The following is a 144,179-nucleotide window of genomic DNA, read 5'->3' on the forward strand; positions in this document are numbered from 1 at the left end:
GGAATGAAGTACTGATACATGCTACAACATGGATGAACACTGAAAATATTATGCTAAGTTAAAGGAACTTGTCACTAAAGGCCACATGTTACGTGATTCCATCTATATGAAATGTCTGGAACAGGCAAATCTATAGAGATAGAAAGTAGATTAATGGTTGCCAGAGGCTGGTGTACAGTGACTTGTATACTTTAAAAGGATGAATTACATCTCAATTTTTTAAAAAAGATTATTCTTATTATTCTGGTCATTCCCATCTTTGCATCATACCATCCAGAGTTCATTTTGTGGTTTGGCTCTGATTCTCCCCAGACCTAGAGCTCCCCATTCCACCCTGAATCCTCCACAATATTTAGAACCCTTGGGACACTGCCTGCCATGAATAGGAGCTGGGGCTGACTTCCCCTTCAAAGAAGCTAGACCCTTTTCTCCATGCTCAGTTATTTTGCTGGGGTACAAGACCAGTCTTATCAACTCAAAGGGGATAGGCAGCAGTGGACTGAAACTAATTCACAATTTTGTTTAAATTTATTTGTCAAAGGCAGAAATATTCAATTTCATGCATACTCCCAATTCCCTTCACTGGGAGCAGATTTCCAGAAGGCAATTATGTAGAACAAAATGTAATGGGTAACAGGGGGTACCTTGTGAATTATTCATAATCCAATAATGACTTTAACCCATTTTTATCACGACCTGCTATTGGTGTTAGCTTCTGGAAAGTTCCCAAAGTAAGCAACAGAGAGGCTTCCTTTAGCAATGCTTATATAACCATAAACCTCCTGCCTTTCCCCAAACCACCTGAATAATTAAAATCAAAAGAGACCTGGGATCCCTTTTCCTCCTCAAGTTCTTCAAAGCAAAGGGAAATGCTGCCTTACAGACTCCATCTCACTCACCCATTACTCCTCCTTAGAGTCTTCTCAGGGAGGTTGGTACAACGTCATGCCCAGCAGATGGGCTGGCTCTGGGAAGGTACACAATACTTATTTGTTTTTGATTGTTTAAATGAATGAATGAATGAATGAATGGTGGAAAGAATGAGGTACTTGTAGTAAAGAAGACTTTGGGCTAAGTGGTTTTGCTACTTATCAACTGTGTGATTTGAGCAAGTTTCTTGCTCTCAGGTTTTTTTAATCTGTAAAATGATACCTGCTTTGCTGGGTTATTGGAAGAATTTGAGAACATAATAAGTGCTCAGTAAGCAATAGCTATTATCATAGCTAGTCTTTCTTTCTAGTAACAGCCCTAGAACTTCCTCAAATCTGGTAAACAATGAGAGAGTCAGCCAAAGCTTCTAGAGCCGCAGGTTCCCAAATCTGGCTGTGTAGCAGAATCACCTGGGGAGTTTTTTAAAATATAAATTTCCAGATTCTGCCTCTGGAGATTCTGATTCAGTAGGAATGGGATGGGGTCAGAGGATATATTTTTTAGTTTTGTTTTGAAATTAAGGTAAAATTTATCTACAGCGAATTACACAGATCTTCAGAGTATAATTGGATGAGTTTTGACAAATGTATATAGAACATTTCCATGGCCCCAGAAAGTTAAATCAATCCCCACCCTGCATAGACCACCAATGTCCTGATTCCTGTCACCATAGGTGAGTTTTGCCCATTCTTGAATATCGGCAGAATCATACAGGATTCACTTTTTTGGATCTGGTTTCTTTTGCTTCTCATAGTGTTTTCCAGATCCATCCATGTTGTTGCATGGATCACATCAACAGTTCATTCCTTTTTATTGCTGAGTAGTATCCACCATATCGGCTGTACCTCAATTTGTTTCTCTCTTCACCTACTGAGAGGACTTTTAGGATTGTTTTTGACTATTATGGATAAAGCTGCTATAAATATGCTTTCATTTATCATAGGTAAATACCTAGGAGGATAATTGCTGCATAAGAGCGTTTAACTTTATGTTTACTTTATTTTTAAAAGCCCTTCAAATGATTCTGATGATCAGCCAGATTTGGGAACCCCTAAGGTAGAGAAACATCAACCTTGATGATTCAGCTGATGATTTGTTCAGCTTTTGTCTCGCTGTGCAGGTGTCAGGAACGACTTCTTTCACCAGGGAAACATCTTGTGTTGCCCCTCTCTTGGCTACCCAGCTCTTCTTTCCCCCGCTTGCCAATTTCTTACCAGAGAAGAGAGTTCCAAGCCAAGGATCCCCGTGAGTTTCTCGATGTGTCATCCAAAGAGTTCCAGGAAACACTGAGGATGTGAAGGGCATCAGATGAGGCTGCCAACCCAACAAAGACTTGCTTTAATCTTAGGATCGCTTGCTTAGGATTAAAGGCCAACCCTGCAGTCACTTGGGGTGGGAGGGAAGGCCATTTCCCTCTGGGCCACAGCAATCCCACCACCTGACACAGGGCCAGGTCTGGGGCAGTTTGGGACTGAGGCCTTCAGTGACCACATGGAACTCCAAGAGAAGTGCAGTGGCCAAGGCCCAGTAGACTCCTCAAGCTCAGGAAATTGGAGTCAGTGTTGGGTGCTGTAAACTGTGATGGGAGAGGAAAAGCTGTCAAAACACAGCAATTTTGTTTCAAGGGTCATGCTGGCTGTTGGCTGGGGAATAGTATTTTTTTTTCTGAAATTGTTTCTCCTTTTTGGGATTATTAGAATTTCACAGTAGGGGTGAAGACATTGGGAGCTGAAGTGATGCTCTAATCCAGCATTTCCAAAGGGTGGTCCATGTGTATGGTACTCAGGATGGTTTCAGGGATTATACAGATGAGTGTGATTAAAAATAAATATTTGTTTTAGCACATAGTCGAAAAAATAAAACTAGCACCGTAAATATGTGATTTCATGGATGTATTGCTTAGCATGGAGCCAAGTTATAAAGATTAATGAATTTTCAGAAAAAGATTAAGTATATAATAAGACAGGTAATACACAGGTGTGACAAAAGATATGAAGGTGGAGATGAGTGACTATGGTTCAGAAAACTATCAAGCCATGCGTTTGACATGAGCAAACCAAGGTGCCAAGATGCAAGTGACCTGCTCACAGTCAGACTTCCTCAGAGCCAGGACCGGATCACCCAAGTTACCTGGTTCCTGGCCATGTCACTAACGTGCTCTTCCCTCCTGTAGGGAGGGAAAGTGATCTCAAGGCCATGTAGCGTAGCCCCTAGATTCAAAGTCAAATGCACTTGCAGAAACCACCTGCAGTTTGCTCAGACTACGAAGTCAGGAGGAGTCCATAATAGGACCAGGCTCCAGGAAATCTGAGTTAATGAGAAGGAACCAGCCTTCTAAAGAAGGAGCACCAAGATCTCGGTAACTCTCCTCATATGAACTCTCCGGGGGAGAAGAGGACAGAAGTAGAACGGGCAGCTGGTTTCCCCATCCCTGTCCCTCATCCTTCCAGAAGATTCAAAATAGCCTCTAAGTCAAGGGACTAGAAGGCATGAGTGCCCTTTGTGGGCGGTCTACCTCTGCACAGGTTTTTCTGAGGTCTCAGGGAGGGCTCTGCTTGTTCACAGAGATAGCTTCAGGCAGCTGGAAACATGTCAGGGCACAGCTTCCCAGACGACTGTCATCTTTGAATCTTCACAAATCCAATAGGGAGCTGTGGAGGAGGCACCCCATTAGGAGTCTGGCATTTGCTGAGCCCCACGGCACTGAGAGAAAAGGGCAGGCACTGGAAATGCAGGCACGGACTTGAACTTTTTCAGCTGGAAAGTAATGTAACTGACCGTGGTAGAGAGGATCTGTTACTGAATTGGTTGACTGCACTCATGCTGGGGTCCTAGCCCAGACCAAGACCCCTGTCTCTGCCAGGGAGGTTCTTTTTCCGATCAGATTCGTACAGCCAATACAAAACTGATGCTGAGACTGGAAAAGCACAAGCTTTATTCACAGCCAAAGAATGGAGAAGCAGGAACCTAGTTCACAAATCAACTTCTCAACCCAATTCGGGTGGAGACATCAAATATATAGGATGGTCGAGGTAAAAGGGAGGAAATTGGAAAGAATGGGGGGAATATTCGTGAGTTATCCAAGAACAGGGGTGTGGTTTGGACCCAGAAATCCAACTCTCCTTTTCAGTCCTTGTATGGGCTTTTCCAGTTGTTGTCATGGCAATTGTCGACTGTCATGGCGCTGGCGGGTGTGTCATTTAGCATGCTAATGTATTACAATGAGACTATAACAAGGCTCAAGGTCTATTGGAAGTCAAATCTTCCACCATCTTGGGCCTAGTTGGTTCTAACCAGTTGTTTTTTTCTCTTTGTAGCTTCCTCCTGAAACTTAGATAAGAGTAATTGGTTTCTGTTCGAGGGAGGGACAGAGGTATGATTCTGGGGCAATAGGCTTGGTAACAGAGCCATATTACTATTTCTTTTCCCTGAATGGGATCTTGTGTCCCTTGCTGAAGCATCCCCGACCTCTGCAGTCTGGGAGCCACTTGTTCTTCCTCTGTGTCACCTTCTGGGTGTTGGGTAGTGTGTGACCTGCTAGCCCATCCCTCGGAGGAAGTCTCAGGGATCCAAAAACACGACCCCATCTAACCTCAAAGTAGGCGTGGTGGAATACACTGTGTGTAAGTTTTCCCGGTCAGCCTTACAAGAGTTCCGCATCGAGGAAGACACCGCTTTATCCTGGGCCCAAATCAGAGTCTGTGCATGAACTCCTCTGCCCCCATCTCCTGTCCTGGCTCTGGTCCTTGGGAATGGGAGCCCTAAGCATTTGAGAGTGGTGACTATTACCATAGTGGTATATAAACCATACCACTAAACCATAGTGACTATAGTTCCAAAGCTTCTCCTGTCCTTTGTAGGCTCAGCATGAAGATTCTTTAGTTGAGTAAAGCACCTTAATGTGTTTTTAGGATATGCCAGTGTTGGCACGGGAACCTGATTTGAGTGGAGACAGACAGGTGAATACCTCTGCAGTAGAACATAATAAGGAATTTCCAGGCACCTGCTGTGAGTTGGGGGTGAGGTGTGAGGTCAGGAGGGAGGGAAACCAGATAAGACCCTCGGATCTCAGCTCTAAGGATAGAAGATGGTGAGAATCGGACCACAAGTTGGTCTTGTTCTGAGCTATGGGGTGTTCGCCCTCTGTCACCTCCAGACCTTCAGTAAAACCTGCTGTAGCTGCCCAGTGTTGATGGTGAGCTGGACTCATGCATGGAGTGGTTAGGATTCCACATGAGGGTGACACAGGTGAGGTGGGCAGAGAAGACCCCAGAGCAGAGGGTGACCTTAAGAACTGGGACTGAACTGGGGCACAGGCCACAAAGCTGCCTCTCTGAAACAGAAGTTAGACCATTAAGGTATGAAAGCAAGAGTAGGGGCGGGGTGAGGTGAGGGTGGGGGAGTGGCAAGGGGCACACACTGCGATGGGTCTCACTTTGTAGGGGTGGTCTAGACCCTGGGATGGTCTGCCTTCCCCCAGAGCACAGAGCACTAACTGGGAACTTGGGAGTCTCCTTATTGGTACTCTGATCCCATCCTTGGCCTTCACTGGTTAGCCCAGGCCTGGGAACCTCCAACCTGGGGCAATGAGTCTCTCTCCTTGGTGTTTTGGTCTGGGAATGGGAGAGTGCTTGAGGTCAGGCTGTCTTCCATGACTGAGGCTGTGAAAAGTAAAACTCATAGGATCTGTCAGCAGCCACGCTTCCCGTCTTGTGGGAAAAGCCACTGCAAGGGGAAGGAAGGTTGCTGATGCCCTGAGAGGGACAAGAGATGGGGATGGAGTCCTGATGACTTTCAGACCTCAGATCCCCAGATGCATCACTGCCTAAAGAACACTTCTGCCTAAGTTTGGTCTTTGCCACTTGCATCCAAAAGTGCCCACTGGACACCGAGCACCATCTACTCACCCCTCATCTGGTGTGCCCCTCCCTCTGCAAGTGGGGAACTTAGATGAGGACAGAGGAAAATGTCTAGCCTAGGATCGGAGCCCCTCAGCTCCTTCATCTGCACCACACTTACAGATACCGCAAATTATATTTATTTGTTTGTTTACCTGTTTACTTTATCACCCCTCTCCCCTGGGGAAATGTAAAGTTCCGTTCTGTCTTGTTTAACATGGTGTCCCTAGTGCTTGGAACATAGTAGCTGCTCATGAGTCATTGAATGAATAAATGAATGAATGAATGAAGAAATCAGGCTTGAAATCAGGCCACTGTAGACCGCATACAAAGTCACGGTTGCAGCGGAAAGATCTTGGTGCCAGACACTAAGTCCCAGATGTTTGAAATTTGTGTGTCCAAGCTCTCTGCAAGTCAGCTGAGTACATATGCTGGGGGCAAGGCTGGATAACACAATCAGTGCTTCATAAACCCCAGATAAAGAGCCAGAGGCTGGGTATGATAAATGGGCTCTTGGGAGAAGAAGTTCAATGCAGATCACAAAGGTTTTCCAACAGGACTAGGGAACTGAAAGGCAGCTGTAATTAGAAAGCCTAGGCATTCAAAGCTGCCTGGAGGTCAGAGGGGCTGGGCTGGCGGGCTGGGAAGCTTGGGCAGGAAATGGACACGGAGGCACTGCAGTTCTGGGCTGACATAATTGGACAGAGATCAGCAGCCAGTTGCCATGGTAACAGCCAATCCGAGGGGCTGCTTCTGCGGCGTGGAGTGAAGGTTTCTAAAGAAGGGGCTGAAAAAGCTGCCTTTGTTCCCACTCTGAGCAAGTTGCTGTCAGATCCCTGTGGGGGTGATGCTGCTTGGGGCCTGAGCCAATAAGTGCTGGCCACTGTGGCCGGGATGGGGCCACATGAGGACCCAAGAGGGCTGGCTGGGGCTGGGGAAGCTCACTGTAGTCATGTTCTGTAGCTGCTGGTACCTCCCAGTATAGAGCAGTGGCCAATGGCTTGGGTTTCAGCATCTGAGAGTGCAGTATTTGGATCGCAGTTTGGCCCCTTAGCAGCTGTGTGACCCCAGAAACGAGGGAGCCTGAGTTTCCTTACATGTAAAGAGCGACTATAATTCCTTTTCTCCAGGGCAGTTGTGAGGATTGAGAGAAGTGATGCATGTCACACACTCAGTGAGTGGTAGATACTATTGTCATTCTTTTGACAAATGACACAAACTGCTTCTCAGCAGCTTCCCCAAAGGGCATTTAGCTTCTGGGGAGTAAAAGCCAGGTTTTGCTTCTTTAGGGATACCAAAAAGGCAGCCAACAGAGCCTCAAAAACTCCAGGACGTGACCAGTTAGACTAAAAAAGTGGTTATTTAAAAAGAAAACATTCTTTTTTTATTAATTTAATTTTTTTATTTATTTAATTTTTGTCTACATTGGGTCTTCGTTGCTGCGCGCGGGCTTTCTCTAGTTGTGGCGAGCGGGGGCTACTCTTCGTTGCGGTGCACAGCCTTCTCATTGCGGTGTCTTCTCATGTTGCAGAGCATGGGCTCTAGGCGTGTGGGCTTCAGTAGTTGTGGCGCATGGGCTTAGTCGTTCCGTGGCATGTGGGATCTTCTCGGACCAGGGCTCGAACCCCTGTCCCCTGCACTGGCAGGCTGATTCTCAACCACTGTGCCATCAGGGAAGCCCCAAAAAGAAAACATTCTTAAGGCCGTCTTGAGAGCCGTGAGCCATCAGAGAGCCCTTGTCCTTTGTTCTTCTGGCCAATTTGCGGGCCTGAACAGGATACAAAGATGAGGCCATCCCTCCCCTTGCCTTCCACAGCAGGAGAGAGAACACAGAGGAGAAGGCTCTGAAGCGAGGTCTTCCTCCGATGTTCAAGGGATGTGGGGGTGAGGGGCAGAGGAGGTGCTTTGCTTAGACACCAGGACAGACCAGAGGCAGACAGAGCCAGGGCACGACTGTGGACCGGCACCCCCCCCACTTCTCGCCCTCCCCAGAAGATGTGCTGGGAGTCCCTATTTGGACTCTGGCACCGTCCTTTGTTGCTACGGCAACTCAGTGGGCTCGCTGGTGGGTGGAGGAAGGCAGCCGCTGTGTGGAAATCAGCATTGGAGGCAGCAGCTCTGCCCTTTCGCTGCGGCAGTCAAGGCGTTTCTGAGTGATGGAGAGCCATTCCCTCTCCCATCTCAGGAAGCCTCAGGAGGCCCCTGAAACTTCAGGGCTGTCGCTCCTGGCTCCGATCTACACCTGTGTCCCAGTGAGGAAGCAGGCTCCTGTGTGGAGAGAGAGCTCCCTGGGGACCCCTCCCTTGGCGTGTCTCCTCACACCACACGTTCTCCTGGAGATTTCCTCCTTCATTTTCCTGGTTGATGTATTCATTCATCTGTTTGCTCATTCATTCAATCAGTGCATACTGTGCGCCTGCTGTGCCAGGGGCTGGGGGCAAAACAGCAAACAAGACAGACAGAGCACCTGCCCTCAGGGAGCTCGCAGTTTTGTGGGGAGAAGACAGTAACAACTGAGTAGAGGGAGACTCGGAAGTTGGTACACGGGGCAGGATGATACAGAGAAATTGGAGTGGGTAGGCCGATCTAGAGTGCGTGGTCAGTGTAGGTCTTTCTGTGCCGAAATTGGCAAGCTGAGAAGGAGCCATGGAGTTGCCCGGGTGTGAGGAGTGTTCCAGGGATGTGGATTTAGAGGAGGAGGAAGGAAGTAAGTTGTGAGGGCAGCGGGGGATGGAGCTGGAGAGGCAGCAGTGGGATTACGGCCTCGGGCCTCGCTGTGGAGCCTGGATTTTGCTCTGAAGGCAACAGGAAGTGCTGATGGGTTTTAAGCAAGAGAGGGAAGTGATCTGACTTATGTTATTATTTTTTACTTTTTTTTAAAAAAAAAAATAAATTTATGTATGTATGTATTTATTTATTTATTTTTGGCTGTGTTGGGTCTTTGTTGCTGCGCGCGGGCTTTCTCTAGATGCGGCCAGCAGGGGCTACTCTTTGTTGCGGTGCACGGGCTTCTCATTGCGGTGGCTTTTCTTGTTGCAGAGCACGGGCTCTAGGGCGCGTGAGCTTCAGTAGTCGTGGCACACAGCCTTCAGTAGTTGTGGCTCGCCAGCTCTAGAGCGCAGGCTCCGTAGTTGTGGCGCACGGGCTTAGTTGCTCCGCAGCATGTGGGATCTTCCCAGACCAGGGATCGAACCTGTGTCCCCTGCATTAGCAGGTTCTTATCCACTGCACCACCAGGGAAGTCCCTGACATGTTTTTAAACGGCTCTGCTCTCTTGCTAGACGATGGACTGTAGGAAGGCAAGAGTGGAAGCAGGGGTTCCAGCAGGGAGATGGCTGCAGTGGCCCAGGTGCATGGGCCTGGCTTGGGGGGGGCGGTGTATAGAGAATTTGTAGGTAACCCCAACAAGGGCTTGCTGGGGGACTGACAAGCGGAGATAAGGGAAAGGCGGCTTCACGATGACTCCCAAGTATCTGCCTTGAGCCCCCGGCTGGGTGCAGGTGCCATCCGTGAAGGGAGGGGTAGCAGAGGGCCAAGGGGAGGAGTTGCACTGAATCTCCGCCTTGTGGCCTGGAGGAAGGGAGTTTAAGTTGCCCAAGCACCTCTTCCCATATTCACCATGAAACCCCTGAGAACTAGTACATTTCACAAGCAACATCTCTAAGGAGCTAAGCTGAAAGGAAGCTTTCCTACAACACACTAACAGGGAAGAAAGTCATATTTAAAAAGCCAACTGCCAGATGTCCTAGGGTGGTGGCAAAACTTAGGGCCATAACAGCCCTTTTGAGCGGTAAGGGACTTGATGGGTCATTGCCTGGCGTGAGAGGTGGTATTATCACAGATGCCTAGCACAAATGTACGAGGGACGGTGCTAACCCCTTTAAATACATTCTGGTGTAACCCCTGTCACATATTAAGAAACTGGAGCTGAGAGAGGATGAGTACCATGCCGAAGGCCACGCAGGCAGCAGTAGCGGAGCCCCGATGTGAACAGATGGGGCCTATCAGACACTCCACAAGACCAAGAGAGGTCAACTGCTGGGCTGAATAAGAAGAAAGCAATGGGGATGGAGGAGCTGTTCCCTGGGCAGTGAAATTGGAAGGAATCTGGGGAGATGGCAGAGTGCCCCTGGGAGAGAGGAGGTGACCTGGCAGGTTGCCATGAGTCCAGGGCCTGAGAAGTTCAGCCAGTGGCTCCTCACAGGGTACTGTAGTCAAGGAGTTGTTGAGAAGAGTGACGCCTGGTATTCGCTGTAATGCTTCCTGTTGGGCACTGTGTTGTGACCCCTCTCCTTTACCCACAAACCGCAGAAAAACACTGATGTTTGGGAGAACTAAAGAAGGAAGAGCAGCGATGATGAGTGTGGAGAGAGGTGTGAGAACAGAGAGGCCAGTAGCAGATTCAAGAACAGGACAGGGACAGGAAGTGACCAGGGACACATAAGCAACCCTGGAATCCACAGTAATCCTGTGGGGGGAGATGGCCTTGCCATAGGTTGTGACATAGGAAAAGCAACCATTTTATTTTGTTATTGAAGGGAAAGGTACTGTCTGAAGGCTGGAAGACTTGGGGAAATAGGCTGCTCATGATTTTATTACCTCACAAGCTGAGGAGCAGAGCATCTCCAGAGAGAAGCCCGGTGGAATGCAGACTTCCACTGGGGTCAGTACAATTAGCCGTCGGCACTTTGTTCACGGGGTCTGGTGATGGTAGCCTCCTGAAGTCTGTGTTAGAGCACATACCAATTTTTCTTCTCCATTGCTCCATCTGAAGTCCTCTCTCTCTCCCTTCAGCATTGCTTTATTCAGCCAGAGGATGGGAAGGAAGAGGGGCGGGGCCTGGAGGAGGGAAGGGTGAGGAGGGGGCTGCTCTCCTGAGAAGTCCTCTATGCTCACCATTCTCTCTCTACCGCCAATCCCCGATAGTGCAAATGGTGCTTTATTTGTTTTTTAGAGTTTGTATTATCCTATGGATTTGCATGCCTCTTTTTGCTTGTGAACACTATATCAGTTTTAGGCCGCAATCTCCAAAGGTACATACACAGTAGACCTGTACAACCATGTCACTGCTTATTGGAGATCCCTGAACTTTCTTTTTGGAGGGTAATTCGGGAGTATCTCTTAAAATTTTAAATGTGTATATGCTTTACCTCAAAAATTCCTCTTCTCTATTTTAAAGAAATTATTTTTTACCTGTGCATAGTTTTCACATACAGCATTGGGTGTAATAACAAAAAGTCAGAAACAACCTACATGTTTATTCAGAGGAAAATCCTTCCATAAACTATGATATACCCATACAGTGGAATTAGAATGTGGTGGTTACAGAGAACAAAGTAGATCTGCATACCCAGAAAGGGAAATAAGGCCAAGACAAAATGTTAAAAGAGAAAAGCATGTTATAGAGTAATACATAGAATATGATCCTGTGTAGGAAAACAACAAAAACAACCTTCCCCACAAAACAAAAGGCTCAAAATACACAAAATACCAAATTGGCTACAGTGGCTACTTCTGAGTAGAGAGTGGATATTGTTTGACATTTTTCCAGCAGAAATATATTCATGTTGTGGGGCCCAGAGTCGGCCACCCCCAAATGTGCCTCAATGGCATATTGATTCTTTTGAATTAAAGTGACTTAAGAAACAGCCATTGTTATAAAGCAGAAACTAACACACCATTGTAAAGCAATTATACTCCAATAAAGATGTTTAAAAAAAAAAAAAAAAGAAAGAAACAGCCAGGGCTTCCCTGGTGGCGTAGTGGTTAAGAATCTGCCTGCCAATGCAGGGGACACGGGTTCGAGCCCTGGTCTGGGAAGATCCCACATGCCGCAGAGCAACTAAGCCTGTGCACCACACCTACTGAGCCCACGTGCCACAACTACTGAAGCCTGCGCGCCTAGAGCCTGTGCTCTGCAACAAGAGAAGCCACCACAGTGAGAAGCCTGCGCACCGCAACCAAGAGTAGCCCCCACTCTCCACAACTAGAGAAAGCCCGCACACAGCAACGAAGACCCAATGCGGCCATAAATAAATAAATAAATAAATAAAATCATTAAAAGAAGCAGCCAAAGCAAGAGGGACACCCTGACTCTCTGTCTCCCTGAAAGCAGGAAATCAATCTCTCACGTGACAGATGCACTCCCTGCATCTGGAGGTAGAAGGATGCCCTTCTCACCAAAGATAGGAAGTCAGGCCAAGAAGCCTATATAAACAAACCTTATTCCTTCTTTAATGTACTGCCCCAAGCCCAAACTCTGTTTAGCGTCTTCACTAATCCATCACCCCAAACCTATGTTTCTTTATCCAGTCAATTCCTCACAAACTTATTGCTTCTTGTCTAAAAAGGTTAAAGGTGCCTGCTTTGGCCACTTCTTAGGTTCCATTTCTATGGGACCTCCATGTGCATGAATTGAAATTTGTTTCTTTTTCTCCTGTCTTGTGTCAATTTTATTATTAGTCCAGCCACAAGAACTCAAGAGGAGTAGAAGAGGAATTTCCCCCTCCGCAACAGTGTAATTCCTGTGTAATTAAAAATGAGGAAAATCTCTAAAAATAAACAAGTGTCCCTGAGTGACATGCAGAGGAGGGCTGGCACCGACTGTCTTAGGTAATGACTCAGTTTCTCCTAATGCACCTTGGAATGCCCTTTTGTTGATCCAGAAATCACGTGGGGCTGTGATAGAGCACCTCCGCAGCTATGTTGTTTCTTTGTTTCCTATCGGAGTTTTTAGAATAATAAAACGCTCATTTATTATTATTTTACACTGCAGTTGGTTTATACCACATGAATGAAGTTTCCAAAACATAGCTGGAAATGCTTCCTGTTGTTGCCTGCCCAGGAAGTATATTGTATACGCAGCCACTCCAATACCTCTGTGGACTGAGGCAGGACCTACATAAATGTACATGAATAAGTACACATACCCTGCTGTGTATCAAATGTCCCAATATCATAAACCACCCTCCCTTGCAAGAGTGTACGTGCATACACGCACACACACACATGTGCACACACACTCTCTCACAAGCAAGTGCTCTTCCCACAGGGTACCGAGGACAGCGGGAAGCTGTTAAAGGGTTTTGAGCAAAGGAGTGACCCAATCAGATTTGCATTATTAAAAAATCTCTGCCTGCAGTGCAGAAAATGGAAGGGGTTGCGGTGAGACCAGAGTGGGTGAGGGGAGAAGAGGTGGGAGGGGAGGCTGCCACTGTGGTCCAGGCTGGAAGGGATGGTGGTTATGATGAGCGGGGTGAGCGTGGTGAGATAATAAACGTGCTTTGTCATTTGTAAACGCCTTATGTGGGGACTCACCGTGACCACCCTGTGTCCGCCCTTTGCAGCTCCACCCCACGCTCCAGTCCAAACAGGGATGACAGGCTCTCCTTAGGAACAACCGAGAAGAGAGGAGGAAGGGCACACTCAGGTTGCCTCAGCTCATGAAGTGAGGGGGAAACTTCAGTCCTGCTGGAGCCCTGAGTGGCTCAGGATTGCAGACCTCTAATGTGTCACTGACAAAGGGGCTTGTGGAAGTGCTCTGCAGGCGAAGGCAGAGTGAGACAGAATTTCACACAGAGGGGCAGGAGCATCCCCCTTTTCCTTGCATTTATTTCTATTCAACTCAGCTCTCTTCTCTGGAAGACAAGCTCTGATGAAGCTGCAGAGCTAGAGACGTGTGAGACCCCAGCCTGAGTAAGAAGGAGGAGCCTGGGGTTTAGCACTTAACCTCTTTGGACCTCAGTTTCTACATCTGTAAAATGGTGATTATCATCCCTCTTGTGGAATTTAATATGAATAAATTACTAAATGCTGTTCTTGTGACACAGAAAGCCACAGTCTCATAAAGTGGTGATGGTTCAGGCTGTGCTCCAGGTGCCCCTCTGATGGGTGAGGAGGAGGGTGAGTGGGTGGGGCTCTAGACCTCTCCCTTCCCTGTTTCGACGAGGGCAGCCCCACTCTTTAAAATATTGGAATGTTGAGTAAGATTTCATCTGCACAAAAGGTTCTGCTGCTAAAACAGTTTCAAAACCTCTGTTACAGAGCTTTCCTCACTGGGTAATTCAGGTATGTGACCTGAACCCAGGGACGGCAAATGAATCAACTACCATATCTGAATCCTGTGACTGTGGCAGACATCACTAATCAATCACAGGCCCTTTCCTGCTGAACCTTAATAAAGCCTCAGAAATATTTGTAACATAACACTTCTAGCAGCCAGTTCCACTGTGGGCATATGAGATGAAATCAGTTTTCCACTCTTTTGACTTCATTTTAGGTAGACCTTGAGTGTTCAGTTGAACTGGGGACAACAGCTGCTCTAAAACTTCATTTGGATAAAGAAGTTTAAAACTTCTTTGAAATCTTTGCTTTTGTCTTAGGTACTTTGGGCTGCTATATAGCTGCTGAGTCAAACTGACCAAGAGACCATAGGCTGGGTGGCTTAAACAACAAGGATTTCTCACAGTTCTGGAGGCTGCAAGTCTGAGACCAGGGTGCCAGAATGGCTTGGTTCTGGTGAGGGCTCTCGTCTTGGTTTACAGATGGCGCTGTCTTGCTATATTCTCATATGGCAGAGAATGATCTCTCTCTCATGATTCTTCTTCTAGGGGCACTAATCCCGTCATGAGGGCTCCACCCACATGACCTAATTATTTCCCAAAGCTCCCACCTCCAAATACTATCCCACTGGGGATTAGAGCTTCAACATGAATTTGGGGGGGACACGAACATTCAGTCTGTAGCAGCATTCAGACCTTGTTTTACCAACATGTATATTAGAAAACAAAATCAGTTATTTTTGGTCAGTTACAGACTGCCCTTCATCCTAGTATGTCCCACCCTCCTCTCGTTTTACATATGCAAATCATACCCATCCTTTTTTTTTTTTGTAATATTTATTTATTTATTTGGCTGCGACGGGTCTCAGTTGCGGCACGTGGGAACTTCGTTGCGGCATGCAGAATTTTTAGTTGAGGCATGCGAAGTCTTAGTTGCGGCATGTGGGATCTAGTTCCCTGACCAGGGATTGAACCTGAGCCCACTGCATTGGGAGCAAGGAGTCTTAGCCACTGGACCACCAGGGAAGTCCCCATACTCATCCTTTAAATCCTAATTCAAATGCCACCTAGTTACTCCTCCATGAAGCTGAATTTTCTTCTCTGACTATTCCACAGCATTCTGTCTGCTTCGTTCATGGCATTTAATTCCTTGTTGTATTGGTTTTTTCTGTAAATGCTTTATGTTTCCATCTAGACAGTGAGCTCCGTCTTCATACACGTTTGTATTGCTCCAGAGTAGCCCAGTAGTTACTCGGTAAATATTTGCTGAAAGAACGAATCAACGTAAGAAAATCTGAATGCTAGCCCAAAAGGCTATTTTGTTTTGTTAAACTACGAACTGAAGCGTCCTTGGGCTCTGCTGGTGAATTGAAAGTAGTCGCAAAAATGTAAATTCCAGGAAGACAGGTGATCTTTGTTTTGCTCATGCTTCACTGATGTCTAGAACAGCACCTGGCATATAGTAGGCCCTCAATTTATTTTAGTTGAATGAATAAAGGAATGAATGAATGAATACATAAATAATGGTTCCAGAAAATACTGTAGCCTGGCAATGACTTCTCTTGTGTTTATCTCACATTAGGTAAGGTGTTAAATGATTAACAGGATCTAGCTACTTTTGAGACCAGCTGGACAATTGCCTGGTTATTTGTATGGAAACTTGCACGTTTCACATTTTTTCAAACAGTTAAGAGTTGGGGGGCTGCTCCCATCTTCTGAGACAGACTGCATCTGCCTATGGAATGTGTCTCTCCCTAAATAAACTTGCTTTCACTTAAAAAAAAAGAGTTGTGGGCGGGAGAGGTGTTATGTGACTGACATGTGACTTCCACCTCTAACTGGGAATTTACTTACTCTTGCCTTGTGGAAATCTGAGTAGATGCGGACCTTTAAAGGATGAAAATATTCTGCATATTTTTCAATTTATATTTGTTATCAAAATAGCTCCTGAAAATCCTGTTATTTACCCTGTGTTTGGCAAATGAAGATTTCCATCTTCTAGGGTCATCCTTCCAAGAGAGCTACTGTTGGATTTTCAATTTCTCTTTGCTCCAAGAAATCGTTTGATAGTTTGCTATCAAGCAAGATTGTTCAATAGTTTGCTGGTTTGCTTTACTGCTATTTGTGCACTTACTGATGGAGAAATCCATGTTCAGACCGATGTGGTAACATTCCCAATCGCCAGGCAAAATCTTGACATCAGAGAGGTGGCTTTTTAGAGCCTGATATTTGTAATCCACTGTCCGGCACATAGTAGGTGCCTGAGTAAGCATCAAATCTATGCATTCAGTCTTTCGACAAATGTTGCTCCAATGCCTGCCCTCCACCTGAAGTTACCAACATTAAATTCAGGTTCTGAGAACATTACTGGTGCTGTCGGCATGCTGTTTTTTGCTTGTCTGGCCTAGTACTGCCAAATGGTTCAATTCAAGCCATAAAACTAAAGAGAGATTAATCTTCCTTTAATATTTGTCATCAACAGGGGCTCAGTACTGTGCTAAAAAGACCTGAGTAGAGATTTTATTGGGCCCTTCGCCTATTCAAACTAGTGTATAACAAGGATTAACTAGCTAATCCAAATCGGCCCTCAGGGAGGCCTGGCAGAGCCATCATCTTTACACCTCTGGGAGCCAGGTGGCTTTGCTCTAGGCCGCCCAGAGTAAGGTTAGAGCTGGTTTACAACAGTGGAGGACTGGAGTCCAGCCCTTCTTTGCCAGGATTGGTCAACTGACCTCTCCCCAGGCATTTGCACATCAGTCTTTATTTTTCCCACGGACGAGGAGCTTCATTTTGCTACCTTCCAGCCCTGCCAATTGGTAACCTCATTCCAACTGTCCTCTCTTCTCAGACATCCTGCCTCAAAGATGCCTTTTGGTGAAAGCGCTGGCCCTTGAAAGCGAGACTTGATGGCTTTCTGTTTCAAAAATCATGCCGAATTGCTGTGCAGACATCAACAGCTAAAGCTTTGGAGTCAGGCAACTGGGGTTCAAATCTTGGCTTTGTTGTTTTGTAGGCGGATGACTTCAGACAAGGTGCTTAACCTTTCGCAAACCTCACTTTCCTCCTCTGTAAAGTGGGGGTGTGTTAATCATAGAACGTACGTACGTATGGTGACGTTGCAAAAATTAAATGACATCGTGTCTGTAAGCACTTAGCACATTGCCTGGTGTATAATAAGTGCTCGATGTATAGTAGCTATCAAATTATTAGGCCACCGTTACAAATTGCTTCCAGACGGAGAACTAAAAGACTTCTAAATCAGCCGCATTTTGGTCTTTTCAACAAAATGCACCTGAAAAATCTATAGACAGAAGAGAAACCAACCTGCCAAAGTGACATGGAGCAGATCTGACCTATATACATATGTGTTTGCTAAAACTTGGGGCAAATATGTATGTAATGAAAAAGGAGTATACCTTATAGTACCTGGATGTAGCAAATTGAAGAGAAAGCAGACACACTTTGGAGAGATGCATTTATTACCTTTGGGAGGCTGAGCTAAGTACAGCTGAGCAACCAGTATTTTGAAATTTATCTGTTTTCCTGATGCTTTATGGGCTCTATCTAAAACCAGTCTAATGACCTTCCTACCAAGGCTGAACAATTTGCTGATGGAGCTGCAGGTTGCTGTGGGCCTTTCGTGTGTGTGTGTTTGAGAGGCTTTAATTTCATTTCTGGAATAAAGGAAGTGCAAAGACATTAACTCTGAGTCCAGCAAAGAAAGAACTCTGTAATTGCAATTTGGCAGCAAATGTGCTTGTGCTGTGTGTACTCTGAAAGCCAGTGATGATTAATCCTGCACATTTATCTGAGCCCTAGAGCAGACACGCAATCATGACATCCACAGAAGGCAAGAGAAGGTTGGGCTTGATCACTACAGCCTTGGGCCTGCTGTGATGGACAGAAGTAGCAGCATCCACCAGATCTCAGCCAAGAAATCTAGACCTGTATGTCCACCTTGGTAGCCATCAGCCAGGTGTGGCTATTGAGCACTTGAAATGTGGCTGATCTGAATTGAGATGTGCCAGAAGTGTAAAAAAGGCACTGGATTTTGAAGACTTAGTACGTAAAAAAGAATGTAAATATCTTTGTATTGTCTATGTTAAAGTAATCATATTTGGGTTATATCAAATTTATTATTAAAATTAATTTCATCTGCTTCTTTGTACTTCTTTAATGTGTCCGCTAGAAGTTTTTATTTATTATTTTTTTAATTTTATTTTTTTAAATTTATTTTTGGCTGCATTGGGTGTTCGTTGCTGTGCGTGGGCTTTCTCTAGTTGCGTCGAGCGGAGGCTACTCTTTGTTGCAGTGCGCAGGCTTCTCATTGCAGGGCACGGGCTCTAGGCGTGCGGGCTTCTGTGGTGATAGCACGCGGACTCAGTAGTTGTGGCTCGCGGGCTCTAGAGCGCAGGCTCAGTAGTTGTGGTGCATGGGCTTAGTTGCTCCACAGCATGTGGGATCTTCCTGGACCAGGGCTCGAACCCGTGTCCCCTGCATTGGCAGGCGGATTCTTAACCACTGCACCACCAGGGAAGTCCCTGCTAGAAAATTTTAAATAACATATGTGGTTTACATTTGTGTCTGGCCTTATATTTCTCTTGGACAATGCTGCTCTACAGATGAGGCAGACACATCTTGGGTTTGCCCCCTGGCTCACAATCATTCCCCTTTTTCAGGTGACTACCTTTGTCTTGATCTCAGGGTTGAGTGGCCTCCAGGAGCCCTGGTGCCGTTTTTTGACCAAGGATGGACACCTGACTCAAGTCTGTCAGTCAGAGAGCTTCCCTGGGAAGGTGGGCTAGGAGCTAGTGGTTGGAGCTGTACCATGTAACATGAGTGGGCGTGGTTTTCTGTCCCATGGGTCAGAAAAGCAGATGGAGCTGATCTTGCAAGAGGAAGATAAGAATGAAGCACATGTATAGGTTAGGGAGGTGGATGAAGCACGAGGTGTCCTGCTTGGTGTTTGAGTCTCCAGTTGCAGTACAAATTTGGCCCAGCTAGATGCTCATTCTTGGGTCCTGTCATCCTGGATCCTTGTCATAAATGTCAACTTTTTTCACTCCATCTAACTCAGTGGGTTTCTGAGTACCAAAAGAGTCTGAATAAGTTGTACTTCAAATCTACTTTTTCTTAAAATTTAATTTAATTTTATTACTTTTTATTGAAGTATAGTTGATTTACCATGTTGTTGCTCTGCAGCAGAGTGATCCAGTTATACATACAGACACATTCTTTTCTTTCATATTCTTTTCCATTATGGTTTATTGCAGGATAGTGAATATAGTTGCCTGTGCTATACAGTAGGACCTTCTTGTCTCTCCATTCTATATATAATAGTTTGTATCTGCTAATACCAACCTCCAACTCCATCCCTCCCCCATCCCCTTCCTTGGCAACCACAGGTCTGTTCTCTGTGTGAGTCCATCTCTATTTCATAGATAAGTTCATTTGTGTCATATTTTAGATTCCATATATAAGTGATATCATATGGTATTTGTCTTTCTCTGTCTGACTTACTTCACTTAGTATGATAATCTCTAGTTCCATCCATGTTGCTGCAAATGGCATTATTTCATTCTTTTTTATGGCTGAGTAATATTCCATTGTATACATGTGCCACATCTTCTTTATCTGTTCATCTGTTGATAGACATTTAGGTTGTTTCCATGTCTTGGCTATTGTGAATAGCTGCTATGAATATAGGGGTGCGTGTATCTTTTCTAATTAGAGTTTTGTCTGGGTATTTGCCCAGGAGTGGGATTGCTGGATCATCTGGCAACTCTATTTTTAGTTTTCTGAGGAACCTCCATACTGCTTTCCATAGTGGCTGCACCAACTTACATTCACACCAACAGTGTAGGAGGGTTTCCTTTTCTCCACACCCTCTCCAGCATTTATTATTTGTAGGCTTTTTTTTTTCTTTCATTTTTTGGCTGCACTGTGCTGCTTACAGGATCTTAGTTCCCCAACTAGGGATCGAACCCTGGCCATGGCAGTGGAAGCGCCAAGTCCTAACCACTGGACTGCCAGGGAATTCCCTTTGTAGACTTTTTAATGATGGCCATTCTGACTGGTGTGAGGTGGTACCTCATTGTAGTTTTGATTTGCATTTGTCTAATAATTAGCAATCATGAGCATCTTTTCATGTGACTGTTGGTCATCTGTATGTCTTCTTTGGAGAAATGTCTGTTTATTTAGATCTTCTGCCCATTTTTCAATTGGGTTGTTTGTTTTTTTGTTATTGAGTTGTCTGAGCTATTTGTATATTTTGGAAATTAAGCCCTTGTTGGTTACATAATTTGCAAATATTTTCTCCCAGCCCGTAGGTTGTCTTTTCATTTTGTTTATGGTTTCCTTTGCTGTGCAAAAGCTTGTAAGTTTGTTTAAGTCCCATTTGTTTATATTTGCTTTTATTTCTATTGCCTTGGGAGACTGACCTAAGAAAACATTGGTACGAAAATCTACTTTTATCACCTCAGGTCTAAACAGAAATAGATTTTCCATGAAGCTCATGCAAGCTTAAGCTTTAGAGCCACTCACTTGCAAAGGCCCCTTCCAAAACCCTATTTTGTATCTGTACTTTTGTATTCTTTTTCTTAAAGAGGGGCCCCCCCAAGTTGTAAGTTTCAGACTGCATAAAATGTGGATTTGCCCTGCGTTTGCATTCCTCTCTGTGGTTGCAAATGCAAACCTTGGGTGATTACAGGAAGACTCTTCCTCTGTAACTCCAGACTCATAACTACCTTACGGCCTTTGACAAGCCTTTCTCTGCCTACAATGTTTTTACCCCAGATCTTTACAGAGTTGGCTCCTTCTTACAGATCAGGTTTTACTTTCAAGGTCACCACCTGCAAGAGGCCTTCCCTGTGTACCCAACCCGAGGAGATCTCGTATCTCTATCACACCATCCTTTTATTTTCATGACAGTTTCTTGTTTATTTGTTTATTTGCTTACCATTCCTCTCCTGCTGCTCCTTCTAAAATGAAGGTACCATAAGGGCAGGAACACTGTCTGTCTTCTTCATTTCTGTATTTGCAAGCATCTAGAACAGTGCCTGGCACATTGTAGGCATTTAATAAGCATTTGTTAGGATTGTATTTATTTATCGAATATTTATAAAGTGCTTCTTGTGTGCCAGGCATCATTCTAAGAACTTTACAAATGAACAAATAAAGTTCCTAACTTTCTATTAGGAAATCATGTTCTGTAAAAGATTTCCAATTCCTAATTCCCTCTTACTAGGACAAGATTGGAACTCATCAACAAATATGTATTAAGTTATACCCATGTTTCAGGTACTGGGCTAAGTACTTGACAAACATTATCTTATTTGACTCCTCATAGAAACCCTATAATGTAGTGTATTCACTTGGAACTACATTTGGTTGCATGTAACTGAATCCTGACAACAGTGGCTTAACCCACTAAATGTTTGTTTTTCTTATGCAACATGAAATCTAGAGTATGTGGTCCAGGATTTGGACAGCATTTTCATGAATTCATCAAGGACCTGGTTTCTTCTGCTTTCCTGCTCTGTCATTCTTAGTATGTGGCTCCTATAGTTGCAAAGATGGCTACTGCTCCTCTAAATGTCATTTTCTTGCTTCAGGCGGGAACAGGGGGAAGACTTAAGGGCAGAGAATATATATCAGATGAGTATCTCCCTTTCGATCAGGTATGCACCAATTTTCTTGTAAGCTCCTTGTGATATATAAGAAACATATGAGTACTGCTTATATCTCATTGGTCAAACTGGGTCACATGGCTACCCCTAACTGCAAGGAAGTCTGGGAGGTAAGCATTTTTAATTGGGCACATTGCTGCCCTGCATAAAATCCAGGTTCCTTTGGTAAAGAGAAAAGGAAGTAGATATTGTGTAGGAAATTAGTTGTGTTGGCATGACTAGGTTCTATTATTGTTTCCAGGACCCACTACAAAGTCACAAGTATTCTAGGTATTCTGTGTGTTCAAGGTAACTGGAAACACCAAGTGGTCTGAAGGTTATGTAGGATTTTGGGTGATTGGATAAGGGGAAAAGCATTTTATTTTACAGATGGAGAAACCAAGGCTATAAGTGGTGAAATGTTTTGCTTAAGACGTAGCATCTAAAAAGATTGAGAGGGGAAAAAAGAGATATAGAACTGAGATTTAAACCCAGGACTGTCTGATTCCAAAGCCTAATTTCTTAAAAATTGGGCTTTCTGAGACTTAAATATAGTTAAATTGTGATTTTCTGGAATTGAACGAGCCATCTTTTCAAGATAGCTTTTCACAGTAATAACATCTACCATTGGGACTTCCCTGGTGGTCCAGTGGGTAAGACTCCACGCTCTCAGTGCAGGGGGCCCGGGTTTGATCCCTGGTTGGGAAACTAAATCCTGTATGCTGCAACTAAGAGTTTGCATGCCGCAACTAAGAGTTTGCATGCCACAACTAAGACCCGGCTCAGCCTAAATAAAATGAATAAATAAACAAAACAAAACAAAATCTACCATTGATTAAGCACTTACTGTATGTGATCTTTTAAATGCATTATCTCATTTTGAAAATGGCTTTATGGTTTTTATAAATATCATTCCTAATCATTGTAAAAAAAAACCACACACACATAAAAAAACCCCAAAACTTAAATCCCCAAAACAAAGAAGCCCAAGCAGTATGGAAAAAAATGAAGGAAAAATATCTTAAGAAATCCCACCCCCAGAGAAAACCAAGGTTAGCATTTTGGTAAACATCTTCCTAGACATCTCACTTTGCAGATTCACATATTAGATATGTGTTTAAATACACGAGTGGGAGCATACCATGTGTCTATAGGAATAGACATAAATTGTCCCAGCTGATCATCCCAACAACCCTATGGGGTAGGTATTATCATCTCCATTTTATAGGCTTAGGACGGTTAGGTGACGTGCCCCAGGGCACCCAGTTAACAAGTGGTAAAGTGAGGCTAGTTTCAGTTTCACCTGAACCGATCACCCCAAATCCTTGGCAGAATTAGAATTACAAAGCGAAGATCTCGTCCCTGGAGAATTTAAAAAATAAAGATAGATAGATAGATAGATAGATAGATAAACAGATCGATCAATTGATCGATCGATCGATCTCAAGGTACCTTGGTGATAGGAAAGCACGGCTGGCTCAGTGGACTCAGCAGCTGTAGTAAATAACCCATTAGGAATAAAATAAAGCATTTTCAGTGCCGGAAGGCTTCTGAGACATTGTTAATCCGAAGTCTGTGTGAAGCAACGCTGCATTGATGTCACCCAGAGCAATACCACCTGACCCCATCACGTGACTGAGTCTTCTAGGACTGTCGATGTTTACTGCTTATGATCTTTGCAAGTGATCTTCACTCTGGTGCATTACAAACGGCTTTTTTCATACAACTCCTCCACCCCAGTTCTGCTGATGCTTTGCTTTGTAGTTGTATTTGCCAGATGTTCTGGACCAAGCTGAATAATCTTTGGAGCTATAGGAGTTTGAGTAAATGAATGAACTAGGGCTCCCTCCTGTCTTTTTGATGAATAGTGTATCAACTGCCAAGGGGCCCAATGAAGTCTTTAAAAGATGTTTTGCCATTGATAGGGTACTGATTAAATTATGACACATCCATTAGAAAACCATATGCTGATAAAATGAATGAGGTGAATCAGGAAAGAATGTCAAGATGTATTATTTAATAAGAAGGAAAAAAAGAACAAGGTACAGAACATAATGCAGAGCATTATCTCTCTCCTGTTTTTGGTAAATTTTTTAAAAAATGTATATATATATACATACACTTTTTCTGGAAGGACTCATAAAAAATTATTAATAAATAATATTTGTTACCATAAGAAGGGCAGGAACAGAAGTTATCGCTGTTACTCTATACTTTATTTTATATTTTCATACTTTTATATTATTTTATACTTTAATGCTTAAAATTTCAAAACTTATACATGTATTACTATTCTAACATTATAATGATTATTTAATATCAACAGGAGTGATCTGGGCAGTGAGAACAGGGGCCATTAAATGTTTTCTCCTCTGTACTTCTCCATGCTTAAAAAACATTCAAACTTATTTTTAAATGAAGTTTTCAGAGCGATTTTCCTTCCTCCTTAAAAGAACAAGGGGCCCTCTCACCTTACAGACTTTGGTGATGGGAAAATTCATGAAACAGTACAAGAGAACACGATCTGAGCAACAGTGTAACTGAATCCAGTTTGGGGGACAGATTTATTTTTTCTTTTCCAATTATTGTAATAAATCCAGCCAAATACTGCCAGTTAAGTTCAGTGGTGGTGGCTGCCTGGAGTGCTATGCGGAAGAACCCAGAGGCTGTTTCCAGGCTTGGCTGTGATTGGTGAGCCGTGGCTGCCCTTGGGGGTTGAGGGTGAGAGTCAGAAGAACAAGTTTCCCATGGGTGGGTGTCGCCGAGGGACAAGTTCTCCTCGTTATTTCCAGCCTCTTCCCAACCCCCAGCAAGCCAGCCCATCACAATGTGCTCCCCACAATGTGCCAACATCCCGGGGCGGGGGAGTCTAGGTTTAATGGAAACGCGAGAGAACAGGAAACCTGATGGTGCAGGAAATTAGCAGTGAACACTGGGAAACAAACGTAAGTCACAGCTCTGTTTGTTCTGGGACGGGGAGAAAAATCATCATTATTTCATCTGAATAGAAGCTAAAGCCAGAGAAAAACTGAGCACCAACTAATCAAAAGGGCCGCCACCCCCTTTTCAGATGGTGGCCTTGCCACCCCTCACCGTTAGTGAGCTCCTGTGGCCAAGAAGAAAGAACTAGGGCACTGTGCGGGCTGAGAAGAGTGATTTCATCTCTACGGTCTCAAGGGCTGTGTGAGGCACCAGGGTAGGCCCCCCGAGGAGGTGACATCTGAACTGATTGCCAAGTAATACAAAGGAGCCAGCCACTGGCACATCGAGACTGCTGCTTCAAGTCAAGGCACTGTGGGATTTTTTAGGCGCTTCCAGATAGACATGTCACCTCTGGCCTGGCATGTCTGCCAAGGTTTCACTAACAAAAGACAAAGAGGTGTTTTCCTGAAAGGGACTTTTTGGGCTTCCCTGCAACTTGTCTTCAGTATGTATGGCAGAGTACATGGCCGTCTGGGCCGTGAAGGTGCTTCTTGCACTGTCTGCTGCCAGCATTGACTAACCCGACTCGGTGCTGCTTAAAATAGCAGCATTGAACCATCTGTTTATTCTGTTTCTCCCAGAGCTGCAATTAGCCAGCACTGAGGGGTCAGGGAGCCCTGGGAGGAGGGCTGGGGGCTTACAATGCTAGGTCTGTTCACCTCCACAGGCACCCTTGGGGTTTGGTCAAGTCGCTTTGATTTAGTATTTAAAGACTTTTTCGTTTGCTTTTGTTTTCGTTTTTGTTTCTCAGTACAAACTGCAAAGGATAAAAAAACAAAATCACTCTCCTCTCAAAATTGGCAGGTGAAGGATTATGACCGAACAGGTTTGTTTGGTTTTCTACTGTGGATGCCCCCTCCCTTCCCCAAAATGCTAAAGACAGTCTTCCAGCTCCCCTGCCTCAGATAGACCATGATTTGTCCCTTAGAATTGGGTGAAACCGGGGTCTCCAGGGGAGCATAAACAACAGGGTGGGAGTAGGTGAGTGGGGCAAAGGCTAGAAATCTGATTCTAGACATGCCTTCCCTCATTCTCTCATTTAACAAATAGAGTACTTTTATGGTGCTCCCACCACAAAGATGCAGGCCTTGTTTTCAAGAACTTAGAGTCTGGTGGGGGAGTTGGGTCTGTAAAAAAACTGAGTCTGACTTTGTTTTGCTTCTTTAATTTATTTCACTGAACCTTTCTGCGGCAATCCTGTTCACGGCAGGATTAACGGGCAAAACCTATTAAATGTTTAAGCTAGTTTAAAATGTGAACCTCTGGTACATAAATAAATGAATGAAGTTACCTGGATCCTGTTCCTGCAAAGAAAAGGACTTAAAAGGGGTAGCGTTAGTGAGTCTGGACACTGTACTTCAGTGTCACCCTCATCTTTATCACCAGAACCTTTTGTACACCCACCTAGCCGTGTCCTTCACCAGACTGCAGTTTTCTTAATTAATTTCTTAATTTACTTTACTTAGTGGTGGTTCAAATTAGCATAGAGTGACAGGATCAAGGCCTCCGCAAATGAAATTACATTTGGCTTTAAAGAAATAAGGCTAGGGAATTCCCTGGCGGTCTAGTGGTTAGGACTCTGCGCTACCACCGCAGGGGGGCCGGGTTCAATCCTTGGTCAGGGAACTAAGATCCCGTAAGCCACGCAGCCAAAAAAAAAAAAAAAAAAAAAGAGAAAGAAAGAAAAAGAAAAGAAACAAAGCTAGGAGCAAATAAACTTTTTTTTTTTTTTTTTTTTATTTATTTATTTAGGTTGTGCCGGGTCTTAGCTGTGGCATGCGGGATCTTCGTTGCTTGCAGCATGCGGACTCTTAGTTGTGGCATGCATGTGGGATCTAGTTCCCCGACCAGGGATCGAACCTGGGCCCCCTGCAGTGGGAGCACAGAGTCTTACCCACTGGACCACCAGGGAATTCCCGAAATAAACTTTTTGATATCCTGAAAAGATGACTCACAGGATTGGTATTACAAGGAATTATATGACTTTATGCAAAAGATAACGCCCCCCCCTTTTTTTTTTCACACACACACACACACACACACACACACACACACTGTATTTTATTTTTACAAGAGGTAAATAGACTGACACCAAGCATTGTAAATGGATGACCACAACAAAAGCAACAATGATTGCAATTACCAAACATGAAACACACTCATACCATGTCATAATATTGACATTCAGTCCAGTAATCCTCCACTGTAACAGCTCCTTTACTTTGCAGTGAAAATTGATTTGTATATTCTTTGCCGATAACGCCCCTTTTAAAGGAAGTGCAGAGTTCACCCAAAAATACGTACACGAATGTTCATGGCAACATTATTCATAAGAGCCAAAAAGTGGAGATGACAAAAATGTCCATCAACTGATGAATGGATAAACCAAGTGTGGTATATTCAACAATAACAATAAAAGAAGTATGGATACACATGCTATAATATGGATGAACTTTAAAAACATTATGCTAAGTGAAAGAAGCCGGTCACAAAATGTCACATGCTGTATGATTCTATTTATATGAAATGTCCAGACTAGGCAAATCCATAGAGACAGAAAGTTGATCAGTGGTTGCCAGAGGCTGTCGGCGGAGGGGGACAAGTGAGGAGTGACAGCTTAATGAGTGCAGGGTTTCCTTTTGGGGTCATGAAATTGTTTTGGAACTAGATAGAGGTGATGGTTGCACAACATAATGAGGGTACTAGATGTACATTTTAAGAGTTAATTTCATGTTATATAAATCATATCTCAATTTAAAAAAAAGAAATTAAGTACAGATACATGCTAAAATATGGATGAACTTTGAAAACATCATGCTAAGTGAAAGATGCCAGACACAAAGGGCCACATATTATATGATTCCATTGGTAATGAAATATCCAGAATAGGCAAATCCATAGAGACAGAAAATATATAATGGTTGCACAGGCCTGGAGATCTGGGGGGAATGGGAATGTTCTAAAATTGTTCCACACTGCAAATATCCTTAAAACCATTGAATTGTACATATTAAATGGAAGAAGTGTATGGTATGAGAGTTGTATGTCAATAAAGCTGTTACATAATAAAAGAGATGTATACATTTAAGCTTTTGAAAAATTGAATCATTTCAGGGGTGGTTAGGGTAGCTTACTACCTGCAGCCTGAAGAATCCTATCTCCTTAGTTTATCTAATTTGTATGCTGAGTTTGTGAATTGAGTTTTCTAAAATTCAGGACTCACAGTAAACTTATGAACAGATGACTGAAAAAAGAATCAGGGGGGGCTTCCCTGGTGGCGCAGTGGTTGAGAGTCTGCCTGCCAATGCGGGGGACGCGGGTTCGAGCCCTGGTCTGGGAAGATCCCACGTGCCGCGGAGCAACTGGGCCCGTGAGCCACAATTACTGAGCCTGTGCGTCTGGAGCCTGTGCTCTGCAACAGGAGAGGCCGCGATGGTGAGAGGCCCGCGCACCATGATGAAGAGTGGCCCCCACTTGCCACAACTAGAGAAAGCCCTCGCAAAAAAAAAAAAAGAATCAGGGGTTCAGAAATAAGCACATGTATATAAGGAGATTTTGTATATGATAAAGGAGACTTTTTAAATGATTGTTCAACAAATGGTATGAGATCTAGCTAGCCATTAAAAAAAAAAATGGATTCCTATCATATTCCTTGTCCCCAAATAAATTGAACTGGATCAAATATGTCCATGTAAAAAAGAAAACCATAAAAGTATTGGAAGAAAATATAGGTGAATGTTTTCATGATCTTGGGGATGAGAAAGATCTTCCTAAATTAAAGCAAGAAGTTAAAAAAAAAGGAGACATAGATTTGACTACCTTTTTTAAAAAATGCAAAAAACTTCAGTACCGCAAATAGCCTTCCTCTCTCCTCTTTTCTAGTTACTCACTCTACTCAAATTTGATCGGTCCTTCAGGGTAGAGCTAAAATTGCCCTCCCCTGTGGCATCTTTCCCAGCCACTGTAGCACATATGATCATTTCTTCCTTTCCTGAACTTCTGTTGAACTTGGTCAAAAATACAGGGATGGAAAGAGGAGGTGGACGGATTGTATTTTACCTGCCAACTCCAGACAACTGGCAGTGGTGATTCAGAGCACTGTGTTGAGAAGGATTCTGAGCTGCCTTGACCTCGGTGGGAGTGTTGTGATCAATTATTGGTATCTATCTGGGGCCTGGGATAGGTGGCATGAGTCACATGCGTTTCCTCTGCCTTTGGGCATCCCATTCTAGGTACCTAAAGCCCAGGGACCACATCTTACACTTCTTGTTCTTAATGATATATCTTTGTGTTGCTACTGTTGTTATTGCTTTTTATATTCCCTCAGAATCTCTCGTGGAGCTATGTACAAGGGTGCCCAATAAATACTGTAATAATGCTATAAAAAATACTATGAAAAGAGTACGCTGGCCTTCTGAAACTAGTGCTTTCCAGGAGCCGAATGGTTCCCAAACCCAGAAAATATCCCCAAAGTGACCTCTGGTTTATGGTGTGGAGGCAGGAGGGTGGCAGGGGCTGGGTGCACTAGAAAGAGGCACATCTTTACTTTTTTATTCAAACAAAACCTGTTTACCTTCAAACTATACTCACTGCATTTGGGCTTTGTATGTGGGCAGAAAATGGAAGGGTTTGTTGAAACAGAGAAAGCTGCCCATGGAGTAAGAATTAACAATCTATTTACTGAATGAATGAATACATGAATAAAATAAAAGAACTGAAAACAGCTCTGACATGACAAGGTGTTCCACGGAGCTCAAGCATCGCATGCCCCTGGCAAGAAGCTAGCAAACAGGTCTTTGTATTAAGACCAACTCCAGGTTAACACAGCAGAAGAGACTCAATTGGAAGGTCCGCCCACGGCTGAACAATGCTCTCTCCCAGTCTCCTCAATTCTGCTGTCTGGCTGAATTCATTTCTGCTTATTCTAGCACCCTGCACCCCGTTTTAGCCGGCATCAGTCCAGCTTCAGGACTGCTTTTTGCAGTGGTCCTAATCTCATCTCAGCACATAAGGAGTTACCCACTGAAAGCCCAGGCCACGAAAACTCCCTGGGTCTCTGTGGCTGGAAAATCTGTGTCACCAGAGGTATCGCTAGAGAAGTCATCCCTTCCGCTCACTGCAATTTTGGAGATGCAGGGACCACAGGCAGAAGCACGTGATAGTTCCTGGTATTTGCAGTTTACAAAGTACTTTTACATACATTATCCATTTTAGTTGATCTTCAGGAGGTAAGACTAAGTCAGAGACCCACACCTTTTTCCTTGAAATCTATTTGCTTTAGAAGAGCAATTTTTGCCAAAATTCATATGAAAGGTGTTTTTTTCCTACTGGCAAGAGACACTTTTCTACCTTCCCCAATAAAGGAAGTCTAGACTCCAGGTGGGAGGAAAGCTTATCTTTAGGCACCTGCTGGGTTAGTAAGGAAGGGCTACGCCCTGGGCAGTGATGTCTGTGTTTTGGAAGGGAGAAGGGAGTGACATTTTTAGGCTGCGAGCCTCTTCTGACAGCGCTGAGGACAGATCTATTTTTGGAAGCGTTCTCTGCCACCCACAAAGAACTCAAAAGGTAACCAAGCACCTGGCACAAGGTTTCCTGTGGGGAAAGTTGTTAAGGGCTGGAGAGCTTCTGCGTATTCTGAGTCATGAAGTTTGACTTCATCATCAATCTGATGCAGAGAGAGCACAAAACGCCCCCCACGCACCCCGCCCCGGCCTTGTTTTGAATCACATTTGGTTGCATGATGACAGCACACTTGGGGATGGCACAAATTCTCAAATCATAAAAGATTGGGCCTCAGACTCACAAAGAGGAGGCCAGGGTGATGTGTGTTAACCTAAAATGGTAGATGGTATAGTTCCGAGGTGGAAGGAACCTTGTGCTGGGGATCAGCTCTGCCACTTCCTGGCTGTGTGATCATGGGCACGTGACTTAACCTCTCTGAGCTCACTTTCCTCATATGTAAAGTGAAGGATCAAATCAAATGATTTCTAAGGTCCTTTTAGCCCCAGTCTTCGATGACACACACACACACACACACACACACACACACACACACACAGGCAAGATAATTAACTTTCATGCAACTTGTTCCCTCATCCATAGAACAGAGGTAGAAATAGACTCTACCCCATGTATTTACTGTGAGTGGTAAAAAGATAATAAATGTAAACTGCTTGGCACAGTCCCCAGCGTAAAGTAAGTGCCCAATACATGTGAGTTGTTAAAGCAATGTTCATGTGGCCAGTGACATCAGAGGCAGCTTTGTTAGGGCGGTGGACAATAAAAAGCGTGACAAACATCAGTGGGAATTAAGCTGGTATTCTGGATGACCTACAGATGAGTATACTGACCATGTTTGCCACTGGAATGACACTGGCTGAACAGGTAAAGGAAAGACAAGGCAAGAGGATGTTGGGTGTTTCAAGAGCTAACAGCTTCCATTCCCGCCACCAAGAGGGTAGCCAATTATACCACTTAAAATTGAAATGTGAGATTTTGTGACCTGTTTTGTCACAATCAACTCTGGAAAGGCTGCGTTCCCAGGTTGCCATCCCACGTTGTACCACTACCCTAGTAGAGCACTGCTGACTCAAGGAGAGGAATTTGGCATACAAGGGGGCTTCTCTTTGTTCCATCTACGGGCTTTAGTTACTGAAGATGTGGTGAGGATGGCGAGACCCACACAGGAATAATGTTGGAGAGGAGTTCCTGAATAATTTGGCTGGGATGTCAACACTGCTTAAAAACTAAGGTGTAATTTCCAGGTCCGTATGTAAGTAATTTCCAGGTCCGTATGTAATCTCATTTAGAACTCGAGATTCTCTCCTGTACTTTGCCTGAGGCCTGCTCTAAGTCACCTGGGAAGAGTTCCCTGAAGACCTGTAGGAACCAGCACACATGCCCACAAGCTGCTGCTCAGTTTAAGCCAACCTCAGCTTCTTCCAGTGGGGGCCCCCTGCGGGTCGCTTCTCTTTTGTGTCATAATTAGTGCACATCGTTTCTCCCCTGACACACCACAGGCATAAATATGAGCTTTAGTATTTCCCTTGTGTAATCGTGTTACTTATTACACTCCCTAAACACAGTAAGAAAACTACTAGCCTGGGAAATGTGACAAACCCTTTTCTTACCCTTCCAGTCAACCTGAGGGTTGGAGATTTAAGCATTTCCCTAATCACCTTGTTCTATTTTTCAAAGAACTATTTAATACAATTGGTCGGTATGTTGTGTCCAAAGATGAGGATCAGTCACTTGATTTCCTTGTGGACGCTTTGCTGTTCCTCATTCCTTTGTCACCCACAATGCCCCTAAATAAACTGGGAGCCATTTGTCAGGGGAGGGATCAATCAAAGATTTTGTGGGTTCACCTCCTATGGTTGCACAGATTGTATATTGCCCAAATTCAGGGTGGTGGGTGTCATTTGCATAGACTACAATGGGATGGCCATTCCTGCAGTGGGGCAGTGCACAATTTGCACAATCATATATGGCAGTAAATACGTGGACAAGCTGTAGCATCATTCCTGGCAGGGAGGATTCCCAAAATTTAAGGCATATATTCTGTTCAGGACAGAGGGGTCAGTTTAGCATCTTTATAATTAAATGTTAGTGAAGACTCTTGGAAGAAATTTCTCCATTGTTTTCGGTATCGTCTCGTTTTAATTATTTATTTTATTATTATTATTTTTTAGTAAATTTATTTATTTAATTATCTTTTTATTTTTGGCTGCGCTGGGTCTTTGTTGCTGCTCACAGACTTTCTCTAGTTGCGGCGAGCAGGGCTACTCTTCGTTGTGGTGCACAGGCTTCTCATTGCGGTGGCTTCTCTTGCGGAGCATGGGCTCTAGGCCTGTGGGCTTCAGTAGTTGTGGCACGCAGGCTCATTAGTTGTGGCTCCCGGGCTCCAGAGCGCAGGCTCAGTAGTTGTGGCACACAGGCTTAGTTGCTCTGCGGCATGTAGGATCTTTCCAGACCAGGGCTCGAACCCACGTCCCCTGCATTAGCAGGCGGATTCTTAACCACTGTGCCACCAGGGAAGTCCTTCTCGTTTTATTTAGCTCAGGTTCACTATCAATTGTATAACCAATGAAGTCTTCACTATGATTGGCTGCCAAATTTATGGTGTGCCTGTAATATGTATAACTTCATTTTTGTGTTAACCTCATGCCTGATGTTATTTCAATCGTACAGGGGCCTACTATGTGTCAGGCTCTGTTCACATAGAGACAACAGTGAACAAGAAGACAAAGTCTATTTCATGTTCCTACTCTTGTTTTGCTTTTTCTTTCTCATCTACTCTAATCTATGATTTCTTGCTATACTGTAACCACTTATATGCTTTTTGGATCAAGAAAGTGTAAAAAATAAGTAAATGCTATAAATATATATGTACCTAACAATAAAGCACTAAAATATATGAAGCAAAACTGACACAACTGAAAAGAGAAATAGACAATTCAGCAATAATAGTTGGAGATTTCAACAATCCACTTTGAATAATAGCTAGAACAACTAGGCAGAAGATTAACAAGGAAATAGAGGACCTGAGTTAACTATAAGCCAGCTAGACCTAATAGACACCTGTAGAACACTCTACCCAACAGCAGCAGAATATACATTCTTTTCAAGTAAACATGGAACATTCTCCAGGATAGACCATATGCTATAGCAAAAAGCAAACCTCAATAAATTTAAAAGGATTGAAATAAGGCAAAGTATGTTCTTCAACTACAATGGAATGAAATTAGCAGTCGATAATAGAAAGAAATTTGGGAAATGCACAAATATAAGGAAATTAAACCACACACTGCTACATAATCAATGAGTCCAAGAAATCACAAGGGAAATTAGAAAATCCTTAGAGATGAATGAAAATAAAGCCATAACATACCAAAACTTATTATCTGTTAACTAAAATAAGTAAATAACCACTCTTAGCATTACTTAATTTCATTTCAGAGAATAAATGAGAAACTATTCTTTTATAGTTTCAGGTTCTAGGCAGAAAGCCTCAGTACTTGCCCATATTGGTGCTAAATTAATATTTGTTGAATGAATGAATCAGTTGCGTTCCAGTGGCAAGAAGGTCAGCTAAGGAATCAGGAGTCTCATGTTGGATTCCTACTTGACTAACCCTTTTCCTCTTACTTTTTTGCACAAGCCATTTACGTTTTAAGAGTTTTTATAAATTCCCATCCTCTTCACTCTTTCCCTTTCTTCTCCATTAGGCCTTCTGCATCAGTCTGTGGTTCAAACTACGTACTCAAGCTCTTAGCACATAAACTTTTTTTGTTCTACTATGAAGCTAGGGATTGGCAAACTACTGCCTGGGGGCCGAATCCAGCCCACCACCTGTTTTCGTATGACCTGCATTAAGAATAGTTTTTACATTTTTCAATAGTTAAAAAAAATCAAAAGAAGAATAATATTTCATGACGTGAAAATGATAGGAAATTCAAATTTCATTGTCCATAAATAAAGCTTTATTGGAACACAGCCACGCCAATCTGTCTACTATTTTCTATGGCTGTGTTCATGATACAATGGCAAAGTGCAGTAACTGTTACAGAAAGCTTGTCACAAAGCTTTTGTGGTCCACAAAGCCCAAAATATTTACTATCTGTCCCTTTATGTAAAAGTTTGTGGACTCCTGTTCTAAGCTTGTACAACCATATTCATGACTTGCTATGCCTTTCCCTCTTTCCATCATGACAAACCCTTATTCTCATTCAAAACCCTTTCTCCTCAGTCCTTACCTGATTATCACACCCGGTCACATAATTCTCTTCACCACCTCTTGGCATTACTTAATATAGGCCAACACAAATATAATTAACTTGCAATTTTTCTATTTAAAAATATGTCTTGAATATGTGTTTCCTATCTTCTCTACTTCATTGTGAAGACTCCAAGGTTCTTCTATGTCCTATATTTCCCTCCACACACAGGGCAGTGCCCAAGTTTTGTTGTCAGACAGGTTCGCATTTTGGTTCCACCACTCACTAGCTGAGCAAGTGATGTACATTTCCTGAATCTCTTCATCTGCAGAAGGGTTTTGTTATGAAGAATAAGGAGATGATTATGAAAGGGTCCAAGACCCAGGAGGTGCTCCACAAACAGTAGTAATTAACAGTGGATAATTACTTTATTTGCAATAGCAAGACATTACCTTTGCTCTTAATGAAACTCATAGTGATGGAGTGAGAATTCAAAGAAGTAGTAAGTCAGTAGAAATGGAGCTTCATGGTTCAGCTGGAGCCCTGTAAAGATTAGCTGGAGACATTCAAGGCCTGAAATGAGATATTAGACCAATGAGACTTGGTTTAAAATTTAACAAACCTTTCTTGGTTACTTACTGAGCTCAGTACTGCCTTGGACAGGCCTCAGGTGATGTGAAAGACAGAAGACCACATCTATCCTGGAGAAGATTTTTGTCTAAATTGGGGTAGGAGAGGGGAAACAGACATGAGCTATGTTCTTACTTGTCTGTAATTTTTCTCTTCTCTCTCAGGATGGATGATTCAGAGCCAGCAATTCACATAAAAAGAATTGCACATGGAAAGTATTACTGCTATTCTGTGGGGAAATAAGCTTCTAAGTACAGCAATCTGAAATTAATAACTTTCTCTGTGGAAACTCTCTTGACAACATCTCAAGATGAAGCCAAAGAGTGCAATTTTTACAGCCTTGGATTATCTTCTCTGTCTGCTTGGCTTGCAGCAGGCACGGATCCGTGAGTCAGAAATTCAGAGTTTGCCCCTTCACTGTGCAATTTGCTCGCCAACTGGAGACCTTATACAGCAGTGACTTAATGTCTCAATTCCCCAGTTCACGCAGCCATTGAATCAACACACATCACCTCAATTTACTTACAAAAGGCTTTTTTTTGGGGGGGGCACTCCGTGCAGCTTATGGGATTTTAGTTCTCCAACCAGGCATCGAACCTGTGTCCTCGGCAGTGAGAACATGGAGTCCTAACCACTGGACCGCCAGGGAACTCCCAATTTACTTACAAAAGGCTTTGGGGGAACGCAGAGAAAAAAAAAAAAAGAACAAGTCCTCACCGTTAACAGAAAACATACTGGTTCAGGACATCAGAAAAGGAGTAGGAAACGGAGATTGGAAGCTGGAGATCAACTTTTTTTTTTCTTTTGAGAGAAAATATTCCTGTGAGAAAGCCCAGTGTTTATATTATGATAAATATGTATGTCCACATGCAGGGAGTGTATAGCTATTGAGGGAGAAAGTAATTTAGGAAAGAAGTAGATGAGAAGGACAGCAACTTCTTTTCCACAGAAGCCACAAAAGTGCTGCAGACACGCATGAAGGTGGCAGCAGTTGCTCCAATAGCCATATGTTTCAGCACAGACATCTTTTTTTATTCCTTCTTACCCGTAAACTTAGAAAATCTGAGCAAAGAAGTCTGGATTTCTACTTTCCAAGGATGAGATTTCTTAAAATTTCAAATTAGACTTTTTTTCCCTTATATAAAACCACAAGGTAGGAGATTATGTTTGGAATGACTCACTGTACATCGTTACATTTGAAGGTTGTTTTTCCAGATTAAAAAGAACAATTGTGGGACAGACTAAGGAGCAGACCACCTGGAAACTCTCGGATTGGCATGTTGCTGGATTTGTTCACTCTCCCACAGTGGACATATGTGAGGCCAGTGCTTGGAAATAGGGACAGACATGTTGGAGTTTGGATACTGGTAGAGAACTCAAAGTGAGGAAGAGAAATATATAGAATTTTTGTTGATTACAGTTGGCTCCTACATACAGAGACCTCAGGGTAGGTTCAAAACGTACAGCTGAGGTTTAAAATATGTAGTTAACTGAACTTGAAAATTAGAAGATAAAACAATAATGAGATTAGTGGCAACTCTGGACTACCAACTTGGAAAGGCAATCAAGAAGAAATGGGAATGGCGACAGGCTTCAGAGATCAAGTGTTTTTCTGTGTTGGACATGTGAGTAGAAGCAATTCCAGATGTCTGGGTATGATAGAAACAGCAGACCTCAAATGCCTGCTCTAGTATAGATAGCTATACTGTGCTAGATGCTTTGGGAGATATCAAAATATTTAAAAGACAAATAGTTTCATCTTCACAAAGTTGCTAATTTACTTGCATGATAATGGTTTAGAAAGCCAACTTGATGGGTTTACAGTCCAGCTTTAACCCTTACCAGCTCTGTGTTCTTGGGTAAAATACTTAATCTCTTCAGGCATTACTACCTCATCTGTGAAACATCAATACTTGTATCTCCTATATGGCAGTTATGCTGCCTCCTTTCCATTCTTCCACAAGGCAAGCTTTCACTTCCCTCACCCCCTTTGTATATATGTTCCTGTTACCTGGAAAGCTCTTAGCATGGCTACATCTTTGAAGTTTTGCCTTTCATGTCAGAGCTTTAGTTCAGAAAATATCGTGTCTATATCCACGGATGGGGCTGTTAAAACACTAAAAGGACTACATAAGAATGCGGATGCTATTATTATCAGCCACCCGAAGTAGGCTTTGAGATCAAGGGGTTCTCCAGGATTTAGGGTCAGCAGATTTTTTCTCTAAAGGGCCAGATAGCAAGTCATTTAGGGTTTGCAGGCCATACTAAACAAATGGGAGCGGTTGTGTTCCAAATAAAACAATTTATGGATACAGAAATTTGACTTTCACGTTGCTTTCCACAGTCACTGAACCGGATTTGGCCTCTGCCCTGTAGCGGACTGACCCCTAGACTATATGAGGATGGCAGACAAGAAGGGAGTGGAGAAGAACCGAGATTCTGCAGCCAGATATTAGGGATCAGATGGCTGCTGCGTGAGACTGTCTCAACCTCCCTGGGCGCCAACGACCTCTACAATGGGGCTGCGGCCCCCATGTCTGGGGTTTGTGATGAGGGTTAGAAGTGACACGCAGGGGAAGCTCGGTGCTTGGAACGAGGCGCCCATTACCAGCGTCGCCCTCTCTGCAGTGACCTGGGAGCAACCGGGTTTCGGGCGGAACCGACTCCGAAGCCTCAGCCTCGGGGTGCGGGAGGAGGGGCGGAGCCCACCCGGGGCGGCGGCACCGCGGGGCGAGGGCGGGCCGGCCGGGCTGGGCGGCGCGAGTCGGGGGCGGGGCGGCGGCGCAGCGTCGTCGTCGTCGTCCCCGCCTCCGCCCCAGGGCCCGCGTCGGAGCCTCGGTAGCCGCGGCGCTCACAGCCCGAGAAGAGCGGCGGGCCTGGCAGCGGCGGCGGCCACCGAGACCCACCCGAGGCGCGTCCCCGTCAGCCTCCCGGCGCCCCCAGGCCGCAGCGCCCGCGCACCTTCAGCTCGCTCGCTCGCCCTCCTTCCCTGCGGCCGGCTGCGCCATGGCGTTGGCGTTGGCGGCGCTGGCGGCGGTGGAGCCGGCCTGCGGCAGCCGGTACCAGCAGGTAAGCAGCGCCCAGTGTCTCCCCGGCCCTGCCCTACCCGCTGGCCGCTTCAGGCCTCCTCTCCGGCCCCGCCTGTGGCCAACTCGATGCCGCGGCTTGGCAGGCCGCGCTGGGCCTGGGCGGGCCGGGCGGGCCCCGGACTCGAATTCGAGGCGGCCGCGAGCTGGGCCTGTCCCTCCGCCACCCGGGCCGGGACTCGGGCGGTGGAAAAACCTCCGCCCCGCAGTGTTTCTCGCATTTCCCACGGCGGGCGGGTCCCCGGGTCGGAACCCGCGACCCTCCGGAGGCGTCGACCGGGGGGCATTCAGTTTTCCTTTTTCCACCTTGAATTTGATGTCACTGGAAAGAAAGGAAAAAAAGCGTGAGATGGAAAAGGAAACTGGGTGGAGAGAAAAGATTAAAATCGCTGCTACTGCTGCCGACAGCTCTCCGCAGCGAGATGCGATTACTCAGGGTTTCAGAGCCTAGTCTGTTAGTCGAAACCCATCCCCCTCGCTTGCGTTTTAAGACAAAAGTCAGAATGAGACGAGGAACAAGTCCGCAGTTCGCAGTAGATTTGGAAAAGGCGATTAACTGGCGATGTCCCTAAAATGTCGAGCTACGTTGCAGGCTGCAGGGCGTGTGCCTGAGTGTGTGCTTTCAGAGATTGGAAATGACGTTTAAAGAGATTGAATAGCATAGCTGGGGAGATAATGTATAGGAGATGATTGGATTATTATCTCGGGTACGATTTCTAAGTTGAGGCCCTAGGGAAAAGAGCTGCTTGTTTTACTCGCCTGTCTGTAGCCGGGTTTCCCTCGGAAATTCGGGAAGACATTTTGCAGGGTTTTTAGAGGTATTTAATCTAAGACATCGTAATTGTGGGAACTGAGCCAGGTGGTAACTGATGTTGATTGGAACCGCAGGTAACTGCTTACATTTTGTTTCAGATGCTTTCACTATAATTTGCATACAAATGACAGTAGTGCTTTTATGAAATTAAATGTCCTATCGTAGATGATCTACAGTTTTATATTTTAGAAGTGAGGAAAACCAGTATGATTAAAACATGTAGATTAACCTTGGTGGGTGGGGCCAGTTACTGGGTTGTTTTGCTGTCGTCAGCCCTCTGTTGTAATTTCCTCCCTCCTACAGCCCGACTCCTGATATGACTGATTTTAAGAATTTAGCTTTTTGGTTTCATAAGCACGCCCAAATTGTGGCAATGCAGTCTAGTCCTTAGATCTCTCACAGCCTGGGGTACATGCTTTTTTGTATGACCTTGGGCAAGGCCCTGGGTTCCTCGCTGCTTTAGTAAAATACGATTGACAGGTATCACTTAACTGTCACCAAGGTGTTCACAAATCGCATGTACGCCATCGTGTGATTTAATTCATTCTTTTCATGCTGCCTTGGATAAGGCAAAGAAGCAAAAAACTGTGGCTTTTCTTTGTACTGCCATCTTCTTGAGCTATTAGGTAATGCTGACATAACGCTAGAATACAAAAAATTTGATGGAGTAACAAAATTACGTATTTCTCAGCGTAGTGTTTAATAGCTTTTAATATGCAGAACAGAGGTATGTTAAGGACAGGCCATCTTTTTTATTTTTTAAAACTTACTATTTTGAAGAAATCTTCAAAGAAAAAAAGAATGAAAGACCTAATCTTCCTAGAAAAATTGCAAAATATGAAAGCCAAAAAAAAAGCCAAAACCCCACACCAAAAACCTATCACATATAGATAACTAAAGTTAATATTTTGTGTATTCTTGTGGACTCATAGCTGTGTAAGTATACATGTACAGATAAGGAAAGTTAATATTGATTGAGCATTTATTATGTGCCAGTCATGGTACTAAGTGCTTTATATCCATTATTTCACTTAATCCTCACAAAACCCCTTCGAGGCAGGGTTTGGTGTTGTGTAGATGACAAGTCAAGACTCCCTAGAAGCTCAGTAACTTGCTCAAGGTCACAGGTTCTAAGTAGTGATTACAAGGATAAATGCATGCTCACCTACTTAAAACACAGGCTTATGGCCCAAATATAAGCATATGCATTAGCAGATATATACATGTGCATATGTATTCTCTTATGTACCCATACATACATATACAGGCACATCTTTGTATATACGTGCAGTTCCATGGGCCCCTGATTATACTTGCACACACTTTGTACATATGTGCACATGTATGTTTACATACCCACATGTTCTCAAACACATGTGCATTCACAAATTTGCACGTGTATATATTGTGCACATATATGTACAAAGGCACACAATATAGCTATATAATAAAATGGGTTCATATTTTAATGTCTGCAGAGCATGCAGTTGTATGGCGAACCATAATTTAATCAATTGGCTATTTGTTGGTCTCTAAGGGTGTTTATAATTTTTTTCTGTCACTGAAGTTTCTTTTATATACATCTTCAACTATTTCCTTAGTATAAATTTCTAGGCGTGTAAATGCTTGGTCAGAGAATATACATATTTAAAAGGCTTTTGAATTATGGAATGTGATGAATTGTCCAGGCAACTTGATAGGAGCATGATACTCCTTGGTTGTCACAAAGGGCCGTTCTGACTTCTATTTCATCTGGTTAGTCAAATTGAGCTGGGCCTCTAGTGAAGTAAGTGTAATGGAAAACTGTATGATTCATTCATAAATGCAAACAGTGGTTTTACCTTTATGGTATTTTGATTGGTAGAACAATATGTGCACAACTTAGCATTACCACAGACTATACAGATAGACTGGTCTCATAGGTTTCCTGTCGCTTTATTTATTTTTCTCTTTTTGCATTTTGAAACTGAGATTGTGTGTCCAAACATTCTGAAGCACTGTTTCAGGAAGCTCTAGGTAGGCCCAGTGTTGGGAAACCTGTTGTGTTTTCATCTCTCTGAGGATGTTTACCCTGTTCATCCATTCCAAGCCTTCTTTGCCTCACTGTAATAGATCTTTGGCTATATCATGCATTTTGCCAAATACTTCCTGAAATGTTTTGAGATATTTGGATTTAAATCCATTGAAAGTAGGCAATGATGACACTGCCATATAGGCTTAAAAATAGACTGCAGAGGGCTTCCCTGGTGGCGCAGTGGTTAAGAATCCGCCTGCCAGTGCAGGGGACACGGGTTCGAGCCCTGGTCTGGGAAGATCCCACATGCCACAGAGCAACTAAGCCCGGGCGCCACAACTACTGAGCCTGTGCTCTAGAGCCCACGAGCCACAACTGCTGAAGCCTGCACACCTAGAGCCCGTGTTCCACAAGAGAAGCCACTGCGATGAGAAGCCTGCGCTCTGCAGCGAAGAGTAGCCCCCACTCGCCACAACTAGAAGAAGCCCGTGCGCTGCAACGAAGACCCAGTGCAGCCAAAAAAAATAGACTGCAGAATGTTTACTTTTAGATCTGACTCCTTGTCTGCTAAAGAAGTGGCTCGCTTGTGAGCATCACTAATAAGTTTGTATTGTAGTCTGGTGACATTGTAAAGCAGTTTTGGGTAAGTTCTTTCAGGATTGTGAAGGAAGGTTTTGATAGATGAGGGAAAGAATTTCATCTCTGGCAGGCCAAACTTTTTCATGTTCAAGTGTTAGATGACGTCATGATCCTAGAGGAAGGAGTAAGTGGTGCCCATGTGGTTTTATTTTTTTATTTTTTTTAGTTTCAGAAGACATTATAATTATATCATGGAATGCCCCTTAGGATGTCATGTCAAGATTGTGAGGTAATTCGGTGTATTTGTGGCCTGTATTGCCAATGATCAAAGAAAACTTTTATAAAAATACTGAGAAGATGGGTAGAATTATTTCTTAGAAGAATTTTTTTAGTTGTGGTAAAATATATATGAAGTTTTACCATTTTAACTGTACACTGTTTTTAAGTGTACAGTTAGTTCAGTAGTTTTTTTTTTTTTTTTTTGGCTGCATTGGGTCTTCGTTGCTGCGCTCGGGCTTTCTTTAGTTGCGGCGAGCGGGGGCTACTCTTCGTGGCAGTGCGCGGGCTTCTCATTGCGGTGGCTTCTCATTGCAGAGCACAGGCTCTAGGCGGCGGGCTACAGTAGTTGTGGCAGGCAGGCTCAGTAGTTGTGGCGCCTGGGCTTAGTTGCTCCGTGGCATGTGAGATCTTCCCGGACCAGGGATCGAACCCGTGTCCCCTGTATTGGCAGGCGGATTCTTAACCAACCACTGTGCTACCAGGGAGGTCCCAGTTCAGTGGTATTAAGTACATTCACATTGTTGGGCAGTCTTCACCACCATCCATTTCCAGAAACTCCATACCCCTTAAACAATAACTCTCTATTTCCCCCTCCCAAGCCCCTGACAGCCAACATTCTGCTTTCTGTCCATGAATTTGATTACTCTAAGTACCTCATATAAGTGGAATCATATAGTATTTGTTCCTTCTGACTGGCTTATTTCACTCAGCATAATGTCCTCCAGGTTCATCCATGTTGTGGCATGTGTCAGAATTTCCTTCCATTTTAAGGCTAAATAATATTCCATTGTATGTGTATACTATATTTTGTTTATCTACTTTTTGGCCATTGTGAATAATGCTGCCGTAAATATGGGTAAACAAGTATCAAAAGAGTCCCAGCTTTCAATTCTTTTGGATATATTGTTGAATTTGTATAATTTGTAGGTTTTACCATATGAACCAACAATTTGTAGAATTGTTGGTTCATATGGTATTGCTATTTTTAATTTTTTGAGGAACTGCCATACTGTTTTCCATAGCAATGCACTATTTTATATTCCTACCAGCAGTGCATAGGGATTCCAATTTTGTCACATCCTCATCAACACTTGTTATTTTCTGTTTTGTTTTTGATAAAGCTATCTTAATGGGTGTGAAGTGGCATCTCATAATGGTTTTGGTTTGCATTTCCCTAATGATTAGTGATATTGAGCATCTTTTTATGTGCTGGTTGGCCATTTGAATATCGTTGGAAAAATGTGTATTCAAGTCCTTTGCCAATTTTTGAATTGGGCAAATTCAAAAATTCAAATTTTTGAATTGTTTGCTTTTTGTTGAGTTGTAGGCATAATTTCTTTTTTTTTAAATTGAAGTATAGTCGATTTACAATATTGTGTTAGTTTCAGGTGTACAACATAGTGATTCAGTATTTTCGCAGATTATACTCCATTATAGTTTATTACAAGATAATGGGTATAATTCCCTTTATGTGTATATTCTTGTTGCTTATCTATTTTATATGTAGTAGCTTGTATCTGTTAATCTCATACCCCTAGTTTGTCCCTCCCTCCTTCCCTCTCCCCTTTGGTAACCACAAGTTTGTTTTTTATATCTGTGAGTCTGTTTGTTTTGCATATACATTCATTTGTATTATTTTTTAGATTCCACATATAAGTGATATCATACAGTATTTGTCTTTCTCTGACTTATTTCACTAAGCATAATCTCTTAGGTCCACCCACTTGCTGCAGATGGCAGTATTTCATTCTTTTTTGTGGCTGAGTAATATTCCATTGTATGTATATATTAAGAAGATAATGGTGTGTGTGTTTGTGTGTATCTCACATCTTCTTTATGTGCATTTTCAACTTTTTACTATGAAAATTTCAAACATATACAAAAATTTAGTGTAATAAATCTTATGTACCCATCACTCAGCTTCAACAATTATCAAAAAATGGCTAATCTTGGGACTTCCCTGGTGGTCCAGTGGTTAAGAATCTGCCTTCCACGTATACAATGGAGTATTACTCAGCCAAAAAAAGAAATGAAATTGAGTTATTTGCAGTGAGGTGGATGGACCTAGAGACTGTCATACAGAGTGAAGTAAGTCAGAAACAGAAAAACAAATACCGTATGCTAACACATATATACGGAATCTAAAAAAAAAAAAAAAGGGTTCTAAAGAACCTAGGGGCAGGACAGGAATAAAGACGCAGACGTAGAGAATGGACTTGAGGACACGGGGAAGGGGAAGGGTAAGCTAGGACTAAGTGAGACAGTGGCATGGACATATATACACTACCAAATGTAGAATAGATAGCTAGTGGGGAGCAGCCGCATGACACAGGGAGATCAGCTCGGTGCTTTGTGTCCACCTAGAGGGGTGGGATAGGGAGGGTGGGAGGGAGACGCAAGAGGAAGGGGATATGGAGATATATGTATGCATATAGCTGATTCACTTTGTTATACAGCAGAAACTAACACACCATCGTAAAGCAATTATACTGCAATAAAGACGTTAAAAAAAAAAAAAAGAATCCACCTTCCAATGCAGGCGATGCAGGTTCGATCCCTGGTTGGGGAACTAAGGTCCCACATGCCACAGGGCAACTAAGCCCGCACACCACAACTAGAGAGAAGCCCGCGTGCCTCAACGAAATATCTTGCATGCCACAACAGAGATCCCACGTGCCACAAGTAAGAACCGACACAGCCAAATAAAAAAACAAACAAAACAAGTGGCTCATCTTTTTCATTTATACTCTCTACCATTATTTTGGAGCAAATCCTAGAAATCATGTCATTTCGTCCATAAATATTTCTGTGTGTAGCTCTAAAAGATAATGGTGTGATATTTTAAGCAGATATTATCACATGAGGAAATATGTCATGAGAGCACTTTTGTAATTTGTTATGAATATGGAACCAGGATTTGTGAGTGTCAGGAGCTGCACATCTGCAGCTATCCATTGTATTTGACTCACTGTCTATGAGGTGCTCTAGGAAATCCTGGCATCATCTCAACTGATGCCACCCACTGGTTTGCCTGCATATAACTTCAAATTACTTTATCCTGGACACCAATTACATTACATTACTCTACATTAAATTAGATTATAAAATAAATCCTGCCATGAGAGTAATTTTGTATTTTGTTAATTAAAAAAAAAAGATTTGAAGAAATTCAAGTGACATTCTCTGATTTACTTGTTCTTAGGGCTTTAAAATAGTTACTTTGGTTTCTTAATCATTTATTCTTACATTATCTTTGAACAAGTACAACTGTTTAGTGAAATCATATTCTTGTAGTAGTGGATAATGCCCGTTTAGTTAAAGCAACTTTTAACACTTTAATTAGAGATTACTGCTGAGAATCAACTTGGTGATCTCATCTTTATTCTCAAGTCATTTTTGCCAGTATGCCAGGCAGTTGGTGAATATCATGTATTGAATCTATTGAATTTTACACATTCCAGTTGTAATTGCTTCTTGTGGCTGTCTAGATAGAAGTACAGTGTATGTTGTTGCTTTCACCAAGTGTAGTAATAAAGCGAGTGTTATCAGACATCACTTTGCACATCCTTCTGTTACAATTAGGCTCATTTTTTCTGAATACCACAATTTATATTAAAAGTTCTAGGGCTTCCCTGGTGGCGCAGTGATTGAGAGTCCGCCTGCCAATGCAGGGGACACGGGTTCGAGCCCTGGTCTGGGAAGATCCCACATGCTGCGGAGAAACTGGGCCCGTGAGGCACAACTGCTGAGCCTGCGCGTCTGGAGCCTGTGCTCCGCAACGAGAGGCCACGATAGTGAGAGGACCGCGCACCGCGATGAAGAGTGGCCCCCACTTGCCGCAACTAGAGAAAGCCCTCGCACAGAAATGAAGACCCAACACAGCCAAAAATAAATTAAAAAAAAAAAAAAAAAAAAAGTTCTAAATACCAGCTCTAAATATTGATCCAATTTAAGAACATTTCTAGTGAAATATTTTCTTACTGATTAAAGCAGTTTCTTTCACGGGTATTATATATTTCTTCTCCCCTAGCAATTTAGTATAATCTTTTGACAGTTTTTCTTTTAAATTTGTGTATTGCAATAATATCAGTTAGTAGTAAATCGGAGGCTTGAATGTGATTTGGAGGTCTTTCTGGAGATTGGATATTTATGAATAGACATACACAGGTTTAGGGAGTGGTTTCTGTTTAATAACAATTTCATTTTATTTGTCATTCAATGTTTAAATGTGGCATTAAATGTTAAACATTTTTTGTGATAAAATAGTACACAGATACATTCTTTATATACTGGAGTCAAACAGTAACTTGTAAGGGAAAACTTGACTTCCCTTCTAGTCTCTCCCCAGAGGTGTAACTGCTTCTCAAGTTTGCTGTGCGTTCTTCAGGCTTTCTTCCTTTCCTTTAAAGAAAAAAATGTTAAAAGTGTTAAATATTTAAAAATAAACTTTACTTTTTGTAACATTTTTAGATTTTCAGAAACATTGAAGATAGTACAGTTTCTGCATACCCCAGACCCAGTTTCCCCTTTAACATCTTATATTAGCGTGGTACATTTGTGGCAATTAATGAACCAGTATTGATATGTTATTATTAACTAAAGTCCATACTTTTTTCAGATTTTCAGTTTTTATCTGTGTTTTTTCTGTTGCACATTACATTTGGTCATCGTATCTCCGTAGGCTCCTCTTGACTGTGACAGTTTCTCAAGTTTTCCATGTTTTTGATGACCTTTACAGTTTTGAGGAGTATTAGTTATTTGCAGGATGTCCCTGAATTGGGATTTGTTGGTTGCTTTTCTCATGATTAGACTGGGGTTGTGGGTTGGAGGGAGGAAGACCACAGAGGTAAAGTGCCATTTTACATCATGTCATATCAAGAATGAATACTGTCCCCATGACTTACCACTGTTGATGTTGACCTTGATCATCTGGCTGAAGTAGTGTTTGTCAGATCTCTCTACGTAAAATGACTCTTTCCCCCCTTTTGTACTGTGCTATTTGGAAGGAAGTCACTGTGCACAGCCTATACTTAAGGTTTGGGGAGTTAAGTTCCACCACCTCATTGGGGGCAGTGTATCTACGTAAATTATTTGGAATTTTCTGCATGGGACATTTGTCTCTTCTCCATTAATTTATTTATTCAGTGATACTAGTATGAACTCATTAATTTTATTCTTTGGGTTATAAGCCAACACTATTTTATTTTGTTGCTCAAATTGTTCCAGCTTTGGCCATTGGGATCTCTTTCAGTTGGCACTTGTATCCCTTTGACAGAGCTCCATCTTTGTGGTTTTTTAAAGCACTTCCTTACTTTTTGGCACCAGGCTCACCATGTATATTTTCTGTGCCATCCTAGAATCAGCCATTTCTCCAAGGAACCCTGGTTCCTTTTATTGGAGAATGATGTTAGAAACCAAGATCTGTGCTCATTGCTGCTGGTGTGTCATTGCTTCTAGGCCTCCTAGGCTGACAGAGTAAAGAAATATATGTGTGTGTGTACATCCATAAACATTTCATAAGTAATCGTCTATCTATATTAAACTGACTCTAATCCATTACTACATGGATCACTCTAGCCTCCTCCCCTCTCATCTTTAAACTTCTACTCCAACAGTGAGAGACCTGGCTCCTCCCACCCGCAATCCGTTTACTTAATTTAACTTCAGTTCTAATGTACATGTGTAGCAGTATCAGGTGGGAAACAGTTTTATCAACTAGAGGACAAGGCATATGTACAGTTTCTTTTGCCTTTAGTCTTATAAAGACTACTCATTTCCAAAGTTACTTAGGTACTTATGTCAGCACCTTTTCTTCTCACCCTCTTTAATGAGGTGGTTTCATAAATTTATAATACAGTTAGATTGTTTTGTCACATTGTGCATACCATCCTGGGAACCACCAACCACCTAACTTTTTTTTTTTTATTTCACATATATTAAAGTTCATACATTATTTCACATACATTAAATTGTTTTTTAATTTATTTATTTATTATTTATTTTTGGCTGCATTGGGTCTTCGTTGCTGTGCGCTGGCTTTCTCTAGTTGTGGTGAGCGGGGGCTACTCTTCGTTGCAGTGCGTAGGCTTCTCATTGCAGTGGCTTCTCTTGTTGCGGAGCACGGGCTCTAGGTGCGCGGGCCCAGTAGTTGTGGCTCGCGGGCTCCAGAGCGCAGGCTCAGTAGCTGTGGTGCATGGGCTTAGTTGCTCCGCGGCATGTGGGATCTTCCCAGACCAGGGCTCAAACCCGTGTCCCCTGCATTGGCAGGTGGATTCTTAACCACTGCGCCACCAGGGAAGCCTAAATTTTTTTTATTGTATTTCACATACGTTAAAGTTCACCCCTTGTGCTGTAAAATTCTGTAGGTTTAGACAAATACAGGTTTTGACAAATGCATAGCATCCTTTTTGTTTTTTGTTTTTGTTTTTCAAACAGTACTTTTAAAGAAAAATGAGTGATTTCTCATTCTTATTTTCCAAATTTTCCACTAATGATCATGTTTTGCTTCTTTTTAAAAAATTCCTTAAAAAATTTTTTTATTTGAAAGTAAATAAAAACTGCAGGAATAGTATAAAATAATACCCATATAGTATATATTGCCCAGGTTCATCGTAAACATTAAGATTTGATTAACAATGACTACAATCCTGTAAAAATTGAAAGCACTACAGGTAAAACTCAAGTCCTTTTAACCACCACCAATTCTTTCTCTATGGAACTCAGTGCTTATTTTGCTGTTTACTTTGTTATTAAATTTTAAAAATTTGTTTTGTCCTTGTTAAATTTAGGTGAGATTTTGTGGACTGTGTAGTCAGGAATATAGTGTTCTTAGTATTTTGAAGCTTTCATTTTAGGAGCTTTATGATATAACGTCCAAACTTTTCATATAACTTTGTGTTAAAAAGCAGTTTTTGAAGGGTGTGATGTACACTTCAGTATCTGGAAGGCTCAGTTTGGACATTAAGTAGAGACTGATTCAGGAAAACAAAAAAGGACTTTATCAAAACATCTAATCAGTAATATATTGCCTGACTTCTGCAATGAAGTAAGTAGTTGTCATATGACTGTGGGCTAGAACTTCAGTCTCTTTCTAGCTTTATTTTCTCCTTTCATAAAATGAAGTAGTAGTTAGATTAGATCATTTTGTCTCCATCCAGCTTTATGATTGATTGTTTTTGTTTGTAGAAGTTGGTGGCTTTGATCCAAAGAGACAGCATTCTATTGATGATTTAGCAAATTTCTTTCATGATGAATAATTATTTTTGAAAATGATGCCAGTAAATATATATGCCCAGTAGATTTTTAAAAAATTATGCATGGTTTAAAAAAATAGAAAAATCTCCTTAATATTATGTTTTAAAAGAATGAGTCACTGGTGAGTACAGAGTACTGTTTTGTAATTTCCCACTAGTTAAAACATTCTGTTTGTAGGTCTTTCCCTTCTGGTCAGCTTCAAACAAACATGGTATATCATGACAAAATGTTAATGATGCGGGACTTCCCTGGTGGTGCAGTGGTTAAGAATCCGCCTGCCAATTCAGGGGACACGGGTTCGAGCCCTGGTCCAGAAAGATCCCACATGCCACGGAGCAACTAAGCCCGTGTGCCACAACTACTGAGCCTGCACTCTAGAGCCCGCGAGCCACAACTACTGAGCCCGCGTGCCAGAACTACTGAAGACCGCGCACCTAGAGCCCGTGCTCCACAACAAAGAGAGGCCACCACAATGAGAAGCCCGCACACCGCGACGAAGAGTAGCCCCGCTCGCCGCAACTAGAGAAAGCCCACGCGCAGCAATGAAGACCCAACGCAGCCAAAAATAGATAAATAACTAAACTAAAAAAAAAAAGGTAATGATGCTTTTAGAAATCAGGAAAGTTAATCAATAATTTAAAATGTTTTCAAATAAACTTTTTAAGAGCAATTTTAGGTTCACAATAAAATCAATAATCTTTTAAAAGGAAGAAAATACCAATTTAAAAAGTTTTTTTAGCTTTTTTTAAAAGAAACTGGCTCTTGATTTCTAGTATTCTTATTCACTGCTTTTAGTAGTTGCATTTTCAGAAGTTTGGAAAATCTGCTCATGTTTTTATAGAAATAGCATAAGAAGTATGAATTGAGGGTTATCTGCAGCCTTGGGGATCTTACACGTGATTGATTGTTGATAGGAGATTCTTTTCAACACTTGTCCTTGTGAAGCAGAATTGCATTTTCAGATGTAATAGTATTTTAGAGTGTACATACTTAAAATCGGTTCTACTCAGTCATGCATGTGAGGGTGAGTAGCATTAATGCTCTTAAACACATTGGTCCAATTTCATTTTAGGTGAGAGAGTTAATTGAGGTGATCACAGTTATGTGATGTTGTAAGCTTGACAGCCATCTTGTCACCATTCAGCTCTGGCCAAAATGACCAGCTGAGTCGAGGGGAAGAAAAGGCAAATTATGCTGGGCATGAAAGGTAATCATTGGCTTATTATATTAGCTTCACCATTATTTGGAAGGTTAAAATATCTTATTTTCTTTGTATCAGTTAGGTTTAAGGTAATCCAAATGCCATTTTATATTTAGGACTTCACATTTTAGTGAAAATATTTAAGTGAGAATCTGTAATTGTGTTTGAAAGGATCTCAACAATTTCCAGGGTATACCTTTTAACACTGATTTTGTATTTCTCTTAGCAGGTTGCTTTAACTATTATTTAGCTGTACCTAGTTAATGCTGTAGTTATTTCTAAGAAGTGAACTTTTTTTCCCATGAGAAAAATATAGACTGACTTTCAAATACTACAGTGATATTACAAAAGAATATTTAATGATGAAGGAAAATTCCACTATGTAGTGAGTGAAAAAGGTTATGATTTGTATTCCCCCAGAAGGCTGGAAGGATATCTGAAAGATGGGATTGTGGTGGTTTTTATTTTCTTCTCTGTATTTTTGTCAAGTTTTCTCCTTGTGAACCTAGGAATCTTAGAAAAAAGAATTTTTAGGGGGCTTCCCTGGTGGCGCAGTGGTTGAGAATCTGCCTGCCAATGCAGGGGACACGGGTTCGTGCCCCGGTCTGGGAAGATCCCACATGCCGCGGAGCGGCTGGGCCCGTGAGCCACGACTACTGAGCCTGTGCGTCTGGAGCCTGTGCTCCGCAACAAGAGAGGCCGCGATAGTGAGAGGCCCGCGCACCGCGATGAAGAGTGGCCCCCGCTTGCCACAACTAGAGAAAGCCCTCGCACAGAAACGAAGACCCAACACAGTCAAAAAAAATAATAAATTAATTAATTAATTAATTTAAAAAAAAAAAGAAAAAAGAATTTTTAAAAATCGCTCTGTGCTGTTTATTATTATGAAAATGTTACTTTTATGCTTGTCTTATGTATAAAGTATACTTTTTTCCCCCCAAATTTGTATCTTGGTTTTCAGAATGTCAAGCTTCCATTCATCAAGGACTTTTCATCTTATGAGCCATTTGTAATCTACGTAATAAGGCATTTATGAAGTGCCAGCTTGCATGTTTAAATATTATGGAATGCAAAAGGATGTGCCACGGGCCTTCCTAATTAAAAGTTTACCAAGTGCCTGTAGACTGCTGCTTTGTTTGTCCTCGTTCCTTCGCATCTTCCCTTCCTTTTCTTCTTTCCCTTACTTTTAGTACCCAGCACAATTTGATGCATATAGTAAGTATTCACTAAATACCTGTTGACTTCAATCCATGAGAATGTATTATAGTATTGATACAATATTAATTATATTAATTCAGAGAATAAGATAGTAGATAAAAGGCATTATCTTGAGATGGAAGAGATCACCTACTTCCAGAGACTTCTTAGGAAGCTTCTGAGATGAAACTTGAGCCTGGCCTTGAAGGATAGGTAAGAGGTAGATGGGGGAGACCAGGACTTGGGAGAAGGGGTGGAGATGGACTCTCATGATTTGTTGTTTCCCTGGGGAACTTGTTTCACTTCCTGGAATACATCACCTTCTCTGGCCAGGAGGTCTCCTCTTGCTCTACTTCCTCTACCTGGAATGCTCCCTTCTTCTCAGCTCCCCGCTCAGTTTAGGTAGTCTGTCCTAAGGGGAGTTTGAGTACCTCCCCTCTCCCCCAGTTAGGTTAGTTTCCCATGAATACGAGATTCCTCTTTCATGACACATTTTGTAATCACATTTTAATCTTTTTTTCTTTTTATTTATCTTTCATATCTTACATATAGTTATACTTACATATAGGTTAGAGTCAGATAGATCTTATAGGCTTATTACCCAAAACAGCAGTCTCCTGCTTACTTGCCTGCTTCTTAGCTCTTTCTTTTGCTGTTTCGCTGTTACCTGTGAAGGTAAAAAACATTTATAGGGTGTTACTTCTTGATTTTTCAGTTTTCAGGGTTTTAAAATTTTTTTTAATTGATTTACCACTAGGAGATTTAAGGATTTAGCTCTCTTTTACCACCCTCCCACAACTGCATATACTCCCATTTCCTGTCTCTCCATTTTTCTAGTATAGTTATATCCATAATGTAGTTAGATCAGTATTCAGTATTTACAGTAATATGTTGTATGCTGTGGTTACTTTTCCTTGCCTGACAGTACCTTATTTTCCCTAAAGTTAACAAATTTTTTTGTTTGCCTAATTTTCTATGTATATATCATAAATTGCTTATAACATGAATTCATCCTCAGACTCTCACTTAATAATCTTAATGGTTTTTTTGTTTGTTTTTTTTTTTAGATTTATTTATTTATTTATTTATTGGCTGTGCTGGGTCTTCGTTGCTGTGCGCGGGCTTTCTCTAGTTGCGGTGAGCGGGGTCTACTCTTCGTTGTGGTGCGCGGGCTTCTCATTGAGGTGGCTTCTCTTGTTGTGGAGCACGGGCTCTAGGGGCGCGGGCTTCAGTAGTTGTGGCTCGTGGGCTCAGTACTTGTGGCTCACAGGCTCTAGAGCTCAGGCTCAGTAGTTGTGGTGCATGGGCTTAGTTGCTCCGTGGCATGTGGGATCTTCCCAGACCAGGGCTCGAACCCGTGTCCCCTGCATTGGCAGGCGGATTCTTAACCACTGTGCCACCAGGGAAGCCCCTCTTAATAGTTTTTTTTTTTTTTAATAGTTTTTTGATATGTTCAAACACATCAGGTATTTTATTGATTTCATTGTTGGGGGGTGTGTATGTGGCTCTTTCCTGGTTTTTTGACTTGTTATAGAAGGCTCTTCTCAAGGTCTGCTGTTAAGTTGTTATCCTAGGCATTTCCTTTTCCAACTTTTTTAATTGAAGCCCTTTCCCTTGATTCACATCTTTTTTTTTTTCTTGGTTTATTGTCTCATATCCATGGAACATACACTCCAGTATCTTTCTGAGGAAGAATGCATAGGGGTTAAACTTTTTTTTTTTTTTTGATCTTCACCCTTACTTCGAGTTCTGGGTTGGAAACATTTTCCTTTAGAATTTTGAAAGCCATTTGTTCCATTGCCTTCTAGGTTCCACTATTAGGAAGACTGAAGCCAATTGTGATGTCTGATTCTTTAAATGTGGCCTACTTTCTCTGTTTCTCTGGAAGCCTTTAGGAGCTTCTTTATGTCCGCAGTGTTGTTAAATTTCACTATGTTGTACCTTGGTGTAGATCTGTTTACATCTGTTTTGCTAGGCACTCAGTGGGTCCTTTTGGTCTAGAAGCTCACGTCCATTAGTTCTGGGAAATTTTTAAAAGTATTTGTTTGATTTTTTTTTCTCTGCTTTAATTTTTTTTTTCCTTCTCTCCTTGGATCTTGGATCTTTTATACTGATTCTTTAAAATTGTTTATTATTTATTTAATTTTAAAATATTTATTTATTTATTTATTTGGCTGTGCTGTGTCTGAGTTGCAGCATGTGGGATCTAGTTCCCCCACCAGGGATCGAACCCAGGCTCCGTACATTGGGAGCACGGAGTCTTAACCATTGGACCACCAGGGAAGTCCCTTAAAATTTTTTTTAACCTCTTCTCATATTTTCACCTGTTTTTCTCTACTTTCTATGAGAGATTCTCAATTTTATATTCTAACTCTTTGATAAAATTTTAATAATCTGTTATTTTTAATTTTCAAAAACTCTTTAATTGTCCCTACCCCCTATTTTAGTAGCACACTGTCCTCGTTTTATGGTTTTAATTTTTTTTCTCATTTCTCTGAGATTACAGGAAGTTTTTTTCTTTCTTTTTAAAGTTTACACCTTCCTGCATAGTTCTTTCCTCCGTGTTGCATTTATTCTCTTTGCTTTGGTCTTTTATGACCTTTTAGTTAGAAGTATGTGGTGATCTCTGCCTGCTTGGTTAAGAGTGCACAATCAGTAAAGCAGTTTGGAAGCTCAGTATGCTTGATGGAACTTCTTGCGGGGGCTTCTTGCCTTCTAATTTAACTAGGCTGTTTCTCTGAGTGACAGTGTTCTTAGATCTTTCTTCTTGGGCTGGTCAGTTTCCCCAGAGACTAGGCCTGGCTGTTACTGTTCTGGGAGCTGATTGGCAGAGGAAGACTGGGATATCTCAAGGTTTAATACATAAACCTCTCACTTAATCACTCTTTTCTGATAAGCTGTTCTTTCTCCTAAGCTCCGGTGTCTCCAGTCCAGATCTCTCCACCTCAGTCTCTCCAGAGAGAGTCTTCTAATGGGGATTCCGGGAGCTGTGTTTGTTTTCCTGGGTCTCCAGGCTTCCCTGGTGGAGCAGTGGTTAAGAATCCGCCTGCCAGTGCAGGGGACACTGGTTCGAGCCCTGGTCCGGGAAGATCCCGCATGCCGCAGAGCAACTAAACCCGTGCGCCACAACTAGTGAGCCTGCGCTCTAGAGCCCGTGAGCCACAACTACTGAGCCCACATGCCACAACTACTGAAGCCTACGCACCTAGAGCCTGTGCTCCGCAACAAGAGAAACCACCGCAATGAGAAGCCCACGCACCGCAACCAGGAGTAGCCCCCACTCGCTGCAACTAGAGAAAGCTCGCACACAGCAACAAAGACCCAACTCAGCCATAAATGAATGAATGAGTGAATGAATGAACGAATAACTGGGTCTCCAACTTCCCTTTCTGCTTTTAAATCTCATTTTCACTCTTATTTCCGCTGGTACCTGCTACCACTGATTCTTGAGCCTTTGGAGGGTATAGTGCAAGACAGGTTGATTTTTCTGCTTTCTGGATTAGGATTCAGGTTTCTTGGGTCTGCTGTGTACATTGTCTCCTGTCTTCCTGCTTCTAACTTGCAGGATTTTATTGCTGCTTCGTCTCCTGTTAATCGATTTTGAATTTTTTTTTACCTCAAATTTAATAAAACTTTAATAACATTTACATTTGAGAGGATTTTGGAAGGTATAAGAGGCAAATGTGTGTGTTTAATCTTCAACTGGAAAATTATGATTGTAATTACTTCTTTTGATGGTCTTTTCTTTGGTAAGCTTTAGACTTAGTGAGGTAAAAAACATCAGTCATGGCCTGACATGTTCTTTGAGTGGTGTTAATTATAAAATGCAAGCAATTATACACTTGCATATTGGAACATTCTGTGATGGGGTGAAGGGACAGATATGAAATGCTTAATGCATCTCCCTCTTGGTTCTCGTTCTTGCAGGAGAAGGGGACCTCATGACCAGGCCTAAGTTAAGGCAGCCTCTTGAATAGAATACCTTTCCGCATCCGTAATCTCTATCCCAGTATGCTGTATTCCAGGCATCATCATCATCATCATCATATAATAATAATAATAATAAGCAAGCATAGCTGAGAGAGCTCTGGTAGCTCATGGGGCTAGCAGAGCCAAGCAGGCTGCAGTCAGCCTGAGTCTCTGGATTCTAGGCATGTCTGTCACTTTCTGGGGCTGTACATTTGACTCTACTATCTTATTATTATTTTTGAAATTATAATCATGCTTATTTTTCAAAAATATTTCTTTATTTTTGTCTGCGTCGGGTCTTAGTTGCAGTGTGCGGGCTTCTGTCTAGTTGTGGCACATGAGCTAAGTAGTTGTGGCGTGTGGCCTTAGTTGCCCTGTGGCATGTGAGATCTTAGTTCCCTGACCAGGGATCGAACCCATGTCCCCTGCATTGGAAGGCAGATTCTTAACCACTGGACCGCCCCGGAAGTCCCTTTACTATCATTTTAATGTAGAATATTCCATTTTTTGGATATGCCAATTGGTAGTTTTTAGAAGGGAAAAACTTCCTAGGAATTAGTGTGATCAATCAAAATACCAATTTTCCTTCGTACGTACCACAGACATTTACTGAATACCTATTTGTACCCAATACACTATGCTAAGTGTTTTATTTCCTAAGAGCTGAAGGTTGGAGAGGTCTGTTTCTCCTTTGTGTTTCTTATACTCTTGTTACCATTTCTTTTTAAAATAGGTAACTCTGGAACCATAGTGTTGATACATGTAATGCCTAGTACTTTATGAAGCATGAAGTAGTGATGGGGATGCCACCTGCTGTTGATCACTCATGGAATCATCATCACTGTCCCTTCCACAGATATAGCAGTCATCTGCGTGTGGCTCCATACCTAGCCTTATATTATTTGGTGATTTGTAAAGTAATATGAATACTTTAGATAAATGTGAACTAGTAAGTCAAGATGGCATTAAGATTAGCTGCCATTTCTTCAGGTAGGTTTCTGTTAAAGCTACACCTCCAAGCTTGCTTTAGTCAACATGTGGTAATAAGGTATCCATGATATGCTACTCACTGTTAAGTGCTGGGGTGAATACAGCAGTGAACCATGTGAAGGTCCTAGTCTGCAGAGGGCTCACAGTCTACACTGTTAACCCAGCAAGGGCTCGTGTGCCTGTGGCACAGAAAGCCAAATTCTGCCAGCGGGTGTTTGCAGCAAAATAAGGGTTTATTTGAAGGTGCCAAGCAAGGAGAACCGGGCAGCTCATGCTCAAAAGACCCAAACTCTCTGATGGCTTTCAGGCAAGGGGTTTTTTTTTTTTTTTTGGCTGCGTTGGGTCTTTGTTGCTGCACGCGGGCTTTCTCTAGTTGCAGAAAGCAGGGGTTACTCTTCGTTGCGATGCGCGGGCTTCTCATTGCGGAGGCTTCTCTTGTTGCGGAGCACGGGCTCTACGTGCACAGGCTTCAGTAGTTGCGGCACATGGGCTCAGTAGTTGTGGTGTGCAGGCTCCAGTAGTTGTGGCGTGCGGGCTCAGTAGTTGTGGCTTGTAGCCTCTAGAGCACAGGCTCAGTAGTTGTGGTGCACGGGCTTAGTTGCTCCGCAGCATGTGGGATCTTCCCGGACCAGGGATTGTGTCCCTTGCACTAGCAGGCAGATTCTCAACCATTGTGCCACCAGGGAAGTCCCAGGCAAGGGTTTTTAAAGACAGGTGTTAGGGAAGAGGATCGTAGGATATGTGATCAGCTCCTGGACCTTCTTCTGACTGGTTGGTGGTGAGGTAACAGTGATACTTTTGGAATCTCAACCTTTTCGTTACAACCAGTTTGGGCTCTACTGCCACAAGCTCATAGTCACTGTGCTCCACAGGTGAGGGTCTTAGTTGCTGCTGAACAACTCAAAAGATATGCATCAGATTGTTATCTATATCCCTTCAGGAGGAACTAGGAGTCCTGTGACTCTATTGTCCTAATCATTAAAGGCTTGAGCCTGCTCTTTGGAACTTTCGGGATGGCCTAGGAGACTAAAGCCTTTCTTTCTGCAAACAAGAAACAAAGGACAGGCTTCCCTGGTGGCGCAGTGGTTAAGAATCCGCCTGCCAATGCAGGGGACACGGGTTCGAGCCCTGGTCTGGGAAGATCCCACATGCTGCAGAGCAGCTAAGCCCGTGTGCCACAACTACTGAGCCTGTGCTCAAGGGCCCACGAGCCACAACTACTGAAGCCCGTGTGCCTAGGGCCCATGCTCTGCAACAAGAGAAGCCATCACAATGAGAAGCCCGCGCACCGCAACGAAGAGTAGCCCCCGCTCACCACAACTAGAGAAAGCCTGCGCACAGCAACGAAGACCCAACGCAGCCAAAAATAAATGAATAAATAAATAAAATTAAAAAAAAAAAAGAAACGAAACAAAGGACAAGAAGGGACTTTTGTACCTGGGAAGGCCCCACAGGGTCCTGCTTGGTTTCATTCCCCCCTTTTCTTTGATAGCCCTCAATCCTGAGAGGAACAGGGGCAGAACCAGAAACGAAATAAAGTTTTGGAGAGAGATTAATCATAAACTGAGCAGGGGAACTCAGTTTTAGGGGGACTCGGTTTCGTGAATCCTCTGCCAGTCTCCTTTTCTCCCCTTCTGGAACTGTTAGTATGATTTACATACAGAAACATGCACAAATCATAAATGTGTATTGTAGTTCAGTGAATTTTCACAAGCTGAACATGCACATTAACTAGTACCCAGATCAAGCAACAACATTACCAGCACTCCAGAAGCTCCCTGCGTGTGCCCTTCCAGTTGTGCCCCTACCCTGGGTAACCACTCAGCTGGCAGACTAGGTTTGCCTGGTTTTGCTCTTTACATAAGTGTAATCGTACAGTAAATGCTCTTGTGTCTGCTTTCTGTTGCTCAGCATTATGTTTATGAGATTCACCCTTGCTGTTGTGTGTTGATTCATTCACATGGCTGTATAATATTCCATTGTGTAAAGTTATAATTTAGTTACCCATTCTGCTGTTGATGGGCTTTTGGGTAGTTTCCAATTTTATGAATACTGTTGCTTTGAACATCCTGGTATGTCTTTTGGTGAACATGTGTGTTTCTGTCAGGTTATATAACTAGAGTGGAATTGCTGGGTCATAGAGTATGTAAGAATTCATCTTTAGTAGATATTGCTAAACAGTTTTCTAAACTGGTTCTACAAATTTACATTCCCAGTTTGAGAGTTCTGGTTGTTATGTACCCTCAACAACATTTGGTATTTTCTGCTTTTTTATTTTAACTATTATCTGTGGTTTTAATTTGCATTTCTGTGATGACTATTGAAATGCAGCAGTTTTTAAATATGTTTATCAGCCATTTGGCTATCCTCTTTTGTGAAGTGTCTATTCAAGACTTTTGCCCATTTTTCAGTTCGGTGTTTTCCTTTTTGTTATGGCTTTTTAGAAGTTTTTTTTAATATATTCTGGATATGAGTCCTTTGTCCAGAAAATATGTCTTCTATTCTGGGTTGTCTTTTCATTCTCTCAGTAGGGTCTTCTGAATGAATAAAAAGTTCTTAATTTGAGAAGCACATGTGGGTGAACATCTTCATGTCTTTGTGCACAAAAAAGCTAACGATAAATGACGAAATTGATAGTTCACTTTTGAAGATCTGTAAGATGGATATGTACTACTTCTGCAGGGACTTGCTGATAAAAATATGCCATCCCTTGTGATGACCCAAACACTAAGCTGACCACAGAGTAGAAAATACTGACATATGAAAAACAAGTAGAGCCCAGAAGAAACCAGTTACTGTACCTAAGAAAGAATTTCCTTTGGCATTTTATTATAATGGTATATAGGACTAGTGCTTCTATCAATAGATTTAATGGAAAAGTTGTTTTGTCCATGTTGACAAATGTTGATCTTAATGTACATAAAGCATCATTTAACAAATTTCATCAAATTAACTTTTTAATATCCCAAATTATCAGCCTAAATAATACTATTATGACTTAAAATAGCAACCAGTCTTTCTAGTAAATTAATGAAAAAATGGAAGTGTTCTTTCAGGAATATTAAGGGGAAATAGTCAAATTGGCATGTAATAGTGCCTGGTAAAATTTCATTGAATGAAATCATTCAAATTTCTGACTATCCATGAGGAAGGCTGTTGTGGGCTATTGCAGAAGAAAAGGCAATGGAGAGAATGGAAAGCATGAATCACAACATATTTACATCTAATTCTACTCCTGTAGCTTATGTATCTACATTAATAGCATTTACTTTTTTTTTTGGCTGCACCGGGTCTTAGTTGTGGCATGCACGATCTAGTTCCCTGAACAGGGATCGAACCTGGGCCCCCTGCATTGGGAGCGAGGAGTGTTAACCACTGGACCACCAGGGAAGTCCCCGCATTTACATTCTAAGTACTCTTTCTGCAGTACAGCTGTTTTTCAGAAAAGTTGTACAAATCAGACTAATTTAAATATATTGCTAGATAGGCATGTAGTTTGATGATAGCCTTGCATTGTACTGATTTAAAAGGGTTGACTTCTTTTGTAATTTTAATATTGCATTATATAATTGTTTTACCAGTCAGGATTTTAGGAGAGACGTATATATGTATGTATGCTATATATGCATCCTAAATATATGTATCTTTATATATATGTTTTTATATGTATACATTTACACATACATGTATATGTGTGTATTAGTGTGTATATGTGTGTATAAAATCTTAATGGAGAGTAGAAATGTTCTGCATGCCAAGTCCAAAATCCTTTCAGTTCTGTTGTGAGTTTATAAATAGGAACAGATAATTGTAAAAAATTGTTCTTGAAATTTAAAAGAACCATTGAATAGATGCCAGTTGTAGTCCACATTCTGTTGGGACAATTTTTTTTTTCATAAAGTGTTGCTTAATGTATCATTTTAAGTGGTGAATAATTAGGAGTTCATTTTTGCTTTCATGATGATATTTTAGAGCTGTAACGTGTCTTAGAAGAGGACAACATGTAGGGTTTTAAAAACACAAACAGTATTTACCACTCATGGACTAGATTTTATGTAAACTATTTTAAAATGAATCTGGTCTAGCTCCTATTTTCATATTGTTTATTCTGTAAACAAAAGATGAACTGTCCTGTCAAAGGCAAGGGGAACAAGCCAGGTGTTTAGTCTCCAGTTCAACTTGTCTTTGCTAGGACGTTTAATTCCTTCTCCAAGTAGGTTCTGGAGCGCTGAACTAAGAACTGAGTTTTCTTATGGAACCAGAAAGTGGAGAAGAGGTAAGACTCAAGTCATGGATTGGCTAGTACATAGTTGGATGCTACTTCTTAGAAGATATTATGTTCAGGGGCAGAGAGACTTACCTATTTGAAAACCATGTGATTGTTCCTTATTTCCCCAATCTTTATAAAATCATGAAGCATGGCAGGGGGTGGGGGGGCACTTATCGTTAACCTGGAAGGCTCTTGGCTGTAGATTTTGCTGAAGCTAGGTGACAGAAAACACTGGGCAGCATTTACTAGACAGTGCCTTGGTGAAGCCATCAGTGGTGAAAATACTTGGATGTAAGATGTGGATCCCAGGGGTTGGCAGGTTGATGGCAGTTTTCTGGTGCCACCCAAAAATCTCACAATGCCACTATCATAGCCATAGTTGGCTAGTTTAGTGCCTTCATGGATGAGGAGTTATTTCTCCTAGTGCCTTGGCTTCTTAAGAAAGTTGGAGTTGGTGATGAGTGGCTACTATCTTGCCTTCCTCTTTTCTCTCTGGATGGTATGCCTTCACTTGTTATTTGGACCTCAGGTGAAAAAAAGAAGAAAAGCCATCAAATTGGTGATCATAGTTTGTAGCATTTGCTCTCATTTCTAAGGACTAACATAAATACTGAGTTAGAATATTTTCTCTCCTTCCAAACCAGATTATATTCATCAGTTGTATTTATGTGTGTTAACGGTGATAACCACAAACATCTTTAAATAGAAAGCTTTACGAACTGCTGGCCTTTCTGAGGAAATTTACTGTAGTATACTTTTCATCTCTTATTGCCATTGTGTTTTTAAAGCATTATTCTAATTACTTTGCTTTGGTGAATTTTGATTTTTAATTGTGTTTTCATTTTGCTGTTAAGAGGATTTGCATTTATCTTTTCCCTCTGCCATGAGAGCTGCTGTTGGGGTTAGTCTAAATCCGGTGGTTGTTTGTTTTTAAAGTTATCTTTAGGTAAACAAAGTAGAAAAAAATCATGATGTTTATTCTCAGCTCTTAAAACAGATTGTTAGTCAAACTACCTTTTAATTTCTTGATCCTAATATTTTTCTTTTCAGGAAGAGAATATTAAGAAATTTTTAAAAAATCATGATGAGGTTACAATTCAGTGTGTTATTTTTCTTTTTTATTTTTATCCATTCATATATATGTGTTCCGTGTTAAGCTCTGGAGATATTGGTGGGATCAGGACCTATCCCCTCCCATTAAAGGACATAGACATTGATTTAGCAAGGAAATATTGATTTGGAATAGTCAATTTTCAGTGTCATTTTAAATGAAATGTGCATTATATAGATTTGCAGTTTTAGAAAATACTTTTTTTGAGATGTAATCCACATACCATAAAATTCATCTTTTTAAAGTGTACAATTCAGTGATTTTTACTGTGTTCACACGGTTTTGCAACCATTGCCACTGTCTAATTCCAGAACATTTGAATCACTCCCAAAAGAAACATGGTCCTATTAGCAGTCTGTCACTCCCCTTTCTTCCCTTCCCCAGCACCTGGCAACCACCAGTCTACTTTCTGTCTCTCTTGGATTTACCTTTTCTGGAGACATTGTATAAATGGAATCATACAATGTGTGGCGTTTTTGTGACTGGCTCCTTAGCATAATAATGTTTTCCAGGTTGACACAGGTTTTAGCACGTATCAGTACTTTACCGCCTTTTTTTTTTTTTTGGTTAGGTTGATTTATTCCTATCCATCCTTTTGTATGGATATATCATATTTTGTTTATCCATTCATAATTTGATGAACCATTTGACTATTATAAATAATGCTGCTATGAACATTCATATATAAGCTTTTCTGTGAAAATATGTTTTCAGTTCTCTTGAGTATATGTCTAGGAGTGGAATTGCTGGATCCTTTTATAACTCTGTGTTTAACTTTTTTTTGAGAAACAGCCAAACTGTTTTCCGCAGTGGCTGTACTACTTGACATTCCTACCAGCAGTATATGAGGGTTCTAATTGCTCCATATATTCAACACTTGATTTTTTTCCTTTTTTCCTTTTTTTATGGCCATATTTATCCGTGTGACGAGGTAGCTTGTGGTTTTGATTCGCATTTCTTGATGACTAATGATGTTGAGCGTCTCATGTACACTGGCCATTTGTATATCTTCTTTGGAGAAATGTCTATTAAAATTAGATTGTCGGGGCTTCCCTGGTGGCGCAGTGGTTGAGAATGTGCCTGCCAATGCAGGGGACACGGGTTTGAGCCCTGGTCTGGGAAGATCCCACATGCCGCGGAGCGACTGGGCCCGTGAGCCACAATTGCTGAGCCTGCGTGACTGGAGCCTGTGTTCCACAACAAGAGAGGCCGCAACAGTGAGAGGCCCGCACACGGCGATGAAGAGTGGCCCCCGCTTGCCACAACTAGAGAAAGCCCTTGCACAGAAACGAAGACCCGACACAGCCATAAATAAATAAATAAATTAAAAAAAAATTAGATTGTCTTTTTATTGTTGAATTTCTCTTTGTCAAAATTACCTTATATAAATGTCATCCCCTAATTAATTGTAATTTAGCAGAGAACTATTTTTTTTTTTTTTTAATTTATTTCTGGTTGTGCTGGGTCTTAGTTGAGGTAGGCGGGCTCCTTAGTTGCAGCTCGCCAGCTCCTTAAGTTGCGGCACACATGCTCCTTAGTTGTGACATGCGAACTCTTAGTTGTGGCATGCATGTGGGATCTAGTTCCCTGACCAGGGATCGAACCCAGGCCCCCTGCATTGGGAGGTGGATTCTTACGCGCTGCGCCACCAGGGAAGTCCCGGGAGAACTATTCTTGAATGTAAAGAATTTGGTGGTGGTAGAATATTTTATATTCAGTATACTATATACAATTAAAAATCTACGAACTGGTGGTTGCCAGAGGGAAGATGGGTTGGGGGGCAGGTGAAATAGGTGAAGGGGATTAAGGGGTACAGAGTTCCAGTTTTAAAATATAATAAATAAGTCACGGGGTTGTAATGTATAGCATAGGGAAAACAGTAAGTAGTGCTGTAACAACTTTGTATGGTGACGGATGGTAACTAGATATGGTGATGATCATTTTGAAGTGTATGTGAATATCGAACTACTATAATGTATACCTGAAAGTAATATGATATGATATTGAATGTCAATTATACTTCAATTACAAAAAAACTATAGTCTATATACAATAGAAAATTTATAGTCCTCACAAACTTCGGCTGTTTCTGAACAACACAGTAAAATAGCATACTCAGTTGTTTACCTAAAGAAATGTGCTTGTTTACTTTCCGGTAATTATACTGTCTCATTTGGTGGGATTTAAAGAGTACACAGAAATAGTGGGTTGGTAATGAGAGGTTTAAAAAATTGCATTTTAAGTAAAAGTTTTAGAAATTAACTCTAAAATTAGAAGTGGTAAATAGCATTTAAAGCTAAAGTTTAGGCTTTTCTGAGACTGTTACTAACTTAAAGAAGGGATTTAAAACTTACCAGAATTTTCTTGCCATTTAAATAGGACTCACCCAAGAAAAAAATGAGTGGTGAAAATACTTGTAACTTTATGGACTTATTGGATAAGTTCAGCATTATTTTCCACATATTTGTTGTGTTTGTGTGAACTATGAGGCATATTTTGATACCTCTTCTCGTGGATTTATGAGTTTTTGGTTTTTCTCTTTGTTGTTTAGTAGGTTTTTTTGTTGTTCTCCCATTCTTAGTAAATAGAGAGAATCCAAGAATGACTTTTACGTAAGTGCCTTTAGGTACTGCCATCCTGTACAGTTGTAAATGTTGACCCTTACTTAGGCTTAATCCTAGCCCTTGCTCTTCTATTGCTTAAAAACAGCTTATTTCTAAATTGAAGAACATCTTTAGAGCTACTTATGGGAGGGCAGTGAGGAAGCCTTCTTACTGGGGTGGGAGCTCAAATAAGAATTTAAACCTGTAGGGTTTACGTGTCTTTAAACTTGTTAATTCAGGTTAGCTTCTATTAGAACTGGAGCTATGTATGATTTCTATATGGGAGATTCTGTTGTCCAACGAAAACACCATATACTTATTTCTAATAGCAACAGTATGGACAAGATACAGAGGAAGGAAAAACATCCTTTATTTTAGATGTGCTGTATTTCACAGGCTAAATCTAGAGGACAAAGCATTTTTAGCACCTATTTGTAGGTAATTTTTTTTTTTTCCAACCTGAGGGCGATCAAGGCTAAGAAGTACCATAGGAGATTGTGACATATATATAAAATGGGAATGTAGAAGAGTTTTAGGGTTCTTCTGGGGAGCCATAACAGAGTCTGCTCAGAGTATAAGGAGGAACGCAGGTAATCAGGAAAGTGGGAGTAAGGGCACTGTCCGGGGAGTGGCAAAGAGAAAGACCATCTGAATTTTCACATGATTGAATTATTCCTTTGTCCAGCAGTGGAGACATAGTTTTGTATTAAACTCAGTATTTTATATGGCATGTATAGGTAATTGTATAATTCTGTTTGGAAAAACTACAGTTTAAATCTTATTTGGAGTTAAGTAAAATTGATGAGAATTGTTAAAAAAAATTATGTGACCGAGAATAATCCAGAGCCGCAAAGGTATTTATTATCTGTCACAATTACACAATCAAAGGACCACCCCCCCACCCCCCGCAGTAGGGAGAGAGCAGAAAGTCCCACCACTTTTCAGACTTGTCTCTCAGTATCCCCTACAACCAGGAATCTGTAAAAGGTAGGTTGCACTCAGGCTTCCACTGACCCAGTTGCTAGAAGAGACTGGGCATCTTTCCAACGCCAGCCCCAAATTGACAATGACACTTATTCTCTTAGCCTTGGGAGAGCCTGAGGATCCCTGAACCCCAGGGATATGGCAGGGAGGGCCACGCAGGAAAGGTTCCTAAGGACAGAAAAGGAAAACTTTAAAAATACATTTTGGGGGACTTCCCTGGTGGTCCATTGGGTAGGACTCCGCAGTCCCAATGCAGGGGGCCCGGGTTTGATCCCTGGTCAGGGAACTAGGTCCCGCATGCATGCTGCAACTAAAAGATCCTGCATGCCACAACTGAGACCTGGTGCAGCCTAAGTGAATTTAAAAAATAAATATTTAAAAAAATACATTTTGGAACCAAGTAACCAATTTCATAGCCTTATAGATAAGGCCCACTCTAGTTCTAGTCCTCCCCACCTTTTCGCTCCCCCCCGCCCCTGTTGGTGAGTGCCTGGCTTGTTTGGCTGGCAGAGCCAAATTAATGGCAATAGATGCCCCCAAAGTGTAAAAAGATGTATAGTTAGGGCTTCTGTTGTATAACAAGTTATTATTCACACAGATGGTGGTCACTAAATACTTCTTGAAGGTGATTGCCTCTTTCCCTCCCGCATCGTAGTGTTTCATTTTAAACACCTGTCTTGGTGGAGCCTAAATTTATCACCAGCATTATAGAAAACACCAGAGTTGGGAACCCTGTACAGTGAGGTCCTGGGATCATCCCAGTGTGTGGAGCCTCCATAATCATAGTGGGTGTTTTTTGTTGGTTATGTTTTTTTCATATGATTCTGAAGTGGTGAATTTTAATGGAGTAAAAATTTTCATCTGGAAATGTTTCTTTTTTCCTCATCAAAGAGAAAACAGGGGTTTCTGAGCCAATTGGAATTTCTTTGCTCTGTTATCTGTTACCCTGGTGTGGAATGATCAAATTTCACATTTCCATGTTGCTAGGAGACAGGCAACCTATCTTGTAGATGCAGGCATTAAAACTCCTTTATGTTTTATTTCTTAGGATTCTGTATTTCTTAGAATTCTCATGCTTTCTTTCTAAAACCTAAATTATGCAGAGGCAACATGATTGTTTGACCAAGCTCAGGAAATAAAAGAATTATCAAATCAAAAATACCAAGCTGGAAAAAAAAATATCAAGCTGGGTTTAAATAAAGAACATGACTGGCTACAGTAAGTTAAGGCAACATTCTTGAAAGTAAGTCTGTATTTGCCTCTGCTTTTGCTGCTGACTCTTTTTGCTGCTTTTTGCAACTTTTTTTTTTGCTGCTTTTTTGTACTTTTTGCAGCACACAAGAGTGGTTAGATAGGAGTAGGCTGAGAATACCCTGTCTAGAGAGCTACGGATGATGTTAAAAGTATTCCAAGTGAACATGGCCCCAGGAACTCTATTTAAATAATTTACTGATTTGGTCTCCCAGGAACATTTGGATTTACTGTAGCTATTTTGTCCTTTCCTTTCTTTTGAAAGGAAAATTCATCTTATGTTACAATGTAATTATTTTGGGAATGCCTTAGGTTTAACATTAGATAACTAGGGTTCAAAAAAATGTGCCCAGATGGTAGATGTTGATGAAAATTTGGGAGAAGAATTCATTTGAAGTTGAATGCTTTGCAGTATTAATCAGAAGGGTTTGTTGGCTTCCGATTTTGAATAGCATAGAGATTGGAGGCTGAGATATTACTTTAATATCTACTTCATGTTAGGACAGGTCAGGCTTTCTCTTTTTCTGTTTCAAGATAGAGTTCTTTGCAGCAGTTGGTTTAGAGGGGTTTGTATTTTACAACTGGCTCAGTTGGCTCTATATATCTTGATGATACACAGCTGGGACCCAGACCCCCAAGTCAGTTACACTGATAAATAACTCTGTTAGTACTTTACAGATTGACTTCCATTCTCAGCCACTTCATCTTTTTTTTTAACGTTTTTAATTTTTTCTTTAAAATTCCTTTGTAAAATATAGACACAGAAAGCTGCATAAATCATATATATTTATATAACATTTACTAAACATTAATGGAGTTGACATTCACAAAACCAACACCCAGATCAGGTAGCAATACTTCCATCACCTCTGAAGCGTATTCCCATCTGCCCACCAATAGACTGACTCTTAGCCAGTTCATCTTTTAAATGAGCTGTAGTCTGTCGTGACAGTGGAAAAATTAAATCACATGTCTTTGTTTATGAAGATGAGTTGCATAAACTATCTAGACTGGCAATGGCAGGAAGACACTTTCAATGTCAGTTATCTAAAGTAACTGGAGCTGTAGATTTGACTAGTGAGAAAGTTACTGAGATACGGAAGAGGAAGATGTATTGACAGAGGTTATATGTAGAATTAGGTGGAATTTTATGTTTTTGTAAATATCTCAATTATTTAAGATATAATTTTTATGCACAAACTGGATATAATGGTAAACTTTGCTTTTACTGTGACTTGTCTTTACCTTAACAGATTGTTATTATTATTCTTCTAACGGAAAAAATTAAGTGATAAATGTTCATTACAAGAAATTAGAACGTACGTATACACAAGGAAAAAATCCCCTCTAATTGCATCTCCTGAGATAACCAGTGTAAACTGTAGATGTCTATCTTTATAGACCTGCTTTCCATCACATATCTGTCTTTCAAAACCAAATTATATGGTTCATACAGTTTGGTAAACTTAGCTTTTTTCATGTAACAGTACAGCACGAATATCTGTTCAAGTCATCGAATTTTCTTCATTTTCATTTTTGTGGTTACTTAGTAATCCTTTGTGAGATGAACTGTAGTTTATTTAATAAGTCCCCAATGATTGGTATTTAGGTTGTTCCTAATTTTTGCTGCAATAGCATTTATGGCACCTTTTTTGCCTCTGTCTGATTACTTCCTTAGGATAAACTCCTGGGAGTAGAATACTTCGTAAAGGATTTGCTCATTTTAAGGCTTTTGAAACACATTGCAAAATAGCTTTCCAGAAAGGCTATTCCAGTTTTCGGGTTGTCCTCTGTCTAACTGGCTTTATGATTGCATTAAAATGTGAAATTTTTATTTAGTTGCAGAATGAAGAAGAGCCTGGAGAGCCGGAACAAGCTGCAGGGGACGCTCCTCCACCTTACAGCAGCATCTCTGCAGAGAGTGCAGGTAGGTAACAGGGTGAGGTGACTGCTGAGCTCTTGAAATGCATTAGCCAGAGACTTTTGTCTGCTATGTATTTGTTGGTGTTTGTGTTTGCTTCAGCTTTCCTTAAGAAGTCTTTGATGTTATTTTTTTATTTTATTTTTTTTTGACGTTATTTTTAGTTTGTAGTCTGAGGTGAAAAAAAGTCACTGTTCTGAAAAACAGATAAAACCCCATTCCAATGTGGCTTTTTTATGGAACTCAGTTTCATTCCAACAGACTCTTAATATAAAGGAGGTAGAATTCAGGAACCAGGTGATCACCTGTTTTTCTGTTGCTGTTCTTTTTGTAGTTTCTACATTAGTTGTTTTGCTCTTTGATTCTAGTACCTATGACCTGGAATATAGTATGTTAGATTTCTTTTATGCTAATAAATTCTTAGTAAAAAATACTAGAAGTCTCCCAACTCTTTCATTTTGTTTCTCATAGTTTAAACCATCCTTAATTAACCTTTCGTCTTCCCATCTTATGCCAGATTATCTTTATAATTTGCACACGCATGTTTAGAAGGGATGGGGGAGAAGAAAGAAAATTGCAATAGTTCAGGACTTTTGGTAATTAGATCTTTGTGATAACCAGTTCTGCTTTAATTACTGAAAATTGACCAGTTTTGATGGAACCTCTTCCATATTCTCTGAAACAGAACTGTAGCATAGTGGCAAGTACTTGGCCGATGGTTAGAAGTAAGAGTGGTGCACACATGTTGGTAGGGGGAAAAAAGGCACAAGTCACTATTTTGTATACTCACTTTACCTGTTTTAATTTGTGGTGTATAAATTTGGACAGTCTAACAAATATTGGATTTTTGTTTGTTTTGAATGTACTAAATAAAATGGAAAAGATTGTCATTAAACTTTTCATGGAAACTTAAAATTATGTGAGGTGTCTATATTGATGGATCCCGTTGTTTAAAAATCCGTTGAAATAGGGAAATAAAAATGTTCTTGATATCCCTCAATTTAAGGTAGTAAGGGGAGTTCCCTGGTGACCTAGTAGTTAGGATTCCGGGCTTTCACTGTCATGGCCTGGGCTCATTCCCTGGTCGGGGAACTAAGATCATGCAAGCTGCGCGGCGCAGCCAAAAAAAAAAAAAAAAAGTTTTCCTTAAGGTAGTAGGTATCAGTTTTTTGTTCATGTATTCAGCATTACTGTGGCTATGGGCGAATTCAGATTGTACCGTTCAATTTGTAAATTAACTTTTAAAAGTAAAAAGAAATTTTTAAGGAAATTATATATACAGTGTTTTATAATATATACACATACATGCATGTATATATGTATGTGTGTGTGTAATGTACGTAAAATAGTTATTTTGACAGAGAGAAAAACAAGTTTCTTGAATTGGATTAGGTGGCAGCTTTAGTTTCAATAACACAATTTCCTAATTTTCTTCTAAAACCTTTGATATTTTATTTTTCCCATTTAGATAGATAGGCGTTCCGTCTGGAATTGTTCTTTCTGTGTAGTGTGAGGTAGTGGTCAAGGTTGTTCTTCCATATGGATATCCATTTGGTCCCACACCATTTATTGAAAAGACCATTCTTCTTCCACTGCTGTAATGTCACCTTTGTCATAAATCAAGTGACCGTGTGTGTGTGTGTGTGTGTGTGTGTGTGTGTGCATCTGTTTTCTGGACTAAATATTCTGTTCTTAGGTCTATTTATTCATCTTTGTGCCTGTGCTTAACTGTCTTAATTCCAGAACTTTATAATCTTGATATCTGGTAATTAGGTCCTTTAGCCTTTGTGTTCTTCAAGATTCCCTTGATACTTCTTGGCTTTTTGTATTTTCATTTACATTTTAGAATCAGCTTGCCAATTTCCATAAAATGGGATGAAACAGAAATTCTGCTGGAAGTTTAGTTGGGATGGCATTGAATCTGTGTATCAATTTGAAGATAATTAACATCTTTATAATGTTGCATCTTCCAGTCTATGTTAAATCTCTCCCATTTATTAAGATCTTCTTTAATTTCTCTCAATAATATTTTGTGAGTTTCAATATAGAGATAATTAGATTTATTCCTAGGTATTTGGTGTATTTTGGTGCTGTTATAAATGGTCCGTGTATAATTTTATTTTCTGTTTGTTGCTGGCATATGAAAATATAGTTGATGGTTTATATTAACTATATGTTCAGAGACTTTCCTAAATTCATATATTAATTCTAATAGTTTGTAGATACTCTTGGATTTTCTACATATGTAATTATGTCATCCATGATTAAGGATAGATTTCTTCTTTTCCAATCCTTATGTCTTATATTTTCTTTTCTTTCCATATTGTATCAACTAGTAGTACCTCCAAGATAATGTTTGATTAGAAGTGGTAATGGTGGGCCATTTTTGTCTGATTCTCTAATCTTAGGGGAGAAAGCTTTTAATAATTTACCATTAATTATGATATTTACTCTAGATTTTTCATAGAGATTTGTGAGAAGATTAAGGAATCATAGTTTTCTTTTACAGTATTCCTAATTTGCTAAGTTTTTTTGTTATTAATAGGTATGTTATCAATGCTTTTTCTGCCCATGTGAAGACAGTAGAATTTTTCTCCTTTTTTCTGTTAATGAGGTGAATACTATTGATTGATAATTTCAGTAATATACTACAGTAAAATTGGAAGTTAATTAACCAAAGAGAAAAAGAAAAGAAAAATGTTAATCTTGATGAAGTACAGGAATTTTTTCAAAATTCTTAAGTGTTTTCAAAAATTGTGTAGAAATTTAATCCATTTGTAAATAGATCTTTTCTAATAATACATATTGAATCTTTTATAATAGAAGTCAGTGAGAATGAAGATGCAGTATTAAAAAGAGGGAATACAAGATTTCACACAAATAAATAATGGTTCTGTAACTGAACCTGTAATTACCTTAGGCATGTCACAGAAAACAATACATGGCAAAAATAATGTGAAAGAACCAAAAGAGCCAAAATCTGTGAGAAATGACTTTTAACTTTTTTTCAAGTTTATTTTCATGTTTATAAATGGGAGGACACCATGGTACAGATTTCCAAACACACAGGTGAATTATTTTTAGCTTAAATTTTACCTTATGCCATTATTAATATTACATGCCTTTTGTGAACACACCACATAAACAGCCAAAAAAAAGTGTTCAAAAGCACTTGGGAGGGCAAAGTGAATGTGGAATTTAAATAATTGAAAAGTGGATACATTTAAAAATCATTCCCAGTCTTATGTTCATCTTTAAACACCTTTTGATTCAATTATTGTATATGTACTGTTAGAGGAATGGCTGGTTTTTGTTTGCCAGAGTTAGCGGAAATCCTCTTTTTCCTCATTTCAACTAATCTTCAGATTATTGTGACTTCCTTTTTATTCTGCAGCATATTTTGACTACAAAGATGAGTCTGGGTTTCCAAAGCCCCCATCTTACAATGTGGCTACCACACTGCCCAGTTACGATGAAGCTGAGAGAACCAAAGCTGAAGCTACTATCCCTTTGGTTCCTGGAAGAGTAAGTCCAACTTACCATGTTACTTGGTGCTGGTTTATGGGAATTAAGTTCTTTGCATTATCCACTTTGTGATATTACTTATGATTAAATTGATCAGTAAAAGTACAGCTAGTGTTTAAAAGCAGATACATTTTCTTTTGGGATAATAAACTCTTATCTTTTCCTGAAAACGATGAGGTAAAAGATACAAATGAGCAGAAAAATCACTAGTCAAACCAGCTCATTTTCCCTATATCTCTACTACTACCATCACTTTCTCAAGTCTCCTGGCATGGCTGAAACATCTTGGAGCAGGAGCTGATTTAGGAAATCACCAACTTTGCCTTGATTCTGCACACTTAATATTTTGGTGTTAGGTAGATAGCTGCTAGGGAGTCTACGGAGAGAATAAGTAAGTGGAACTTCATAGAATTAAACTCAGAAGGGCTCTAACAATCATCTAGATGAACCCCATGCCACCAGCGGTCCAGATCATGCCATCTGTGGAGGCACAGTGAATTCAGATCCCATCTGGCCTGATGTTAATTCATGGGAGTGGGGGTGGGGTGTGATGAAAGCCAGTGGAGAATTTTGGACACTCTTGGTTCATGATGTCAGACCTGTAAGTGATACAGTTGTGTTTTCATAAATATTCATCCAGGTTGAAGCTGATGCAGGTTGGGCCCTGGGTGAGATATTGAGAGAAAGGAGAGCAGGATCCAGTCCCCAGAAATGTGGGGCAATCAGGGCTCCAGACCCTAGGCCTGGCAGGAAACTAGAGTAAAAGATAAGAACAAGAACAGAAGTTTGGTCTGGGCGGTACAATGACACAAGCCCCAGAAGTTCAGGCCTTAGGATAGTAGACTGTTTGCAGATCACATTTACTATGAGGGTTGAAACTCCTAAAACCACTGCTTGGCAGAAGTAATAGTTTATAAGCCTAGTCTAGGCTGATTCTACCTGGTGAAATGCATTCACTTCTTGTAGGTGCTAGGGAGAAACTAAGAACCCTCATGCAGCTCACTGTCTAAAGACAAAACAGTCTTAATATAGTTACCATGTATTGGAAGCAAACAACGTGGTTGGTACTGTGCTTGATGCTTACATATATTTTGTATGTTGTTTCCAGTCTTTACAATAACTTTTCAAGGTAGAGATTGTATTATCCCTATTTTGCAAATGCAAAAATTGAGGCCCGGAGAGATTAAATAATTTGCCCAAAGTCATATAGCTAATAAGTAGCATAGGTGAGTCAAACCCAGATATTCTAGACTCCAAAGTCCTTGTATGTACTCTCTAGACCTCTTGGATTATGGTAACTGTCCCATGAAATAGACCAGGAGATTAGCTCTGATGAACCACAGGACTCTTTAGAATACTTTTATTTGACAAGTGTACACATTTAAGAACTTCTTAAGGGGTTCTTTTATTCAGCCAACATGTATCGAACACTTTTTTATGTAATGTGCTATGTATTTTGCAGTGGATAGTTGGACGGCTTTGTATAAAGCAATGCTCCTGCCATACAAGAGCTTAAAATCCAGCTGGGGAAAAGGCCCACGAAGACCTATATCTAAGGAACAGCACAAGAGCAGTGAGCGTTAAGAACTGTGACTTTAACTTTGTGATCACGGGGAAGATGGGATTTGAAGTGGGCTCCGAGTTTTGATGGATAAGAACATTCCAGAAGGAAAAGCTCAGAAAGCAGATGTGAATCAGCCAGGTGCAAGGCAGGTTCTGTGGTTGTAGTAATTGGTTTTGCTTGAGCAAAGAGTTTGTGACCAGAACTGTAGGTTGTAGAATCTTCTGAATGCTAGGCTGAGGCATTTAGACTTACATGTAGGTCACACAGAATCTTTCAGAGTTTTTAAGCATGAGTATGATAAGACAAGCATGGTGTTTTAGAAACATTAACCTGGCAACAGTTTGTAGGAGGAATCCTGGTAGTAGAGATACCAAGGACAGAAAGAACAGCTAGAAGGCATTTGTAATATCATTAGGCATTACTTCCATGTATTTTTGTAGTACATCTTTGAGTAGTTATGCAAAAAACAGAATTACTTTCTATTTGGCAAAGCCTATTTATCCTACTAGTAAGAATTCATAATACTAGCTATTTCGTATTTTAAAAAATATAAAACAAACACATTCTTATATAAATTTCAAACAACAGAGGAAAGGTGTTAAATTAGATGGAAGCTGCCACTGCCACTTCTTCTTTAGTTCCCATTCCCCAGGGGAACCAGTTGACAGCTTGTTATGAATTTCCCAGTCCCTTTTCTGCGTAGGGCAAGTTTTGGTTCTCCGTAAAGTTTTATTTATTAATTTTTTTCATTTGAGGAACCCTCATTGTACTGTGTACAAGTCTACCACTTTTACTTTTAAGCATGTATTCGTTTATTTTTCAATATCTCAACACATACCTACAATTAGTTGAAAAGGTAAGCTGCATGTGTTGGTGTCATTGTTGGTCAAGATCATCTTCCTTCTAGACTTGCAACACTATGTTTTCAGGTTGGGATGGAAAGGATCCTATCTGCCGACAGGATTGGAAGTGAGTTTGTTTCAGACCTGTGTACCAATATAAACAAATGGTTATGGAGCAGTGGGCAGCGCTGTTAGACTCTTCACGTACCATTACACTATCTTCTTCCACCCCTCCACCCCACCCCACCCCACCCCACCCCAAGTCAGTCTCATAAAGCACTTGAGCTAGTCAATGGTATCTTCTTGATAGGCCCAGGATTACTAATATTCTGGGCTAAACAGGCCCTGGATTACTGATATTCTAGAATTTAAGCCAAATGTGTAAGAAAATTTTCTTTTTCTTTTCTTTATGTATATATTTCTTTTCTTTATATTTATATATATATAAAAGGAAGAGTGAATAGTTCTTTGTGAACTTCATAATTTTTGAAGTGTATTGTTAAAGAACTTGGGTTATAAAGTGAAAAATTCCTTTCACTGAGAAAAAATTATATCTTTTACTTATAAGACAAATGAAAATTTTAACATATACTTAAAGCCTTAATGCTCCTAGTTTTGAATTGAGCCAAAACAGTATATTTTCTCACTGGAACTCACTTTTGTCCCTTTCTCTGTTTTTCTTGATGTCTTTCCTTTGCCTTGAAATAATTTATTTTGAATTTACCTTTTCTTTTCATTTAGGATGAGGATTTTGTGGGTCGGGATGAGTTTGATGATCCTGACCAGATGAGGATAGGAAACGATGGGATTTTCATGTTAACTTTTTTCAGTAAGTATATACACACAGCAGAGCCACTTCCCACAAACCAGAGTGCTTTGGATTATGAGTGAATATGACTGAATTAAAAGAACTAGTTGAGCTAATACATTATATTTATTACATATATTTAATACATTATATTTATTTTAATACATTTTATTTAATGTATTACATTATATTTATTTGATGCCTTTTACTGAGATGTTCAGAGCTTAGTACACTTTTATCTTAATATCCCTTCTCTTTGTCTTCTATTTCTGTGAATACCTATGCAAAATATAATTAAAGCAGTTTTGGGGGATGCTTCATTTTTACATGATCTAAGCTTCATTTTTGCAATCTTCAAGGCCCCTTAGCATTCCTCCTACTCATTCCTGACCGTGGAATAAGAATTAAATGCCTTTGATGAATTTTGTTTTGCAAGCTTCTATTTTCTAATACATCAAAGTCAGCCCCATTTTCCCCCCTTGATGTTATTTTGCATTTAGGTTTCCATATGCCTGACTTGGAAGTGAGCAACAATTTCTTTAATTTGCTATATTAAAAAGATATGAAGCAAATGCAGTGCTTTCAGAGGTGACGTGTTACATAAGCTGTCATAATTCATAGAAGCAGGAGATGACTGACTTGAATCAGATTATTTGGGGACACTAATTTAATGTTCAAATAATGTTTATTTACTCAGGTGTAACACATACAGTAAAGGGCACAAGTCATAAGTATACAGTGTGGTGATATTAAGGCATTTTTGAAAGCATATAGCAGTAGATGTAATAATATAACACCTGATATTCAGAGACTGTGTTTTCTTGTTTACTTCTGGGAGGAAGACAGAGGATGGATGTTTTGGGGAAGTGGGATAAGGGTTTTGGAGGGTGGGCTAAGCCGTTTAAGCAGAAGCAAGTACAGAGGGCACCCTTAGGGCACTCTTGCTCCTTGGGTAACAGGACATGTCTGACCTCTTTTTTTCTCTTGGCTTTTACAGTGGCATTCCTCTTTAACTGGATTGGGTTTTTCCTGTCTTTTTGCCTGACCACTTCAGCTGCAGGAAGGTATGGGGCCATTTCAGGATTTGGTCTCTCTCTAATTAAGTGGATCCTGATTGTCAGGGTAAGTTGTGCACTAGTAATGATAGTCTGTAGAGAAGCAATAAGTAGAATAATTTTGAATATTTGATTTTTTTTTCATCTGCTTTTTGGAATCATTTAAAAATGATTTTTGGTTTGTCTTTGTTCTGGTTTCATGAAATTGAACCTAGATCAGTTGCAGTTGGTTTATGCACCCAAGTTTTGTAGTCAAATCTAGTGAACATTGGTGGTCCAAGGGCATCTATCCTTGTTCACCAGCTGCTTTCTCTGTTTTTAATGTTTGTAATGTGATAATACATGTATTTGTTCTGAAATTAGTTGTTTTTATAATAAAAGAAAGACTCTGTCACCTCTCTGGTATCTCATCAAAAGCAGACATTCCTCTCATTAATGCTACTGAAGTTTTAGTCTTTCTTCTCTCCTTCCCTCTCTTCTTTTCTCCCTCCTTCCTCCCTCCCTCCCATCCTTCCTCCCTTCCAGGATTGGTTATCAGTAGCATCATTGGTTATGCCAAAATGTTTGGAGAGCCAAAACTGTTTAACTGTTTAACAAGCCCTACTCCATTAGGGGCCATTATCTCTAAGGTAAATTAGAGAGAGATCTTCAGTGATGTAGGAGTTACCAGTTAGTTAGAATTGCATGAAGTAATTTAAAGTTGTAAAAGATCTAGTCTCTTAAAGTATCCTCTGATTTCAGATAGGTTTACTGCCATTGTTAACTTTATATATAAAACCAATGTGTTTATCATAAATTGACATTAACTAATTAATGGGTGTTGACTGAGCATTGGAGTTTTTCAAAGTTATTTATTCTAAAGGAATTGTTAACATTTTTAGAATTCCAGGTTCCTTTGAGAATCTGATAAAAGTTACAGGCTTGGGCTTCCCTGGTGGCGCAGTTGTTGAGAGTCTGCCTGCCAATGCAGGGGACACGAGTTCGAGCCCTGGTCTGGGAGGATCCCACATGCCGCGGAGCAACTAGGCCCGTGAGCCACAATTACTGAGCCTGCGCATCTGGAGCCTGTGCTCCGCAACAAGGCCGCGATAATGAGAGGCCCGCGCACCGTGATGAAGAATGGCCCCCACTTGCTGCAACTAGAGAAAGCCCTCACACAGAAACGAAGACCCAACACAGCCATAAATAAATAAATAAATAAATAAATAAATAAATAAATAAACCCAAAGCTTATTTAAAAAAAAAAAAAATTTACAGGCTTTTCTCCTAGATGGCTAATGTATACTCACCTAAAACATGGACTTTAAGTTAAGAACTCAAGCCCTAAAGAGGTTTTTCATTCCTTCTCTATAAACCTTGTTATGTTATTAAGAAATAAAATACTGTATTTAATGCTCAAACTGTGCTAAAGTCCAGAGTGTGTTAAAGCCTCCAGTAGAAAACAAGATCAAATTAGTTACCAGTCTTTTTATTTTTACTAAATTTTTAACTGAATTGAATGAATCAGCTTGTATTAGTTAGGATGGCTTTTTGAGTAACAGAAAACCTAGCTCAAAATGGCTTAGAAAAACAATGGGGAAACTTTATTTCCAGTGAAAATAAGTCCTGACACGGAGGTTAGTTAAATGTTTCACTGACATCATCGAGGACAGCTGACTGTCTGCTCAACATGTTGGTATAGCTGCTCCACCCTCAGGGTTAAGATGGCCAAGGCAGTTTCAGGCATCACATCAGAAACACAACAGTGTTCAGCAGAAGAAAGGGAACTATTTCTTCTCCTCCTCTTCTTTTTAAGAGCTAGGAAACCTTCTCAGCAGCCCTCAGTTCCCATTGGCCAGAATAACACTATGTGCTAGTCCCTGGCAAAGGAATGTGATTATCATGATGTACGTGATAAAAGTTTCCAAGGTCAAGACATGGCTGGAGGCATAGGAACAAAATCAGGGATCATTAGAAAAGATAGTTGGGTTTGGCACTGGGTAAGCAAAATGAAAGTTATCATCAAGACATATTTCTACAAGGGAAAATAACATGTGGGCAAAAAAAAAAAAATTTTTTTTTAAAAACAAGCAGGTTTGGGCACTTTCAAAACAAGGCGTATGTAAAGCTGAAAGCTATCATATTTCAAGATTCCTTTTCCGTGAAAGAAAATATATTTGCGTATATCGTAATCATTGCAAATCCGTACTATGTAAAATACTTTCACTAACTTTTTAGAAATTTTTGTAAGAGCTAAATGAATAACATTAGTATACAAGATACAATCTTGTGTTTTGTAAACTCTTAAGCTAAAATGTGAAATTATATCTGCTGAGGTGCTCTGAAGTATTTTGCTTTATTTTTCAGTTTTCCACTTACTTCCCTGGATATTTTGATGGTCAGTACTGGCTCTGGTGGGTGTTCCTGGTTTTAGGTAAGTGCTCTTAACAAAGACAAAGGAGAGGAAAGATTATGTTAAATTTTAGAAGTAAAATTACTTTTAGTAAACCCTCATCTCGCTTACTATACAGTAGTATATTAGCAATAATAAGTATAATTTTTAAAATATTTCAAAGATTAGGCTCGTCACCATCAGACATACATGTTCATAGAACGTCTCTTAGTGGTGATAAATTTCTCCTAACCCGTCCATATACACTTCTCACATTTCCTATGTGGCCAGAGGGGTACACTGATAAGATGACTTTATAGTGCATAGATCTTTTTTCCCCTTGTGAGTTATTGCCGCAAAGCGTTCACAAGCTCAACCCCAAATTGCTTATAGGTATATTGTAACCAGCTGAACTCCTCATGAGTGTATGTGGCCTATATTCAGTTGGATGTGTCAGTAGAAAACAGAAAATGTATAGCCTTACTAGACATAACTTCTGGAAGAACCGCCAGAAGTTATGTCTAGTAAGAATTGGGGTTCCAGAATTCTTTAGTTTGCTGTTGTTGAGAATAAGAATTATTTTGTGATGAGAGGGAGGAATTTTTTTTAAAAAATATACCAGCCATTTCAGGTTGTTGGTCTTAAGATTATACTTATTACTCTAAATTTTTATTTTAAAATCTTTTCTTCCAAGACATCTTAAAGCAAAGAAATGAGCAGTGTGGTGAATACTGCTGGCTTCTTCATTGTAGAGAAAATACATATGATACGGTAACAGACCATCATCACTGCTGTCATTTCTGCAATAGCAGGGACATCCTGTAGCTGTTAAAGATGGTATAATTGCCTCACTCTGCTTCTGTGACATCATTTTCTCCTATCCTAACATTTCTCTTGTTTCAGGCCTTTTTGTTGTCTCCTTGATTAGGATCCTTGGTTCCAGGACTGCTAATGGGTCTGGCTAGCACAGTGTAGAACCCATGCCCAACAGGTGCTTAATATATTCAAGACCTACCTGTTCTACCTGGGGTAATAGAGCCATGTATTGCCGACCCTAAATTTTACTTAGAAAATACGAGTCATCCATGATGCCATCCCCCACCTCCCCAGTAGCATCATCTGCTCTACTATTGGTCATTGGCATTCCAAGGAAAGAGAGAGAGTGATTTTTACCCCTTCCCTTGATTACTGAGAAACTTATTTTAAAAATGACCTACAGGAGAGTTACTTTAGAGGAGTAGTTCCTTGACTTGCTTATTCTCTAAACTGTATCTTTAAGAGAAAGTCTGACTCCTCATCTTCCCCCAAGCTGCCTAAAGTCCAAGCAAATCCTGAATAGACCAAAGGAGAGTCATTAAGCATAATTTTAGGTTGATTGTTGACAGCGTTGATAATTTAAAGAAATTTAATGGGCTGATTTCCTTCATATATTAAAGTTTCATGGGAGATGAATTTATAATACTTTGTAATTGATCATTCTTGCTATCTTACTGCTTACTGATAAGCAAAAAATAGTGAGACTTTGGATGTACTTAGTGTATTTGGATCCAGTGTTTGGGTCATTTTTGGAACCTCTTGCAGAGAGAACCTTTTTTTTTTTTTTTTTTGAGTTTTTCCTGCAAAGAACAGGTCTGTACAAAGTTCTCAAGCTGGCAGCTCATAAGCTATAGCTAGCCTACAGTTGTGGTTTGTATGTTCCACAGTTATTTTCAGAATTTTTTTTTTTTTGTTATTAGTTGTCTTCGTATGAAAATCAAGAATTTTCGTATAAAATACCTGAATTTTTTAAGTTTTCAAAATTGAAATGTCTAGCAAAACTGACCTATATTCCCACATGGCACCCATCCTTTGACTGGAGCTGGCTTGTTGGTTTTGGTGCCAAACAGGATGGTGTTGTGCTCAGTGCTGATGACTCTTGGTTACTGCCAAAAATCATTTCTATCTGAGTACAGAGTCTTCTACTACTTGAGTATATTTTAAAATGTATCCAAAAGAAAGTGGTTGCTTAGAGCTGGGGAGATGGGAGGAGGGTAGGAAATGGGGAATGGCTGCTTAGTGGGTACAAGATATTTTTAGGAACGACACGAGTTCTAAAATTGGATTATAGTTTTAACTGACTAAAAGCCAGTGAATCATACACATAAAACGGGTAAACTTTATGGTATGTAAATTATAACTCCATAAAGGTGTTTAAAAAAAATGTGTCTAAGACTCAGGGACCATCTCTGGAGGAGGAGGGCCAGGAGTGTGTGAGCTACCATTGGAGGGGGCTCGTCACCTTCCCCGCTGACTCCAAAATTAAGAGTAGAGAAATACAGTTGAGAATATGAGAATTGCTGTAAAGGTAAGGGGAGCCTGACATCTAGTGGACAACATTATGTACTGTCTACAGGAAAAAAAGAAGCCCATGGCAAGAAAGGATGGAGTTTTTTTTTTATTTGAGAAAAACAGTTTATAACCTCTCTTAAAAGAATATATTATCTTGGAATACTTTTTTGGAACTCAGAAGGTAGGTTTTGGGAATTGCCTGGTGGTCCAGTGGTTAGGACTCCGCCCTTTCACTGCTGAGGTCGCAGGTTCCGTCCCTGGTTGGGGAACTAAGATCCCTGGAGCCGTGGGGCGAGGCCAGAGTCGGGGCAGGGGGGAGAAGGTAGGTTTTGATAATGCTTCTCAATGAGGCTTCCAAATGTAAATGCTTGGCCCCATCTTATTTTTGTTTCCTTTTTAGACCAATTAGATTCTGAATGTGCAAAAGAGACTTTGTTTTGGCTCTTGAGATTATGTATTCTCATTGAGAAGTGGAAAATTTGGTGTGGAAATCCTTTGGAAATTTTAGAGGCAATTGTGTTTTGATAGCTTTTAGCAGAAAAATGATGAAGTATTGGTATCAGGAGGGATATTTCTGGGGAGTGGACTTAATATGGGAATTATAAACTCATTCTTGACTTTTGTTTTTTAAATTAGGCTTTCTCCTGTTTCTCAGAGGATTTATCAATTATGCAAAAGTCCGGAAGATGCCAGAAACTTTCTCAAATCTCCCCAGGACCAGAGTTCTCTTTATTTATTAAAGGTATTAAAGAAAAAAACTTTATTCTAGTCCCAGTGTAATCTTGTGATGCATTGCAGATTACTATTCAGGTTTAGAGTAGAGTGTACACCCTGTGGTAGGGGATATGGAGAAGGTAAGGAAGCCTTGTCTTTTAGTTTCTAGTTTAGTAAGGGGTGTTTCTATGGAAAAAACTATTTAAAAAGGCAAGTTAGAAAAACTGCCAAAGGAGAAAACATCTCATGTTCGGACAATGCAGAAGAGGCTTGACTGGAACTCAGGGTCCTAGATCTTTGAATCGTGAATCCTGAAGCCACTGCTGCAGTTCTACCGGTTCCAGAGGACTGTAGCGAGAAGGAGCCTTTCAGGCCTGATCACTCAGCTCGGTTATGTGGGGCCCTAAACCCCAGAGCTGGCAGGACCGTGAGTTCTTTAGGAACTCCTTTTGCCTGACCACTGACAAACCCATCAAGGCTTCCGTCTTCTCAGATTAGTCAGAGAGGCTTTCCTGATTCCTTTTCTTCAGGTTCCCATCCTGATGTTACCATTCTGGTGGTAGGGTCAAACCCCAGGAAAGGAAGGGGAGGAAAGGGCCTTTTCCCTTGCCTAGAACAGGAGGACTAAGCCTTGCCAAGGCTCTTTGGTTCACCCGTGGTTTTCCCCAGAGGCTGACTCCATCTTACATCACTAGCTACAAAAAGGAAGAGATAGGGAATCTTGGGAAAGAGTACACCAGAGAGAGGCCCCTGGTTACAAGATCTAACGGGCCTTCCTGGAATTGACTCTTTGTTCCTTAAGACTGTTGAGGGCAGGTGGACCAGGCTGGTTGAAGGCCTCGAGCAGGGATTTGTGAAGGTTGTAGCAGTTGAGATAAACCTGAAATGATAGGTAGGAAGTGTAAATGATCGTGGAAATTGTTGGGTGGGGAAGCATTTCAGAGTCACCTAAGGCCAAGTGTTGAGTAGGAATAGAGGCAGAGAAGTTATGGAGCTGGCTTAAGGGACAGCAGTGTGATTGTAGCATAAAGGAGTGTTGAGGATTAAGGCTGGGAAGCCAGGCGGAGACAGAGTTCTCAAATATCTTGCGCACTAAGCCCCTTTGCAATGGAAGTGTTGAACTCATAGAGCAGCCCTTTAAACCCAGTGACGTGTTGGCTCAACACAAGGCTGACTCCATGTGAGCATCAGTTTGTTCTGTATTTGCTGTTGGGTTATCATAGTTTATGTAAGTAATCATATGCTAAGAGTGTAGTTCTCAGTTTTGAAGATCTGTGGTGATCTTAGGATGCAGAGTAGAGTTCTCAATTTTGAAGATTCCTGGTGGTCTCAGAATATATGCTTCTAGAAAAGAAAGTACCGTATTTAATTTGCCAGGTGGTGAGATGGTATTGAAAGTTTTTAAACAACAGAATAATATGATGAGAACTTCTTCAATGAAACAAAAATTTTTTCAAGCATGGCGTAATAGTAATAACTAATGTTTGTCAACTTTTTGATATATCAGATACTGTACTAAGCACTTTACATGTATAATTAAATGTTTTTACATAAGTAACAAAGGTTACAGTGACACATAAGCTCAGATACATGCATGGTACAGTATATTCATAAGGCATTTCTTATAAAAGTTAAAGCATGGAAAGAACTTAGGTTCTGTTGGTTAAAGTCAGTTTCTTCAAAGGAGCGTGCACTTTTATTTGAGAGATAATTTTAGCCATTAAGAGTACCACTTGTGTTTATGACTTTTTTTTTTTTTTTTTTTAAGAAAGGGAATGTTTTGTTGCATGTTTAAAATGTCCTGAGTGGTGTGTCCTGAATTTGAATTCAGTTACACAGTCTGGGCACAGATGGGCACTGACACCACTGGCCTAGGCCCTAATGCCTGTGATGTGCCTGTGTTTGTGTCTAGGACATCCTAACTTTAAGAGACTTGTCAGATATTTTGTGTGGTTTTATTGTAGTTAACCATTGTCATCTTTTTTCTTCCTCTACATATCTGATTATAATTTGCAGTTACTTCTAAGCCCTAGGTTTAACTCTTACCTACCATAGATTCAAAAGTTAATTCTTTGGGGTCACCACAGTTCTTCTTAGGATGAACGCTTGAAATCACCTACAGATTTCCCCTAATCCATTGGTGCCCAAAATATCCTGAGGGGACAGATTCCTCCTGCCCTCCCTCCCTCCCTTTCTTCCTTCCTTCCTTCACAGATTCTATAGGTCTAGTCTAATGGTGGCTTTGAATTTCTAAATGGAATGAGGCCACACCTCTGTCTGTTCTCTTCATTCTTCAGTTAGAAGGCAATTTCAGGCTTTATTAGGGGATGCATACATTCTTCATCTTGCTTCTAATACATGACAGGTTGACATGACAATACAGGTTGAGAGAAAGCCTGAACTTCTCAGTTTTCCTGTATTGTTAGGGACTTGGAGGGTTTTTTTGTTTATAAAATTTGTCATTATTGATTTGATTTTCTAAAACTTCTGAAATGCTTTATGGGTATATTCTAAATGTAAAACAAAGCATCTTTAGGGTTATGATTTGAAGTAGGCAGCCCTTAGTTAAGTAATAATGCTGTTGGAGGGGTGAAGGGATATTATAGACCTGGTATTCTCTGTGTTTTGGAGTCAGAGGCCTTACAGTGCTTTAGGCATTGCAGAAACTTAGAGGTATATGAATAAAGTCCCACACTGGAGGGCATAGTATGGTTTCTTTGCTTTCCTGTCTGACTTTGATATCCTAGTTGATTTGAAATTGTCCCAGACATGCCCAGAGGATTTAGAGTTCCAGATTAGGGGTTTAGGGACTTATAGCAGCATTTAGAATTTTAATAACTTCCTTACTAATTTTCAGTATCCCCAGAGGGAACCCAAAAAGCTGTAATATCCCAAAGGACTGAATTTCCTTTGTCCATTTGACAGGGGTAAGAACTGTCCATCCAGATCCAAAAGTAGAATGTTTTCTTTCTCTAGTTCAGAGGAAATTTAGTTTAATTTAGTTTGAAGATGTCCTAGAAAACCATCATGTAAGGTGTGAAGATTTTCTTTTCTTTCACTGAGACCTCTTACTTTCTTTACTGGAGGTATCACTAGTTAAAAGCTAGCTGTGGGCTTACTTTTTGCCAGAAAGCCACAGGTAGGGAGTTTCTAAAATAACTTGGCCATAGAGAAAAGTAACTCAATTCCCATGCTAAGATCTGGCACTGTACTAGAAAAAAGTATAAGAATAGTGACTTTTCTATTTAGGCAGCCCAAAATATAGTGTGTACACACACACACACACACCACACACACACACACACACACACAGACACACACACACACACACACCTTGAAATGACCTCAAAAGGCCTTCTTTCTAACCAGCCAAAGTAGATATTACAAGAGTTGAACACTAAAGCTCACGTACTACTATCATAGGGCAACTCTCAGGTTCCCTTTCGGAGCTTATTTATAAGCTTATAAAGGAAATTTGGTTTCCTGCCTCACAGCAAGAAAAGCCAGAAGGAACTGCTAGAGCTGGCCACAGTGGCAGCAAGAAGTGTGTGACTGTGAGGAAGCAGGAAAAACAAAATGTTCCTTCTATGTTGTTTAAAAAGAAACAGATACCTTTTAGAAACGTCTTTATCTGAAATGGTCAAAAATGTAAAGTGTCCATACTTTATCTTATTTACCAATTAACTGGAAAATAAATTTTTATGGAGTACCACTTCTTTTGATGCTGCCAGGTAATTGAGGAGCTAGTTATAGTAACTGTAAGGTGGTAACACAATTAACTGATACCTAACACTACTGCAAAAGCACTTGTATATACGAAGTATAATGGATCTTAAATTTGTTACTTTAACCACATCTGAAATAGGAGGGAAGAAAATTTGTAAGCCCTCGCGGCATTAATGAGATAGGGCCCTTCATAATTAGATAGTGATTGCTGTGACCTGGTGAGCTATACATATGAGGCATCAGATATATTCTTAACTTTTTTCCATATGATGATAAATGTTTTCATTTCCTTTTTTCTATAACCTTCCCCCTCCTTCTTAATACGTCTTTATTTTTAATTCACCTCAAGTTAGTTTGACTTATTTGGACTGTGTTGTAAAGTAGCAAGACAGTAGAAAATGTTTCCAGAGGAATTTTTGCTTAAAAAAAAAAAAAAATCACAGTGTCCTAGAAGAAATTGTTGTCTTCCTCTTGAAATTAAATGATCTATAGGCTGTTGGATTCCTTTTGTTTCTGAAGTGATCTAATCTAAAGTTTAGTAATGATATCCACAGTCCCTAAAACGTGGCATTCCATCATCATTTTTGTAACAGCTTGTGAGTCAAGTTGATCTGAACAGACCTCTGGGTCTTAGAGAGCAGTGAGTGCCTCTCTAGCAATCTGTTTCATTTGGAATTTGTATGGTGATTGAGATCACCCATTAGTAACCTATCTAGGACCTCTTAATGGATTTTTTTTTTTAATATTATAGTTGATTTACAATGTTGTGTTAGTTTCAGGTGTACAGCAAAGTGATTCAGTTATACATATTCATATATCTATTCTTTTTCAGATTCTTTTCCCATATAGGTTATTACAGAATACTGAGTAGTGTTCCCTGTGCTATACAGTAGGTAGGACCTCTTAATGCATTTTTAATGTTTGTTGGGTGGCTCTGACTTTGAGGGATCTATTAAAGCTAATTTACCTCCGTGGAAGCAGCATGAACTAAAGTGGCCAGGTGAACTGTATCTGAACTGTACCTCATATTCTTGCAAAACTCTAGTGTTTTGACCTGATAGTAATCATTCTATCAATTTTTATCTGTTAATGGAAAGTGATAAAACTGAATTTACTTAGGCTTGTAATGAGTCTAGCTAGCCTCATTGCAAAAATCTCTATTTGACATCTGTCTACCAATTTTCTTTTTGGTTCTACTTGGCCTTCAGGATTCCTTATATTCTTGTGTCTTTGTCCCTGCACATTCTGAAGTCTCCGTAAATAAAAGTTGCTCTTATGTCAATATCATTGGTTTACTTCAAATCAAAACACCAGTGTCAGTGAATTTGGGGTTTGGGAAATATTAAGTGTTCAAAAAGAACATGTTGATTTCCTCCAGTGTTGTAGCTTCTCTGCATCTTGCCAGCCTTTTAAAGATGTATACAGTAGTCTAATCAGAAAAGATACAGAAGGGCTGCTTGTGGCTTTTACAGTAATTTGGAAAGATGGAAAAGTGAGCTAGGAGCCTATGTATGAGCCCATCCAACTCTCATTCGGTGTAGGGTATCACAGCATAGTTTCTCAATAAATATTTGTTAAGTTGTTAATGTATCTGTTTAGAGTATTTTTTTTTAGCAGTAATATAGGGAGTTATTTGTATTTTTTCCATTATTTCCATGAGAACCAAACCAGTTTATATGCCAAAACAAAAGTGCCTCAGAGTATTAGATGAAAACTGCATTTAACAAAATAGATGGACATCATTTTGAGAGTATTTATTTTAGTCATGTATATTGCTTTTTTAAAATTGGGGCTATATACAGTCCTCCCACCCCGAGATACACGCCCCAAAATACAGTCACTTTTTTTTCTAATTGATTGGAAAAAGTCCTTGTGGTACCTGTGAGTTTATAGTTGTTTTCTAACTTTGCCCTGCTTCAAGTATAGACTGATATCACTGGCATCCTTATTGGAAATCTTCCTTGTGTGAGATTTGGCAGAATTGGCAGGGTAAACAGCTTCGAGTGTGTATGGAAAATTACCTATGCATTTGGATTCTACTGTCTCTTTGTCCCCAAGTTTCAGTCATTGCTGTTGAGGTTAAGTGTAGGATGAAGTGCTACTTGAATTCTGTTCTTTTGTTAGGAGGTTTAGAGAGAGAGAGAGAGAGACCCCTGACCTCATGGGTTTTAGAGAAAGCATTCAAGTTCTTTCTAGTTCTAGAGTCCTTGATAACTTTAAGAACCAAAAATGTAACGTGTATTGAATACTATGATGTCAGTGTATAGTAATCTTAAAGCTATGTAAAAATGTACTTCTTGTGTCTCCAAACATCCTGCCTTCTTTTGTGACTACATCCTTCTTTTAGCCAAAATAACAACTTAACCAGAGTTTCAATATTCAATATCCTTCTCTGGCAGATGTTTTCTGGCAGAGGCCTTCCTGCATTTATGAATTCTCTCCCAAGAAGCAAGAGAACACCTGCAGGAAGTGAATCAAGAGGCGGAACACAGAGGAATAATCACCTGCTTTAAAAAAATAAAGTACTGTTGACAAAGATCATTTCTCTCTATTTGTTCCTAGATGTAAAATTTTAATAGTTAATGCAAAATTCTGTAATCATTGAATCATTAGTGGTTAATGTTTGAAAAAGCTCTTGCAATCAAGTCTGTGATGTACTAATAATGCCTTATCTATTTGTAGTCATTTTAAATAGCATGAGCCTTGTCCCTGTAGTCAGTAGGGGGCAATCTTGCTTTATTCATCCTCCATCTCAAAATGAATTTAGAATTAAATATTTTAGTGTAAGATATGTACAATGCTGGCCATTTAAAAAAGGGGTTTTCTCAAAAGTATAACTTTTGTTATGACTGCATTTCTGCACATAATCCATTTTGCTGTTAAAATTAATCTAGAAATTTATTTAATTGTACTGTGAACACCTAGAAACAAAATCATAGTGCAAAATACATTTAAGGTGTGGTCAAGAATATGTTCTCAATTGGTAAATGATAAGCATTAATTTTTTATAGTCTGTATTCTAATTTTGCTGTACCTTATTCTGTTGTGTACCTAAGGGATTGTAAAGGTGTTATCACTGTATAAAATAGAAAGGACAAGGACAAATGCAGCATAATTACTAATAAAATGGAATTCGTGATACTTTCTGTGATTAGAATCCCTACCCCTTTTTTTTCCTTTTCTTTTGTCTCCTGATGATTAGGCCAGGGGCTAGGAGTAGGGAGGGGATTAGGTACTAGGAGCAAAGAAAGAATTAGCTTGGAACTTTTGAGATGATCCCTAACATACTGTACTACTTGCTTTTACAATGTGTTAGCAGAGACCAATGTGTTATAATGTAGAGTGATGTGCTTTCTGCCAAGTGGTATTCACCCTGGTTTGCTATGTTAAAGCTGTAAATACAACAGAACATTAATAAACGTCTCTTGTGTAGCAACTTTTGCTGTGGATTAGTGTTTAATATCTCGGTTTGCACTTGTTAATTGCTAAGGCAGTTTTTTCTAATCTTCATATAGATTCATACAGAATCATTCAGTAAACAAAAAAAAAATTGGTCTTGGGCCAATTTTTTCTTCTTTTTCAGCAGGGGAAGCTTCTTTCATATCATACTCAATATATTCCTTAAAATATATTAGTTCTTCAAAAGATAATGGGTTAGAATAGGGAGGAATTGTAGAGATCTTAAATCATTCTAGAATTCCCAATTATGCTTCATTTTTTAGACATAATCTCAGATAATTTATTTCCAATGTTTTCTGCGTGTTCCCTGCATTTGCCCTTTTTCTCAGGTGAACACAGCCAACTGGTTTAAGTCCTATGAGCATCCAGTTGAAGCTAAAAATGTCTCATTCCTCCTGATTTCTATTTTTGTCTCAATTGTGTTAAATTTAGAGACCAGTGGTTCTTACAATATCAGTCATTTGATATTTTTCCCCTCTTCCACTTACTCAAAATATAAAGAAAAAAATGCAGCAAGATGGTCCAATAACTACACAAACCAGCACTAGCATGGTATGGTAGCTGCAGATATTCATTTATCTGCTGCATGTGAACATCCAGGATCAGCTTAGGAAGTCTGTTCAGGGGTGTCAGTATGTAGTGCACAGAAGTGTACATTATTTGAAAACCAAGCAGGCAAACAGTGCCTCCTGGATCAACGTTTCAGTGATCATTCATTCTAACTCGTTTATTGATTACTATAAGTAATAGTATAGTATGTTTCTGTTTAAAAGTTATATTTTACAATAGATTAGCAGGGCGGGGTTTGAAAGTCTCTGAAGATTTTTTATATTTTGAATTAGATTATACCAAAAATATAGTTTGGAGGAGTTTATAGCCTATCGTGTTCTATGTTTCAGAACGAATATATCTCTAAACAGTCTGAATAAATTTGGACATGTGCAACAGAGAGAACTATTTAAATTATCTTACAAGACCAGATAGAGGGGCCCTAAATCACATGAACTAAAACATTGTAGTCTCGCTTTGTGTTTATTCTTTAGGTCCTGTGCCTTATTTGGCTTTGTATATTTGAGGACTGAAATATTTGGAATTCTTATTTCTGCATATTTGGTGGTCCTTAAGACTCTGTCATATGTAAACCTACAGTTTGCTTTGCTTTAAAATTAATTAGGAAGGTGATTTCTCTCGTTTTAATGTTCTAAAGATTAAAGTCTTTGTAGATATATAAAGTTGATACCACATGTTACCTAGAGTCCTTACTGTTAGGGTGGAAATGTTTATCCTGCACTGTTACTTTTTATTTTTGTCTTTCATTCTTTTCTGTCTCCCTTTGGTAGGTTCATTATTAAGAATAACCCTTTCAGATAAAGGAGTGTTTAAATTATTTGAAAGGGGATAACTGAGGAACCACTGTTACTTGCGTAAGGTTATGGAATAAACTGGCTTTGACCTTGGGCTAGGGGACAATTAGGGCTCATCCATGACTACAGAGGTCCCTCATGTCTCTTACTTGTTGCTGCCATTTGGAATGATACAAACTAAGTAACCTGACTTGAGCTGTGTCCCACTGTGAGTCATTTATAACCCAGATGAAATTTCTTTTGGCCTTCATTATATTCTTATACTATGTTTAAAGGAAGAAATAACTCCTGAAAGGGAATTTCAGGGCCAAGTGATAGTTCAAGTTAAGTGGTTGCCTGAGGTGGCAGCGTTCTAGGTGAGAATCAGGAAAAATATACGCAACAAATGGAGTGTTGGCCTCAGCTTTGAGTCCAACCCCACCACCTCTTCTGGATGTCTCACCTTCTTGAAGGGTTGGAATAGTAGATGTTGAAAAATCACTTGGTCCTGATGATACTGGTAAACACCGATAATCAAATTTTAACTTAAAACATGCCAAGAACGGACATAGAACTGTATGTTATGTACAGTATGAGGGAATAATTTATGAAAAAGTAATGTGGCCCCTACTACCTACCTGAATCTGGTTCTTGGTGAAACCTCAGTGATGAATACAGGAAAATCATGTGCAAGATGTAGCTTAATAATTTTCAGGTTCTGCTGATGTTTTTTAGCTATTTAGATTTTCACCTTTTCAGGCTTTCTGAAGATGATTTGAAGGGTGATGAGAGGCGTAACAAAATGCAAATATGTTTCTGTAGATGGTTTGTGGGTTTAAAAAAATCTTGTTTTGCGTATCTTTAAGCCTAAATAGCACTTATAGTCTGTAAGGCCGATAAGGTGGATGGAGTGAGAGTGGTTTAGCGTTTGCTAAACCACCAATACTAAAGGTAGGTACTCGAGGTTTAACTTTCCCTTTGCATATACTGTATGCTTTTGTACAGTGTATGGTTGTATTCATTTAGAGCACCCACAGAAAGTGCTCTCTGACAGGGAACTTCTGTGTATTGGTTTTCTGTAGGCTCTGCTGCTAAAATGGAGGACATCTCAAAGAAAGACACCAGGAATTCTTGAAGGGGAGGATAAGTTCAGGTTGAGCGTAAAAGACTTTCAGGAGGAAAAGAGTTACAGAAACTGATTTTGTGTCATTCTAAAAAGGGGCTCTTTTATTACCCAGTTTACTTCTTACAACTTTCTTACTTACAACTTTATGGCCTATAGAAAGACCTGCTCTTTGGACAACCTAAATGGAGAGCTGTCCTCCTGAAGGACAGTTTCTCTGACTAGAAATTGGAAATAGTCCCATCTACTGCCTGGCATTTTGATCCCCTCAGCCCTCCAGTTATTCTCAGAATTTGTCACTTGTAGAATAGATACATTACTCAAGTTTTGGTTTGATGCCTGTTTTGCTGAAAAGTCTTGTTTTTTCTTTACCAAAAAGCATTGTGTTCTGATTTTGAGAGTTTTAAGTCAGTTGGCAAATTAATAAGATGTAAACTGAAATGCAAATCTGTTAAACCTGAGTATAGAATATATGAAATAAAGAGAATTCTCTTGCATTTATGCAGGATTTCATCCAGGTCAGAAACTGAGATGTAGTTGTATGAAACAGACGTCTCCCAACCCTGCTTTACATGTTGTTCATCCTGCTCTACAAGTGAATAGCTTTTATCATTTATGTGAGAAATGAAATGTTTCATAAGCTTTTCGCCATCCATATGTGATTGCAGGTTTATAGACAGCAAAACAGAGAAAAATGGTTTCCTTAAATCTTACAAAGATTAGTGCTAGAGTGCTGAGAAGACGGTATTCATTGTTATTCATTAGTTGACTGGAACGTTCACCATTGGGTCAAAAACCTAAAAAATAAAAAGAAATCTCTCAAATAGAGAAGGTGATTTCTTGCCGCAAAGCATCATCAGCTAAACTATAGAATTAAGGAAGTGCTGCCTTCTGACTCTGAAACCCAGCCTGACTCTTTTCTGAAATTCATCCCAAGCTGCACTCGTTTTTCACCATGCCACTAGTTAGGGTTTGCAATCACATCCCCTACTGAGAGCTGCTTCCCCCATTTAAGCCCGTTACTTCCTGAGTCAAGGAGAGAGGATTGGAGCAACCTATCATCATAACTCGGCTAGAGTTACACTTGATGAAACATTCTTTTTTTCATTTGCACAACAGTCCAAAATGCCTAAAATGTTCCCTTAAAGTGGGGTTTTAGAAAGAATTTTGCCATCTGCTTCCTGATTCCACATCTTTATTTTGACAACATTTCTCAGGCCGTATTTGGCAGTCACTAGGTTTAGATGTCATTCTGGTCATTTTAGTATGTTGTTTTTTTCTCTGATTATTGACATTGAGGATTTTTATATTCATGATTTATTTCCAGTTAGTATTTTAACTAGGATTGCAGATAAATTACTAAGCGAGCCACTGGATGGATCAATATTTTCACCAATCCTTCTATCACTAGCATCATTTGGTACTATATAGTTCTTTTAAAAAGTGGGCAATGGTGGGCTAAAGAAGCAAAATTAGCAGTCCATTTTTTCTAGGTTTGGCTCAATAACTCTCAAACCCTAGATCTCTATAATCACGGTCATGTGTATGAGAAAAGCCCTTTTTGGGGTAGTTGTATATATTTTCCCTGTGGCTATATGTGTGAGATGCGTTTTAATCTGTATGTAGGTCTCCCAACTAATTTTGACCTTAAGCCCTTCTGTGATATAGCAGTTTCCAAGATTTAGGTATTGAAACTAAACTTATGTTTTTCTAATCCCCATCCTGTAGAATTTATAAATGGTCAGACTTGGTTCCTGCTGCAGTTACACAGAGCTTCCAAATAAGGATAATGGGTAAGTACTCATCTCAAACGTTCACTTTCCATAGAAGAAACCTGCAGAACATGTATACCTACACTTAAAATTATGAGTTAATTTTTCATTAGGGTATTTTCATGGCATCGATTTTTGGGTGAAATGAAGAGTTATTTTGTCTTCATGTAGATCTTCTCGAAGCTCGTGGCTACCATAGTTTCTTCTTTTTATGGCAAGACTATGGGAAGGAATGTGTCTGCAGAGCCATGGGGAAAGGCCATAGAGAAAATGATTTCTAAATATTTGGCTGGCTAAGAGTGATTGTGGACTCTTCCTTGGAGGTCTTTAAAAATATGGTCGATCCTTCTCTGGAATGGTTTAAGGGTAAAGGAAAAGGAATGGATTAGCAGGCCCCTTAAAGTCCCTCAGAGCTCTAGAGGTTTGTATGTGGCCCATGTCAGTGACAGATGGAACAGTAAGTTCAGCAGATGTCACGTCTGCCATTCCCAGGCTGTGCTCTCTTTAATGTGGTGACCTTCTGTGAGCACTGTCCTAAATAGTCTGCAAGAGGGAAGGGAGTGTGTCTAAACTTCTGGGATACCTAACTTGGGTGGCTTATTACCTACTGCTACCTTTTATATTAAGATCCAGTTATCAAAAAAGTTACACTTTGTCAGAATCCCAAAACAAGGACTAAAAAAAGCACCCTCTAGTTTCTGCAGTCATTTTCAACCTTTGTTATATTCTGAAGGAATTTGGTTTAGATGGCATTCCCTAATGTTACATTTAAGAATCTTTTTCCTAAGGGACCGTGGGAGGAAGAAAGAAAGAAGATTAGGTGGGTAAGGAGGGCCCCGGAGGAAATGAAGTCTGATTTGTTAAGAAGAGAGGGGACCTGTGGAAGAGTGTAGCAAATCGGTTCCTTTTGTTCTTTGCTTCTGCTTTAATCCTTTAGACTCACAGGATAAGATTGCCAGCTAATTGCTAGGAGCCCCCTATAAAAGAGGATTGGCCTAAATTGGAGAATAAATTTAAAGAGTGACTAAGGGTTTTTTTTTAAATTCCTCCTTTATTCGGGTCACTTTTCTTTAGATGTGATTATGTCTCCAAGAAGTGGTTGGATACCTTCTTGAGAGGTTTTCTTAAAAAAAAAAAAAAAAGTCTGAAATTCCAAAGACTCCCCCCACCTCCACTGTAGGATTTATGTAAGCGTGTGATGAACTAAATTCACTAGACTGTAGTTTAAACTTAAGAAATAAAAAGACTAATGTGTTTTATTGGTGGCATTTTTATACAAGTGGCTCATTGGTAGAAGTATGTTGACCATTTTAAAGTGCAGTTTGATCTTTTAGGGTAAGACATTTAAATTCTCTGCCTACAGACACTGTACTTAGGACAAATTATTATATTTGTAACTTGGTGCCAGTCTCAATCGTGTCTTCATTGGGTGCTTATTTTCAAACAGTACCTGATCCATTCAAAAACAGTATACTAAAAATTGTCATTAAAAACATATCAAATTTTAATAGTAAGGCATGGATACTTTTACTGCCTTTTATTTATTGCTGGGTGTATTTTATTAGAAGGAAAGGTAAATAAATGTGTTTTGCAGAAAATATGTAGTGCAAGTCAGCTCCAGTAGCATTTATTATTTTTTAACTAGATGGTGGAGCATTTACACACTTAGTTTATTAGTGACCTTCCCATAAAACTTTTAGGAACACAGGGCAAAACGGAGGTCATAAGTTTACCCAAGCTGGCCCTCTAGAGCACCGCTTTAGTGACATCAGACACCTGAAGGGAAGCCAAGACACCTTCCTGCATCTTCACATCCCAAGTAGCCTTGGCTTCGCCTCCATCTACGTATTTTATTCCCCTCAGAAAGAATTACAGGTGAAATTTAGACAATCACCTGTAATTTATCACTGTTAGAAGTGATAAAGTCCACCTTCCGAAAAATAGTTTCTGTATATTATACATACTTTTGATCTGGACTTTTAATTTTATTTGTTGTAAACCACTTTATTGAGATAATGATTGAATACAAAAAGCTGTACGTATTTAATGTGTACAACTTGATGAGTTTGGAGATAAGTATACATCTGTGAAACCATCGCCACAATCTGTGCCGTGAACATATCCATCACCTCCAAAAGTTTCTTCTTTTATTATTAGTATTATCATTTTTTTTTTGATGATAAGAACGCTTAACATAAGATCTACCCTCTTAGCAGGTTTTTAAGTACACAGTAGTGTTGTTAAATTACGGGCACTATGCTGTGCAGTAGATTGCTGGGACTTACTCGTAATGGAAATGCTCCGGCTTCTTGAATATAGATGTTTTAGGCCTTCATTTGATAAATATTAATTTCTATTAGCTGATTATGATGTGTATGACCTTGTGCTGGCTATAGGGTATGCAAGATTTGTGCAAGGGAGCCCCTGGGCACAAGGAGGTTCTGGTGAGGGAGAGGGCAGGGCATAAGACAAAGTGCTTTCCTGTCCAAGAAATCATAATACACCATCATTTTCTCTGCCTTATTTGCATAGAGGTGTAAGAAGGTTTTTGCATTTTTCAAGTTGTGATGACCTGCCCCTAACTTAGTTTTCACCAGAAGAGCACTAAAGTCTTCCTAAAACCAATACCCTCCAAGGAAAGAGAGATTCCTACCACCTGAAGAAGCCAGCCCCCAAAGAAGGATGGACGGGAAAGCATCTCAGGGCGCTTGTGAGGCTGGGACCTGGAAAACCACTGCAAGGGGAGATGCGCGCATGTGTCCATCCCACGGGGCCGGAACCCTTGCTCCCCACTTGCCAGCTTTGTTGTCTTAGGTCATTCAGTTGGCCTATCCAAACTTTGGTTTTCTAATCTGTGTTCCAGAATCTTTTCTCACGGGGCTGCTTTTAGTTCTAAATGGGATAATGTAGTTAAAGGGCCAGGCACTTAGGAGACAGCTCTTCACAGCTCTCCAGCCAGCTACAGCACTGGATCCAAGGGCAGGACGTTAAAAACCCAAACCTATCATTCAAACCCAGGCATTCATTTCCTTCTGAGGACCACATAGCTTTCATAAATTCTGCCTTTCCTCATTCCTTCCTTCGTCAAGGCTGTCGTTAGACCGTCCCTGACAAATCAGACCGCTCTTTTCTACCTAAATTCCTGCTGCCCAGATGAGAATATGACCTACTCTTGCTTTTCTGGTAATACCATCATGTGTTTCTGTAGGCCCTCATATTTATATCCATGTTCATTTGATCCTCACAGATTACTATAAAAGGGATCATTGCACGTTCTTTACCGCCAAGCCACCCCGGCAAATAATTTTTCATCACTTAGTCACATCAAAACACTCTATAAATCCAGTAAACTCTGATTCTCATTTCCTGGGTTCTGTAGGCTGAAATTCTGGCCTCCTTTTTTCTTGGGCCATTTGTATTATATGACAAGATTTGCCGTACACTATCTTTGTGTGGATTTACGTCTTCAAAGCGTCCTTTGAACTTCTTATCCTTCGCCTTGTTTCTTTCTGCACTCGCCTTAAATTCTTCGCTGCTTTCCCTGCTCTTCACCAGATCCTCTTTACCTGCCGCTCTGTACCTCCCCCTAACAAGGTTTCCAGTACTTTAGGTCACTCTACTTGGCTTTGCCTTTTCCTGAACCAAATCCCTACCAGTCTTTTCTCTCCCACCGTAGAGAGGGCCATCTCCTTGGCGGTCCCCTTACCCTTTCCTTTCTCTACATCTTGCCTGGGCCACGGCAACTCTAGTTACTCTCTGCCTTCTTTACCTTCCTGCTTAGCCCCACCCGACAAGAAGATCACATGCTTTATTTTCCTTCCTGAGCCCACCAGTTAGGATTCCTGAATGCCCCCAGGTAGATGTTCCCAGCAAATCCAGGCCCATCCGGTATGCCTGCCTGTTTTCTCCTTTCATTTGGGACCTGGGGAGCTTTGCACAGATGAGGCCTTTGTCGCAGTGTCCCCAGACTCGCCTCTTCTCCATACCCCTCTGTGTTAGTTTGGTTTGGTCATTAAACAGAAGACATCGGGGTGTCTTCCACTCACTGTTCCTCCTCTCCCTACATGTACACAAATGACTTCTGCATGCAGCTCTGGAAGCTGTGGTCCCTATGGAAAAGTGCCTGGCAGTCGGCTAGCCCTAATCTTCACAATCCTCTCTATGTTCCTGAACCATCTTCCAAGAAATACTAGGATTCTGTGTTTTTATTTGGAATTTTATCTTCTAAAAATATCTTTAACCGTTAAAAAATCGAATAGAATGTCTTTATTGAAATGTGTATGCAACCAATACACATTTGTGCTCTCATTTAGAGACCTACGTGGAGCAAGGATTAAAACTGAACCTATAAATGAATTTATTCAATAAAAGCAACATTTTATCTGGTTTATAGATGGGGGTCTCAATAAGATTTTGTTTACAAAAAGTGTTCCACAGCCGAAAAAAAGGTTTGAAAAGCACTGCCCCAAATCATCTCTCACTGTGCCTGAAACTATCAGACCATCATACATTTTTCCCCCCTTGATCTTACAGGGCTTTCAAAAATACCCTGATTTTGCAAAAAAAAAAAAAAAAAAAACCAACAAATCTAAAAATCAACTCTAATCCCACTACCCCCCAAAAGCAACTGTTTTGGGGGGATTTTTTTCAGGCTTGTTATTGTGGCTTTATCATTTTTACATAGTGTAAAATGTAAATAGTGTAAATAGTGTAGTACTAGCCACCAGTATAGTCTGGTGAGATGAGGTCTCTTATTAAGCCATTCTGGTTATGTTAGACATTAAAAAAAACTTTTTACAGCCTTCTTGCTACAGTGGAGATTATCTTGCTTTGTCCTGCTTTTCAGCGAGTTCTGATGAGTCCTAAATGGTTATGTTTTTAAAGCCAACTTTTCTTTAGTACTTCTTTTTTTAATATGTATTTATTTATTGTCTGCACCGGGTCTTAACTGTGGCACATGGGATCTTCGTTGCCACGTGTGGGATTGCAGCATGCGGGATCTTTAGTTGCGGCATGAGAACTCTTACTTGAGGCATATAGGATCTAGTTCCCTGACCAGGGTAGGAACCCAGGCCCCCTGCATCGGGAGTGCAGAGTCTTAACCGCTGGACCACCAGGGAAGTCCCTAAAGCCAACTTCTAATGCCTCTTCTTTCCACTGTTTCATTCCTAAGGAGAATGACTAGGCTTTTGCAACAATTATAACAAAGGCTTCCTATAATCTTAGTCTTTCACTCATAGGATGACCAAAACATTTCCAGTTCTGTGTTCATCTGAAATTCACATCCAGTTCCTTGGCCCCAGGGATTCAACCTACAGTAAAATTGCTGTGTTGCAGACGCCTATCATAAATACATAGTCATGGGTACTATTTATGGAGCATTTACCATGTGCCAAGTACCCTGCTTTATTCTTTATACACATTACCTCATTTAATCATCATCCCAAACCTTTGCAGTGGGTAGTACTATTATCCTCATTTTATACTTTAAAAAAGGGAGGCCCAGAGAGGTTAACCGACTTGCCCCTTAGAGCTCTTAAGTGGTGAGGCTGAGACTGATTTGGTTGGTGTTGTCAGAGCATGAACTCTTAGCAAAGATGCAGCACCTATCCTGGGAGTGCACCTGTCCCTTCTTGATCCACAAACACTATTTCCCTTCCCCCAGGCTCCCAGCCGCCAACTTCCCTTCACTGGAGTGGCAGTGGGGGGATTCTGGCCTGGAGGCACAGAACATCTACCCTAACACAGCCGTTGACCTTGGCCTCAGGCTCCCCAGCTCGTACCCCAGGATTCTTTAATCCCCTCTCTAAGCCAGTGAGGCAGGCCTAGCTGCTGATGTGGATCTTTCTAGCTACTGCTCAAATGAAGTGATTCCTGCAGGCTCTCAGAGACAGGACAAGACCCAGGTGTCCTTCACTCTCTCACTCTCAAGTTACACAGAATGACATCTTGAGACAGTATTTCAATACTAATTTCTTATTAAAGGCTTACATTTATTCAGCACTTAGTGAGTCCAAGTGCTGTTATAGTGCTTTTCATGCGTAATATCTTTTAATCCTACAATAAATCAGTAGTAAAAGTTCTGTTATCCCCATTTTACACTGAGGGAGCTGGCTCAGAGGAGTCGAGTAACTTAGGTAAAGTCACACAGCACACAAAGCGAGGATCCAAATGCAGGCACTCTTTTTTTTCTTTTCTTTTTTAGCTTACGAGTTTTGTTTTTATTTTGAAGTATAGTTGGTTTACAGTGTTTACAGTGTGTTAGTTTCATGTGTACAGCAAAGTGGTTCAGTTTTATGTATATATTATATATAATATACATGTATAACATATATATATATATTCTTTTTCAGATTCTTTTCCCTTATAGGTTATTACAAGATATTGAGTATAGTTCTATGTGCTATACAGTAGGCCCTTGTTGTTTATCTATTTTATATATAGTAGTATGTGTCTGTTAATCCCAAACTCCTAATTTATCCCTCCCTCCCCCGCTTTCCCCTTTTGTAACCATAAATTTGTTTTCTATGTCTGTGAGTCTATTTGTGTTTTGTAAATAAGTTCATTTGTATCATTTTTTTTAGATTCCACATCAAACCTGGCCACTCTCTCTTTTTTTTTTTTAATAAATTTATTTATTTATTTATTTTTGGCTGCGCGGGGTCTTTGTTGCTGCCTGCGGGCTTTCTCTAGTTGCGATGAGCGAGGGCTACTCTTCGTGGCGTTGCGTGGGCTTCTCACTGCAGTGGCTTCTCTTGTTGCAGAGCACGAGCTCTAGGCACGCGGGCTTCAGTAGTTGTGGCTCGTGGTTCTAGAGCGCAGGCTCAGTAGTTGTGGTGCACGGGCTTAGTTGCTCCGTGGCATGTGGGATCTTCCTGGACCAGGGCTCGAACCCGTGTCCCCTGCATTGGCAGGCGGATTCTTAGCCACTGCACCACCAGGGAAGCCCCAAACCCAGCCACTGTTGACCACTAATCAAAACATCTTCAACCTCCTCTGCTTTTTTTTTCCCAAAGGTAATCCATGTTGATTATAGAAACATTTACTCTGATTTTGTAAAATTCGCCTTCTGTAAATAATGCTAAATCTGAAGTACATTTTTAACTTCTCAAAGTGCCACTAATTCACATGTGTACAGCTGTGAACCTTCATGGGAAGAGCATGTATTGTAGTCTTTGGACTGCTAAGAATAGTCCTGTTTTCAAGTCAGAGAAGGGTGTTTGAAGCTGCCCAGCTGATGTCATCTCTATTGAGCTATTCGTGAGAAATATGTCTTCATTTAGATTTGAGAACTGATTACTGGAAACAAAAGTTAGAGGTCTACTGTTATTAGCCTCCTTCTTTTAAATTGAACTTTATTTTTTAATACTCGATACTTAGGTGAAGATCTGTTGCAAACCTGAAAGGAAATAATCCATAGTAGTTTTATTATCCTCTAATAGACCTTTCCAAGAGCTTTATAAATACTCTAACCAGTGCTTCTCAGACTGTAATATGCATATGCATTGCCCGGGGATCTTGTTAGAAAGCAGTTTCTGGTTTAGAAGGTCTGGTCTGGGCCTCAAGATTCTGCATTTGTAACAAGCTCCCAGATGATGCCCAAACTACCCATCCAGAAGAACCATACTTTGAGGAGTGAGGCTCTTACCATCTTAATATTCAAGAAAGAAATTCAAATTCAGAATTTGAATTTACAAACATTGTTTACTAAATAAACCAAAACTCAAACAGTCATGAGAAATAGCCTCTGTCCTCCAGCTCCACAGCAGTCTGACTTTCTTGGAGTTTCTTTGGGCTTGACCTTGACTCCTTTTTTGCTTGATGTTAGTGCATGCGGGGAAGCTCACCAGCTTCCGCCTCCTTGCTTCTTTGTGAGCTGAGTCAGTCATCTCTTACTTACTGGTGTGATGTGGGTGGGTCATGGCTTGAACTAGCCCATGTGTCCTGCTTGAAGGATCTGCAGTCAGTTTTCTAGAAAACATTTTCTCAGTCTCAGTTGTTAAGAGAGCACTGTGAGGTGGGGCAGGGGGCAGAGAGAAAGATGTGGAGCCCTTAGGATTGAAGATCAGCTTGGTCCTCCCCGTGTGCATTTGTCTGATAAAATGCAGGCAAGGTTTGCCTCTCTCCCACCCCCACTCCGCCTACTCCAAGCCTTGGCCATGTCCAGAATGGACTCCGGATGGCAGTTGCGGACGCTCAGAGCACAAAGAGTTTCTTGTTTGTGCAGGGGTCTATCAGTGTTTAAATAGAACGGACGGAAGCGCAGGCACACCATATCAGCAGCTTATCGGGGCCCCTGGTTTTCCATGTACATTTGCTGGTCTCTTGAGTTTACCCAGCTCCATTAGCACCGAGTTAAAAATTGCAAGGCCAGGCTGTACTGCACCGAGATAGGGCAGGGAGAACAAGCCGGTTACTGAGTGTGGTGGTGGTGCCGGGGGCGGTCCTTGAGATCTTATTTGCATTCTGCCCATGTAGAGAGTAAAGCTATGGTAGCCTGTGTGTTTAGATGCAGCTCGAGAGAACCAAAATCTAGTTTAGGAATGCATCCAGGAGATGGGATGATGCCCGGCCTCCCTGGGGCAGAAGTAGTGGAGATACCTCTTGTGACCCTGGCTCTCCATCTTAGCTTACCAGGTCTGCAGTCAGCTCAGGAAGTGGTTAAAGGAGGTGGCAACTGTGAACACCTTAAAATTGTATGCAGTTTTGGCATTTGCAAGCATGTCTGCATGCATATTTCTCTGGGAGCAGATCCATGACCCAAAAGGCTAAATGTTCCTGTACTATTTGGGTTGCATCTTCCTGGAAGGAACTCTTTAGGACAGATAGATGAGTAGCCTGCTTTAGAAATGAATCCTTTCCCTCTATGAGCCTCACTCCTTTCGAAGCACTTGCTATATGCCAGGTGCTGTGCTAAAGACTTTATAAATATTACCTCATTTAATGCTCAGAACAATCTAATGAGATAGGAATTTTCATTTCTGTTTCACAGATGAAGAAACTGAAGCTTAAAGAGTTTGAATTTGTCCAAGGTCACAGAGCTAACTGAACAATAGAGCTAGCATCTGAACCTGGGCTTTCTGATTCCATAGTCCTTAGCACCGTGGAAGGCTGTTTCTAGTGTTTTAATATACTTGTCTAGCCTTTGCATATACATTGGTTAATTTGTCTAACTGGCACAGAGTTGTCCCAAACTTTGGTCTTCTAAAACTTGGCTTCATGGATTTTGTCCTATTTCTATATCACCTGTATTATTAAATTACTACTTAGTTTAAAATTTTTATTATTATTCAATTTGTTATTACTTAGCCTCATCCTAAACAACATCCATGAAATAACCACTGATGTGCTAATTTCATTTTTCTCAAATTCACACTAAAATAAATATATAACCACTAAAATGAAAAATGTTATGCCCCACCTAACATCATTTAAGGTACCCTCAAGGTATGGGTACTGCACTTGGAGCAATCCTGATGTAAGATGTAAAGGCTGTGTGTCTCTATTGCTGCAGAACTGTGGGTGAATCAAAATAGCCTTTACTCTCCCACCCCAGGCAGCCTTTCCCACCCAGGCCCACCTCATGGAGCATGGTGCTGGGAGCCTCAGAGAGGTGGCTGGGTTGACTCCAGGGAAGAAGCTCTTCTATGTCTTTCAGGGCCTGTTTTCATTGTGCTAATGAGGCAGCAGTGCCAAGAAAAAGCATATTGCTTACCTTGCCTTGGGGGGGTTGCAGGATTCCAGAGACTGGGGCAAGAATCTGTACTCAGTGCTGTGTGCTCCTCCTGAAAGGGAACTGTTGGGATCCTGGGGATTATGGAAGAAACAGCCTTGCCAGAGGCAGAATTTGGGTGGTAAGGGGTCCCAGCCTCAGATGAAGGACGAAAGAGGCCTCTAACTAAACCCCATTTGTTCCCGTTTCCATTCTAACCAAATGTTCCTCCCCAAATTCCATCCCCTCTGGGCCGTAAATTAAAGGGAAATTTGGAGTCCTATTGTCTCAAGTTGTGTGTGCATTTGACCTACAATGCTGTGTCTTTAATATAAGCAGCTAAAGAACAATTCCTCATTTCCTGACTTCGCTGTTATGCCAGAAACGTGCTAAGACCCTCAGTGACCGAGCATCCTCATTTTTTTCCCCCAGTTAAGTCTCAATTTACGTGTTAAACTTCCCGGTCTTGGACCTTTAGCAACTTTGTAACTTGGCAGTCCCTTCAACAGGCAAGTAAGACAGAGGAGGGCCCGTGGGGTGGATTCCAGGAATCTGTCTTCCTTCCCCGGCCTGGAGAAATCAGAGTGGGAAAGGTTCTTTTTGAGGACCGGCTGGTTCTGATATCTCTGACTAGACCCACCTGTAGCGGAAGTGACGTTGGTCTGCCCCATAGCTGATCTGGTACCTTGATCATTCCAGTCAGGGATTGCCTCACGGTGAGTCAGGCTGTTAATATTTCAGTACCAAGATGTGAAAACAAATCTGCAAAAAAAGGAAGAAAGAAAGAAAAGTCTGCTCTTGGATTGGGCTGGGCATTTCGCATTCTGACTGTCCTCATCCTTGTAGTTCAGCAGTAGCTGAATCGGGCTACTCCTCTGGAAGCTGCAGTAGTTCTCGTCCTGCAAACAAAATTCCAGCTCGCTGGGGGTGCAGTTCCTCTACTGTCTGTACCGCAAAATGGCATGGCCTGACCAAGGATTCCCAGGTATGGGGCTGTTTAAACTGCCTCTCGCCGGCCTCCCTCTTCACATCCCGTCTTCCACCGCCGCCCTCCTCCCCCCAGGAGCCAGTGGCTGGAGTTTACACAACACCAGGCGCACATGGAGCACTGCCAGTCGCAGGAGATTCCGAGGGAGATAAAAAGCACATCTTTGACCACTTCTTTACCAAACAGACCCGAGATGTGTAATTAAAGGCCCCGGGACTCTGCTGGAAATAGGTTTAAACTTGAGGTAATCCCTTCTGGCACTTCCTCTTCCTAATAACCATCAACAAAAATCACACAAATCCACCTGGCTCCAGCCAGTAAGTCTGTAACCAGCAAAGGTCACGGGGAGGAGCGATAAGAGAAGAAAGCGGCCACAAACAGCGTTACTGGAAACACATGTCGGGATGTGTTAGAAAGTGACTCCTGCCAGCACCATCCTGGCCCTGAGATGGGTCGGCTCTGCTGTCGAGAAACTCATTCTCTGCCACTGGGAAGGAAAGTCAGTGACACTCACGGGAGGGGAAGGCGCGTTTGGGGAGGTCCGCCCAGCCTTCGTCTCTTCTCTCTGTAAGATGTGACTCAGCCACAGAGACTAGAGGTGAGGCGATTCTTCATGGTCTTTTGAAGTTAATTTCCTCCTCTTTCCAAAAGTAATGCATGACCGTTATTGAAAATACTATTGATAAGCAAAAGGAGGAAGAAAATGATTTCCCCCAGTTCCACCGTGCGGTGACTGCAGTATGTTTTTGGTGCTTGTGTATGTATCTAGGTGTGAAATGTATAAACACATAGGCGTGGGAAAGGTTTCTGAAAAACTTTCAAACTGCATGACACTGTGCAAACTCTTTTTAGCCTGCTTTTTGTTTCAGTCTATCCCGAGCATATCTTTTCATTGCCTGCATCTCATCATTTTAAGTGTGGGTCGTATTCCATCACCTGACTGTACCATAATTTACTTCAGTAATCTCTTGTTATTGAATGTTTAGGTTGCGTCCCAATTGCCATCCCTCTTCTCCCCCTCGCCCCCAAGCTATGTTGTGGAAACATCCTGAATACTGGGATTTGGGCTGAAAGGGCGAGCGGTTGGCTGGTTTGAGTCCTCCCAGGTGAGCTCAGCGTCCTCTACCTCTGCTTTGGAGGGAAGGAGACTTTGGTTTCTCAGAGAGAGTTGGACCCTCACTGGGTGGACCATGTTCGAGGCACCTTGAGGACAGCACAGAGCAGCCTTGCAGGAGGGGGATGAGGGCCAGCCAGGCCCTCCCGCGTGCAAGGAGACATTGGCTGCGGAGGCCCAGTGGGGGCGGGATGGGGGGTTGCTGAGGGCAGTGAAATGCAGAGCTTTGAGAGCTTGAAAGAACAGGAAGAGTCTTCCTTCCCTTCGTAAGGTGCCTGTGCTCCTCTGGGTCCATGCCAGATCAAGGGTCGTGATGCTAAAACATACTTGGGTCACCGGGGAACTTGGCCCCCAAGGTTATGCAGACTGCTTGCCTATTTGTTGCCCCCATGTGTTTTCTATCTGTGATGTTGGCAGCAGGGGATTGCAATTAGGGAAAACTGCCAAGTCAGGACAAGCAGAACAAAACGAGCGGTGAGCATGTACAGAGCACCTACTGTGTGTTGGGCTGGGGCCTGTTAGCGCCTCCGTTTTCCAGGAGAGGAACTTCAGGTGGAGAAATGTTGAGTTGCTTGCCCAAAGCCATAGAGCTGAGAAGGTGGAGCTGGGGTTCCAGGCCAGGTCAGACTCCAGAACCTGCCCCAAACCATCCTGCCACGCTGCCTCATTAAGAAGCATTTACAAACGCTTTCTAGCTGGGAAGGTTTAGAGATACAACTTAATTATAGTTAACAGGACAAAATAAAGTTGTAAAAAGTGCCACTGTTCGGTGGTATTTAGGCAACTAGCTTTGCACAAAAAGCTGGGGTTGGAGGCGGGGAGGGCGGGTCCTGGAAGTATCCTCGTCAGAATAGTTTTATATGAACTTGTCATATAAACAACAGGAAGTAGGACTAATGCGGCTTCACTGAGTGTTTGGCATCTTGGGCTAGGATGCAACTTCAAGTGTTTACTATTTTGAACTGAATTTTTTAGTTCAAATATCTTTGGGTATAAATATGTAACCTCAGAATTGTTCCATCTCAAATTTGAGTACACATTCCAAAAAAGTTGGAATATGGCCTTAAAAACAAACAAGGACAGAATTCCAGGTTTGTGCTTTTCCACATTTTCTTCTGCCTTCAAATCTGGCCTGTGACACTAATAATTTTGACCTGTTTGACCAAAATGAAAAAAGGCTTTGGAAGGCAAGAATGTGCTTGGCATTACTTGTATGTTGCAGCATTTAAAAACTGTCAGTGAATAGCATACGGTGAGGAAAACTGGAGTCATTACAGCCACATGGGAGCCTGGAGATCGTGTGTTTTCAGTGCCATCCCCGGGAAGGAGGGAGGAAAATGTGGCACTGAATGAAATGCCAGCCCACAGAGGCATGGACGTTGTGGGGAGGGAGATTTCCTTGGAAGAAGCTGCTGTTGCTAAGATTTTAATTTGCCCACTCACCCCGTCTGTCAGAAAGACAGTGGCACCAGGCCTGGGAGGGGTTATTTACCTACTTAGGGACTCTTGGGGGAACCCACGTCCTTGGGGCCTGAGCACCTGGAAGCTGTGGCCTGACTGTGTGTCACGCTCTCGTCCCGCTGGAGCCCAGAGGACTTGCTGAGGGTGGGGGACAGGCCTGACCCTGGAAATGGTCTTAGCAGCATCGCTCTGCACACAAACAAGCCTTTATCCTGATGGGGGTCGGGGTGGGGGCTTCTACTGCTATCTCTGCCACCTTGCCCAGGTCTCGGGGCTGGATTGGAGGCAGCCGATCCCGTCTGCCTGGTGAGTCCCTGTCACCCATGGAGAAAATTGGATGGCCTAGCAGCCAGGGGCTGGGGAAAATGGGGACTAGCGCTGACAAGGTACCCACCTGCCTAAGGACAGAATAGCCAGGCGGGGCTCAGGGCCTGGAGGTGGCCTTTGGTCGGAGCAGATTCCCGAAGGGCCCTTAGCATCTGTGTGGGGCTCTGGCAGAAGTGACAGCACATCCTCCAGCAGCTGGGGAGGAAGTCAAGGGAACCCAGGCCCCTTGGAGGGATTCTGGAATGACTGGGGTGGGGGAAGGGCAGATAAGGAGGGGGAATTCGGGCCATCTCTGCGCACTTCGTCGCACTTTCCCACCACATTCGGCATTGCCCGCACCCTCCCTGTGCCGGGCAGCACTGCAGGTATTAAGTGCATGAAGATAAGACAAGATCCTGAGCTTAAGGAGCCCATAGCCATAAACTGCAGAGAGGCAGAGAACCCTCTCTAAATACGTCCTCACATGGATGGTAGCAAGAGGAACCAAGTGCAAAAGGTGGTGTTGGGGGAGGTACCACACAGTTCGCTTCGTTACTCCTAGTTACCTCGCATTTCTCAGTGTTGTCTCCACAAACGGCTCGGAAGTGCCTTTAAGCCAGAGGCCAGGTTTCTGCCGCGACTCCTGCGTGAGCCTCACCCAGTTTAGAGTTCCTGGTAAATGGGGGTCAGTGCTTCCAAACTGACCAACCAACCTTGAACCCTGTGGCAGGAGTGGGGGTGGGGCTGACGTATTGGGCCGGCCAAAAAGTTCATCCGGGTTTTTCCGCAAGATGGTACGGAAAAGGCCAAACACAGTTTTTGGCCGGCCCTCTGTTTGGAGGTGACAGCCCCGCAGTCTCCAGCGGAGGAGACAGATTAGCTTCCACAGCTGGTTAACTCAGGCTCTGCTTTCTGAAAAATCCATCTCACATCAGCTGAGCTGCTTTGGGCAAGTTACTTAACCTCTCTGAGGCTGTTTCCCTCACTGTCAGTGGAGGACGATGCTGACCTCACATGACCTGAAGGGCTGGCTGCCTCAGTTTTGCGCCTGGCTGTGTTGGGCACTCCAGGCAAGGCTCGGTTTCTCAGGCCTCCAGCTCTGAGTCTCTTTCATCAGGCATTGGCTCTTTCTCGGATCGACCTCCTCCCTTCTGCTCTGAGCCAGATTCTGTGCAGGTCCAGAAAGGGATTCATCCTAGAGGTTTGCTTTTAATGAAAAAAGGAGAGTTTAAAAAAAAAAATGCTTCGACCTCCTGTTGGCTTTTTGGAAGACATAGGGTCTAACTAGGAGTAAAGACCGAGGGACAGTGTGTGACCAGAGGAGAGTTTAGTCTTTATTATGAAAAGTAGAAAGTAGAAACTAACAGAAAAGTAGGAAAATTAACAGTGATATAATGAACACCCACCACCTAAATTTTTTTATTGTGATAAAGCATACATAACATAAAATTTACCACTTTAACCATTTTTAAGTGTAAAGTTCGGCGGCATGAAGTACACTCAGTGTTGTGTAACCATCGCCACCCTCCCATCTCCAGAACATTTCCGTCATCCTGTACTGTAACCCCGTATCCATTAAACAACCGCTCCCAACTCCCCCCTCCCCGCAGCCCTTGGTAACCACTATTCTCCTTTGTCTTTATGAAGTCAGCTCTACTAGGTACCTTATAAGTTCACCACCTAAATTTAACAACCGTTAGTATTTGGTTCTATTTGTCATATCTTTTTTTCACTGATGTATTTTAATGTATATTACAAACATCATGACATTTCCCTAAATATTTCCCTATACGTCTCTAGGAAGTAAGAATATATTCCTAAGTTACTAGGACCGTGTATCACAACTTATAAAATTTGCATTCATTCTTTAATATCATGTAATACCAAATCAATGTTCAAATTTCCGGAGTTGTCCTAAGAATATCTGTTACAGCTGGTTTATTTAGATTAGGACCACAAATTGTATCTGGTTGTTATGGCTTTTAAGATGCTTCTATTCTAGAACTTCACTCCCCACCTCTCCACACCCTTGTGAGATTGGCTTGTTGAAGAAACCAGGCAGATTCCCTGTAGAGTCCCACCTTCTGGATTGGTCTGATTGTTGATTGTGGTGATGTTAACTCCTTTTCCATTGGCCTCTTTTCCTGTAAACTGAAGTTAGACCCGGAACCTGATTCGATTCAGGTGTGGCCATGCTGCACACTTCTTATTGCCTAGAATCGGGAGGTGTATCTTGTCTGGTGGTTCTAACTGTGGGTCCCTCTGTGCCTGGGACAGAGATTGATTGCGGGGTAAGAGATTCTTGCCTGATCCTGCCACTGTCATTTTCCACGCTGCTACCAGCAAACAATTTGTGAGGTGGACTTTGGTCCCACGTTGAATACTATCCAGTTCACCCCAAACCAATGCATCCATTGATGATCCCTGACTGAATCAGTTATGTCACTGGTGTTGCAAAAGGTGATTTTCTAATTTTTTGTTCCTTCTACGTTTATTACCTAGAATCTGTAAAGAAGAGCTCTCCCTCCTTGCGTGGCACTCTCTGATTACCCTGAAAAACAGTGCCTTCTGAAAAGATGGGATAAATGCTAGATTCTTTCCTTTTCATGACCAATTTTCAGAGTGAGGAGTGGGGGAAGTGTTTGGCATTTAAGGGGCTGAAGATTGAATATAATGAGGGGTTAAGGTTTTCTCTTCCTTTGTTTTCTCCACTGTGATCTCTCAAGTCTTCAGAAATGGGCTGGAAGCACCACATGGGGCCGACTGCCCTTCCTCAGCAGTGGAGTCCTCCACTCGGAATTTTCTCGTTCCAGGCTAGTTCCCTGGGTGGGATCGGGGGAGGGGTGCTTCATTTCCAGGTCCTGTGTTTGCTTCATTTTTGGAATGAGCTGGGAGGGCCTTTGGAGTGGGGGGGTGGGTAGTGTCATTATTTCTCCGGGGTTCCTCCTGGCTCTCTGCTTGTGGGAGATCATAGATTTCATCAGCCTCTTTCTGAATGGTCAAATGTTTCTAGCTTTTATTTTTGCCCCCTTCATATGATTAACAAGGGACTGAATTGTTATCTATCCATCATCGTTCACCTAATATTTATGGAGTGTGGTCTGTGGGCTTCAGCCTCTGGCTAACTGCGGAGGAGGTGCCCCTTAAGGAATTCGCTGTCTAGTTTGGGAGGAAAGACATACACGTAGGAAGTGGAGTAGAAAACAGTGTCAGCCCAAATAGACTTGTAGAAATAATCTCCAGTGGATTGGCCTGATAGCCATCGTTTATTGAACACTTCTGTACTAGGCACTTACCTTTAAAATCCCTAGAAGGTAGGTAAACGTTATCATCCTATATTTCGGTGAGGAAACTGGAGCTCTCAGAGGTTACATAACTTACCCAAGGCCTCACAGCTCTTCAAGCCAGGAGCTCAGCTCTGCTAAAAGCTCATGCCCCACTCACCACATCATGGTGTTCTGTTACCAGCAGTTAAAAGACCCAGGAATTTAGAGAAGGTAAGAGACTAACTACAGGTATTATCCACAAGATATTTGTTACTTTGGAAATTTAAATTTTCCCCTTCTGCATGTGATTGTCAAAATAATATTGTGCTAGCAATGTATTAAATATAGCCGTAAAGAAAATATTTGTAGGAAAAAATATGTCCATGATCTCACCACTTTAATAAGTGCTTCCAGTCTTTGCCCTTGGGTATGGGTATTCGTACATGGTGTTAATCATAGTGCATATATTATTTCATGGTTTTTTGTTTGGCTTTATATGCATTATAAACATTTCTATGAAGTCTTTATATTTATGATTTTAAAGACTGGGTAATAGTTCATGGAGGGGATGGAGCATAGCTTACTTAACCAATCTACTCTTTTGGGTCTCATCTAGACACTTTTAAATTTTTTTTTATCTGAAAAAGCCCAAGGGAGGGTCTCTGTGCAGTTTTCTTTTTATCATTTTATGATGTATTTCCTCAGTAAATTCCCAGGAGTTGGTTACCTGGTTCACAGATCTAAACATTTTTGGTTTTTTGGCACTTGACATATTTTGCTGAAGTGCTCTTCAGCAGGACTATATACCATTCCTTGCTACCAGCAAAGGATGGGGTGCCGTTTCTTCCCCAGCCTGGCCAGCACTGGGGAGGCTCTTGGCTTGTGTTTTACTTTCTGCTGATTTAAAAGTTACAACATGGTCCTTAGACTTCTTTTTTTAAATACATTTATTTATTCATTTATTTTTGGCGGCGTTGGGTCTTCATTGCTGTGCGCGGGCTTTCTCCAGTTGTGGTGAGCGGGAGCTACTCTTCGTTGCGGTGCTCGGGCTTCTCATTGCGGTGGCTTCGCTTGTTGCAGAGCTCAGGCTCTAGGCGCGCGGGCTCAGTAGTTGTGGCGCGCGGGCTCTAGAGCACAGGCTCAGTAGTTGTGGCGCACGGGCTTAGTTGTGGCGCACGGGCTTAGTTGCTCTGCGGCATGTGGGATCTTCCCGGACCAGGGCTTGAACCTGTGTCCCCTGCATTGGCAGGCAGATTCTTAACCACTGCAACACCAGGGAAGCCTGGACTTTTTAATGTATATAAATACATTAAATACATTGAATACTTGCCCACCATTTGTTCACTGTTTTTAGTTTCTTCTATATGAATTGTCTGTTCCTAAACTTTGTTCATCATTTCTTGGGGCCTTTGTCACAGTTTTATGTTTTATATGAGATGTTTACGTATATGAGTCAGGTCCAGACAGGAAATAGATGGCGCATTCAGCTGGATAGTTTGCAAAGAGTGTAATAAAGGGACAGTTTCCAATGGTGTGAGCAGGGTTTGAGGAACCAACAGGAGAGAGCATCAGCCTGACCGAACACTCTGACACCTCAAGAAGCCAAGAGGGAGCAGGTACCACTTCCCGATAAGGATGATATGCAGAGCGGGTCCCTGCCAGCTGTGGCTTTGAGGGAGGGACCTGGCCAGCTCAAGATGACTGCAGGGAGGGAGCCAGGCGAATAAGCCCCCCACCTCCAGTCCGCTCTCCTCCTCTCCTCTCCTGCTGGTGCCCTGAGCTTGGACCCCTGACCCCCTACACCTGCGTTTCCCAAATTGTGAGATGGCTTTAGGAGGTCCCTGGATAAAGATTTTTAAAAGTTTAATAGTCGTGTGTTAAAATACACACACACATTAAATGCTTATATCTTATTTATGTAAAAACATATTTATAAAATCTATTATTTCACAAATGTTTCTTTTTGGTATAAGGCTAAACTGTATATTTAAGTTTAAAAATGGACTTGCTTTGGGGGACTACATAAAATAAAAGAGTATAGGTGCTACAGGAGCATGGCAAAACTGACTGAAGTTTGGGGAAACGGGCTTCCCTACAGGGACTCTCCCACAGCATCTGATTCTTTGATCTCCAGTTTCACACACACACACACACACACACACACACACACACACACGCACATATCTGAGATAACTATCCTGGAAGGTCAAGGATTCTTGGTCACCAATGGTCACTTGTCCCTGATCCCCAGTGTTACAGAAGGGATGCAGGAATACAAGGGAAGGTTGCTGAGGCCCCATCCCAGAGTTTCCCTTACCTAACTTACAGGGGAGCCAGAAGGGGAGCCCTGCATCTGCTTGGGTTCATCAGGGTGGGCTGCCCCTAAGTCCCCACAGTCCTGAAACTGAACCCTGGGCTGCATTGTGCTCTCACAGCAGAGCCAGAGGGATGGAGAAAAGGGGAGCCTGGGCCCACATTCTGCTCTGGGGGAGGGAAGACAAGTACCACCCCCTTATTCCGGCTCTAACTTCCCTGGAGCATGTAGGTGCACCCCAAAGGATGATACCCAAAGGGGCTCTACCTGGTCATCAGTGGCTAGTCTCCCTCCCCTTTACCACCTGGGAAAGTTGGTTAAAGGCCCTGTCTCCCCGCACCCACCCCTCAGAAGAGGCAGTACTGACAGAGTCGTTCAGTAGCACAGGCCACTTGGAATTATCTGCCTTCTCTTTTGGGGGTGTCGGCCCCACCCAAAGAAGGCCCCTGACATGCACCTCTGTTTAGAGCATCTACAGGAGAAACCAGAGGACTTCAGGCAAAGGACATATTACATTATGATTTATTATGTATCTTATGATGTCACTCAGAGAAGCGGTTTCACAAAATCTTTTTGAGAAGTGGAAAAGTTTGAACAGTGATTCCAGGTTTGGAGCCAGGCAAACTTGAACTCTGGGAAGGTGTTCCCTTCCCTCAACCACATAGGTAGAAGGACCAGACGTCCCAGTTTGCCAGGGGGCAGGCCCAGTTTATGCCTATTTGACCCCTTTCATTTAAAAAGGTATCTTGGTTTGGACAATAAATTGTAGCCACCTGAACTGTAGATACCTATGACTAGCCTGCAGAAAGAACACAAAATTTGGGGGTTGGAAGGGATTTCCCATGGTTCTTTTAGTTCGTTCTGTTGCTGGAAGACAACAAGCAAGCCCCCCAGCCCTTCCACAGAGGGGGACCCCCATGCCTCCCTCCCAGGTCCTGGATCCAGCCCTTTACAGGTGTCTCAATGGGAAGATTCACCACCACGTGCAGTACCACCTCCCCACCACCCGCCAACCTTGTCCTCTCTGCCCAGAATTCTCTGATAAGAGAGAGAAGAAAAGCTGGGACTTCTGGGGGAATGGCCTCTTGTTCTGACAGGGAGAAAGCCCTTGGCCTTGAAGAGAAGCCCAGGAAATAACTTGTTCTGCTGGCTTCCTTGGGATAAAAGCAATGAGCTCGTGGAGATCCCCGGAGGGGAGGCCAGGGAGTGGCCTGCAGGAGACCTCAGGAGCAGCAGGGCTGCGGCTGTGACCCTGTCTGCGGGGTCAGGGTCGCCACCACCCAGAGCCCAACTGGCCTGGAACCATCTCAGCCCAACCGGCACCTGCCCCGCGTACCCCAGCACCTGCTGAGGGCAGGAGAGGAAGCCACCACTGGCTCTCCCGGGGCCTGGACCCCTGCCCGGGGCTGTCTGGGGCACCAGCGCAATTCTTACCTTCTTCTGACTGCACCCCAACCCCATTGGTCAGCCGCGTCCTGGGGAGCAGACGGGACCAGAATGGGCATGTCCCTGGGTTGGGGGGGTTATTTCTCCATTTTGCTATTTGGGGAAGGATGTGTTTGATTTTACTTAATTGTAGGACATGCGTTATGTTCGTGCTGTGGGGCAGACAGGTGACCATGCTAGGTGCTGGAAGTACAGGTGGCACTGGCTCCGGACCCTCGCTTGGATTGTCTTGGGTTTGTGGCACGATGCTCAAGGCACAGAGAAAGGAGCAGGTGCTCTGCCTGGGCTGGGGTGGGGGAGGTTCCAGAAAGGAGCAGCATTTGAGCACAGTCTTGCAGGTGGGGAAGGGCTTTCCAGGCCAAGGAAAGTGCTTGAACACAGGTCTGAGGTGTTCTGAGGAATGGACGCAGCTGGGCGGGCTTGGAAGCTGACATGGGTTGGAGAGATGTGCTGAGAGGTGGGGTAGGAAGACCCTCTGGGGTCTCACAGACTGGCTGTGTGGCGTTGGGCAAGTTATTTCACTTCTCTCAGCCATAGTTTATCTATATAATGGGGATAATATAACCTGCTTTTATTCTTGTGAGAATGAAAGGATATATTGGATGTAGATCAACCAGCATGGTGCCTGGCATATAAATGCTCACGAAATGTAAATTATTGGCACTGTTTCTACTGCTAATAATTAAGGTGGACTGTTCTTTTCTAAAACGTATCGCTTGAGTCACTGGAGTGAGAAGCAGGTCTGGACTTGTGCTTTCATTTAGGCAAATACTACCTGGTAGGAGATGCTGATGGAAGAAAACTCACAGGGCTGGCTTGCTCCAGGCTCTGCTGCCATCTTTCTCTGACAATTGGATCGGGCCAGCAGTGTGGCTCTTGATGTCAGTAAATGCATTTCTTAATTACTTTTTATTCCACAAATAGTTATTGCAAACCTACCATGTGTCAGGTCTTGGGTCTGATGTCTTAGTACGAATATGTGGGTAATAGGTGACAGGGAGGCAGAGAGAGAGAGAGAGAAGAAACCTCAGTTCTTTCCAAAACTGATTTTATAAAATGAGAAATGTGTTTGGAGGCTATAATTTAACTGCTTTTTGTGACCCTGTACCTGGAAACTTGGTGAGGGGGGGTAGTTTCTTTCTATGTGTCTCTTTCCTTGGACTGTGGATGCCTCAAGAGTAGCCACTGTGGGGACAGATCACATTTGTCCATTTGGTTGCTCAGCAGATATTTATTGAGCACCTACTGTGTGCCTAGCACTGTTCTATGTACTAGCTGTTTAAATGGTCTTTGAGCTATGAAGAGTTCTTTCAAGACCATAATGATTACCTCTAAATGACCACTTTTGTTTTAGAAACAACCAAGCCTACTTTTCCCTGCCTGTTCTAGCTCACACAGTCTTGGGAAGAGAAAGGAGGAAAACCCGTGGACCTGTATTGTTGTCCGTGCTCAAATCAAATGCCGCTCAGGGCAGTGATGGGTGGGGAAGGGGCTGGAGGAGGAGGGGCCTCAGCTCCTGTTTTGCTCTCTCTGTAGAGATGGGGGGTTTCCCTAAAGGACAGCCCATGGACTCCCCCCTCCAGGCTGTCACATTTCACTCTCAGTGGGGTGACGGTTTCCGTCTGTTAACCAAAGGAGCATCTACTCTCTCTCCCCTCGCCTCCCACACGTTTTGAACTCAGTCTCTACAGGAGGGAGTTTATCCCCTTGTGTTTCACTGGAGCAAATGGCTGCCTCAGACACGTGAAGGAGACTAAAGAGTGATAACAAAACTAATTTAATAGTAGCAGTCACCACCATGTTTGAGTCCTTATAATGTTCCAGGCGAACATTCACATATAATGCTTTTCATACGTTATCTCATTTAATCCTCACAACAACCCTGTCCAATTCGTACTATCGTCCGCAGTTCACAGACAAGGAAAATTGAGACCAAAAGATGGAGTAAGTAAGCAGTCCACGGTCACACATCTGTAAATAGAAGAGCTGGGAGTTGAGCCCATTTCTCTCAGGCTTTGGGTGACTTCACCCATACACCATCCTGGTAGAGGGGTTGACTCACTTCTCTCCCGACCCTTCGCTTCTCTCATCCCTCCCTCCCTCCTTCTCTGTCTTAAAGATACTTCGGTTGATGAGCCAGGCTTAGAAAACCCCAATGAGCTTTCTCTAGAGTGGGGTCATTGATAGCAAGGCACCCACGCTGGGGCCACAAGGGTTAACTCTGGTCCAGTGCTTCAGTGATGAAGGCCTTGGCCTTGGGAGGCAGCTATTAGTCCTCCTTTCTAATTAAAAATCACCACCACTGGCTTTCCTCCCATGCTAACTAGAAGAGTGTGTGTATGTGTTTGTGTGCATAGCTCTTTATCTCCGTTTCCTGTTTCATATTTAATTCGACATTTTTTCCAGTTTGTGGATGTGGAACACGTGTAAGGTTGGGCCACGGTCTGTTAGTAATCATTCCCGCGTTTGGGGGCTGGCTTGTTCCCACTGAGCCTGACCAAAGGCTTGTGGATCCCAATCTTCCCGCCTCACATAAGTTCCTTTGTCCTGATCACCCTGGTTTCTGAAGGGACTGCCTTTGGGGCAGTTTTGCCTTGCACATTGCTTTCTGGAAGACCTGGGATGGTTCTGTGTATGCGGGGGCAGGGGTGGGGAGGTAGCACAGAACCCCAGTTTGGTAGATAAATATGGAAGGCTCTGGGAAAGACAGCCCCCATCAGTGGTCGGTTAGGTGGGGTTGGGGGCTGAAACGCAGCCCCAGATCTTTGTTCTTCGTCAAGGCTAGATACGAGTCTTGGCGAATTTTTTTTTAATATTTATTTGTTTATTTATTTGTTTATTTATTTGGCTGTGCCAGGTCTTAGTTGTGGCATGCGGGATCTTTAGTTGCGGCATGAGGGATCTAGTTCCTTGACCAGGGATTGAACCCAGGCCCCTGCATTGGGAGCGCGGAGTCTTAACCACCAGGGAAGTCCCCGAGTCGTGGTAAATAGTGTGTTCACCTTCTGACCTTTCTCTGAGGTTTGCGAGCCTCAGCCCGTCTGGTCTGGACTCTCAGGCAGGGCTGCCCCCGCTCAGCAGCATGGCCTTGTGGACCTCATCATGGAGTGTGGGGTTGAGGCCCCAGGAGTGGCTCTGGGGACTGGGGACCCTCCGCTTTCTCATCAGTGCCTCTGCAGCCGAGCAGTGGGTCTGATGAGACAGATGGAAGTCCTGTTGAGCCTTAAGTGTCCTAGGGACCCTCCCCACAACATGGATGAGAGTTGGGGTTCAGAGCCGCTGTCCAGGGTCTTGCTCAAACGCCCTGGTCTCCCCGGTGGTAATAGTTCTCCTCCTGGTAACTGGAGCTTCCCCACTCGCCTGGGTGTCTCTGAGCCCTGAATTTTTTTTTTTTTTTTTTTTTTTTTTGTAATCAGCCTCTGATTGCTAAGGATTATCTCATGTAGAGAATGGAATCAAAGCAATTGGAAAATGAGAGCTGGGAGGAAGCTTACCAGTCGGTCTGATCTGGGAAGAACAGAACCTGGGGTCCTTGGAGCCTTAGAATGTGCTTGGGGGCAGAGGGGGAGTCTTGGGCCCCTGATGCTGCACAGTTCTGTGTGGTGGGCACACATGCATTTTCTGGGGAGAGGGTCCATGGCCTCCATGAACTTCCCAAGGTGTCTGGACTTCTCCAGAAAGGGAAGCATCACTGGTCTAATCACCACCACCTCACCAATCACCTCACCAAAGAGTGCTGTGGAAAAGTCCCAGAGGAATACAGTGGGGGGGGTGGGGCACAGAGGGGTGCAGGGTCTAAATGCTTCTAGACCTCATACTTTCAGGTAACGTTTGGTAACAGGTGAGATACCTGTCCCCTCCCCTCAGAAGGATGGATGAGGTAGAAATAAATAGTTTGTATTTCTTTGCAGACAGGAGTAATCCATTTTTATTATTTGCTCTTAGCTTTGAGGATGTACAGTGAGGAGTCTCCAGTATAAAGAATTATAACCAGCCCAGACTCCCTGGCTTTGAATACTCCATTATAAAATACCGTTCCTTTTGTCACAATATTCTTATCTTCTGTTTGTTTCTGAGCTGAACAGAAATGCCCTAAGCTCCACCCCAGCTGTAGAGTTTCTAGACCAAAGGCTACTGTTTTCTTCCTGCAGGAACCCTGGGGTGTTTGGGGGTTAAAAGGCCTGGACCAGCCATGTGTGTTTAAAAAACAAGGCTGATTCCACAGCCGGCGGCTCCAGCCTGACTCCATCCTGCTGTTAATGGAGGACAGAGGACCACTTATAGCTTCCTCTTCACCCCATAACAAATAACCCAGTGCTCCCCCAGGCCTTCCTGTGCCCCCCACCCACACTGCCCTCCTGGTGGTGGCAGCAGCAGGCCTGTTCCAGTCTGGTTTCTCAGCAGGCCCTGCTCCTCTCTGTGATAAGGCCGTGACTAACCACGTTAGCCGGGGGTGGCTAGGCTGCCTTGCGTCTGTCTGGTGTGTGGCTACTCCAGAGCCTCCCGGGCAGGGTGGAGTCCTTTGTCCTGTAAACAAAGCTTGGTCCAGGTTTGAGCACAGGCTTGTGTGGTACCTCTTCTGGGCAGGCCTCCTTGCCTGCTCTAGCCCAGGTGGGTTACCTCTTTTTGTTGCATTCATTTAACACACGTTATGCACCCTTTAAAAAAATTCCTTATCACAGCCTATAGCTACACAGTTTAGCTAATCATCATCATCATCATCATTATCATAATTCCCATTTACTGGAATTCAGTCTGTCCTCAGCTTGGTGGTAAGCATCTTACACGAAATGTTTTATTGACTCAGCACAAGAATCCCATGAAGTTGGCACCATTGGTATCCCATTTTACAGACATGGAAACTGAGGCATTTTTGTGTTCCCCTTTCTTAGCTTTTATCACCCTCTGTGATCCATTAGTGTGTTTACGTGGTTACTTGTTTCATATCTGGCTCCCACATTATATCATGAACTCCACGAGGGCAAGGATTTCCCTTCGGAGGTGCTGGGGGCCTGGCACGAGCAGTGTCCGGCACCCAGGAGGTACTCAGTAAAGGCTTGTTTGATGGTTGAATAAGATGCAGGAGGCTGTCACTTGTCCACAGCCTCCCAACTCATCAGCAGTGAAGCTGGGATTTGAACCTGTGAAGCAGTGCCTCTCAGCTGGGTGAGTCTTTGTCCCCAAACAGACCTTCAGCTCCTTCAGGCAGGGCCAAGATCTTCCCTGAAAGTGCACCCAGGCTTTGGAGTGGGACCCACCTGGGTTCAAAAACTGGTTCTACCACTCAGTTGGGTGACACTTGGAAAGCTACCTGTCCATTCTGAACCCAAGGGTCCACATACCTGAAGTAGGAAAAATAAGGCCCACCTGCCTGGGTTGTTGTGAGAATTAGAAATAATACATGGGTTTCCTGGTTTATCCTAAGCTTTTAACCAAAAGAAGTTTTTAATCCTTCTTTGACCCTCAAACACATCTTTCTCTCCAGAAATAACTACTATTAATGGTTTGGTGTGTATGGGTTTACGTAAATAATATACATTTTACATAAAATTATGCTAGGCATGTTGTTCTGAAATTTGCTTTTTTCATTAGCCTCTATCGGGGGCCTTTCCCTGTCACTACATTCAGATTGACCTCTATCTTCTCAATGGCTGCACAGCATTCCTGGTGTAGGAATGCTGGACCATGACTTATGTAACAATTCTCCTATTATGGCCTGTTAAGTTGTTTCCAATTTTTCTTTATTTCATACAAGACGGCAGTGAATATTGTTTCTCTTATCTACTGCTGAGGAACAAAGCCCTTAAAACTTAGTGATTTAAAACAACTTGTTATTTCCTCATGTTTCTATGAATTGAGTGGTTCTTCCGCCTTATGTGGTGTTGGCAAAGGTAGAGGGTCTAAAACATGGCTGGCCGTTGGTGCGGGCTGGTGGCTGGGAGCTGAGCTGGGCTGTCACCAGGAGCACCTTGACTGTCCTCTAAGTGGTCTCTACACATGGCTTGGGTTTCTCACAGCACGGGGCTGGGTTCCAGAATGTCACTTCTGCCATTTTCTGTTGATCACGGGGCAAGGCCAGATTCAAGGGGGCGGGAGACAAGCTCTACCTCTTGATGTGGAAGCATCCATGCCTGTGCAGGAGGAGGAAAATTGTTGGGGGCCATTTTTGGGGACTGGCTATACATTTATATATGAACGTAAGTGTGTGTCTGTGTGTGTGTGTGTGTGTGTGTATGTGTATCTTTGTTCTTCCTGTATCTTTGTAAATAGGTGGGAGTGTTTTATAGGTTAATTCCTAGAAGGGAATTGTTGGCTCAAGGGGGATGCACATTTCTGCTCTGGGTAGCTACTGCAAATTTGCCTTCAACAAAGCTGTACCCAAACAAGCTCTCCTCAGCGAAGAATAAGAATGCCCTCTCCAGCGCTGGATATCATCAATTGTTTTCATCTTTGTCCATCTGATGGGTGAAAAATTGCATCTTGTTTTTACTATTAGTGGTATTCAGCATCTTTTTAGATTTTCATTCTTCTTTCTACTTGAGAGTTCAATTTGGGGATTGAACGGTGCCGGTGAATATCCTATCCCTCTGGCACCATCAAGGAAACAGGGTGATGGTTTGGGGGGCTGAGGGGGGCAGACACCGCATATGAGGACTTTGATTCGAGGCCTCATCAAACAGCTCTGTGCCTGTGACCTGCCTTTGAGAGAGAGGGTTTCATGGTGTCAGTGAGCAAATTATTAACCCAGGCTCATTACTTACTTAGATGGGTTTTCAGAGGGCTCTGTAGTTCCTAGTAAGAGAATGTTCTGCACTTCACTGGAATTGTAAGGCCAGCTCTGAACTCTGAGCCCAGTGGCTGGGCTGCGAAAACCCATTTAGTAATGAGAAGGGAGTGGGCTACAGGCAGCCAGATCAGGGGAGTAAATCCTCTATTTAATGCCCTCTTGTTAACATGCTTTTCAGGCTCTTTCCTTCTAGTATTCCCACTTTCCCACAAAAGGAAGATAAGATGTTGGCAATCATGCCTTTGATGGAATAGTCCAGGGTTTAATTCAAAAACACTCACTGGTCAAGTTTGCTCCCACTGCTTTTCCCGCTTTGGATCCAAGCCCCATCTCCTGGACTTTGCTCACTAGCATGTCAGACAGGACCGTTTTGGTTATGAGACAGAAAAGCCAACACTCACTCTAGCTTAAGCAGGAGAGTAAAAATGTATATTTATTGGATCACATACTAAGATGTCTAGGGGTGGAGATGGGAATGGATTGGAGTCAGGGCTCAAAGATGGCGCTCATCAAGCCAGGACTCTGTCTCTCAGATCTCCTCTGCTGTCCTTAGACTCCTTGTGAGACATGAGGGTAGTGGCCTGGACCTTCATCCTCAGGGTTCTCGGTTCAGAGTGCCTGTCTCAAGCTCTGGGTCCCCAGCAAGGCCCCTGTGGCCCATTGGCTCTGGCTCCCCAGGGCCATTTTCCCATCCTGGATGCAAGCCCTGTGGCCCAGGGAACCTGGCACAGTGATTGGCTCAGGCTGGGAGGTGTGTTCCACCCCAAGGCTGTGTTCTGGAACCTCACCTTGAGCCTGGAGAAGGAGTGGAGCCCAAACCAGCCCTGGAGGCTCTTTCCTGAAGGCAGAGGAAAGGGCATGGGGAATGTCAGGGACCCAAGTCCTTGTCCCTGGTTCCTTCATGGTGCGTATCACACGGTCATTCATTTAGGATAGAAAATCCACCATGGGAGGGATTTGGGGATGCAACAGCTCAGGTAAAGCCAATTCATTTCATCCCAGGACCAGCAGCGGCAAACAAAAAACTGCAGGTAGACTAAGAATAATTACCAATGATCCTGAAGCCTGGGTTTCATCACTGGTTATCATCGGTTTTTCTGCCTTCGCAGGGTGGGTGGGGACGAGGCTAGATGTGACCCCTTCTCCAGCCCTCTTGCCCTAAGGGAGGGTGGCTGAGTGGACAAAAGGCCCAGAAGGGAGGAGGGCAGGAGCTGGTAGAGTGCCCCCTTTCAAAATCCAGTTACAGGATTAGAATTTGTAAAAATTGATTATCTTTATTGCAGACTGTCTATACGGGTTTAGGTCAAGGGTCTATATTTTTTCCAACCACAAACTTACACAGTTTGGAGAAGTGAAATGTCCTTCTTGGCCCGGCTGGGCGAACAACCCTGGGATGGATGTGTTAACAGTTCCCGATGGGGTTATTAGCCTCCTATTAATCCCTTTATGGTTTACTTTTTTGGTTTTGTTTTGTAGAGAAAATTCAGGTTAAATATTTATTGTAGAGGGAAGGAATGCTGCTCCCTCCTGCCTCTCCTGCTTTGTTGCTGTTAGTTGTCTACTTGGCAATAGCATGCAAACAGGATAAACTCTAAGCGGTACCAAATGCTCTATGGGAAAAGTCTATCGCCCGGACCCTCTGGCCCAGCAGCCCTGCTCACCAGCCCAGAGGCATCCTTCCTGAGAGAGTCCTATTTCTTTTTCATAGAAAAATGTCCCACATATACATTACTGAATGATGACTTATTTTTGTTGTTCTTTAAAATAAAACAACTAGAATTGTCCACAGCAGCGACTTCAAACACCCCTCCCCACCCCCCCGCCTCCCTGAGTTGAGGCCACAGAGTTAGAGAAACAAATCCCGCCACACCTCCAGTCACACTGCCTCTGGCGGTGTACACACATCTGCGTGTTCTCTTCCCAACGCTCTGCATTCACCAGGCCGCACGCTGAACAGCTTCCTAGCTCGTTTGATCAAAAAATGGTTTCGCTCAGCATTATTTGACAAGATCCGCCCCCCCCACACCCCGCCTTATTTGCTGTCTGGGCTCCGAACACCCCCCAGTTTCCAAAAATAAAGCCCATCCTCAAAGTTGAAGACTCACCACCACCGAGGCTGCACCAAAGTTGCTGGCTCAGAACCTGAAGGCCTTTCTGAAAGAAGAGGCCAAGAAACATGGCAAACGGGGCAAGACTCCACTGGGGGAAGCTTTCGTGTCACCCCTGCTGTGTCGCAGGCCTTGTGTGTGGCCCCGGGGATAAAGTGATGAATGATGCACAGCCCCCTTTCCCAGCAGCGCTTAGTGCAGTCCCGGGAGGTGGGCATGGGCGTGGCTGTGACGTAATCACTCATGTGGGTCTCAGTCCCATGGAGATGGCTCTGAATGATGTTCATTCTAGACATTAAAGTTCTGCTGTTTGTTGGAAAAAAAAAAAAATCACTCTGTAGTCCTGTGCCTTACAATGCAGCAAGCAGAGAGATGTGGAAATAATAATAGTAATAAATAACTGCTGAGCACAGGGGTCAGGCCCTGTCCCAAGTGCTTCTAAGCCTTATCTCACTGATGCTTCAGAAGAGCCCTGTGAGTGTCACGCTCATTTTACCGGTGAGCCCTTGACCTCAGAGAGAGATGAGAGCTCCAGGGCGTGAAGCCGGGGCTCAGTGGAAGCAGCATTTCACACCCGGTCCTCTGCTTCCCGTGCCCACGCCTTAGGCCCTGTGCAGAAAGCACTGCCCACCTGCCACTGTGACACGTCTGACCCACCCTTTGGCAATTTGTTATGAAATAGAAGTATTTCTAAAAGTGAACAGTTAACTGTTTCCAAAAGAACCTTGATTCCTGGTAGACAGATTCCTACTAAGCCCGATTTGTGTTCTATCAAGAAGAGGTAACATCGTTATTTAATAAAAAGAAACATCTTCATTAGTTTGTAGTAGGGCCATAAATTTTGTTCACACCACTTTCAGATGTGCAGAGAAAGTATACTTTTTTTTTAATAGTACAATGTATGTTATTAAAATTTTTATTGAAATATAGTTGATTGTCAATATTATATTAGTTTCAAGCATACAACATAATGATTCAATATTTTTATAGATTATGGTTCATTTAACGTTACAAAATAATAGGAGAAAGTTATAGCTTCTTTATTTAAGGTTATAACTGGTAGAAGCCCTGACCCTTCCCCTACCTGCTGGGTGGCAGGAAAAAAGCCAGTGCAGCCCAGTGCAGCTTATGATGGAGTCTGACTTTTTTTTTTTTTTTTACTTTTTATTGGAGTAGTTGATTTACAGAGTCTGATCTTTTAAATAGTCTCTTGAGGTTTCACTCAGTCTCTTCTCCCTGGTCTGAGAGGCTGTGCAGGGAGGGGCTTGGGGGAATTCACAGTCTGGGGTGAGGGTTTCCTCTGTCCTTGTGCTTGCCCTTGGGTGTGAGCTGGCTGGTGTCACAGAGGACTGTTTGGGGCCACTCCTGTCGCTGGGTCACCATGGTGTCTGCTGTATGTTTGAGTTCATTCCTACTCAGCTCAGATAGCGGCTGTTAGGACATCCTGCTGACCTGTGTTACCCTCAGTAGACCCTCCTGTGTTTCTGCTTGGTCCTCCATCTGGCCCTGGGCAGGAGTTCCACCCTTGGCCTCTGGTTCTTTACTCAGTGTGCCCGCCGAGCAGGAACTGAGAAAGCTCCACAGGCCCCCTGGATCCTCTCCTCTGGCCAGGCTGCTTGGCCCGCTGTTCTGTATTGGAAACCCTTCCAGAGGCCACATCAGAAGCGGGGCAAGAATCTCCCCTGCTCACTATGCTTTCCTCACCTGACCTAGCTCCCACCTCCTCTCTGAGAGAAAATTGAGACATACACGCCTACACGTCAACCTCTTGATGTTTCTGCTTGCCGCCCTCTCCCCAAAGTCCTTTGGGCGAGAAGGGGTGGGCTTCTCTTTTCCTTCCTCTCCATTCTATTTGTCTTCCCAACTCCAACCTCATCGCTACGTCTTAATGGCCAATGGCAGCGAGGGATGCCTATGCACAGCAGTAATTTTCTCCAGAGAAATGATCATTTCTAACTTCTTCAGTCTTTTCCTTTTATGTCCTTAAAGTGGGTGTTTGTCAAGAGTTGTGAAATCACTTTTGACAACCTCCTTTTCACTCCTACATTGGTGAGTTAGTGCCCTCCTTGGCATCAGTGATTTTGTTCTCGGCCACATAACCTCAGAAAAAACCAAGACATCAGAGTCATGTTTAACGCCTGGTGTCTGGAGCCTTGCAGCATACTGAGTGTGTATCCATACCACCCTTTCTGAGCCCTTGACCTCCCTGTAGGGTGGATGGGTAAACTGAGGCTTAAAGAGCTTAAGTTCTCGAATAGATCACAATGAGATGAGCCAATAAAAGAAGGTCATGGTAGATGTTGAATTTGAGATAACTTTTCCAATATTAGATTTCTTTGTTCTTCCGCAGACCTACCACATGTTTGTTTGATGTTTGGCTTGTCAAGTTCGATTTTTCACTTTAGATAGGTAGGCTTTTGTTGATTAAAAACATTTTTTAATCATTTACTTTGTCAAATATTTCTGTATTCATCTTTTTTGAGCTGCAGAGGCCTCTTTTATAGAAGAGGGCATATTTTCAGAACCAAAATGTTCCTGGTTCACGGATGGATCTAAGTAGGTCAGTATTTTATGGTACCCCTTTGACTCCCGAATTCAACCTCACCTGGACAAGTTGGCCGGGAGCACCACTTCCTGAAATGTGTCCTTAAGCTCATTGTTAGTAGAGAAGGCGCAATGGCAGGAGGTGTGTGTTTCAGGTCAAAGAGGTTGGGGAAACAGGTTAAACAGAGTTAACCAAGCTTCTTAACCCCTGGGCTTCTCATGCCTTCCACCACACACACCATTGTATTAATCCCAGGAGGGGCTATCATAGATATTAGTATGCCCAAACTGATTTTTTTTTAAAATTGAAGTATTGTTGCTGTATTGTATACCTGTTACATAAGTTACAGGTGTACAATACAGTGATTCACAATATTTTAAAGTTATACTCCATTTATAGTTATTATAAAATATTGGCTATATTCCCCATGTTGTACTATATATCCTTGTAGCTTATTTTATACCTAATAGTTTGTACCTCTTTTTCCCCTATCCCTGTATTCCTCTCCCCAATCCCATCTCCCCACTGGTAACCACTAGTTTGTTCTCAGTATCTGTGAGTCTGCTTCTTTTTTGTTATATTCACTAGTTTGTTGTATTTTTTAGATTCCACATATTAGTGATATCATACAGTATTTGTCTTTCTCTTTCTGACTTATTTCACTTAGCGTAATGCCCTCCAAGTCCATCCATGTTGCTGCAAATGGCAAATTTCATTCTTTTTTATGGCTGAGTAGTATTCCGTTGTATATATACACCACGTCTTTTTTATCCATTCATTTGTTGAGGTTAGGTTGCTTCCATATCTTGCCAATTATAAGTAATGCTGCTATCAACATTGGGGTGCATGTATCTTTTTGAATTAGTGTTTTTGTTTTTTTGCAGTACACACCCAGGAGTGGAATTCCTGGGTCATACGGTAGTTCTTTTCTAAGTTTTTTGAGAAACCTCCGTACTGTTTTCCACAGTGGCTGTACCAGTTTACATTCCCACCAACAGTGCAGAAGGCCTGCCTTTTCTTCACATACTCGCCAACATTTGTTATTTGTGTTCTTTTCGATGATAGACATTCTGACAGGTGTGAGGTGATATCTCATTGTGGTTTTGTTTTGTTTTTTAATTAATTTATTTATTTTTGGCTGCATTGGGTCTTCGTTGCTGCACACAGGCTTTCTCTAGTTGTGGCGAGTGGGGGTTACTCTTTGTTGTGGTGCGCGGGCTTCTCATTGCGGTGGCTTCTCTTGTTGCGGAACATGGGCTCTAGGCACGCGGGCTTCAGTAGTTGTGGCACGTGGGCTCAGTAGTTGTGGCACGCGGGCCTGGTTGCTCTGTGGCATGTGGGATCTTCCCGGACCAGGGCTCGAACCCGTGTCCCCTGCACTGGCAGGTGGACTCTTAACCACTGTGCCACCAGGGAAGCCCCATCATTGTGGTTTTGAGTTGCATTTCCCTGATGGTTAGTGGTGTTGAGCATCTTTTCATGTGCCTGTTGGCCATCTACATTTCCTCTTTGGAAAAATGTCTATTCATTTCTTCCACCCACCTTTTAATAGGGTTGTTTGTTTTCTTGATGTTGAGTTGTATGAGCTGCTTATATATGTTGGATATTAATCTCTTATTGGTCATATCATTTGCAAATATTTTCTCCCATTCAGTAGGTTGTCTTTTCACCAACTTATTTTTTGATGAGCATTTCGTGGGACTAATGTTGCATGGAACCCTCTCTGGAAAGTGCTGACCTAGACTGAACCATGTAGAGGAAAACAAGGAACTCATATTATCTTCGTATTTCCTTCTGAACAAAATCTGTGATCCCTGAGTCAAAGAGGGAACCTGCAGGACCGAAGAGTTTTCATGGTCAGTGCAGAGCCGAGGGTCACAGTGCTTTATTGTTTGGGCCCAACAAGTTCTCTTCCACAAACAAACCGGCACCAGCTTCCTTCCACCTCTGACAGATGCAAGTCACTCCTGAGGAAGGTGTTGGGGTTATGCTGCTTGGCTTGGAGGTGGGAGAGGGTCTCTTCAGTCACAAGAAGTAAATATTCTTCAACCTTCTCCTCACCCATCCCTACATCAAACACTATAGCTCTCCTCCAACCAAAACAACACTCCAAAAGGAACAGGTGAGGGGAAATGAACAGGAGTTGCAAGAATCTGCCTGACACTTCCTTCTTTGCCCTATTACCATATTGCTTTAGACCGCAAATATGATCCTAGCCACGTAAGATTTGAATGACGACGGGAATTAGTTGGAACAAGATTCCACCTCTGTTTTGTTGTCATGTAGCCCCTTTAGCCAAGGTCTTAGAGATGGTAGAATTAACTAGAGCAGGCAGGTATTAGCAAAATTAGCAATTTGGGTTGACTCTCCAAGGTGGTGGGCTAAGAACAGTTGAGTGGCTCAGTTAACTTTTTTAAGGGCTTCAGGAAGGAGCTAGGCCCCATCTCCCAGCTACACTGGAACTGTAGATTGGGTTGGCTTTTCTGGTGCATAAAGACAGCCTGAATGCTTGGGGTAGGGGTTGGAGGGGTCAGGCTGGAAGGGCTCTGAAAGACTCTATAGATGAGAACAAAATCTTGCCCACCTGGGAAAGACCTCTTGGGCTATATACCACCCCCTAACAGATTTATATGTCTGAGGTATGAAGCCAGCTCTTGGAGAAGCAATGCTATAAAAACAAAGCCACAGAGAGTATAAATTTGCTGACTGCACAAGCCGTAAATCAGTGGTGAGGGGGTCCAGAGCCCTGAAGAGGCCCAGTGCCTGCAGAATCAGAGGACAGCCCAGCTCACGGGGCTTCCACTGGGCCTGTCATGTCCACTGCAAAATAACCAAAGATTCCCCCCTGCTTCCCCCACCAGCCTCTGTTTTGGAAATTTAGATGCTGCTGACAGAGCCTGGTGGTGTGTGGGGTTTTTCCATTTCTGAAGGCCACCAGTGCTTCTCAGAGCTCCTGCCATATGACCCCGGCTGTCCTAAATCATTTTCTTACTGCTTCATATCTTAGTTTTCTTCAGAGATTGTTGGCTTAAAGATATGGGTTGTGTCTTGTATGTTTCTCTGTACTGCACAGCAGCTACTCAATCCTTTGCCTTTAATAGATGAATAGGTGACACTTTTGGGGGGGGGGTGTCTGACCTGCCCGTTGATCCCCTAGTTCCTAAAAAGTGCCCCTCTCCCTCATCAAAAATGGGTGCAGGTGCCAAGTTTGTCCTATGTAACCCTACTCCCCTGGCTATAAGAGGTAGATTTCTGACTGATGCTTGACCACTCAGTTTATCTTTCCTGGGAATTTGGGACTGGGAACCAGGCACTAGTTGGTTTCCTCTAGTCTTCTGAATGGGGCATGTAAAACAGGAGCTGGGGATCATCATTGCCATCTTCTGCCGTGTGAATGGAGAACAGAGGAGGGAGGTCTGCCAAGAGAGGAGAGTGGGGCAGATGTGCAGAGAGCAGCATTGACAGGTGACTATGTGGCCAGAGAATCAAAGAGAGGGGAAGGGCGCCTGCCTGGCTCCCACTGGCTCTCCAGGTCCTGGTTCCTGCCCTTCATGAGACCTGGATGCTTCTCCTGCCTTTGGGTTCCGAGAGATATACCTGAATCCTTATAAATTCATCTTCTTTGCTTAAACAAGTTTGAATGGGTTTCCGCTTCTTGCAACCAGAGAACCTTAACTAAGCAATATGAAAAATAAGGGATCCTTGGTTGAATTCCCAAGTTATTTCATCAGCACATCTTTTTGGCTTCACTTATAGAATATATCTAGAATATGACCATTTCTCACCATCCCCAGGACAACCGAGTCTCCATTATCTCACTTGGATTGTTGCAGCAGCCTCTCCACTGTCTCCTTCCTTTCACTCGTGCCTCTCTACAATCTGTTCTTCACCCAGCAGTCAGGGGGAAGAGGGTCCTTCCTTTCCCTTCCCTCCCTTCCCCTTCCTTCCTGTGTTTTCCCATCCTTTTATGAATAGATTGGTCCTGAAGCCATTAGGTGGGACAAAGCATGATAGGTGCCTGGTGCACCTGGGGAGAGCTGCTGTGGTCCAGAATGAAGTCAGGGTCTGAATAGAGTAAGGAGGGGTTCTGTGTAGAAAGACTGCCTGGCTTGAGGCATCAGAACCCAAAGGGATGATAAGGTATCCAAGGAGGAGGCATATCAGAGCCTTTGGAAGGTGAAAAAGGTGTCCAAGTGGTACAGGGAGCACCCTCATGTAGAAAGATGGGAAGACAGACCTGGGTGGGAGAGGAGGGTACCTACAGGGAGGTATATACCTCCATAATACGTATGCCCTGTTATGGGGTTTTAGAGTCCAAATAGAGTGAGGAAGGTATCTGTGCAGAAGAGGGGCCTGGCACAAAGGTTCAGAGTCCAAGCAGAGTGAGGAACATGCCCATGTGGGTGGAGGTTGTTCCAGCATGGGAGTCAGAGGGTAAGAAGGGCATCCAGGGGAAAGGATGGTGATGGCAGATTGGTGACATCAGGGAAAATGATCAAATGATCAATGATTAGGACTGATGAGAGCCAGGTTTCTCAGTGTCAGAGAAAAGAGTTACAGTTACGGAGAGGGATAAAACTTAAGTGAACCCTGTGGTATTAGACTGGAATTGGAGATGTCTATCAGAACTCATGGCTTTCAACACATAGATAGGTAGGTAGGTAGGTAGGTAGGTAGGTAGACAGATAGATAGATAGATGTAAATATCCACTATCTCTGACCACTGAGGGCCTGGGAATAGTGACACCTCAATAGCAATGAACACACCTAGCACCCAGATCTTGGTTTCTAAATATCATTTTCCACTATCAGGAACTAGAGCTCCTTGGAGAAATGGTTGATACCTAGATTAGGGCATGGAAAGTACAAGAAGAGCCTGGAACATCTTCTTGTGCCAGAAAGCAAGGATGTGCTCAAAACTTGGTGGGGAAATGTCAAATGGACACAGAAGCCAGCTTGAAGGGGCTTCTACTGGCCGAATCTGGGACAATTTGAACCGCAAAATAAATAATGATAGTGCTGAATTATAACCCGCTGACTGAGTTAGGAAACCCTGATTCCATACTAATATAAATTAGAAATGAATATTTACATAGTTTTAAATATTCTCTCCACAAGCTATTTTTAATTTCAAAAGGGAAAAAAGTAACTCTACAGTGAAGTCTGGCAGACATGACATTAATCAAACGATCAAAGTGAGCATCACTGGCAATGGGACAAATTGAAATCATGCGCCACCGATAGGATATCAGTCAGCCTTACTTCTCTGTATTCTTGCTGAAGATGCATAACCAGAATCTAATCTGAAGGACCACACTGAAAGACATTATCCAAAATAACTGATCAGTAATCTTCAAAAGCGTCTAGGTTGTGAAGGCTGAGGACCTGTTCCAAATTGAAGGAGGCTAACCAGACATGATGTCAATGTGTGATGCTGAACTCTCTCTGGGCCGCCAGGGTTCAGCTGATCTAAGCCAGGCTCTCTGGTCTTGGCTCCAGGCTGTGGGTTGAGGTCTGCACCACGTGTCCCTCATCCTCCTTGGATTGTCAGGTCCCTGAGGCACATTCTTTTCATGGCCAAAAAGGAAGTCATGCACGGCCATATTTCAGATTTCATCTCACTTCATATCTGAAATGTCTAATTGGCTAATGCAAGTCACAACGCCCAGAGGCAAGGGTGGAAAGGCACATTCTGCCCTCCATGAAACCACGGCAGAGGTCTGGGTGGGTGCTACTGCTGTTGTAGACCAGTAAGCCCACCTCCCACACTTACTATGTGCCTTAACGCTTTTCCAGGCACACCACATGGCCTGTGAAGCCCCATGTCGGTGTGTGTTAGTGCCACCCACGCTGCTGAACCCCAGGAAGGTGCTCCCCCTGACTGATCGATGGCTGCTGAATGTTCTTCTCTCCTTGTTGAGGAGGAGACTAAAACTACCCTGTGAATGTTCCCACCTATGTTGGTTCCAGGCAAAGGAGGCCTCCCTGCAGTTTGGGTGTATCTGCTAAAATGTAAAATGTGCCAACTTTTGGAGTCATCAGTTTCATTTCTCTGTCCTAGAAAATAATCACAGATGTGATTTTTAAAAAAGGGGCATGAACAAGGGTGCTTCTTATAGCATGGTTTATAAGAGCAACAAAGTGGAACTTCCCAAAGGTCCTTCAACAGGGAAAGAGTTGAATAACGCTGGCATTTCCATAATAGTTCAAAAGAATGAAGTATAATCGTGCGTTCTTATCAGTTTAGTTAGAGAAGTGGAACCACCAGGGGGTACTGGGTGTGCGTGTATGTGTGTGTGTGCACACGTGTGTGTGATGGGGATTTGACTTTACACAATTGGGAGAGCTGGTTGAACAGTCTTTGGGAGACTGTAGTCTCCTCATCTGATGCAGGAGCTTGAAGTCCACCAGGCCGGCAGGTAGAGTCTTAAGAGTGATATAAATAAAGTGGGGGGAGGGCTTCCCTGGTTGCACAGTGGTTAGGAATCCGCCTGCCAATGCACAGGACACGGGTTTGAGCCCTGGTCCTGGAAGATCCCACATGCCGCGGAGCAACTAAGCCCGTGTGCCACAACTACTGAAGCCCTCGCACCTAGAGCCCATGCTCCACAACAAGAGAAGCCATCGCAATGAGAAGCCCACGCACCACAACAAAGAGTAGCCCCCGCTAGCCGCAACTAGAGAAAGCCCGTGCACAGCTACGAAGACCCAACACAGCCATAAATAAATAAATAAACAAATAAATAAATAAAATCTATTTAAAAAAAAAGTGGGGGGAGGGAGGACCAGCAGGAGTCCACTGAAATCCATGTCAGTCTCACCACCTCCAACTTCTTCAAGAGAAGCTGATGCCCTTCATCACAGAGCCAAACATGGGAAGGGCAGAGCAGCCACAGGCCAGCAGATAAACGGCGATGTGTGTGACCTGAAACCCTGCTCTCACCTTTCAAGAGTAAAAAGGACATGGTCACTGTGTGACATCTGCCCTCCAAATCTCAGCAAAACTGTCTCCTAGCCCAGCCTAACTGGAAACACACTGGGAAGGGAGATCCTGAGCCGGCCTTCAGCCTTGCCAAATCCCTGCATTACAAACCACCACCCTGCAGGTGGGGAAAGATTTCCAAGACAAATTGATGTGTGAAAAATGCAAGTTGCAGGGCATTATGGACAAATGTTTTAAAAAATACTTCCACAAAAATTATTTCCATCTGTACACATATAGGTATGTACAGGCATAGAGGCAGATTTGGAAAGATAAACCCTGACTGTGGTCACCTCTGGAAGGGGATCGTAACTGGGGAAGGGGATGTCAAGGAGGTTTTGAGTTTATCTGGATTCAAGTGCAATGGAAAGCAAACATTAAAAAGAAATAAATCCCTTTCTGTGTTAGTCACTTCTCAAATCAAGAGGGCTTTACTTCTCTACGAGGGCCCTAGTTTTTAGGCCTTTGAAAATAAGCAATGAAGTAGATATTTCAGGACCCTATGAGGTATATATAGAGGATGAAAGTGTTAATCCAGTGTCCTGCTATTCTCTATTTTCCATAATTAACAGAACAGTGAGGCTTTACTGGTTTGGCCCTTTGCACCCGAGTGGTAGGGGAACCCCAGGGATTCTGCCTTCAGTCAGTCTGGGCTGGGGGACGGTGTGAAAACCCTGCTTATAACCTCTCCTGGGCAGAAGTCATCATCAGTGATCAGGTCGCATCCTAATGCCAGGACTTCCTTCAGGGAGTTGAGTGGGCCAGTCCCTCTCCATTTATTTTTTTCCTATAGTGATGTTGAATAGCCAGCTGGCACAAATTCTTTTTAAAAAAATTAAAGTATTTACAATGTTGTGTTAGTTTCAGGTGTGCAGCAAAGTGATTCAGATATATGTATATAGATATAGATATATATACTTTTTCAGATTCTTTTCCATTATAGTTGATTACAAGATATTGAATATAGTTCCCTGTGCTATACAGTAAGACCTTGTTTATTTTACATATAGCAGTTTGTATCTGCTAATCCAAAACTCCTTATTTATCCCTCCCCCCCTTCCCCTTTGGTAACCACTAGTCTGTTCTCTATGCCTGTGAGTCTGTTTCTGTTTCATAAATAAGTTCATTTGTGTCATATTTTAGATTCCACATATAAGTGATATCATATGGTATTTGTTTTTCCTTGTCTGACTTACTTCACTTAATATGATAATCTCTAGGTCCATCCATGTTGCTGCAAATGGCATTATTCTTTTTTATGGCTGAGTAATATTCCATTGTAAATATGTACCACATCTTCTTTATCCATTCCTCTGTCAATGGACATTTAGGTTGTTTCCATGTCTTGGCTCTTGTGAATAGTGCTGCTATGAACATAGGGGTACATGTATCTTTTCTCCGGATATATGCCCAGGAGTAGGATTGCTGGATTATATGGTAACTCTATTTTTAGTTTTTTAAGGAACCTCCATATTGTCCTCCATAGTGGCTGCACCAATTTACATTCCCACCAACAGTGTAGGAGGGTTTCCTTTTCTCCACACCCTCTCCAGCATTTATTATTTGTAGACTTTTTAATGATGGCCATTCTGACTGGTGTGAGGTGGTACCTCATTGCAGTTTTGATTTGCATTTCTCTACTAATCAGTGATGTTGAGCATCTTTTCATGCAGCTGGCACAATTTTTGAGAAGGTACCTCTCCCAAGAACTTTGCTAGTGTTACAGATTCCCCCCATGGAGAAATATTGGGAGCCCTCTCTCTGAAGATGGTGCCCACTGCTCTCTGAGGGGTTTTTTCATGACCAATAGTCTCAGCTACTTTTCCAAAAAATGAAACTAATAGATAGCAAGTGTCAAGCATGTCTAGTTCACTAAAGGGGATCATGTCCCCAGGCCCAGGGGACAGCCTCCCCCATGGAGCTCCCCCATCCAAGCCTCTCACTCTCCTGTCTTCTGGGAAACCGTCAGGTGTTTTCTCCCTTTGGGAAAGTCTTTCCCTCCTTTTATTTTCTGTTGAGATCCCGTGTTTCAAATTTTGGGGAAGAAGTTTCTCATCAACTAAAATGGGTCGGAGTTCTCCTTCCTCCCCCAGATGTCCCTTCGAGGCAGGACTTGCTGTCCAGCTGCAGGGCTGTCAGCAGGCAGCTTCCAGCTCTCGCGTCCTTCAGAATCTGCCTCTGCTGCCAGAAGCTGTCCCACCCAAGGCCATGCCCTCCTCAGGGTGGCCCACGCCTAGTGGCCTGGGGTGGTAAGGGTATAAAGGCCTGACCACTTCAGCCTGACAGGGATAAATCCGGTGCACCACTGGCCCCAGGGCTTTCCACCGGGTTGGGCCTGCATTGCAGCTGGACTTTCCCCTCTGCTGGTTCTGCTTCTGCCCCCTTCCTTTGACAGGTGTTGATCGCTAATAAGCCTCTTGCACCCCAGACTCCACATCTGCGTCTGCTTCTGGGGAACCCAACCTGTGACAGTGGGTCCGAGGAATGGTTCAAGAAAGCAGGCGATAAGGTGGGGTTTGGAGCGGGATCACTCATCCCAGGGCTGACAGCCAGCAGAGGTGGAGCCCAGGCTGCCCCTGGGATGAGGTGGTGGCCCACTGTTAACTCACGTGGTGGTGAAGTGGAGGATGCGCTAGCAGGTGTGGGAGGTGTTGCAAGGTATGGAGTTCACAGAGCTGTACGGATGAAGGGATTGGATGGCTATCACTAAGCCCCACTGATGCTGTACAGAGAGATAATAGACAGCTGATTCCAGTAACAGGCAACTGAAAGGCAAGTGTGAAAGCCTGAAGGCCTCTCTGTTGCATACAAAGATGTTCTAATCTCCAGAAGAGGGCAAAGACCCAAGCCAGTTCAGTGGCTAAACTTCAAAGAAAGTGAAATGCCCAACCAAGCAGTTCTATTATGCCGAGGTCAAGACCCTAGAACCCTGACAAATGGGATGGAGACATCTCAGGTGGGTGCCCCAGAAGATTGTGAGTTCCCAAATTCTGCTGGACATTTGGAGCCTGCAGAAGTGGCCCAGCCCTCCCTAGTAAGGGCTAGCACAGTGCTGGACAACAGTGCCACGGCCTGTCCCCTGAAGGCGCAGGTACTTCTAGGATCTGTCCTCACCTTCCTTCCTGGCCACCAGGCCTGAACTTACGGTTAAGTTGAGCATAACCCAGTGAGGGGTGTTATGGGAGGAAAGGCCCCGTCCCACCGGGGCTGCAGGACCAAGCCAGGCAGCGCTTGGAGGGGTCGGGAGAGTGTGCACGGGCCTGGATCTTAGGGTGTCTATCAAAGGACCAAAACGTAACATCGAACAGGAAAGAGTTTGACTTTGGTGTGCTCTCCTGAGATGCAGGACCCTGGAGGTGGTACTGAGTCACTCCTAGGATGCTCCCAGAGGCATGGAGAAAGTGACCACCCCCTGCTAAGCAAAGTTGAAATGCCAAATTACCATGGCAGATGATGGAGGAAGGGGTGAAAAGGCTTGGAGGGTAGGTGTGCTGAAATAGAGCAACTAAGTACAGCCAGAACACCTGCCTCCTCGTCTTCCACGGGAGGGCTCAGAGGACACACCAGTCGCCAAGAGGTAAAAAGCATATGCTGGTGAGAGGGGCCCCAGCATCACTCAAAGTTCAGTGATGGCTCCTCTCTGTAGGCCAGGGCTGAGGGTAGAGTGGCTCTTTGAGACTTTGTCTCCCCGATAGCTATGGTAATGATAAGACCCCCAAATAATAGAGGTCAGGGGATAGTGCTTTAACCTCCAGAAGCCAGGGGACCATAATGATCATGATGGCTGGCAAAACTGAAGTGGTAGCAAGGGTGCCTGACAGAAAGTTATGGAGGTGGTTGGTATATCAGTGTCTCTGGGGCAAATAGCTAGAGAGTTAGTAAGGGTACTATTCAGCTTGTACCAGCAGAAGAAATCAAGGAGAGATAAATTAGAGATTGGGGTCCAATAAAAAGATACCATCTTTTGCCAGGTTTCCAGACCTAAGCCAGTTTTTAGACCTGGAAGCCCCTGACTAAAGAGGTGGCTAGGTCTCCAGAAAGAAGAACCCTGTAGTGCTGTGACATATAATATCCCCATCCTTCCTTCAGAGGGACCTTTGGCCATTTATTCAGGTCACTGCACTGGGGAACTGGGACTACCTAGGTATTTGAGGACTGTTGGAGACAGGGTCTGAGTTGACATCAATACCCCAAGACCTGAAGTGTCGCCATAGTTTCCCTTTGAGATGGGACTGTAGGGGTCCACATAATAAACGGAGTCCTGACCAAGATCCAGCTTACGATGTGTCTACTGGGTCCTGCCATTACCAACGGGCATTTCCCGCCATCCCCACCCCACCTCCCTACCCTCTTGATTCGAAGTTTCTTGAGAATAGGCCCAGGGGGTTTTTTGTTTTGTTTTTTGTTTTTAAATTAATTTATTTATTTGGCTGCATTGGGTCTTTGTTGCTGTGCGTGGGCTTTTTCTAGCTGCGGAGAGCGAGGGCTACTCTTCGTTGCAGTGTGCGGGCTTCTCATTGCAGTGGCTTCTCTTGTTGCGGAGCACGGGGTCTAGGCACGCGGGCTTCAGTAGTTGTGGCTCGTGGGCTTAGTTGCTCCGAGGCATGTGGGATCTTCCCGGGCTAGGGCTCGAACCCGTGTCTCCTGCTTTGGCGGGTGGATTCTTAACCACTGTGCCACCAGGGAAGTCCCAGGCCCAGGGTTTTTAAATTCCCCCCCGCTGTCTGGCATGATGCCTGGCATGCATCATGGGGTAGGGACCTACTAAATACCAGTTTACTTGAAGCTTTTCTTGACCACTGCCTACTCCATACCTCCCCTGGAGCTTAAAGCTTTTAACATTCATTCTTCACATTTGGAGCTTTAACCCATACTGACCTTCCTTATTATTTTTTTAAAGTTTTTGTTTTGAAGTAATTACAGACTTGGAGAAGTTGCAAAAATAACCTCTCAGTGAGCTTCCCCAATGGTAGCATTTTACGTAGCTATAGTATTACATTAACAAACCAGGAAATTGATATTGGTGCAATACCATTAACTAGACTACAGATTTTGTTCAAGTTTCACCAATTTTTTTACCTGCACTTTACCTGCACAGGTCCCCTGTGATTTTAATTTGCATTTCCCAGTTGAACACCTTTTCCTGTGCTTGTTTCCATCTGCGTAATCTCTTTGGTGAAGGATTTGTTGAAGACTTTGCCTGTTTTCTAACTGGATCCTTTATCTTCTTACAGTTGAGTTTATTTAACAAGTTCTTTTTATATTCTCGATACAATTCCTTTGTCAGAAATGTGATTTGCAAATATTTTCTCCCAATCTGTGGCTTGTCTTTTCATCTTCTTAATAGAGTCTTTCACAGATCAAAAAGTTTGTTTTGGGACTTCCCTGGTGGCGCAGTGGTTAAGAATCCACCTGACAATGCAAGAGACACGGGTTCGATCCCTGGTCCGGGAAGATCCCACATGCCGCGGAGCAACTAAGCCCGTGCGCCACAACTACTGAACCTGTGCTCTAGAGCCTGCGAGCCACAACTACTGAGCCCGCATGCCACAACTACTGAAGCCCATGCGCCTAGAGCCTGTGCTCCATAACAAGAGAAGCCACCGCAATGAGAAGCCTGCACACCGCAACGAAGAGTAACCCCCACTCGCTGCAACTAGAGAAAGCCCGCGCGCAGCAACGAAGACCCAACGCAGGCAAAAATAAAAAAATAAAAAATAAAAATAATCCCCCCCCCCAAAAAAAAGTTTGTTTTGATGAAGTCCAGTTTATCAATTGTTTGCTTTTATGGATTGTGATTTTAGTGTCAGGTCTAAGAACTCTTCACCTAACTCTAGTTCATGAAGATTTTCTCCCGTGTTTCCTTCTAAAAGTTTTATATTTTACATTTAGATCGATGATCCATTTTGAACTAATTATTGTATAAAGTGTGAGATTTAGCTGTTTCATTCTTTTTGCTTATGAATGCCTAAATTATTCCAAGACTGTTTATTGAATGCTGTCATTAATTGATTACTTTTTTCCACACAACCATCTTTTTTTTAAAAAATAATTAATTTATTTATTTTTGGCTGCATTGGGTCTTCGTTGCTGCACGTGGGCTTTCTCTAGTTGCAGAGAGCAGGGGCTACTCTTCGTGAAGGCTTCTCATTGCGGTGGCTTCTCTTGTTGCAGAGCACGGGCTATAGGGTGTGTGGGCTTCAGTAGTTGTGGCACGTGGGCTCAGTAGTTGTGGCGCTCGGGCTTAGTTGCTCTGCGGCATGTGGGATCTTCCCGGCCCAGGGATCGAACCTGTGTCCCCTTCATTGGCAGGCAGATTCTTAACCATTATGCCACCAGGGAAGGCTACAACCATCTTTTTTACTCCCTAAATAGTGAGACTAAAAGTAGGGACCACATCTTATGTCTCTTGCCATCTCCCTCTGAACTTAGTATTCATTCATTCATTTAACAAACATGAATTGAATACTCATTATGTGCTCATTATCAGGAAGTGATCATTATTAGGAACTCACTAGAATTATGCTAGGTGCTTAAAATAAGCTCCTGTGCTCATGGGGCTTATAATCTAGTGGAGGACAAAGGCGATACACAATCAAAAAATATTTAGTTAACATTGTGATGAAATGATCAGAAGGAAAAGAAAACCTTACAGAGGTAAAGACCAATGGGGAGAGAGGCCCACCGAAGTGGTTAGGGAGGAGCACTCAGAAGGAGGTTGCCCTAAGCTAAGACCTTACAGTCTTAAGATCTGTGATACAGTTGTGACTGTGATCAAGAAAGAGGGGAGAGAAGCCCTAACACTTTTTTGATCCATCCATCTCTATGCCCTCCAAATCTCACAGCTGAAAAAGGCACCTGAAAGTAAGATATAAAATGAATACAGTACAACTATATCTCCTGATGCAGAAAAGTATCCCCAACATATTGTCTGGTGAAAAACAGTTTTAGAAAATTCTGTAACATTGCCCCCCTGCCTCTCCCGCATACCATCCTTTAGCCAGTGGAGTTCCCCAAACTCCTGATTTCTTCCCCTTTGTCAGAAGTTAGTAATGGGCAGTGAAAAGGCTCCATATATTTGAGAAGGTTCCAACTAGTCTCCTCTGGTTACTGACCCTCTGAGCTATGTCATGGAATCACCCACCCCTGCCGTCCTCCACTGTTTCCCATTCTCGAGTCTACCTGGCGAGAAAGCAGGGGTCCCCAGCTCCCAGGGCGGATGCTGAGACTTGGGAGGCTGTGGCGCCTGGTGGACAGGGAGTGGATTCCCACGGCTGCCCTGCACCAGGCAGAGCCCAGTGGGAGCCTAGCCAGGAGGATGCAGGGGCATCCCCAGCATCGGCCTCCTTCTCCATCGGTTGTCTGCAGCCCAGCGTGGTTTTGTGGTTCCCCTTGGATTTTGATGCTCATAAAACTAGCTGCCACTGCCTGCCTGCCACGTGGGTGAGGCTCTGTGGGAAGAGTGCCTTGCTGGGAGCTGGGTAGGCTGAGAGGGCCCAACACAGCTGGCCTGTGAGCCTTTTGGTCGGCTACCTGGAGCCCTTCTGCAGGCCGGGGAGGGAGACCCAAACTACCAACTCGGGGCCTGCTAGCAAATGAGGAGGAGATGGGCAGGATTACATGGCAGTGTCTATTTAGGCTCTCCAAGGGCCTCCAAGGCTTCCATTCCCCTATCCCCTCGTGGCTGTACCCCTCTCCCGGCCTGCCCTACGGCACCCAGATCTCCAGAAGCCTGGCAGCACTTAACACAGGCCTGGCACAGAGGGGGCAGCCTCCACCTTTCCATGGCATTCTCAGCCTATGAGTGTTTTGGGAGGCACAGAAGTCTGGGGAGTGAGGCTTGAACAGGTGCTTTTTCTCCTGTGGGTATAGTTGGCCAGTAAGAACTTTTGGGCAGGGATCAAAGTTGTTGCTTTTAATATGGGGGGCAATCGGATCTTTGCTGGAGGACGTGGCAGGGCCTCCCTTGCTTTGGGGGGAGAGAGCAGTGGGGTCCAAGCACCTTGGTCCCAGCACTCGGGGAATGTGGCCTGCCAGCTTTGGGGCTCAGGGGGCCTGTTCCAGTGCTATGGTCTCTGGATGATTAAACCTCGTGGTTGCCCTGGATACACAGGCTGAACCTCACTGAGCCCAGTTACTTATTACCTCTCCCACAGGCTTTACCTGGCTGAGCCAGCAGCCTCGGCTCCTGGCATTTGGTCTGCCCACCCAGACTCACTGCTCTGGAGAGGTGTCCCCCAACTTCTGTCCACAGACAGAGGAACAAAGGCCACCGAGGCTGGGATGGGACTCAGTCTCTTCTTACACTTGACTTGTCCCTCAGATTTGAGGTTTGTTCCCCAACACCTTGCAGTCTTGTCTGGCCCTGAAGGGAGGCCCTTCCCCTCCTCCTTGGAAACCAGAGATGCCAGGATCCCTGAGAATGGCCTGGGACTATGGTACGGCCTGCAGGCCACCCATTGTGTTCATGACACGTGATCTGCCTGTTTCCCTTATTTGTTTATTTATTTATTTTAAAATTTTATTTATTTTATTTGGTTGCACGGGGTCTTAGATGCGGCTCGCGGGCTCCTTAATTGCGGCTCACAGGCTCCCTTTGTTGTGGCACATGTGTTCCTTAGTTGTGGTATGCAAACTCTTAGTTGCGGCATGCATGTGGGATCTAGTTCCCTGACCAGGGATCGAACCCAGGCCCCCTGCATTGGGAGCGCAGCGTCTTAACCGCTGAGCCAGCGGAGAAGTCCCTGACTGTTTCCTTTAGCCCCTCACTACAGTGACTCTGATCCCAGAGGCCATGATAACACTCAAGCCTCAAATAAGCCTAAGAGAATTGACCTCAGTACCAGACTGCCTGAGTTCAAGTCCTGACGCCATCACTTACCTGCTCTGTCATCTTGGACAAGTCACATGACCTTGCCGAGGCTTAGTCTCCTCTTCTCTGTAATGGGAACAATAATGCTACCACCTGTCATGAAGATTAGATAAGATAATGTATGTAAAATGCTTAGCACAGCTCCTGGTATATATTAATTGCTCATTAAATGGTAGTAGTTGTTTCTGTCACCCCTTTCCAAATTTACCCATCTGGTGTGAGGATTGTTCTTCCTGCTCAGTGACAGTGGCTAGTAGAAGTTAACTTACTTAGCTGGTTAAGATATTAATAACACCAACAGTAGATCATTATAGAGTACTTACACTGTTCTAAGCACTAGATATCTATTTTCTACTTAATTCTCCTAAGGCCTCTCTAGGATAGGTACTATTACTATACCCATTTAAAATGAGAAGAGTGAGGCACAGAGAGGTCAAGTAAGTTGAGTTGGCTGAGGATACACAACTAGTGAGTGGCAGATCCAGGATTCAGAACCAGGGAATCTGGCTCCAGAATCTACAGACACACTTCTTCCCCCAGAAGACACAAGGCAGTGGAAGAATGTGCCTTAGACATGCATGGAGTGATGGTCAGGCTGGGCTTTTAGTGCTTTTCCTATCACCCCAGGCAGGAAGCCACCATCTCTGCTTAATGCCTGGTGTGTCTGCAGCATCTAACTGTTTGCAAGGCATTTTTCACACACCTGCAATTTACCTGCCCCTTGCAGCAACCAGGCAGGGCAGGCAGAAGAGAGTAATTGTTATTTCTATTTTACTGAGGCTCAAAAAGGTGAAGTAACTTGCCCAAGGTCACCCAGCTGGTATAAAATTACAGGTCTTCAGTTTCTGAATGCAAATTCTTTCTCCCATATCATCCTGCTTTTTTGTTGATGCCAAGGGCAAGTTCTTATACCGAAAAAACATAATATAATAATAAAATCCTGGAACTGAATCCCTTAGAGCCAGGCAGTTTATATTTGAATATGCTTGAACATCTCCCATGATGGAGAGCTCAGTACCTATGAAAGGCACCTGGAGAGTGGATTCTGGTGGTATACAAGGAGGGGGTGGCCAGGGCCGCAGCTGGCCTTGGGGATGAATGCCCTATGAGTGAGGCCGCGCGGGACCGAGCCTCTCTGAGGAATGGCCCTGCAGCCAGGCCCATGGGGGCTCCTCTAAGCCCTGCCCCAGAGCCCTCTCAATCCTTCCTCCCGAAAACCACAATCCCTCCCTCGGAAGGGAGCCCTCTCTGCACAGACTGGTTAAGGTTTATTAGCCCTTAAAATTCCTTCAAGATGAGTTGGTATTTATTTCCCTGCAAAGCTTATGTAACCGTAAGAGGATACTGGGGCTGCCAAAGCTGTCTGTGGTTTGGATGGGGCTTGCAGTGGTTTCTTCTGGGAGCTAAATATTATAATGAATGATCTCATACTATCATTTTCTTTGGACCCAAGTCGTGCTTGTCCCAGTGGTACCCGGAGCTACCTCCCAGGCCCCTGCTGTTTTCATTCAGGCCATTACCTGCATGTAGGGTGAAGGGGACAGGGGGAGCAAAAATTAGTCCCTTGAGATGACTTGGCCACTTGGCTTCTTCAGGGAGGCTCAGATCTGGGTCTTCAGTCACGGCTGAGGCGCTGGGTGGCCCATGGTGATTGAGCTGCCAGGGAGATGACAGGGAAAGTCCAGCCACCGTCTGTTTCAATCTGAGCTTTTGTAAGGAGGCAGATTGGGGACTTGGAACAGGGACGGGTCAGGGAGAGTGTGACTGCTGGGAGATCACAGGCCAGTCCCAAAGAACTGCCAGAGCTGGGGCAGCCTTATATTGGGATCCTCCGGTTGCTTAATTAAGAGGTACCATTTATTGAGCACTTACTTCATACCAGGCGCCAAGCCTGTACTTTGCCTGCATTCACACGGGGGAGGCCATATAAGGCAACGGGTTATAGTATAGACTGTAGTGACAATGGCTTGGTCTGCATCCCAGCTCTGCCACTTGCTGGCTAGGTGACCCCGGGCAATGATGTAATCTGCCTGTCCTCATCTCTAAAAACAGGGGTGATAACAGCTCTCCTTGTGGGGTTGTTGGGAAGATTAAATGTGATAATTCAGACAAAACTCTTAGCACAGTGTCTGGCATTAGTAAAGAACTCCAAAAAGTGTTAGCAATTATCATCATCATCACCTCACTTAATCCTCATAACCACCCTTTGGGGTGGGGACTCTTGATCTCATTTTGCAGGGGAAGAAATGAGGTTTACAGAGGTCATGTGCTCAAGGTCACGTAGTTAATGAGCTGCAGGGCTGGGATATGAAAGCTTGAAGGCTTCATTCCTAGTGTCCTCTTGGCCTGAAGTCAGTAGAGGTGGGGTTTGCTGCATTGATTCCTTCCTTGGGGAACTTGGAAGCTGCCACATGCAGGGTGAAGGGAGGGGAAGAGCTGGATTCCTTGGCCATGGACATCTGCCCTGGGGAACAAATGGTTCTTGGCAAAGCCTGAGGAGCCCGTGAGATCTTGAGCTCCAAGAGGGTCTGGGACCACGTTGGTCTTATCCACCATGTCCCAGCTCTGAGCACTGTGCCTGGCATAAGGCCAGCAGTCAGAGTCCTTGTTTGAAAAACTTACGTCTGCAATAATCCTTTGAGTACCACCATTTAACAAGTGAAGCCTTTTCTTTCTGTTATCAGTAACCTCTTTGACTTCAGTGACATGATGCACTCAGCAGCCACTGGCGTGATCAGTTCCCCCTGGGAACACAGCTCCTGGGGACAGAAGTTGGCAGTGGCAGTCAGAGCTCCGGGGCCTGAGAGAGACCACAAGAAGGAAGGCATGATGGGAGCTTTCAAAGCCCTGGTTGAGTGCCTTGAGTTTAGTGGGTAAATGTAAACCACCTACCAGGTGACTGCAGTGTGCTTGGGGGCTGCAGATGCAAGCTGAAGAGACAGATATGTTGCCTGCCCGCAGGAGGGCACAGCCTGGTGGGGAAAGGATGGCAAAGAGTAATCAAATGAGTCACTGGTAATTATAAATTATGATAATCACTAAGAATTTTTTTAAAAGCCCCTATGTACAAACATAGAGAATAACAGGGAGGTGGAATTCTTTTTTCAGAGTCGTCAGGGCAGGCCTCATGGAGGAGGTGACATCTGAGCTCCTTAGAAAACATTTTATGACCTCAGATGGGACTCAGTCTTCTTTCCCCATGGTCGCGAGGGAATTTGAGGCTCTGAGGCCCGAAGCTGGCG

At 42.6% G+C, this 144,179-nt stretch overlaps 1 protein-coding gene across 1 annotated transcript; it reads left to right on the forward strand.

The window, feature by feature from the left end:
* The first annotated feature begins 37,680 nt into the window (after window positions 1-37,680).
* On the forward strand, window positions 37,681-88,775 carry NDFIP1 (Nedd4 family interacting protein 1). The gene is made up of 8 exons (XM_061189765.1): window positions 37,681-37,952; window positions 68,325-68,412; window positions 71,801-71,931; window positions 75,079-75,166; window positions 76,143-76,267; window positions 78,547-78,613; window positions 81,536-81,641; window positions 87,739-88,775. The coding sequence occupies exons 1-7, from the start codon at window positions 37,890-37,892 to the stop codon at window positions 81,637-81,639; spliced, it is 666 nt and encodes a 221-aa protein (XP_061045748.1). The 5' UTR covers window positions 37,681-37,889; the 3' UTR covers window positions 81,640-81,641; window positions 87,739-88,775.
* Window positions 88,776-144,179: the final 55,404 nt, after the last annotated feature.

Source organism: Eubalaena glacialis, chromosome 4, assembly GCF_028564815.1.
Source record: "Eubalaena glacialis isolate mEubGla1 chromosome 4, mEubGla1.1.hap2.+ XY, whole genome shotgun sequence".
NCBI classification, from domain to species: domain Eukaryota; kingdom Metazoa; phylum Chordata; class Mammalia; order Artiodactyla; family Balaenidae; genus Eubalaena; species Eubalaena glacialis.

Bases quoted from the DNA above. Each gene is read 5' to 3' on its own strand.
- NDFIP1 (XM_061189765.1), top strand. From the start codon at position 37,890: ATGGCGTTGGCGTTGGCGGCGCTGGCGGCGGTGGAGCCGGCCTGCGGC. The intron at 75,167-76,142 runs GTAAGTATATAC...TGGCTTTTACAG, and splicing joins TTTCATGTTAACTTTTTTCA to TGGCATTCCTCTTTAACTGG. The intron at 78,614-81,535 runs GTAAGTGCTCTT...TTTTTAAATTAG, and splicing joins GTGGGTGTTCCTGGTTTTAG to GCTTTCTCCTGTTTCTCAGA.